The sequence below is a fragment of the Dermacentor variabilis genome, chromosome 7, assembly GCF_050947875.1.
Source record: "Dermacentor variabilis isolate Ectoservices chromosome 7, ASM5094787v1, whole genome shotgun sequence".
NCBI lineage: Eukaryota > Metazoa > Arthropoda > Arachnida > Ixodida > Ixodidae > Dermacentor > Dermacentor variabilis.
The window spans coordinates 79,340,747-79,484,925 of record NC_134574.1 but is presented as its reverse complement, the minus strand read 5'-3'; the positions used below and the strand labels follow the sequence as shown (position 1 = coordinate 79,484,925).

At 46.3% G+C, this 144,179-nt stretch overlaps 3 protein-coding genes across 3 annotated transcripts; all 3 read left to right on the top strand.

Annotated features, from left to right (window-relative positions):
• Nucleotides 1-34,861: 34,861 nt before the first annotated feature.
• LOC142587557 (endothelin-converting enzyme 2-like) lies at nt 34,862-95,954 on the top strand. The gene is made up of 7 exons (XM_075698662.1): nt 34,862-35,251; nt 36,487-36,747; nt 44,899-45,071; nt 53,124-54,177; nt 73,087-73,518; nt 85,206-85,388; nt 94,446-95,954. The coding sequence occupies exons 1-7, from the start codon at nt 34,937-34,939 to the stop codon at nt 94,632-94,634; spliced, it is 2,607 nt and encodes an 868-aa protein (XP_075554777.1). The 5' UTR covers nt 34,862-34,936; the 3' UTR covers nt 94,635-95,954.
• Nucleotides 95,955-106,938: 10,984 nt separating this feature from the next.
• LOC142588716 (neprilysin-like) lies at nt 106,939-128,382 on the top strand. Its single transcript, XM_075700531.1, has 5 exons — nt 106,939-107,358; nt 107,703-107,981; nt 115,011-115,183; nt 122,952-124,008; nt 127,936-128,382. Exons 1-5 carry the CDS (start codon nt 106,939-106,941, stop codon nt 128,380-128,382), a joined length of 2,376 nt encoding a protein of 791 aa, XP_075556646.1.
• Nucleotides 128,383-130,264: 1,882 nt separating this feature from the next.
• On the top strand, nt 130,265-141,653 carry LOC142586860 (neprilysin-1-like). Its single transcript, XM_075697733.1, has 2 exons — nt 130,265-130,439; nt 141,438-141,653. Exons 1-2 carry the CDS (start codon nt 130,377-130,379, stop codon nt 141,624-141,626), a joined length of 252 nt encoding a protein of 83 aa, XP_075553848.1. The 5' UTR covers nt 130,265-130,376; the 3' UTR covers nt 141,627-141,653.
• Nucleotides 141,654-144,179: the final 2,526 nt, after the last annotated feature.

Below are 144,179 nucleotides of genomic sequence, written 5' to 3'. Positions count from 1 at the left end.
AAGAATGGAGGGAAGGAAAACTTTCCGAGGACTGGAAAATGGCCAAGGTTCGTCTGTTACCGATGCGAAGCAAGCCACCAGCCATTGAGAACCTATCATCGATCTCCCTCACTTCGTATGTAGGAAAGCTCCTAGAGCACATCGTTCTGAACCGGCTACAATCATTCCTGGAGGACTCTGCGAAACTTCCAACAACGATGATAGCATTCCGTCCACACCTCTCAACTCAAGACACCCTACTTCAGCTGAAAGAGGAGGTGACTGTACCAGCGACACGCAACTGCTCCACGGCTATCCTCGCCTTAGATCTTAAAGGGGCATTCGATAACGTCAAGCATACAGCAATCTTACAGAGGCTAAACGCGCTGGGCTGTGGGGCCGGGACGTACTCCTAGATCAGAGATTTTCACTCAGATAGAAAAGCCATCCTAAACGTTGGGGACAAAGCGAAAAACCTCTTCCTACTGGGCGGGCGCGGCACACCACAGGGCGCAGTGTTATCCCCTCTCCTTGCGCCGTGATAAGCCTACCGCCGCTTCTCGAAAACATCCCAGGGATCCGGCATGGCCTATATGCCGAAGAAATTACCATCTGGTCTTCCACAGGGTCCGTCGGCGAAATGGAGAACAGCTTGCAGGAAGCGGCAGACATGGTGAGCGACTATGCTAAGTCATGCGGGCTCAGCTGCGCCCCATCAAAGTCAAAGCTACTCCTGGTCTCACCGCGAAAGAAGCACGCATCTGACTTGCCCACCATCAACATACAACTGGAGGGACACACCCTCCTTGCGTCTTAGAGCGTGAAGATATTTGGAATAGTTTTCCAGTCGGATCGCACCAATACAATATTAATTCAGAAGCTTAAGAATACAACAGCCCAAGTTACCTACATCATCCCGCGAATAACAACCAATACAATAGGCATGGGGGAGGCGGACACGCTTCTGCTTGTGCAAGCCTTCGTCGTGTCTCGAATAACTTACGCTATTCCACACGCACTGCTCAACGCGACGGAAGTGAAGAAAATCAACTCAATGATCAAAAAGACTATAAGCCGGCAATTGGCCTGCCGCTCAGTAGGTCCACAGAACGCCTACTACGACTAAGTGTGGACAACACGGCTGAGGAGCTGATCGAGGCACATTTATCCAGCCAGCGAACAAGGCTGGCGGGTACAGAAGCGGGGAGGTCCATTCTCTTACGCCTGGGGCTCTCTGCTCATCTGAGCCATCCGCCGCCTCAGACTGAGAGCTTCCCCATGGCATCCGGAGCAACATCACCGTACGTCCTCTACCTCGCAACATGCAACCAGTGCACCACGCAGAGGGAAGGGGCGCCTGGGCCCTGGCCATACACAAGCGATACGGTACTTTACACTCTACAGTCTACACGTACGCGGGTTCTTATCCCAGACGCGCAGCCCCAACAGCCACCGTAGTCGTCAACAAAGAACATCGGAAACGCATTTCGCTTACAATAAACAATCCCCTGCAAGCCGAGGAAGTGGCCAAAGCCCTTGCGCTCTCCCAAAGAGAGGTTGAAGTGATAGTGACCGACTCCCAACAGGTGTGCCGCAACTTTGCTAGCGGCAGAATTTATACCACTACGCTCCAAATCATCAATGAAAAGCCGCCAACGAGATCACTAATGATCATCTGGGCGCCAGCTCGTCACGGCATCACTGGCAACGAGGTCGCCAACCACGTGGCTCGAGGTCTGACTCCCCCCCCCCAGCCAACGCCGAAGAATTCGAACCCGAGTATACCCCAAATACCACCAAGAATATACCACAAATGGTTGCGTCTCCGACCCTATAGTACCAACTTCGCCATCTCAAGCACTTAAATACAAGTAATGTATAAAATGACTGGAATAAAAAAAAAACTTTCTTGAGGCAAGGACGTGTGATAGTTTTAGGTGGGCTAACTACTCAAATGACAAATCTAATAAAAAAAAAGAATTTCGACATTATGCGAGGCGGTGATATACGTTATCTTGAACTCAGATACGGTCTTCAGTAGAAAGTTGGGCATAGTATCCAACATAAAAGTAGCTGGTAGATTATGAACTGCATTTATAGAGACTTCTTCAGAAGCGGATTGTGATAAATCCCACAGCATAATTATTATTTTATTGCGAAGAAGGAATGTACGGAGATTAAGCAAGTAGCCAGAGTGCATCCAGCAATCAGCGCAAGCCACAGGATACAATGCAAACAGCAACTATCATTGTACCAAATTAGTTCAAATTCACCATAATATTGAAATTCATCGAACATGTATACATGCAGACGTAGTGGCCATTATTCGTCACACTTATTCTTCAAAAATTGCACGGGCAATGTTTTATTTACACTACCGAGCTGAAGGGTAAGTAGAAGGCATCTAAAAGAAAACAAAAAGGACACAGTACGTTTCTCTCACATTGGAAATTTATGTTATCGTAAATTCGCCAGACAAAGTAACACATTTCAAAAGTCCATATAGCTGTGATAAAGAAGAGCAACATTTAGCTGATAGATTGCTGATGATAGAGGACGCTGATAGTTTTTGCGGAAAAGCTTCTAAGCTCTGTTAAACAGATATTGTGTTGAAGTTGTCTTGTACTTGATGCGTGACAAGACAAAAAAACGTTTATGACAACCCTCTGTCCTTATGTTTTGACTTTTGTTTTAAATCCGTAAATAATGTATTTAAATGTAAATATGAGCGGGTCCTCTGAGAAAGATTTTTTTTTCAACAAAAAGAAAGCAGCTCAGTTTTGAAACGAGTGTGAAAAGCACTCTAGGCCTAATTTTACAAGAGATTTGGCAGAAGAGTTGTAATCATGCAATATACTTGGTGCGTTGTAAAGATAAGCTTAATTGATTTGTGACTTATCTTTGCATAAGAGGCAAAATAAGGAAGAACAATAACGATTGCGAATAATTTCCTGTATTCCCTTTTCCTAAAAGTAATGTTCTGGTTTTTGAATCCTTCACCAATACAGCTATGTACAGTTGTGTCAAGGAGCGTGTCGTCCATTGTTACTTTCTTCACTTGACTGTTTACTTCTCAACATTCACCTTGGCCAGCAGTGCTTCCTTAGTTAGGCATGTACGCAATTTCTTTCACAACTATTTAACCTCCAAATGCAGAATTTAGTATGTACTATGCCAAAGTCTTTTCGGAGATACATGCCATCCAAACGCGATATAGCGCCCTTTACTGACCTGCAGCTGATACACGATTTCAGTACTCGTACAGTGAACCTTGCTGTGGGTACTTTAGAATGCACAAAATCTATGCAGCTAGCTACGTTTGGATATATGCTTACCGCAAACAGAAACAGCGACCAAGAGTGCCAAATGTGCGTAAACCTTCATGACGACTTCTGTCTGGAAGATAAATAATATTCGTCACAGTTTTCGTAATGTTTTTCTTGTGAACCCACACTGCTGTATATTTAGGTTATAACTCTAGAACTTGAGAGTAAGAGCCTTTGCTTGTGTAATAAGGTCTTACTAAGCAAAGACAGCGAAAAAGAAACATAATTTATTTATTTATTTAAATATACCTTACAGGCTCCTTGAGGCATTGTGTAAGGGAAGAGAGTACACTAAAAGGTTATACATAATTATAATAAATATGCGAATGCATATACAAGAAATACAGCGTAAGAAATGCGCTAACATGCAGTAATGTAGTGTTAAATTTGTGCAAAAGACAAACCGAATGCTTTAGCACGCGGGAAGTCAGTGAAGAAATTTTCACAAAGTAAAATATAACCAATGGAATTACGGAGCAAGCCAGACAATATTTGGCTATAATAAAAGAGTATTTAAGGGGTACTGGCACAATAATAACAGGAAACTCAAGAAAAAATTTGGTTATTAGGTTATTAGGTTAATAAAAAACGTTAGGTTATGTAGAGTTTGAAAAAGGCGTTGCTAGATGATGCCGGAATTGCTCCTGGTCAATCTCATAAGCGATGGCGTTACGAAGATTATTCCAAAGGCGAATGGCTCTTGGAAGACCGGAGTAGTTAAACGAATTAGTCTTTCCGTTGATACGCAAGAAATTGAACTGACTGTACAGCCGATGTGACCAGAAATGAGAAGGTTCAAGAGGCAGGACTGATGGTGCTGTATGGGGAACCAGCGCTGGAGTTCTCACGATGCCTGCAGCGCCGCCCTGGCGGTCAGAACGCGCACAATGCAGCCGCTCCCGCGGAAGAAAATTGCTACTGGTAGTGGCATTGCGTGCCCTGAAAGTCGAAGGAAAACAAAGGACGCCGACGATACTGTTGCATATACAAGTGCCACAACTACGTCGGGATGAGGGAGGATGTATCCTTCTCCGTCTTTCCATCTTAACCTGAGCAACCTGAGCATGGCTTTGCCTCGGCTGGAACCGCCAGAGTAGTACAAAAGCGTCAGTCCGAAACGATACACGTGGGGCTCGACACCGCAGCAAGGATGCCGCAGTTACCACCGCTATTGTTACAGGTTAGTTACCTGGAAGCAGCACCGTGTATTAGGTCTAGTAATTACTGTTTTATTGCGGTGTCCTGCCCAACACCATTATTTGAGCCTTTGAAGCGACTGCCTGTTTTAAATCGCTCAAGCTCTTTCTTGTCTAGTCTGCAGCTTATGCTTTCTGGTGATGTGGAAAGTAATCCAGCTCCTTTGAGCAAAGCGGAGGAAGATGCCTTTGCCTCAGCCATGGAAAAAAATTGTAAACTTGAGGAGGGGGAGGCTAATTTACTTGCCGAATTGACACTAAGCAATGTGAGGTGTGCAGCCGCCGAGAATGAAATTAATCTCCTAAATGCCAAAATCGCAGCTTTGGATAAATGCAACATATCCGAACAGAAAAGATCCGATAGTGTCACAACAACAACTAACATGCGCAGTTTTACTGACAAGCTGTCTAGCATTTCATATAGGTGTGATAGCACTGAAAATCGGATGCGACACTCTAACCTTCTCTTTTTTGGAATTAATGACGCCCCTAACAAAGATTGGGCTGCATCAGAACAGAAAATAATAAAGTTCTGCTCAGAGAAGCTTCAAATTACTGTAACAAATAACCAATTTGAACGCGTTCATAGAATAGGCAGGCACAGTGACAATAAACACAGGCCGATAATTGCAAAATTAACCTTTTTCAAGGACAAAGAAAACATTCTGATGTCAGCACGTAAACTTAAAGGATCGTCGCTTGCTATCAGTGAAGACTTTTCCCCAGCTACTCGGCAGACAGCATGAAAGCACATTGCATTCGCAAAGACACAGAAAAAACAATTCAAACTAACAGTTGACAGGCTGCGCATAGAAAACAAGCCATGCATATTTGATATCGCTACTAATTCTGTTATTCCTGCCAACAGATAGCTCAGTGGCAGCACGTGTGCAAAACGCCATAATCGGTCAAACTCTTTTCATGCCTTTCCTACGGTATCATTATCGTTCACTGACATCCGAAGCCTTGTGCGTAAACGGCCGGGACCAGCTTTCTTCATTCTTTGAAGATAGCAAATCTGATATACTTGCTCTAGCTTAAACTTGGTTTTATCCGGATATATCTGATAAAGAAATATTTGAATGTGCTCAAACTAAAACATTCACAGATATGACCGCAAAGATAAAAGAGGCGGTGGCGTCCTTCTAGGAATAGGAAAAACACTTCCAGCTTATGTAATTAACTTATACTTTAACTTAGAAATTATCTGGGCTGCATGCAGGTTCTCCTCCTCGCCAGTACTTACAGGTGTATGCTGCCAACTTCGAAATTCTACTAATTCATCTATTAATGGCTTGCACAGCATAATAGAATCAGTGACGAAGCTTCACCCGTTTGATACCATCTATCTACTAAGCGACTTCAATTTTCCTCTGACTGGGTTAACTTATGTTCATCTTGTAATACTTCGACAGAATTCATCAATTGAACATTAGATTTTAACCTGTTTTAGGTTGCGACGCAGCCTACACGGGGTAATAATATCTTATATTTAATCCTCACCACTGCACCGGAGACAGTTCATCACATTGTATCGATTAATGGCTTTGCGATCATTTCTTACTGCAAGTAACTCTCAACGTACCCTCTTCTTTTACAGGTTTCGCTGCTAAAAAAATGCACGATTATAACAATGCCAATCACGCCGTTATGAATGCGGATTTAGATATATTCTTTTTACACAGGTTGTTACCTTCGTTCCATAGTCGATCGGTGGAAGAGAATTGGATACTCTTTAGGGAAAAGATTCTGCCTTGGTTAACCAGTACGTCCCTCTCATTAAGATAACCAATGATAAATCTAATACATCGTTCACCAGATCCCTACGCTTACTGAGAAACAAGGAAAAGCGCCATTACGAAAGTGCTAAGCGCTTGCGCACGCAAGCAGCTTGGAACACGGACATGGAAAGGTTGAAAATTTACTGTGCTACCATGTCTTCTGCTAAAGATAAATACTTCACTCATGACCTACCATTTCTTTTAAAATGTAATCCCAGAAAGTTCTGGCACATTATGAGCCCAGATCAGGACCACACTAACATTTCTTTACACAACAATAACACTCTCATTCCAGATAATCACTGTGCTTCTACTTTAAATACTTATTTCCTTCTATCTTCACGCACAGAAGAAGAGGCTGATCTTCCAGATGCATCGGAGCTGAACTACCAATACATGTCACGAATAGAAATAGCAGTTGAAGGTGTCGCACGCCTGATAAATAACCTCAATCTAACCGCATCCTGTGGCGTTGACGTCATTAATCCTAAAATTCTGAAAAACACCGTCACAGCAACTAGTTAAATTCTATCTCACATATTCAGGCAATCTTTACAGACTGCACAGCTGCCTTCAAATTGGAAGATAGCAAAGGTCGGAACAATATTTAAGTCAGGTAATAAACACGCACCGGAATACTACGGTCCAGTACCATTAACATCTGTATGCTGTAAAATGCTAGAACATGTAATTGCATCAAATGTCTACAGCCACCTGGACGCCAACAATTTTTTTCTTTTCTAACCAACACGGATTTCGGAGGAACTTCTCTTGTGAAACGCGATTACTAGAATTAACAACATGGAAGACATAGCATACTAGCATACTAACATGCTAACATAATCCTAATCCATAAGAAAGGGGACGCCAAAGACTTTAAAAATTATAGACCCATCAGCTTACTGTCCATGGCCTACAAAGTATTTACTAAGGTAATTGGAAATAGTTTCAGGAACACCTTAAACTTCCGTCAAACAAAGGACCAGGCAGGATTCCGTAAAGGCTACTCTACAATAGACCATATTCACACTATCAATCAGGTGATAGAAAAATGTGGGAAATATAACCACCGTTTATATATAGCTTTCATTGATTACGAGAAAGCATTTGATTCAGTCGAAACCTCAGCAGTCATGGAGGCATTGCGGAATCAGGGTGTAGACGAGCCGTACGTAAAAATAGTGAAAGATATCTATAGCTGTTCCACAGCCACTGTAGTCCTCCATCAAGAAAGCAACAAAATCCCAATAAAGAAAGGCGTCAGGCAGGGAGATACGATCTCTCCAACGCTATTCACAGCGTGTTTACAGGTGGTATTCAGAGACCTGGATTGGGAAGAATTGGGGATAAGAGTTAATGGAGAATACCTTAGTAATTTGCGATTCGGTGATAATATTGCCTTGCTTGCTCATAATGCATGCTCACTGACATGGAGAGGCAAAGCCGAAGGGTGGGTCTAAAAATTAATTTGCAGAAAACTAAAGTTATGTTTAATATTCTCTGAAGAGAGCAGCAGTTTACGATAGGTAGTGAGGCACTGGAAGTGGTAAGGAAATACATCTACTTAGGACAAGTAGTGACTGCGGATGCGGATCATGAGACTGAAATAATCAGAAGAATTAGAATGGGCTGGGGTGCGTTTGGCAGGCATTCTCAGATCATGAACAGCAGGTTGCCATTATCCCTTAAGAGAAAAGTTTATAACAGCTGTGTCTTACCAGTACTCACGTACGGGGCAGAAACCTGGAGGCTTACGAAAAGGGTTCTATCTAAATTGAGGATGACGCAACGAGCTATGGAAAGAAGAATGATAAGTGTAACGTTAGGGGATAAGAAAATAACTTATTGGGTGAGGGAACAAACGCGAGTTCATGATATCTTAGTTGAAATCAAGAAAAAGAAATGGGGGGCATGGGCAGGACACGTAATGAGGAGGGAAGATAACCGATGGTCATTAAGAGTTACGGAGTGGATTCCAAGGGAAGGTAAGCGTAGCAGAGGGCGGCAGAAAGTTAGGTGGGCGGATGAGATTAAGAAATTTGCAGGGAGAACATGGCCACAATTAGTACATGGCCGGGGTAGTTGGATAAGTATGGAAGAGGCCTTTGCCCTGCAGTGGGCGTAACCAGACTGATGATGATGATGATGATGATGATGATGATGATGATGATGATGATGATGATGATGATGATGATGATGATGATGATGATGATGATGATGATGATGATGATGATGATGAAGGGGCAGTACTTAAGTTCAAAATGCGCATGTCTTGCGGCACTATGGCAGAAGAGGGAATATTTGGCTTTTTGCGAAGTTGTTTAACGGCTCAGCAGCAGTTTCGCATCTGGCGCACAACGAACGACACGATTCAGTTTTATTTAGACAGCGAAGAAAATTATAAATCGTGTTGAGTGGTGACTGGCATGGCCACGAAAAAAAGACACTGCACGTATATCTGATGAAAGCGATTCAAATAAATGAATACTTCTTACAGACCTTCAGTTTCCTTTTCCATGTTCAATCGCTCACATGGTATATTAAGGGTCGAAGCACATTCTCACATTATTACAGAAGCATAGCACGAGCAGTTCAGCGTCCTGTGGCATGATTTCACAACATATTAAGTGAATTTATAATCAACAGAATGCTGTAGTAACTGTGGTATTTGTAGCCGATAACAAAGTCTTCTTGCACAGCCTTTCAAGCGCATCTCCAGAAAGCATCTGCGGTACAAATTTTTCCCACTTTTTCCACGATGGGCATGATTAACACGCCCATGTGTCCTTTTCCAGAAGTTTCAATACTGCTGTGCATTCGCCGTGGTATATATAGTATTTGTTTAGCACTTCTGTAATCTTCTGAAGGTATATTGGAATGATTGAAGTTGTAAGACATGCGTGCCGCAAACTAAGGATATAACTTTTAGTTATCGCGGTGCCGGTACGTACTAACGAACAAACTTATACCATAATACGGCTTCCTTTCCTTTGCCCCAACACCGTTTGCGCAAAATCCTTCATTTTATATGATGCAAATCATCATCATCATCCTGGTTGCGCCCACTAAAGGCTAAAGGCGTCTCCCACACTTCTCCGACTGTCCCGGTCTTCTACTAATTGTGGCCATGTTGTCCCTGCAAACTTCCTTATCTGATCCGCCCATCTAACTTTCTGCCACCCCCTGCTACGCTTCCCTTCCCTTGGAATCCACTCCGTAACCCTTAATGACCATCGGTTATCTTCCCTCCTCGATACATGTCCTGCCCATGCTCATTTCTTTTTCTTGATTTCAGATATCATTAACCTGCGTTTGTTCTCTCACCAAATCCGCTCTTTTCTTATACCTCATGCAAAGGTACCCCGTCATATAGCCTAATCTATATTACTTTACACGAATTGCGTGTCTATGGCTGCTGCTGGGTTTCCTACTTATGTGTATTGTAATGGCGCCCACTGGGCACTGAATGTGTTTTCTTTTGTACGTGTCAATCAGCGTATGAGTGGCACAAGTACGGCTTCCCCATGACCTAGCTCGGCAGGCGAGAAGTACTCCTTGGTAATATCTTCATGCATCTTTGCGTTAAGAAAAGGAACAATTTAAAAACACGCTTTCTCCGCTTATTTTCTAGAATAATTTATATCTAAAAAGAAAAAAAGAAACGTCTGGAAACACGTTCGCAGTTCGCAACACGAGCCCGTTATATATTTTACGAAAATTTGTGCAGATAGAATGGAGCAAAGCAAGAACCGTAGCTGTGTGACATGCATTTTGTAACATGCCATCTGGTGAAAAACTGTCAAACTGAGCACCGACGAAGTGATAAAAATGAAACGTGCAGCCAGCTTCCAACCTGCCAACTTGCGCTCGCGCAATCGGCTGCTTTTATTTGTAGTCGACAGAGTGCTGGACTATTACTTAGTCAACGGCCGAACAAGCTACCTGTGTATCTCTACCACACTACGTTCCGCAACCTTGCTATGAAAACTGTAACTTTGGAACGATGTTTCTTCATTCCAAAAACTGCTGCGGCAACCAACTGAAATCTGAGCAATTGAAGTCGATAGGTCCTTGGGAATGTACCAATCTGTGCAGTAGCTTTAACTCAAATTAATCTTTACTTGCCAAAAAGGCCTCCCAATTTTTAACGTTTCCAGATCAGTTCTGGCCGCAATTTAGACCGTGGTTTAGAAACTAAATTATATTTGGGCTTCTCGGGCTGGGCACGTACACACAATTTATTCGTCATATCTTTAAAGATGGTCTCTATAATTATTTATTGGCGAAAGAGACGTTTTACTAAAGAAAACACGCCTGTTTGGAAGCCATTCATGGAAGCCAAGCAGCGCCTCATCGACAGTCAAGTTCTGACTTTTTACGGCGTGAAAAAGCCAATCGGTTTAAGCTGCGACGTGTCGGCCTACGGTCTTGGGGTCGTAATTTTTCGCGTCACGCCCGATGGTTCAGAAAGACCCATCGCATTTGCCTCCAGAACATTAAATGCAGCGGAGCGCAACTATGCGCAAGGCGAGAAGGAAACCCTGGCCCTAATTTTTGGTCTAAGCTGTCTCCATAGATACTTATACGGGCACAAATTTACGCTGTATACACACCACCAACTGCTGTTGGGGATCTTGACATTGGCTAAACCAATTCCTTCTTTGCCCGCAGCCAGGATTTAGTGTTGGGCTATCACCTTAGCAGTTTATCAGTACACACTGCGCTACGCAAACGGCAAAAACATGAAAGTTGCCAACGCACTTTCAAGGCTTCCACTTCTGGTCAAGCATAAAGACGACACTGAAGAATGTCTTGCAGTGTTTGAGGCAAGGCCTCTCACTGCGATCCAATTTGCTGCTGCGAGTAAAAGGGACCGCTTTCTTTCCAAAGTTGTGCAGTTCACCTTATCGGGCTGGGCCGCGCACCACGATGATAAATTTTAGCCTTTTACATTTGTCGAAACGAACTATCGCACGAGCAAGGCTCTATCACGTGGGGCCAGCGAGTGATCATTCCGGACGAACTTAGAGAAGCAGTATTAACATTGCTGCATGAAGAGCACCCTGGAATGCAAAGAATGAAAATGCTTGCTAGTTCGTTTGCTTGGTGGCCATCAACTGACAAGAACATTGAAGACACTGTCCGTCGATTTACAGTGTGCCAAACGACTCTGCCTGCGAAGGTACCGGGACCATTTCATCCATGGACTTATTCAACTCGTGTTTGGCAGAGAGTCCCTGTCAATTTCGCCATGAAGGATGGCTCCAACTTGTTCCTTCTAGTAGACTCTTACTCAAAGTGCATAGAAGCAAAATATTTCCGTACTACAAAGACGTCAAAAACAATAGGCTGCCTCAAGGAGATACTTGCAGCGTATGCCTACCCGGAGGAACCGATCTGTGATAACGGACCTCAGTTTACTATGCAGGAGTTCTCCAATTTCACCTCTCCTCACGGGATTCGACACACGCGTACGCCACCGCGCCATGCTTATTCCTATTCCCAAGCATGGAAATACACATGGCCGTTTGTTCCCTTTGCGCCCGGTCGCGAAGAACGATGCTGCTGTCGGAAAACAATGCCGCTTCCCCCCCCTCCCTCCTATCCCCCACTGCCTTTCGCACGACGGAAGACGGCGCGTTTGCTCTCCGCTTTGCTCCTTCGCGCTTACCAGCTTGAGCCGCCATCTTCACTTTCCCTGCCGTGCTTTCACTGGCGCGTGCAGCATACGGAGCCCGGCAACAGTGTTGTCGCCTTTGGACTTTGTACGGAACATCACCGCCATAGCGACGGCTGAAATACGCCTGAAGCAATTATTACAGTTAGTTCAGAGTTAGCGCAAACATGAGAATATCCATCAAAATCCTCAAACTTAACAAAATATAAGAATCTCAACGCACCCCATTGACAAGAATTCATAGCATCCGACCGAGTGTGCACTATCAGGCATGAAAGAGATTGCGCCGAATAATACCCGAAATTATTGCGATCACGTTTACTACGAAATTAACGTCATAACGAGAAACACTACAAAATATCTTGCTGGAAAGACGCCACTGTGGGATGACAAACACCGCGCGGCAGTATTAGTACACTGCCAACTAAGTAACACTACTACAATTGCAAGCGGCATCGGCGTTTTGCTGTCACCTTGTTCAATAAACATTTTTTGCACTAATCTGTATTTCGGCTAACTTATGTGCGCTTACTCTCGAGAAAAATTTGTAAATGCGGCGTAGAAAGACTAATAAAACAGCGGGGTTTTTTTAAAGCTTAAAGGTGAGCCACAGTGGCTCCAACGTGGGTTGACGGTTCTCATATGTTACCTTCGAAGCACTAGGAAAGCCGTCACCTGTTGAAGCCGACTGGGTTGCAGAGCAATACACTTTCAAGCACTGCCACCTTTACTATCCTTATAGTTGCCCAGGATACCAACCCTCTTTCTACTACATTACACAATGATAAAACAAAATATTCCTGAAGAAGCAGGGCAAATTGGGCGAGTTGGTGGTTTTCCATAATGTTGAAAAACAGCGCAAGGACGTACGTCGTACAATAGAATAGAGGATGGGAGACAGAGCGCCGTGTGAGCCCCGTCCTGTATTCTGTGGTCCGGTGTACGTCGTTGCTCTGTTTAAAAAGATTATGGAAAGTTATTCATAAATATAATGATTGCAGCAAATACAATTCCTCAAGAACGCAATTCGTTTAAGGAAACAAATTATTCCTACCATTCTACGTCTGCTTTCCTCACAATTAGGTAGGCACAAAATGACAATGTATCGCCATGTCTTATATTTGCATATTGATGATTGCGTAGCGTACGTACATTGGAAAAATGTTCGGGGAATCACGGTGCAATCCACTTTCATAGTAACGTTTTTCTGTTATAGGGCGACTCTGCCCCAGAGCATGCATTCAAACTCGATACGCTCTGTTTTGTTATCAGGAAGAGAGAGAGACAAAAATTTGTTCATACCTGTTTCAGAGGAATTGGTCGTAAAATGCAAGTGAGACGCGTATTCCAAGAAGCAGTGGCAGCTCCATTGCCCATTCACGAATACATGTCCATCAATGTGCAGAGTACATTATTAATTACAGTTTCGCTCGAAGGGCGAACGAATGACTGCGACAGCATGGACATGAGGCATGTGATGCTCAGCGTAAGCAGTCCCATGGAGACTGCCAGGCATTATTGATATCCGACGTAACGGTGACTCCGAATGCGGCAAAACTGTGTGGTTAGAGCTCCAGCGGCAGCTTGTCCTCATATGCATGTTCAAATTCGTGTTACAGGTCGTGGTGGCATAGTCGCTTTGGCGCTGCGATTACAACCCCGAGGGGGCGGTACCAAATCATGGACGCGGCGGCCGCATTTAGATGGAGCCGAAATGCAAACACGCACGTGCACCGTGCTTTGCGTACACATTGAAGAAACCTCGGCGGTTCAAAATTATTTCGGAGTCCCCCATCACGGCGTTTCTCTTAATTAGATTGTGGTCTTCGTACGTAAAACACCAAAACACCAAAGAAAAGAAATGCGTGTTGATATAACTTATTAAAATTCCCTTCAAAACGACGCGGCGTGACCTGGTAACCAAGTCTTATTGATCTATTAGAATATTCTGTACACATATATTAGTCTAGCATATTTTTTATGGCTATTTAATCTTTCCGCTCTCCCTTTAAACCTCCCTTTTATAGATACCTATGCCGGCTACGGTTTTGGTATTCTGAGTTCCTTTCCTGTTTTTCTTTTTCACCGACACTCTCGAAGTCTCATCCTTATCTCCTCTGTTGACCGATTAATGCATCTACTTGGCTTAAATCACATCGCTTCTGCAAAGTCAGTGTTTCCTAGGCGTGTCGCTGGGTGAATATCTGCGCATTCCATTAGCATTTCACGCACCAGCGTCATCGAACGGTGAGGGTTGTCGAGGTTCACTATCCAAAAAGCCCGAGGAATAATAAGTACAACAGAATGTTACAACATAAGGAATTACCAGCAAAGCGCCAGCAACGCCCTCGCAGTGGACGCTGACTGAGTTGAAAAGCAAGGTACATCCACAACAACCAAATTTACTAGCACAATAGAAGTCCACGCGGCCGGCCATCTTCTCTAGCGAATTACTAGTGATAAAACAAATAATGATCAAACATCCTCATTGCAACAAATACAGCTTACCAAGAGTACCTTTCCTCTATTACAGCGAGCATTTCTAACATTTCCTTGAGTTTCGGGATCATGATCACGTGAGGTACTTACATGGGACGTATATTCGGTGAATCCCGGCATACAACATTTTCGTACGTGTTGAAAAGATCGCTAAGGGGCAAGCACCCTTTGTTTTAATTGAACCCACATTCTAGGCGGCCTGTATTCTATGAAACTGAAACAACACACGCTTGTTTTATACTGGACCCATCTTCTCTATCATCTATATGAGAATAAAAACCTGTGTTTTCCCGAATAATTGTACTGGCAACAAAGCGCCACAGGTTGGATGTATCTGCTGGGTTTTGGAATTTGTCTAATTCTGTTCGACGATTCTCAAGTAGGCTGAACCGTCAGTCACGTAGTCTTCAAGTAATTCCTCGTTATGCTTTACTTGATCAACTGTGATATTTGCTAGGCTATGCTATTTGCTCAAGATGAAGTGATTCCATAACTATTGGACATAAATTTATTCATGTTATACGTTGTTGCTATTGTTGGCACAAATATAAAGCGTACCAGAATTGGCTTCTTCACCCCTCAACACATAACTGCCTTCATTACTCTTACGCACTAGGGAAACAAGTGAGCTAGCACATGGTGGCCGAGATAGCCACTTTGCTTCCAATAAAACGAGAGCGATTGACCGACAGGGATGATCAAGGCGGTAAAGGAATTATTTCTTGTAGCTTAACTGCTGCATCGTGCTTACAGCCATGCCAATATGCTGTTGACGATTTATAGCCACTGTGGTCGCTGATGCATCTGTAGGCTTGAAAGGTTCCTTTTGGCCTTGGATGCGGTGCAGGAAAACAGTGCATTCAGAGGCACTTGCCCACTGGTTGCTAAGGAACTGACTGCCAATGAAGATAGAGTTGTGTCGGCAGCAACAGGCGGCGGGGGCCCGGCGGCCGGAGAGCGCGCGGTGAGCGCCGACGACGCCGCCACGAGAGAGGGAGGCGGAGAGACGACCGCTCTTGAGCAAACCACACAAAGGACGGGGCTGACAAGCGGCCGTCTAATGCACGAAGACTTCCCTGCCAGACGTCACCACCTCATTGGCCGAAGCCAAACACGTGACCGAAAGGGGTGCGCCATTTGTCTGAACTAGACCACAATATGATTAAGCAGTAAACATGACATCCCTCAGAGGGAGGCACTATAGCACATCATCCCCCTCTGGAAAAGAAGAGTAACTGTTTATTGAAACGCACACTCGAAGCGCACGTACTTAAGGCCAAGAATCATTTCTCTCTGTCCCCCCCCCCCCCAAGTTCACACACCAGTGCACCAGTCTTTGGAGGCACAAGAACACAGAGAGTCATTGACGCACCAGTGTCCAGGTGCTTCCTGTGCCTTCAGCGCCTCACAAAGAAATATTCATCTCCCACACTGCACTGCAGACAATTCAACACAGAATCCGATAAGCAACACAGGGTACAAGTTCACTGCGCGACACCTGAAGGCAAATACATTGTACATCTGCATTAAACAATGGAACAGATGACTTATTTCTAATCTCACGGTGAGGCCCCAATCCGTGGCACCTCAGGGATGACACTACGCCCTACACTTAAGGGACAAAATCAAGCCAGGGAAGCCGTTGCTTGCTGCAGTGAGGACGTGTGCGTACCTCAGGCTAAATTTGGGCGTGGCGACGTGTGTCGGCCGACTTTGAAGACCCAGTGGTCCCAATATTGTTTCATTCCCCCTGGTTTGACATCCGAATGTTGGTGTCGCACAAAGCTGAAGATGATTGTCCAGGTAGCTCCTCTCGACGTCCCAACAAGTCCTAGGAGGCTACTGATTCCCCCATGAAAACAGAGACGACTGCTGACTGTGTAGACTCGGAAGTGATAGTCAGACGAACTACTAAGCTGCTCCTTATTACTATAAAGAGACGACGTAGCTGTAGGCGAGTCATCGGGATGACTATCCAAATTTGAATACGAGTACAAAATGTCTTTAGCACTTGTAGAGAGTGTACTATCTTCTGAATCATTTACTACTGGTGTTAGACGCATTCCACGTCTTCCCATCACTGAGTATAAAAGTAAATAGTCCTATCTGCGCCTGAACTGTAAGAAGTTTAGTGCACTTAAAAAATCATTTCCTGTTAAACCTCATTTAGACGGTGCCTCCACCCTTAATACGAGTTGCTGAGCACCTCTACGTTCATGTACGTACTGTTTAGTTTGCCACTGTTTCTCCGAGACCCTTTCTCGAACTTGACGCAGAAAACTGTGCCGTTCGGCTACGTGATTACGCAAACTAAAGTTACTAATATCCGTCTTTGAACCAGGTTGACGACCATGAAGTAGGAAAGCTGGTGAGAGACCTGTTGTAGCGTGTGGCGTAATCCTATAAGAGCCCAAGAATTCTACAATGCTTTTGAAGCATCTCGACCTTGAAGCCTGGCTACCTGCAAATGTTCCTTAATGACTCGGTTGAAACTTTCTATTTGGCCGTATCCCTAAGGATAATAGTTCGAGCAGAAAACATGAGCACTTCCCTTTTCCTTTAGGTAATCCTGGTATTGTTTGGAGATAGATAGATAGAGAGAGAGAGAAAGAGAGAATAAACATTTTTATTGGGATAATGCTGCTTTGGAAAGGCGTCCTCATTCCAGAATGCCTTGAGCTCGGGCGGCGTCCTGGGCCCTCGCAAACAGCCATTGCTGATCCTCGAGGTCGGAGCTGGCCAAGGCTCTCTCCCAAAGTTCGTTGGTGTGGAAAGGGTTCGGAGGATTTAATGACGCCACTCTGCAACCCCACACTATGTGCCCGAGGGACCCAGGCTCTGCACAGAAGGGCATTGCGGAGAGAATTGTGTAGGGTTTATGAGGTGCGTTCTCATTGGGTGGGGGAATGTATTGACCTGCAGAGGTCGGAGGAATCGCTGCTGCTCTCTAGGTAGTGACTTATGTAGGGGTGCACATCTTCTGCGGGTTTGCGTGTAGTGTTGTGTTATGTCTTGGTACGAGACTAGAGGGTGCATGCGCTCGAATTCACATTCGTCGTCGTCGGCTCGGTGGGTCAAATCTCGAGCCACTTGGTTTGCGACCTCGTTGCCAGGAATGCCGTGATGAGCTGGGGCCCAGATGATCATGACTGATCTCGTTGGCGGCTTTTAATTGATAATCTGGAGCTCTAGTGGTATGAATTCTGCCGCTAGCAAAATTGCAGCAAGCCTGTTGGAAGTCGGTCACTATGACTTCAACCTCTCTTTGATAGAGCGCGAGGGCTACGGACACTTCCTCGTCTTGGGAGGGATAGTTTCGTGTGAGCGAAATGCTGCTCCGATGTTGTTTGTTGACGATTACGGTGGCTGTTCTTGCTGAACGTCTGGAGTAAGAACCCGCGTCCGTATAGGCTGTGGAGGGTAAAGTCTCGTATCGCTTGTGTATGGCCAGGACCTGGGCTTCCCTTCGCTCTGCGTGGCGCACTGGGCGCATGTTGCGAGATAGATGACGTACGGGGATATTGGTCCGGATGGCGTGGGGTAAGCTCACAGTCTGATGTGGTGGATGGCTGAGGGGCAGAGAGCCCCAGGCGTAAGAGGATGGACCTCTCCGCTTCCGTAACCGCCAGCCTTGTTCGCTGACTGGATATACGTGCCTTGATCAGCTCCTCGGCCGTGTTGTGCACGCCTAGTCGTTGTAGGCGTTCTGTGGACGTACTGATCGGCAGGCCCATCGCCTACTTATACACCTTTCTGATTGTTGATTTTCTTCACTTTCGTCGCATTGAGTAGTGCGTATGGGATGGTGTAATTTATTCGAGACACGACGAAGGCTTCGTCAAACCGAAGCCTGTCCACGTCCCCCATGCCTCTTGTCTTGGTTGGTATTCGCCGGATTATGAGGGTAACTTGGGCTGTTGTATTCTTAAGCTTGTGAATTAATATTCTGTAGGTGTGACCTGACTGGAAAACCATTCCCAATATCTTTACACCCTGAGACGGAACGATGGTGCGTCCCTCCAGTTGTGTGTTGATAGTGCGCGAGTCGGATGCGTGCTTCTTTCGTGGTGACACCAGGAGTAGCTCCGACTTTTGGGGGGCGCAGCTGATGCCGCATCGCTTAGCATAGCCGCTCACCACGTCTGCCGCCTTCTGCAAGCGGCTCTCCGTTGCCCCGTGGACCCTGTGGAAGACAAGATGGTAATGTCGTCGCCATATTGGCCATGCTGGATCCGCGGGATGTTATCGAGGAGCGGCTGAAGGCCTCTTGGAGCGATATTAAAGAAAAGAGGGATGACATTTCGCCCTCTGGTGTGCCGCGCCAGCCCAGTAGGAAGGGATTCGTGGCTTGATCCCCGACCTTTGGGATGGCTTTTCTATCTGAGAGGAAATCTCTGATATGGGAATACGTCCTGGCCCCACTGCCCAGCCTGTTTAGCCTCTGTAAGACTGCTGTATGCTTGACGTTATCGAACGCCCCTTTAAGATCAAAGGCAAGGACAGCCATGGGGGAGTTGCGTCTCGCTGGTACAATCACGTCTCCTTTCAATTGAAGTAGGATGTCCTGAGTTGAGAGGGGTGGACGGAATACTATCATCGTTGTTGAAAGTTTCCCCGAGTCCTCCAGGAATGGTTGTAGCCGGTTGATAACGAGGTGCTCTAGGAGCTTTCCTACACACAAAGCCTGGGACATCGGTCGTAGGTTCTCAATGGCCGGGGGCTTGCCTGGCTTCAGTATCAGAGGAACCTGGACCATGTTCCAGTCCTCTGGAAGGTTTCTTCCCTCCCTACTTCGTTATGATGAGCGGTAAGCGTTAACTGTTTTGAGACAAACTGCGGACCATTGTCAGTAACTATAGAGTCTGGTAGCCCTTCATGGCGAAAGCCCTGTCAAGAAGCTTAATGACGTTATCTGTAGAGATGGAAGTAGTACCAAGTACTTCTGGCCACTTTGAGTAATAATCAAAGGCAGTGAATAGATACCTAAGGTAAGACGTGTTTAATGGACAAATGATGTCCATTCCCAATTTCTGCCAAGGCCCGTTTGGGCATTCGACTGGCTGTACTGGCGGTCACGGCGGAAGTGGCGGTCATGGAGAGGTTGCTTGGTACGTATTATGCACTGATGATTTTCATGGGCCAACTGAAGAAATGTAGATACCAGAACACTGGGTATTACCACACGACCACCACCCATAAATAATTCATCTAGAAAAGACAATTCTTCATTTACATGAAAATATGCTAATAAAGCATTGCTTAGGTTTTTCTTATAAGGCCAACCCTCTGACAGGTATTCAATGACTTTCTGAACAGGATCATCTGTACTCCGTTGCAAATAGCACAGTTTCTAAGTCAACGACCGATGTAACTACAGATACTATTCCTTCATCCTGAATTACATTCTGAGAATCTTGTACCGGAAGTCTAGACAAGACATCTGCTACTATATTTTCAGACCCTTTGTAACATTACATGTGAAATTTGTAATACAGAAGCCGGGCTGACTATGTCGAAATGCGGAGAGGTAGATGACCTGAGTCACCAGCGGCCAGTACTGCAAATGTGGTTGATGGTCAGTTTGATGGTCAGCTTGATGGTTAGTTCTAACAGCTTGATGGCTAACAGCTTGATGGTAAGTTCTAAGAGTGAAACGTCTACCCCAGAGGTAAATGTGCCAATTTTGTCACGCGAACAGACATGCTAGAGCTTCACGTTCGCCTACAGAATACTTCGTTTCTGTAACCGACAGAGTTCTAGATGCAAATGCTACAGTTTCAAGCTTAGAACCGTACGGCTGTTGAAACACAGTACCAACATCACATGCATCAGTCGTGACTACTACAGGCAATTCAGGACTGAAGACTTTGATGATAGGAGAACCTGTAAGACGAGCTTTCAACTGATTGGAGCTGTGTTGGGCATCATCAGATGAAGCAAAACGTGAGCATGAGGCGAAGCGGTTCTGCCAATTCCGCGTATAGATTAATGAACTTGGCATAATATCCAGCTAATCCTGCAAATGATTTCAATTAATATCTGTAGGAGCAGGCTCATTCAGAATTGCTTTTTAGCTTGCTCTCTGTAGGTGAAATGCCTTCAGCTGAAATTCTGAGGCCCAGAAAAGTAAGTTCTCTAACTGAGAAGACACATTTTTCATTAAGTTTTGTACCACTGTCCGAAATGGAAACTATGACTTCTCTCAAGTTAGCATCATGCTGAGGTTGTGTCTGACCCCATACCATCAAGGTAACAGACAACATTGTTACAACTCTTCAAAATTAGTGACATCACTTTCTGAAATACTACTGGCGTGGATGCGAACCCAAAAGAGACACGCTTGAATCTAAATAAGCCTTCATGGGTTATGAATGTAGTGAGATTTATTTATTTATTTATTTATTAGTATTACCCTCAGGGCCAGAGGCATTACAGAGGGGAGTGGAACATAAAAAAAGACACTATACAGGTTTTTCTTCTGCTAATACAATGTTAGCTGAAACGTGAAGCAACAAAAATTCAAGAAAATGAACGATAACAAATATAATTACATAGTTGGTTAGTTACATTGCAATACACTTGTGTTTAAAACATTATGAAACTGGGAATATTGAACAGTGGACGTGACTGCTCCAGGAAGGTGGTTCCAGTCCTGTGAGGTGCGGGGTACAAATGATTGATAACATGTTTGCGTTAAGCACGACATTATTCCCACCTTTTGTGCATGATCGAAACGAGGGGAAATGTATGATGGAGGAAGAATAAGGTCGTTGCGTAGGGCGGGACTGTAGTATATCTTGTGGAAGAGACATAGGCGGGAAAACTTGCGGCGGCAGGCGAGTGACGCAAGCTGTAGGGACTCTTTCATTAAAGTGATACTGGCAGTACGACTGTAGTTTCCTAGAATGAAGCGGACAGAGTTATTTTGGACAAGCTCGAGGGCAGAGGTTAATATAGCAGTGCTAGGGTCCCAGATTGAAGAGGCATATTCGAGTTTACTTCGGACTAAAGATTTGTAAAGGAGGAGTTTTAAAGAAACAGGAGCAGATGAAAAATTGCGCCGGAGGTAACCTAACGAGCGGTTTGCATTGCTAATTATTTTGCTAATATGAAGAGACCAGGAAAGAGAGGAAGTTATGTGCACACCCAAGTAGCAATAGGATGTTACGGATTCGAGAGCGGAATTCTCGAGCAAGTAGGAAGTGGGGCAAGAAGTTGTACGGGAGATACGTAATACCTTACATTTCGTTGTGTTGAGTTCCATCAGCCAGACTTTACACCAGTTAGATATACAGTTGATATCGTTTTGAAGGATCGTAACATCATTTTGGTCAATAATTTCTCGGAAGACTACGCAATCGTCGGCGAATAAGTGAATGTTAGAGGTCACGCATTGCGGCAAGTCATTAATATAAATGAGAAACAGGAGAGGGCCGAGCACTGAGCCTTGGGGCACGCCAGAATGAACTGGCTTCAACGGGGAATTAAAAGTGTTAGCAGACACGAATTGTGAGCGTCCGGTTAGAAAGTATTCGATCCAGGAGAGAAGCTTCCTATCAATGTTCAATTTGCTTAATTTAAAGAGAAGTAAACTGTGGCAAACTTTTTCAAAGGCTTTTGCGAAATCTAGGAAGACACAGTCAGCTATAGAACGATGATCAAGAATTGTATGTAGCTTGTGTGTAAAGGAAGCTAATTGTGTTTCGCAGGAAAGAGATCGGCGGAAACCATGTTGAGCCTTCGAAAAGAACGAGTTGGCATCAAGGAAATTAACAATGTTTGTGTAAAGAACATGTTCGAGGATTTTACACGGGATGCTAGTTAGTGAAATCGGGCGATAGTGTAGGGGTGAATTTTTACTTCCAGATTTATGAACTGGAACCACCTTGCCGACTTTCCAGTCGGATGGCAGTGTAGATTCATCAAGTGATTGTTGGAATATTTTGGATAGCATAATACTAGAATATATTTTGGTACTTTTTAAGAATTTCGCATTGATAAGGTCAATTCCTGGGCTTGAGGACACTTTCAATGATTCGATAATTTTTTCGATGCCAAGGGGTTGTATAATTACTGGATCCATTGTTAGAGAGTCAAAACGCTGCACGTTGGGAAGTGATGTAGACGAGGCTATAACAAAATTACGGCAAAATACATCATTTAATACCACAGAGCAGTCGGCAACTGGAATCGCATCACCAGAAGAGTCGAGTAACGTGATTTCGCTATTACGGTCGGGGTGAATCGTTCGCCAAAACTTTTTTGGGTCATTACTGAGCATAGCTGGCAGAGTATTTTGTAGGAAATTATTACGAGAACATTTCAGTGCGGAGACATAAGCATTATTCGCTTTCACATATGCATCCCATCGCTGCTCGGAGGGAGAATGCTTGGCAGAGCGATAGAGCCGCTTTTTTTTGTTACGAAGTCGTTTTAAATTCGAGTTATACCAAGGTGCTGTTGTATGCGAAGAAATAGTGCGCATGGGTACGTGCTTGTCGATTAGTTCATGTACTTTTCTTGTAAACATATTCCAGTTAGTTTCGGTAGTACGGCTTTCAAAATCATCTAAGAAAACGTTGAGAAACGTAGACAGTTCGTTATTAATAGCTTCAAAGTTGGCTTTACTGTAATTACGAAGGGACTTTTTGACTCTCCGGTTTATCGGCTGACAATACTTTACTTCAAAACAGAGCGTTAAATGATCGCTAATACCTGGCAGATACGATAAATCAGAGACCATATCAGGACAGTTCGTTAGTATAAGGTCAAGCGTATTTGCCGTATTGTGCGATAGCCTAGTAGGTTGGGAGACAAGCTGATAAAGAGAAAATACCGAGCAAAGATTAATAAAGTCAAAGCTTTCTGATGAAAACGGTTTCAAAGCCGGGGGCTCAGTAGACCAGGAAATGTTGGGAAAGTTGAAGTCTCCCAGGAGAAAAATGCAAGCGTTAGGATGACGTGCAATAACGGTATCAATGGCATCATGTAAATGGGCAGCAAAATTTGAGCAATTATTGGGTGGACGATAGCAAACCCCAAACACAAAGCTTTTATGGCAGATGTAAGCGTGCGCCCATACAATTTCTAGGTTAGTTTGAACAGCAATATAGGAAGACGAAATATCTCGCGAAATAGCCAACATAACACCGCCTCCTACACGTGATTCACGGTCACAGCGATAAATGCTGAAGCTAGGTGCGTCATGAAATATTTCGTTGTCAGTAATGTTTGGGTGAAGCCAGGTTTCAGTGAGCGCAATGATAGATGAATTACACGTGTCAACAACTGATTCAAGTGACTCACGCTTATTAAGTACGCTTCTTACATTTGCCAAAAGTACAGACACACTGGGTGCCGGCAACAAACCACCACGTCCCCTCGCGCTTACCTATGATGTTTCACCAGTCAAGTTTGGCGCTGAAGGTCGTGATACACTGTTAGTTGAATCACCAGAAAGGGGCGGGTTTAGCTCTTTAATGCTGCCGCCGGCTGCGTCGTACACGTAGCGTTTATTGTGGACAATGAGCTTGTTGTGCCGCAGCTGGAAGTTCGGTGACCCGGGTAAACCTTTGGCGAATTCAACCAGCTTTCTTCTAGCATGGCGAGTGGCGGCGGAAAAGTCTTCGGCAACTGACATTCTATCCTCTTTGAATTTTGAGCGTAATTCCAGCACTTTTTGTCTAGTTTTAAAAGAAGTAAACTTTATAATAACAGGCCGACATCCTGATGCTGTGAAAGTGCCTAAACGGTGTGCGCGTTCGATCTCGGAATCCGAGATGCTACTGCCCATCATGGTGGACAACACGGCAAGCGCTTTCTGCTCGGTTTGTTGCCATGTTTCACGTGCGTCAGGAATACCATGTATGATCAAGTTTTCGCGTCTGGATCGATCTTCTAGATCGTCTATGCGATTCTGGATTGAAGTTTGCTGTGACGTCAGGCGCGTGGCAGTATCCTGCACGGCAGCTATGTGATGACTCATGGAGCTAGAGTCGTTGCTTTTACGTTCAAGGGTTTCAATGCGGTTAAGCATGTCAATGAGCCTAGATTCTAATGTTTCTTGGTTAGACTTGATTGTTTTAATATCGGCCATTGCAGTCGCTTGGCCCAATGAAAAATCTTTTGATAGTTCCTTGATGCTGTCATTTGTTTTTTTCAGCATCTGCATCATGACAGCTATCTGCGCGTGCTCCGAATCGCTTTCGGTTTGAGTAGATCGAGTGCGGGCTGGACCAGGGTTAGTCTCAATGTCACCACAGCAGAGCAACAACAAAGAAGAATCAAAGCAATTGCACAAGGTTTCACAAAGCACCCGTGGGCATGGGAGCACTACCAAGCAGCGGTCGTCCGACCTTCTAGCGAAGATAGAAAAGCGGTTACACACCTGCGGAGCGTAGAAAACGAAGGGATTAGCCATGCTTCCGCGACGGCTGCTCCCATGCCCACTGAAAGCACACGGTGGCGGCCAGGCATATAAATACGAGGCGGGAGTTGATTCCAGCGTCGATCTCGTCAACTTGATACCAGGGAAATTGGTGATCCGAGGCATGAATTCGTTGAGTGCGCGCGCACCTTCCAGGCGGTAGTGCGGCGCAGGGCTTTCGGTGAGCGACACTGTCAAGGGCGGGACGGCGGACGGCATAGCGACCGCGTAGTATACCACCAGGGTAACAAGGGCCTGCGGAGCGTAGAAAACGAAGGGATTAGCCATGCTTCCGCGACGGCTGCTCCCATGCCCACTGAAAGCACACGGTGGCGGCCAGGCATATAAATACGAGGCGGGAGTTGATTCCAGCGTCGATCTCGTCAACTTGATACCAGGGAAATTGGTGATCCGAGGCATGAATTCGTTGAGTGCGCGCGCACCTTCCAGGCGGTAGTGCGGCGCAGGGCTTTCGGTGAGCGACACTGTCAAGGGCGGGACGGCGGACGGCATAGCGACCGCGTAGTATACCACCAGGGTAACAAGGGCCTGCGGAGCGTAGAAAACGAAGGGATTAGCCATGCTTCCGCGACGGCTGCTCCCATGCCCACTGAAAGCACACGGTGGCGGCCAGGCATATAAATACGAGGCGGGAGTTGATTCCAGCGTCGATCTCGTCAACTTGATACCAGGGAAATTGGTGATCCGAGGCATGAATTCGTTGAGTGCGCGCGCACCTTCCAGGCGGTAGTGCGGCGCAGGGCTTTCGGTGAGCGACACTGTCAAGGGCGGGACGGCGGACGGCATAGCGACCGCGTAGTATACCACCAGGGTAACAAGGGCCTGCGGAGCGTAGAAAACGAAGGGATTAGCCATGCTTCCGCGACGGCTGCTCCCATGCCTCTACTATCTCCTTCCAGTAAGAGCTTCTGATAAGCAGATGCTAGATCTAGCTTAGAAAAATAAGTGGCATCATGAAACATCTGTAATAATTACTCTACATTCGGCAAAAGATACCCGTTAATAACAATTGCCTTATTTTGCTCCCGTAGGTCCACACAATGCCGGATGGCTCCATCCTTCTTGCGCACCACAACAAGGGGAGACACCCACTCAGAAGCCTCGAAGCGCTCGATGATGTCGCAATCCTCGAGACGCCGCAGTTCGTCTGTGAACTGGTCACGGAGAGCCAGGGGTAGTCTGCGCAACTTTGAAGATACTGGTGTCACACCTTGTCACCGACGAATTCGGTGCACAGTTTTTGACGAGACCCAACTCGGCACTGAAGAGGTGATCAAATCCAGGAGGTACACCTGCGGCGCTCAGTACTGAAGGAAGCGATGCCAGAAGATACGCCAGCGACGTACCATGAATATGTATACCTAGGCGTTGGATGGGCGTCCAATCCCAGCAGCGATGTTCCCTTAGTTGTTAGGAGGAACGTGACGGAGCACGACATTTGGAAAATGTGGACAGTGGCTTGAAACAGACCTTGAATATCAATGCGTCTTTTGGGGAAATTCCTAAGGTCCACTGTTTTTGACAGCTTTTGCTGTCCACCTAAATGATTTCTAAAATCTTCGGCAGTCATCAATGACACAGATGCTCCCGTGTCCACCAGCAGTCTCATGGAGACGCCGTTAATTACGACTTGAACTTCCAAATCTTTTTTTAGTTTCAAAAGCGCTTACCGCCAAGACAGGCGCGGACGGCTGCCGTGCGGAAGGTGATGAAGACAGTGTCTCTGTGGAAGAGACGTGCTGCGCTGCTGTTCGGGCTTTTCGGCATACTGAAGCGAAATGGCCCAACGTGTGGCAGGCGTTACAGCGCCGACTTCTTGCTGGACAATTCTTGTAAGACGCGATATGCTTCGTGTTACCACACTGATCGCATGCACGACGTTCGAAATGAAGGTCTTTCTTCGCATCCTAGTCTTCCTAATGATTTACCGAGGACTGCGAAACACCTCGGTTCCCGGAGGAGCCTCGCGACCGACTTCCCGGAAGAATTCGGCCATCTTGGCGGCTTCCCAGAACAAGTCCACCCCCTTGGCCCATCCACGTAACGCCATGTTGGGATGCCTCCATCCTTTGTACATTTTCAGAGCCGAACACGTGGTTCGCTTGATGCAGAGCTTCTAATGAGCGCCAAATTTCTTCCGCCTTGTCCAGGGAGAGGGTTTCATTATGAGCTGCCAGCTTCTCGATAACGCTGGCGTTTGCTACTCCATGAATAATCTGACCTCAGACGCGTTCGTTGTAAGGCGTGCCGAAGTTGCACTGGTCTGCTTGTTCCTTCAATGCCGTAACGAATTCGAGAAATCCTTCCCCCTCAAGTTGTTTTCTCCTCGTAAATTCCTGCCTTTCCGCCATTACATTCGTTGACGCGGCGAACTGCCGGTGAAGAAGATGCACGAGTTCGAGGAATTCCGACGCCGTCGGAACCGTATCGGATGCCGTTGAAGCTACGTCAGTCCATTGTCTTGCTGCTTCCGGCTCCTTCTCTGCGATGTACTTGCGATGTCCTTCTCGTCCCAGCACACTGACGAGCGCGGACGCTCGCCGCGCGTCCAGCCAGTCGGCACCGCCAACCGCTTCAAGGTGGGCCTGGAAAATTTTTTTCCATGGGAACCACGGAATAGATGGTGGGCCAGGCAACTCAAGGAAGACAGGCAGGTTCATAGCGAAAGAAGCCATGCCAGGTAGGAGTGCAGGAGACAAGCTGGAGCGTAAAGCAGCAACAGAGCAGGCAAGAGCAAAGGAGTCGAAGAAGGCTTAGGCGATGGAGCCTCGCGGCTTCAAGTGCGTCGGCGGCGTTTGCATGTCGTACAGACTGAGGAAAGAAAACACTTCTCTCACGAAGTTCGTTAATGCCCCAGAGCTTCAGTCGGAACTGGAGCGGTGATCCCATCCTCGACGCCAAAAGTTGTGCCGGCAGCGGCAGACGGCGTGGGCCCGGCGTCCGGAGAGCATGGGGCGAGCGCCGGCGACGCCGACACGAAAAAGGAAGGCGGAGAGACACCCCCGCTTGAGCAAACCTGGACTGGGCCATAAAGAAATTCAACAAGAGGGGACACTCAGCAAAAAATTTGGAGGACGATTAAGCTTCGTCTTTAAGGGAGGAATGCAACAGCGTTTAAATACCATTTACTGCATTTAATCTTTCTTGGCAACTGCAGGTTACGTAGCCGTAACGTTTATCGCGAAACATTCGTGCATAGCGTGAACGCTATGCACGAAGGCGAGCTTCCGAGAAAAAAGCGGCCTCTTGCGTGGATCAATGTCCTGCTAATGTTTCGCACTTTTAATATTTCAGTATGAGAAGAGCTAACATAAAGGATATGCACTGTCGATGTTTTTTCCCATTACATTTGTTTGTGGGCTGCCCTTCTCGAAATTCCGAGGAATAGAATTGTAGAGGATGAAATACAAGGCATGAGCAACAGTGGTGGCAGTAAATTGGTTGGGTATGCGTGGTTCCATGTTTCCTTCAATATGGATTGCCTTCCGGGATTTTTAGCTCACGGTCAACGCCGCTGACACCGGCTTTTCTTCGGTACGAGCTCCTTAACGCTGTCGCGTTAAAACTGGCAACAGGAAACACGTCGCCCCTAGCTTAAACTCCATCCGTTATTTGACACGAGCATCGGGAAAAAGGAATGCGGAATGAACTTACCGACATTTTATTTTTTTAATTCTTTCCCGCTAAAACTAAGAAGTTTCGTGTATGAATGAACTTATACTTCCCGACTTATTTTTCTTGCGGCACCTAGCAACAAGCTAGCGACACCACAGTGGCACGCCAGACGCGCCATATGCATGCGTCATTCGCCAGAGAATGCCACCGAAGCTAGCGAGGCCGGCTGCGCAAGGGAAACTCACCTGCTCGGTGACCTGCCTCTTTTGTATGTAGCCCGTTTATCGGGCTCCCAGCGTTTTGTTGCGTTCCGTCTGCATTTCTACACGGCACCGCTGCACTACTGGACTATAACAAGGTGAGGAATTTTGTTTGACAATCTCCGACTCACTTCAAGCTCATTTAGGCAAACTGAACCTACATAGTGACGCAGTTATCGAAAAGTAGCTCCGCCGTCCAGGCCTAGTTATTTGAGTTAATTACTCGTACTGGGAGATGTTTGCGACGCTTTCCATGAGCCCAAGCATTATTATAACTTATTTCGGTATTTTTGGGCACACTCGCCGCACCTGGCTTTGTGACGAAAGGCACCTAGGCCGTGCGACGCAGTTTTGCGTGTACTGAATCTGACCGGGACAGATTTTGGCGCTTTCTCTGACGCCAGACATTATTAGAACTAATTTCGCTACTTATCGGTAGTTTTCAAGCACAGTAGCCGCGCTCGGCGTAGTGGCGCATTTAGCGAATAGCAGCTGGGCTGTGTGCCGCAGTTGGTTTCACGTGCCCTGAACTTACTGGGGGAAGTTCGTGACGCATTTTGTGACCTCAAAAATTACTGTATTTCGTAACTTTTGTGGATATTTTTGAGGCATGCTCACCGCGCCTGCGGTTGTGGAGCTGTTAGCAAAAAAACTTACCGACGATTACGTTACTTCCTAATGCGAAATTTGAGCGCAGCAAATAAGCTGTTTCACCTTTTCGATAGATTGAGGCAAAGAAATCGAGCAACACATGTATGCGCTATCACAGAATTTTTTTTTATTTTTCACACGTATTCCTTTAACAAAGACTCCACTAACAGTTCTTGACAGTCATGAAGGAAGCTTTGTGGTCGGAGAAATAGACTGATATATGTTCGACTTGGTACACCAATGCTTGATTCTCAAAGACGAGATCTATACAAGTGCCTCGCGAGGTTGTCACAGCCGTGGGACGCGTTACGAGCGAGAGGAACGGGATGTTCTCCCGCATAAGTGTTAGTAAATTGCTGTTTGTCTTTATGTCAAGCCGCCACCGATCTGGCTCTCTGATTGCCACCGCACAGGGCGAACGGCAGCGGCAATTTCGGCTCGGGCGGTGCACATATACAGATCCGCCGCCACCGATCTGGCTCTCTGATTGCCACCGCACAGGGGTTGCATTGGAGGAGGAGCGAAGAAAGGAATTAAGTTCGAGCCGGCGCTTTGACAACCGGAGACTCGCAGGAAGAGGGGGGAGGGGGGCGGCGTGTACACCCAGCGGCAAACGATGGGGGCAGAAGCGCGCGCAGCAAGCGGACAACACGATAAAGGGAGGAGGGAAGAGATAGCAGCGACTGACTGATGCTGCTGACGCCGATAGTGAGTCAACCCCAGCTGCGGAGTTGGTTTCAGGGACAACGCCGCCGATGCCGACACAAACAATATGATACCCTCGCTTCCGCAGCGCTAAGAACCAGGTCTAGCCGTGGGAAGGTGGTCACGTATTCGTCGACGTGCCGGGGCCTACGTGAAATAACCGGCGCGTCGGCAACTGAAGAGCACCCTATCCGCCACACAAGAACAGGAGGGGGGGACCCTTTCCTCCTCTTTCTGCATGGCGGCGACGGTGTTCTATGCAGTCACGTTATCTTGACTCTCTAGCGGCGTCAGCGGCATCCAGCGGTATCAGTCGGTCGCTGCTAGCGCTGGGGGGATGAAAGGGGGGCGGAGCTGGTTACGAGGCCGACGACAACGCCGACGGCGACGCGAAACCCAGGAACGGACGCCAAAGAGCTGCGCTCTAAAAAGCAAGCCGGCCATGGTGAGTTAGTTTTGCGTCTACCGAATTTTAGTGCGACAAGTTTGTGACGCATTTTATGACCCTGCAACTACATGTACCTCCCTTCGGTACTCACTCTTGTCGAAAACGCGACGAGTGATTTCCGAGAATGACAAGAGGGGAGTGTGTTGCTTGCGCAGGCAGAAAGCGTAAAAGATAACGCCGAGAAGCTCAAGAACTTGACATTTCTGTCTTCTGAGCGGCTAAAAACGGCCTTTGCAAACACGAATCTGTCTTGAGTGCAACTGCAAGGCATTCTGCCAGCGTGCAGCATGGTCTGGCTGACAGCCTGTGTTGTAGCCACCTCTGTGTACTTGGCGTACCATTGCGTCGACTGAGGCCAAGTTGTGTTGGAAACGCGCAGTCGCCCGTGTATATGTGACCCTAAAGTGCAAGAAATAATGCCCGGCAAGAGTTGGATCCTCGAAAATAGGATGTTTTCTTAAGATTTTACGGCATTGTTTGGGAGGAGTCTATTTCCTACGAAATGTAGGTAAAAGTGAATTTACCTGTAATGTCGCTCATTCAACACTTACGCACGTTTCGCCTCCACGCGCAATATTCCTGTTAGGTCAATATACCAAATGATACATGCTTGTACTTTACTTTTTTTTTTCAGCTGATAGCATCTGGTGGAGCTTCGTACGGCAACGACTGCTGCTTAGCTGGTGCCACACCTTTGCATGAATGCACAAGAAGCCCGGAACGAGCATTTATATAGAGGAAAATAAACATTTCATCATTTCAGAAGACGTCGTGCGTTTTCTTTATGAAATTGCACGTGACACAGATTTGGTGGAGGCTTGTAAAGATGATTGGCAATCATTTTTACTGAATAATAAAACGATTCCGTGCCAAGGCCGCACGTGGCTCCGCAGTATAAGCGAATAAAAAATAAATATCGCGGCGATCAGTGGAGCCCGCGTGGCGTGTACTAATTGGTGTTCAAAACGCGCGCATCGTGAACCGAAACCGGGAGGTGTTAATACCACCCGCTTGGTGCGCTGCAGTCACTTCGGCCGCTGGGCTGTAAGGGAGTGTCTAAAGTGTGTCCGGTCTAAAACCCCTTGATAATTTGAAAGTAGCGACACTCTTTGAACCCTGCCGCCGCCGCGCAACCTCCTCGCCTCCTCCTAGCCCCTTGTGCGTTCCCCCGCGGCAACCAGTTTTGCCCCCGTTTTTCTCCACGACGATTGGTCTCCCTGCCGTAGCCCTTGGAAACACGCAGATCTTGAGTTTTGCTTGTGTTTTTCTTTGTCGTTCGCGCCATTTTCCTCCTGAGCACGGCTGGCTCTACGCTTTAGCTCGGCGTAGCGAACGTTGTACGCTGTGTTTCCTGCTCTGTGTGCAAGCGCTATGCCGGGCTGTTGCGCATATAACTGCAGAAAGAAGCCTGAAGATGGTTATGCCGTTTTTGATACCACAAGGAAAGCGTGACGGCTTGCGAAGGAAGCAGTGGCTACATGACATAGGCCGAAAGACCTTTGTTCCGACAAAGAACAGAGCTTGCGAGCTCAGGCGTCTTTCTTATAGCTCGCTATAGCAAAGTATCCCGTAATGCCGCATTTTTCTTTTTCATTCTACCGGCCTGCTCACCAGCTTTTTTGTTGCGGTTGTCCTCAGTATGCTTAATATTCTGTGGCGGCTCTATCACCTCGCACGTCGCTAACTGTTGTTATTTAGTCGGAAGTGCGGCATTATAGATTCTGCTTTGAGCCCTGAAAGAATTAGTGGCAAGTATACCCGTGGTATTGCAGGTGATGAGCGTTGGCAAGTCAAAATTGAGTTCTTTTTTAAGTGTTAAGGCGATAGCCTTTAGATCTCTGTTTCAAGGTCGCGCTGTAAACTGGGACTCTCACGTGACCCAAGGAAGGCTAGAGGTTACCCAAAGCTTGTCCACCCCTGTGTCAGAGAATGATTACCCAAGTTAATGAATCATTAGTGATTGACACAAGGTGGATTAGCGAGGATTAAGGTTGATTAGAGTGTATTAAAGAATATTAAGGTGGACTAGAGTGCATTAAGAAGGATTAAGATACACGAAATTAAGGTGGGTGGAGGAGGATTAGGCAGATTATGGTGCATTAAGGTGGAGGGTTGATAAAAAGGTATTCAGACTGATTAGGGCAGATGAACGAGGATTAAGGGGATTAAGGTGGATAAAGGCAGTATAATGTGGATTAAGGTGAATTAGAATTGATAAAGGGAATTAAGACCGATTATGGTGGATTAAGGCGAATTGGGGACCGTGTAGCTGGATTAGCTTTGATAGAGGCTGCTTAGGGTGTATTAAGGTAGATTGAAACTATTATGCAGGATTAAGTTGGATTAAGGTGCATGAATAAGGATTAAGGTGGATGAATATGGATTAAGGCGGATTATGATGGATAAGGGCTGATAAAGGAGGATTAATACCGTATTGGGTAGGCTAAGGTGCATTATGGGATATGTAGGTTGATTAGGTTATATTAAGGTGGAGGAAGGTGCATTAAGGTGGATTAGGGTCAACTAAGGTGAATTAGGCTTCATTGAGTATTAAGACCGGTTAGTCAAACATAATCCTCCTAATGCACTATAATCCACCGAATCCACATTCCTCGACCTTAATCCTCCTTCATTCACTTTAATGTACCATTATCCACGAAAGTCCTGCTTAATGCACCGTAATCCACCTTCATCGACCTTAATCTACTCTAACCCTCCTTAGTGCATTTTAATCTTCCTTATTCAATCCTAATGCTTCCTCATTCACTTTAATCCGCCCTAATCCACTATAATCGCCCTTAATCCACGTGAATCCACATTCATCTACCTTAGTCTACTCTAATCCTCCTTCATTCACTTTAATTCACCCTAGCCGACCATAATCCTCCTTAATGCACAATAATCCTTCTTTATCCACCCTTATCCTTCTTGGTGCGCTTTTATTCACCCTAATCCAATATAATTGTCCTTAATGCACCTCAACGCACCTTCATCCACCTTAATCTACCTTCATCGACCTTAATCCAACCTAGTCCTCCTTCATGCACCTTAATCCACTTTCATTCACCCTAATGCACCTTCATCCACTTTAACCCACCTTAGTCCTTCTTAATACACCCGAATTTATCTTAATCAAATCACTAATCACTCATTACTTTGCTAGTCATTAATCATCTCTTATGCGCTGCTGCACATGCTTTGGTTCGCTTCCCGCCTTCCTTCGGTCCCGTGATATTCTCTGTAGCTCACTGCGGGACCTTCAAACAGAGGTCTGAGGCTTTCGCTTAATAAGCCACACGCAAAGGGATGGGTCACAAGCAATACTAGATCAGACGCATGAAGTAAAGCATCTGATCATGTGGCAGAAAAATTGTCGGGAGGATAGAACTCGCCTCAAAGCTCCCTTTACATCGGTATACCCCGTTCATAAGGCTTTAAGAAAAAAACAACCTCCTCATAAACGCTGCCTCCAGCATTATCGATGCTGTTATTGGCATTTTTCAAAATTTTCAAGCGCACTGGGGCGCGCAACTGGCCCAAAATAACAAGCCTCCATAGAATCCTGCGGCCCATTCGCGGGAGCCCAGGAGGGAAAGCGAGCCGTGCGCAGCCAGCGGGCGAGGAAAATCGAGGAGGAAAGGGCCGTGAGGAGGAGAGTGTCGCTGCTTTCAAATTATCAAGGGATTTTAGTCCGGTCTTGTTAAAATTACTGCGCCAACAAGTGGCCGGTGAATGCATGAAATGTTCCCTGCCAGATGTCACCACCTCATTGGTCTATGCCAAACAGGTCACTGAAAGTTGTGCGCCATCAAGCCAAACTAAGCCATAACATCATCAAGCAGTTGACATGAGATCCCTCAGAGAGAGACACTATACCACAGATAGCACCAACTGGATTGCATGTCTTAACTATTCCCTCCAGCGCACATACAGACCACAGAAGCACCCAAGCGGGTATGAGGTTAATGAACTCGTAAAACCTGATCGGTGTCTGCCCCCTTGCTTCCGTTCTATGCGCACAGTTTACAATACAATCATTGCTCAGTGCTGAATGTTGTCACTGTTCACCACACAAATGCATAAATTAGCTCGTTCTGCCCGCTTCAATTGGAAATAATAGCTGTGACGGATATTTCTTATAATTATTTTATTATTCCTTCGCTTTTTTTCATAACCAGTTGTGCGACTACACCAAGAAGCAACGAGCCCCACATCGCGCTTGCGCGAGAGCAAGCGCGCGCTCAAAGAACGCTGAGAAGAAGAAAACGTCAAATCGCTTTGACGCCAGCGTTCTTGTCTCGTTCAGCAAGAGCCCTGAGTAACAGAAGCTCGTCATAACATTAACGGTTCAGATGAGTTCAAAGGGCAGCAAGTCTCCTCCTCCTGCCGTTCCTTCAGCGGCAGCCGGTCTAGATTCGCAGCAAGAGAATGCCTCGACCGCCGCTGTTGCAGCAATTCCTTCCGCAGCCGCCGTCACGCAGAACTCCGAGGCCCCTTCGCAACAGGCACCACAGGAGAGAACGGCTCACCGAAGAAGCCACAAGGTACCGCACACTCACCGGAAACAGAGCAAACGCCACTCATTGCCACAGCGCGGCATCTCTTCGGTGTCGTCACTCTCCCCGGCCGTGACTCCAGCCTACGACCTCGGCATTGGCACACAAGAGGTAATAACCCCAGGCATGTGGGTCAGCGCGACGGCGTCCCCTTCGTCAAAGCAGAACGGTGCATGTTCGGTTGTTGTCAGCACATACATGGTACGGATAAACCACGCTATGTTCCACGAACGTCGCATAAGGGTTGCTCTAGATCCATTTGGAAATCTGTGGCCCTTAATACTCTATCATAATTATTCTTCTCTTTGTTTGCTCTCAGGCAAACAGCCATGCTAACATCTCCAGCATACCAATAAAGCTTGCTTCTCTGCTTCGCTTGGCCTTGGGCGAGCACTATAGTGTGAATGAAATCCCAACTGTTCACCACTAAAGTACGCGGAACATCATAATGTTAGGAATTTCTAAACGGCAAACATACGCCGTGGTAACGCGTAGACGTCTTTCTTTGCTACCTCATCGCACTTGCGGTAGTCAATACAGAAGAGCAAGCTGCCGTCTATTTTCTTGACCAACAACAGAAGGAACGCGATTGTCGAAACGGGAGAACTGGAATCCTGGAACGTAGACAGGAGCTAGAATAGAAAGTCATTTTCCGTTTAGAACAGGGTTTCTCTGTTCTGAAATCATGTGCCGGTGCTCTCTTTTAGTGCTAAATCATGGCGTACACGTTTTTTGTAATTCCCTCCAGTCGTCGACTTTAGCAGCCATTTCATACTGATTAAGCCGTTCCTCGACGTCTTTATATGCGTCGTCACGAAAGATGTGCGGAACGCGAGTATGCTGAAAAGTAACTTGGGACAGGCTTGTCAACATTTTTGATTGAGGGAGAATCCCTGATGTTGGAATTTCCCTGCTGGTCGGAGTTCAAAAGGTGCACTAGAGTAGCGACGACAGATTGACTCTGCAGAATACGTGCACGGGACTTAGTAGGAGCCCCGAGCACCAGGTCGCAATACTGCTGCCCTCCGCAATTTCCGCGCCGTGCGAAACTTGAGGGGCAAAAGCACTAGTCTGCAGGAACACTAATAGGAACTGTCTTTTATATACCGAGCGTTGGTTCGCTGTTCTCTTTATTTACTCAGTCTTTTTTATTGGCAATACAGCTTGTCGCCTTCGTCCTTGCCGCACTCAACGTCATCATCCTCGCTGCATCAATCCTGAGTTGTGTGCACAAGCCTGTAGAAATTTAAGCAGTTCGTTTTCCGAGCTTTCCATGGTGACATCTCATATTGTGATTCTCTGTCGATTTGGATGTTACTAATGACATTTAAATATTCCCATTGCAGGCTAAGATGAAGGAAGGAGATGTCAAGCAGGAAGTAGCCGCATCTGCTCCTCAGTCATCGGCGAGCCCCAGCGCACTGAAGACAGCCGACTCTGCATCCCCTCCCAAAGTAAAGCAGCCTGTGCGCTTACCAGACACTGACTTCCTCAAAGCACTTGCATCTTTGGCTCCCTCTCCGGAGGAGGAATCCGCTAGGAGGGCCTCTTCTCTCAAGGGCTCGAGAAGTTTTCAGGGCGTTGGCGAAGAACCACCCTCTTCCTCGGTGAGTCAATGGCTGTTCCTTGGTAATCTTTGCTTTTCGGGAAAGAATTCCCGTCACGAGATTTCGTCCCATTGGACACTCTGTTTGAATGGGTGCGTAACGGGACAACATGTTTCACTACCGACACAATCTACGCAATACCATGCAGCAGCCGTGATTCCCACATAAATGCCGCTATATACGATATTGTTCACGCGACGGCCATGTGCGCTAATGATATTTTTTTACACTAAGCTATTAACATGACTAGAAGTACCCAAAAACGTCATATGCCCGTTTTCAATTATTTCTGAAAACCTAAGACAGCTTTTATTTTATCGAAGGATGCTTGAAGTGCGGAGGTTTGAAATGCGCTTGTCAGTGAATTGCCAAGTAATTATTGCTAAACATTTGTTTTCGGCCTGTTTGGACGCGTCAAATGAAACGCTTAAAGAGTTGTCGCTAACTACTGGGGGACGTCGGATAGGAGATTTCATATCTATATTAAATATGAGCCTCTCTAATGTGACGTGTATCGTAAGTTTGTCTATACGTTAATGTTTCGTTGTCAAAAGTATCACTGAGAAGTCACCCTCCCATTCTTATATTTTATACTGTGAATTTACTTATGTTTGCCGGTTTTCTAAATAAAATATGCATGCCACGGTATTTTCGTTTCGTTGAAATAGGAAGTAAGTTCGTAATGACGAATGATAACTGTTTATTCTGCGTGGGTATATTATAGCTTTCGAATAAAGTTACCCAGTCAATTGTAACACAGCGTCTGACTGTCATTAAGGGGAAGAATTAGCTCGGGGAACTTCTAAATGCATGGGAAAGGAGAAATCGTTTTTCTCCGCCATAACTACACCACATATGACGAGGTGCCTTGCTTTTAAAAGAAGTTAGCGTCTAGTGACTCTTCGTTGCAAGGTTGTTATTTAGACTGCAAACTTGTTAATAAATATCGTTCAAGATTTTGGGAATTTGCACAAAACAAAATTACCCAGTTTACAACTACGCAACTCAGTAACTGAAAACCATATTGAAACTTCGTGAATTGCGACTAATAGATCTAAAGCGCACAATTATTATGTGGTATACACGGCTCTCATGTGCACCACCGATACGTGAGTAGCACTTTTGTCAAACCTTCGTAAATATTGTAACAAGCTCGGGTAGGACATAAATGGATATACCAAATTTATCCACTTTGGATGTTCTGACAGATGAAATTAAAAGTACTGCGATGTTTTTTTCTTGGTGCAGAGTTGTGGATTTCTAAGCTTCATTCTTCTGCCTTTTTTTTTTCAAACTTGCGTATTCAAGGCAACCCGCCGTGGTTGCTCAGTGACTATGGTGTTGGGCTGCTGAGCACGAGCTCGTGGGATCGAATGCCGGCCACGGCGGCCGCATTTCGATGGGTGCGAAATGCGAAAACACCCGTGTACTTAGATTTAGGTGCACGTTAAAGAACCCCAGGTGGTTGAAATTTCCGGAGTCCTCCACTACGGCGTGCCTCATAATCACAAAGTAGTTTTGGCTCGTAAAACCCCATAATTTAATTTTAATATTATTCAAGGCAATATTTGTGAGAAATTCAGGCTATAAATGAAAATAGTCTCTGCAATTTCACTTTTTTCTCTCAAGTGCCACTATTTGATTATGACCTGTGAAGCGATTAACTGAGGAAAGGTTTCGGCGTTTGACATGCATTTGAAAAAGCAGCGTCGCAGTTTTCGGCGAGCTAAAGCTCACATTTAATCGCACAGCTTATCAGTCCTAAAACAACTGTACAATATAAAAACTTCAAACTCGGAAAAAGTAAGATGAAGATAAAGTTTATTGTGCGGTCGCGAATGTTTCCCATTCTTGCCCCAATTAAAACCATTGCGGATGAATACTGAGCATGTCATTTTTCTCTATTTCATTTCTTCATAAAGGAGTCTGTATGTATTCTACCTAATGTCTTAGTTGACCTGAACAAAGGACCTTGTGTAAATTTTGCAAAATTAAGGGCTTAATAATAATAATAATAATAATATTTGGGGTTTTAGGTGCCAAAACCACTTTCTGATTATGAGGCACGCCGTAGTGGAGGACTCCGGAAATTTTGACCACCTGGGGTTCTTTAACGTGCACCTAAATCTAAGCACACGGGTGTTTTCGCATTTCGCCCCCATCGAAATGCAGCCGCCGTGGCCAAGTAAGGGCTTAGTTACGGATAATAGGAAGGGAAAGAAATTGTGTGGGCAATCGTGCCTTTTAGAAAAACTGCCGTATTGAAGTGGTGCGGAGCATTATGCTTCAGTTTTACGAGCGGCACAAAATTTAATCCGCTGAGCTTGCGTAATCAGAAAAGCCACCTGGACATAATTTAGCAAACACATGGGGAAGGCTATGGGACATGCGTTTCTAAGGTTAGACCAACAATATCTAAAAAAATTCGCCGACAATTTGATACCTCCCAGTGCAATATTTGGACGCAGCTCCTTACGTGTTTTCATTTCGCGATACACAGGCTGGCGCGCAGAAGCTGTCTCGTGCGGCACATTGCAAACGGAGCCAAACGGGGCGCGACTGCCTCGCTAATCGGGAGATTGCGATAGGCAGCGCGTGGGTGACGCGGTGGCGCGATTTCCAGCAACCGTTGCAGACAGGCGTCCGCTGATAGAGATCCTTGTTTTCTGATATGGTATTGTTCAACGCGCTTGCCGCATGCCATCGCTGAACAGACGATGGCGCGTTACTCTGGCGCCATCTCGTAGTAGTCGTCGCCGCAGAGCCCGTCTTGCGCGACGCTACGCTCTTCTTTTCAGGCTCTCGCCATTTCTTCCACTTCCGCTGTCAGTCTCGTGGTTCTGTTGCAGCCACCTCCTTCGCGTCCCTCCTAGCGTTTCCTTCGCTATCGCCGTATTTCATCCCCCCTTGCACTCCATCTTCGCCCTTTCATCCTTCGCTGGGCTCGTTCGCTCGGTTATGCCGAGGGACTACACCAACGCCAAACGCGGGAACGGTTGCCAAGGAGCTTCGCTCTAAGCCTTAGGGACAAAAAAATCCCCCCAAAAAATGCGCGAAAGCGTTCAATGGCCATTTTATACTACATTCCTCATTGTAACTAAGCAACCATATGCAACACATAATTCAAATTTCACTTAAGTAAGATCAACGTTATTAGCTGCCGGTTTGCGAAATTCTAAGTGTTTCGTTGATGGGCGGCTTCAGCAATAAAATACGCATTCGAGCGCTCCTGACGGTATATGACTTGGTGGGAAAAAATTTTGCTCGCAGCCCTTGCAAAACTACAAATACCACCGAGATAGACTTGTGTAAAATTGGACTGACTACAATGGCGAATCTGTACGAAGTCAAATGTGTGGCTTTTGCAAGAAATTTCTTAAACAGGTATTGGAAGCTGTCACGCTGCCACAATCAGCTACATTACGTAAGGTCGCAGAAAAAGCTCTGCGGTACACTAAACTTATATTGAAAAAAAATGGGGCACATCTTAGTCGATATGTATAACAACATTGTAATTCTTCTGCCCTGATTAGGAGCAACAAAAATAGGCACTCTACCCTCGGCTTTTGCTTTCTTTCAGGGTCGCATGAGGTTTATAATTAGTTTCTCTGGTATTCGCAGTGAAATAAACAAAACTCCTTTATATCGCCTCAAAATATGGATAGAATATGGATATTATATAGTGTGTTCGAAAACTGAGAACTTCGCTGTAAAGTGCATGTTAAGATGCTCCGAAGCCTTGCGAGTGTGTTTCCCGCGTGGCGAAAAAGTTTGCCCACGGCCCTAGCATAACAATGCCACCAAAACCAAGTATTGTACGCGGGTGGTAACGCCGGGGCGAAATTGTTTAAGACGTGAAAAATGTGGATAAAATCCAGAATTGCTATAAATAGTCCTTTAAAAAGTGCTTGAAAGCGTTGTATGGTCTTTTCACAATATATTTCCCACTGTCCCGAAGGAACTCTTAGTTACATGAAATATATATGTAGCAAGAATAAGGCGCGCTTTCTGATTTAGTCATAGGAAAGACGTCCAAGTGCTTGGAGTAATAATGATGGGGTATTGAAGAAATGACGCATTACATTGCTTCACACGGCACACAGTTTACTTATACGAGCTTTGCAACGTTTTTCAAGCAACAGTGACTTGCCTCTGCAAATAATACTGCGATTGCAAAGAATTCTGGCGCTAGAAGCTGAAGGGGTTACGCGGTCGTTATAAGCTGTGTTTACTATCGATACACCAAGTGTGCGCTCAGTGGAAACGGGGGCCATGCTAATGGCAAAGTGCCACGAAGCTTCGCCGTTCCTAGCCTCATTTGAAGCCTTGCAAGTAATGACTAAGCTCTCTTTTTTTTCCTTTATGCGATAAAAAATGTTCGCAGTATGTTTCCCCGGTGTCGTCGATGGCATGAAAAATTCCCCCTGCTTTTATACGTTGAGAATGAGGGGGCGGGGTTTCAGTTGAAATCAGCCAACTACGTCTGGTCGACCTTTTTTACGTTACGTGAAAAAAATTATAATATAGTTACTGTGGCAGCAAAGGGGAATGCACGCTTATTTTTTCGGCAAAAAATTTGTTTACTCGGAAAAAAGATCGATATTCATTAGCCTAAGGCCACCATTCGCAAACTGCGATTTGTTGGCACTTTCCCAAATTATGAAAAGAAAAGTTCTGACCCTGTAACGGAAATATTTATTTGAATCACATTATCTGAAAATTGTCTGGGCGGAATAATGATAATCATTTTGGGAGCTTCAGGTGTAGAATAAAAATTTCAAAACATAGCGCAGATTTGACATTTCCACCCTTTCTCTTACAAGAAATGACAAGGCGAGGAGCTAAAACTTTTTTTGAAGCGAACTATTGTCCTAGATGATGCCAAAGTGTTTTCTTCCAGTCATTCTTTTTCGTGCTCACAATGCGCCTAAAATTTACCATATTGGCACGCACTAGTAACGCTAGAAGTGGAAATGGAAATGAAATGGAAATTTCAAATATGTCTAAAAAAGAAAAGGATCAATTTATTTTTTCTTTCAATATGCACCCCGTGAAACTAAGGCATGCACCCCACCAATCCATGAAATAGCATTTTTCTTTTTGCTTTTAGTGTAGATGATGTAGCGGAACAAATACGAATCATTTCGCTTCAGTTGTGGGTGGAAGTGCGGTCTGTGGTGTCTTTAGCTTTTCTGAAATTTAATGGGTCGCGCCTAAAGCGAATATGATCCCCTTGCACGAGAAAAAGGGCTGTTAAACAGTAACTTCAATAATTTAGCAGCAGTGGTATGAAACATAAAGAGATAAAGGTTATTTGTGAGCACACACTTAGTGCGTTTCATTGTGGCTGTATTCTCGCCTTTGCCACAGTAGAGCAGGACTGCAGGTCCAGTCTGCTTGTGAAAAGAAAGGGGATGCTTGCACTCTATATTTTGTTGTTTGCTCACGGAGAGGTGCAATGTTAAGCTGGAAGCTATGACTCACATTATATTAAATATTCGGCTGCCGAATGTTCCTGACATGGAGAATCTGAGAACTCTTATCCTTGAAAGAACATATCGTTAGGGAGAATGGCAAAGCCATTTTCTTTAAATGAATTCAGAGTCTTGAGATGTACATTTATCGTTCTTCCCTCTTTCGCCGGAACATGCGAGTCTCATTGCGACTACTGGGCCACATATGTCACGACTGAATGCCAGGTAGGTGCGGGGGAAGTGAACGCCAGGCATCTTGCTTTCTTTACAATTTCCTTTAGGTTTTCTTCAGGAGGATGCTAGAGCTTCACATTTGGCAGTTCATCCCTGATTCTTTCCAAAAGCTCACGTGCAGTATTGATTAGAGATGTCGCCAGAACTCGGAGGTTGGTATGGGTTGCATGGTGATTGATGACACCGCCAACTCCTTCACACGCATTATTTTCCTGTCCGTTCGCCGAGAACCGCCATTTCGTTGACACCAACTTGCTCTGTTGAAGTTTGTGCGGTAAAGCTATCTGCATACAGCGATGCCCAGCTCCACTGGTGGTCGTTTGAGCTGAGACACGTGAGCCCATAAAAAGGGCAAGACAGAGGGCAAACGACGAGGCTGTTTTATAGCAGCCTGTCTTCTATACCTAATCGGAGGGAAAGGGGACTGCTGTGCCTGTCTCGGTCGCGTAAGCGCCCACGCAACTACACGCCGTAGATACAGGCAAACACAACACCCGCCTGCGATTATCAGAAGTGCCGTCAGTTCCGGAGCAACGCGGCGGGCTCCAGCACAGGCGCGCCTTCTCGCAGCATACTCGGCTGTCACGTAACCGCGCGCGCGACCAAAAGCCACGAACACAGACGAACACAACAGCAATCGAACGTGGCAGCGGTGCTGTAAAATTCGTGAGGTAAGACGCCGTAAACGAGCATGGTCCTTGGGTTCGCACATGCACTTTTTTTTTTTTGAAAACGCAGGCTACGCCGGATAAATGGTCAACGAGCGTTGGTGTTTTACTTAAAAACTATGGGATTTTGCGTGCCAAAATCACTTTGCGATTATGAGGCACGCCGTAGTAGGGGACTCCAAAAATTTTGACCACCCGGGGCTCTTTAAAGGGCCCCTAAATTTAAGTACACGGCTGTTTTCACAAATGGCCCCCATCGACATACCGCCGCCGTGGCCGGTATTCGATGGTGTTTTACTTCCACCCAGAAATGAAATTACGCTATATTGATCACGCTAATTTCGTTACATCATACACACTTACAGTAAAATGGAAAATACTAATTATCGGGCAGAGCATGCTTAGTTATACTGGGGGTAATTGAAAAATATAGTGTGTTTTATTTAGCAAATTTTTTAAAAAATTAATTTACTACAAACATAGCACATTTGATGCCCATTTGGTACATGAAAGAAAACGACTGGAAGGATAAAATTTAGCAGCTGTTAAGGCAATAGTTCGCTTGAGGTTCGCGAAAAAATTCTGCGCCGCAGCTTTTTTATTCGATGTAAAAGAAAGCGTCGAGCAGTGAGCCAAACTGAGGTTTGCGCTATGTTTGTAATTTTTTTGTTATACATCTGAAGCTCCCAACAAGATTATATTTAACCTGGCCAGAACAAGTCTCGGTTAGTACGATTCAGAGTGAATACTTCGGTTACAGCGCGAACCCATTCCTGGAAGAATTCAGAAAAGTGCTAATAATTTGCCGTTCGTGGATGGTGGTAAATAAATTTTGGTGTTCTTTCCTAGCTAAAGTACATTTTTGGCGAGAAGCTAAGTCTGGATTCACATTTACTGCGACAAAAACTATATGATCATTTTTTTCGACGTTATTTAAAGATGTCTACCGGACATAGTTGACTGATACCTGAATTCAGCTAGGGACAGATTATAGAATATGTGTAGAGGACGTTCAAAATGTGAGGAAAAATATGGCCTTAGCAGTGCAACTTAGTTTGCTTATCACTGCTGTTTCGAACATAAAACAGGACATTTGCAGGAGCACGGGCAGATAACTAAATGCATACAACTAGCTCCAGTGACAGCGCTTCTTCGCAGTAAATAAATAGGCCAGCTGTAGGTGTATCCCTAAGAACCGAGTATTTAGATTCCCGCCCTGGAGTAACAATAAACACCGCCAAAGTCACATGTTCTGAAAATTGGAAGAACATGTTCACAAAGTTTCTCGCGAAGTAAAATGCGTGTGGAAGAATTACTGATTATGTTACATTTCGTTAACAAGTGTTATAGGTTCCCACATTTGTGCAAGGTTTCAATTAAATTGTGGGGTGTTATCTGCGAAAACCACGATCATATCATGAGGCACCCGTAATGGGGGATTCCGGATTAATTTTAACAACCTGGGATTTGTTAGAACGGACACGCAAATCTAACTACACCGCTGTTTTTGCATTTCATCTACATCAAAATGAGGCCGCCGTGGTCGGGTATGGGCAAAGTGTCAAATGGATGATCATATTGAGGCAACGTCCCAAATTATGTGGTTTGGTTAAAGGCTAGTGAAATTCTTGTTGCCAGTGCTCATATTAAACAGCTTAAATTGGGTTGCGATTCTGTACGGTGGCGCAAGTGTGTTTATTTTTATTTACGCAGTTTATGCTCTCAGACTGTTTCCTCTGGTGACACGCTACAATTAATTGTCATTTTTAACGCAGGATCACTCTCGAGGAAGTTATGCGTTTCGACAATTTAAGCTTTCGCGAGAGGCCAAGCTAGCGCTGACCGCGCTTCTAGTCCTGACTGCATTGGCCCTTGGCTTCCTCCTGTACCGAAGAGCAAGCCGGCAGACCGCAGCGCACTGTAGGACCTCGTGTTGCGAGCAACACCGGTAAGACAGCAATCGACTCCAGCCGTCGCATGGGACAATCCTTATTCTTATATTCACACACGGCTCATCACGTTCATTCAGTGGTATACAAATGTCATTTGGAAAAGACATCATTTAAAGTTTGGTAAATACTTTTAACCCAAAGGAGATGTCGCAGGGTTTCTGCGCAGTAGATTGTGTATTCCCACTAGTACCATTCGCTGTCCTTCATTTTTAATCTTCAAACCCTTGGCATGGACTTTGTGAGTCAAGCTTACGCAAAGAGTGAAATGGTAATCATTCTCGGTAGCTTGAGTCAAAGCACAAACCAAGCCCGAATTCAGTAATACGGCAAGAAACATAGAACATGTGGCTCAGCATGATGAAGTCACGCTAGCATTCATAGCGGCTGTACAAAAGAGAGACAGAGAAAGAGAGAGATAAACGATAATAACTTTGAACTTTAAAAATCGCTAGACGGCGGCCTTTTGGAGTTACTGTTTGGCACCCCCAGGCTGGGTGGGACGCATTGAAATCTCCCGGAATAATCAATTTTTTGGCTTGTTTACTGGTTGCCAAAAAAGTTGTCCGAAGTCGTCTCGTCGTGACTTAGGTACACTGTAGATATTCAGTAAAAACGAGCTGGTTTGATATCAATCCCTAGGTACTATTTCTAAGAGCACATGCGGAATATGGGAGCTGTCGAGCGTGTGCTCGATCACTGTGATTTGTTTGGACACAAGAGTGGCAGCTGGTGGTGGTTTGGTAGTGTGATGGTTGTCGGTGTATGCATTGTATCCAGTGAGTGTGGGAGTGCAATGTGCTTCATGAAGTGCTATAATGTCTGGTGTGTAAGGCTGTGTGGCTATGATCTGTGTGAGCGAGCCCCTCTTCCTTCGGTACCCTCTACAGTATCATTGCCACACCCGGAATAGGGTGGTGGCGCGTCTCTCAGATTTGCTGGCCATGATTATTGATACCACCTCCTTGGTGGGGGCACGTGTTGTACGAACCGGACGGGTGTAAGGGTGTGACCTTCTTGGTTCTCGAGTGGCGTTGGTGTCATGTCGAAGTGAGTGGCTTCTTCCTCTATCATTTCGCACACTTCTTGTTTGGTGCAGGAATTGTGAGGGAGTTTCTCAGGTGCGAGTGTGGGTACTTGGCTGAGTAAAAGCGTCGCTGCGCGAGACTGTTTTGTTTGTTTGTTTGTTAGTTTGTTTGTTTGCAGTGCGGATGGAGGTGAAGGAAGGAAGGAGGAAAGAGGGGGAAACTGTGCTGACCAACTCACTGGTGTCATCTTCCTGGTGTGAAGGTCGGGCGTTTTCGTCCACGCGGCCTGAGGTTCTTTCGGTAGCTGTTTCTGCTGCGTCAGGCTGTGGCTCCCAGATCGGCTTGACCACGTGGTTGCATCTGGTGCTTCTACGCCCTGCGGACCATGGACCTATGCGACTTTGGGACTGGCTTTGTACCCAGGATCGGTAGCGGGGCGACCACGTGTTGCATCAGTAGTCGTAGGTGCTGTAACGTTGAATGTCGTCACATTGCTGGACTTCTTGTCGTGCTGGAGTTGTTTCTCCGCCATCTTCTGCTGCCTTCGCAGAACATGTGGTTCTTTTTAAAGGGTTTTCGTCATCGGGTGCGAGTAGCGGGGTGCTCACCACCGCAATGAAAGCATTTCAGCGTGCAATCATGTCCTTCGGAGGAGTTGGATGTTCCGCACGCAGCAAAACGGGATTTATCAGGGTTGGGCAAACAACCGTTTGATGACCAGTGAAGAGGCACACGCTGCACAGGTGCTGTCGGGGTTTATGAATGTAGCACCACTATTCTGCTCCGTAATATTAGATGTACCGGGGAACTCGAATGCCAGAGAACGTGATGATGGCCGTGGCTAAATTTTCCATCATTCTTGCGTGCAGGACCTGAGCCATCAGGGATCATATGTCATCAGCGTTATCGGTGAATCTCAAACAAAAGAATCCTTAGCCTAGACACAGAGCGAGTAAAAGCCCTCACTGAATATTTCAACGACTGTTGGCGCGCCGGCAGCATACTAGAAGAATGGAAACACGTTAAAATAACTCTTTACCAAAGTCCACAAAAAGAAAACATTGTATCCAAACTTTGCCCAATATCGCTCAGTTGATGCCTCGGCAAACTCTTCGAGCACGTGGTATTAGCGTGTCTAGAAACGCTCGCCGAGGAGCAAGACCTTTTCCTGCCAACAATGATTTGTTTCCGTGTCTACCTGTCAACTCAGGACGCCCAGTAGAAATCCACCACGATCTATTTAAAGACCCCGTACTCGCAGGCACAGAGGATTGGTTGGCATAGACTTGCGCAGGGCTTTTCATAACGTAACCCATGAAGCCATAGCCCAACCCTTGGTGGCAGCAGACCCCGGAGAGCGCACAACTACGTGTGTTTCTTCCTACACGGCCGCGGTGTGCAGGTTTCCGTGACTGAAAGCAACGCCAAGAAGGGAATCACCTTGACTAATACCCCTGTCACATGGGCACCCGCGAACTCAGTTCACATGAAACTAATTGAGAATTACGGAAATGTAATTGCGGCTGTGCTACACTGCACAATAACAAGCTTTCGATGGGCGCCACATGGAACAATAACGGCGCTGCTGCGCTTACTTTCGCACGCAACTGCTCACATATACAGTCGCTGTTAAAGGTAGATTTAGTAACAAGTTATGTAATCTAATAAAATCGCAGCTAGAGAACTTGCTGTATGTTACCGCAAGACATGTTTTGCAAGCATAGCGAAGTTGAAAGCGGTGCTGGCTACACTGCGCTGTTGATTCGTGCGCGGGAAGCGCGGGTCACGTTGCTCGACCAGTGCGCTTCGAGTTGTGATTCAGTTCTGTGTAATCGCGCGTGTGCGTGTGTTTGCAGTGAGCTCAACGGCTTGCAGATGAGTGACGAAGCGGATAGAGAAACGAAATGGTGGAACGACATTTGTCCATGCCGCATGACGAAACATTGGCGTAGACTGCATGACGGTATGTCCTTAAAACCAAATTCAAGACTCCCATTACGTGGCTTATTAATTAAGACAAACAAATAGGTATGCAAAAGTTTGTAAGTGAGCCTGTTACGACAATTTTGTAAGCGTGGTTTTCTTTGCAGCTGTAGCTATCTGAGAACAAGAGTACTCCTTCCAGCCATAATGGTGATTACCGAACTCCCTTCGCCAAAATCTCCATTTAACTTCCTAGGCGCAAGGGAGACCGTGTGACACGGAGCGCTACTCCTCTGACGTAAAGACGAAGGAGTTGAATGGAGTTCGTGGGTACCCATATGACAGGGTTATAAAAAAGGCATGAAACAGGGAGCCGTCATTTGACGATTCATTTTAAACCTTGTAATGAACCAACTCCCCTCTTTACTAGACGCATGACCAACATCCGACACACCCTATGCGCGCACGCTGGGATGGTACGGACAACTACCAGCTCCGACGGACAGGTCGAGGAGGCAGTACAACGGGCCGTCGACACTGTGATCGAATATGCCACATGAGCGGGGCTCGAGTGCTCATTGGAGAAATCCGAGTTTGGTGGTGGTGGTGGCGGTGATGTTGAAGCAGGCGGGGTTAGCCTGGCATACATAGCCGGCAATTAAATCCGAGTTTCTCCTGCTCCGCCCTACTGACTACCGTAATTACAAACAGCCACCACCATCCGCCATCACCATCAGGAACGACGAACCCAAATACCGTCAGTTCAGCACATGCCCATTCTCGTACTTCACGTGCAACCAGGAAGAAGCAATACCGTCGAGCTAGAGAGGCTTACAGTGGCCATCACGCAGATGGCCTGACTTTTAGCTAATGTCTTAGTTTTAGTCCTAATGTTTTAGTACTGTAATGCTAATAAGCCCAGGAACGTGGTACGTGACAAAAGCAAATTCTGCAGCTGTTACACGCGCTCATAACCACCACGATCGCGTAAGCCTTACTGTACTTACAACTACTGAAGGCCGGAAAGGAAAATGTAGTTAGACTAATAGGCAAAGTCCACAAGATCGCCCTGGGCGGCGCCCGCACCTCATCCTCAATGGACCTCCTCAACCGCGGGATTTATATTACGCTTGACGAACTCATCGAAGCTCAGCCAACTGCACAAATCGAACAATTACGCGGCAATAAGCCCGGAAGATGGATACTCGAACGCATGGGCATCCCCGGGTCACCGAGCCTACCAGACTAGATCTCACTAGCACCCCGGATAAGTAGACGCTTCATAGTAAGGCTCTGACTGAAGAACGTGCTGGCCAGCAATCGCGATCGTAGACGACAAGCCCTAGCCCGACACCTTCACAGAGCTCACGACACGGACGCACAGGCTGCTCCAGTAGACGCGGCAAGATACGCAGCCCCCAGGCATGCCTATGTGATGAACGTTTCGGCCAGACGCACACCAGTCGACAAGCAACCCACCACAATATGTGGCGGCTCCATACCCACACAAGACCCAACCGAGGCCGAAAAAGCTGGGGTTGGGTCTCATACCTTCATCCGATTTTCCCGCGGCAGGGTCTCCCCGACCATAGCGCGCCTCTTCCAAGAGCTGCCCCGAGTGGCACGCAACACCTTAAGCAAGATCGCCAATAGTAACGACGACGTAGACGACTCCACTATCATCCAACTCGTCTAGGTCCCAGCGCACGCATGAAACCTCGGTAACAAAGGCGGCCACTAACAATCTCGAGGACTCGCACGCCGAGCGATGGGCCAGAACTCGGACAACGACATAAATGCTGACGAACCACTCCCCATCTTTGGCAACATCCCGTAGCATTACAAAGCACTAAGGCAGAACACACCACCCCCCCCCCCACGCTAAACAACACAAATAAAAAAAGAAACTCGCAGTACTACCCGCAAAATGAAGCACCGATTGCGATAGCAAATAAGTAGGCAGCTGTACCAAATAAGGGTAGTAAATTTATCGGCTGTAAAAGCTCGTAAATATTAGACTAATAACTAAATTAACAGTGGCAGAATGTGTATGCGTGACCCAACGAGGACGTAGAAAGAAACAGACACACACAAAGAGCAGTATGCTTGAGTGTCTGCGTCTTTCCACACCATTGGTCACTCGCACTTACACATTCTATCATGGATTCAAACCAACTAGCCCGCCAACGTATTTTAACTAAATAACAGACACGGTGTCAAGGGCGCAGAGATAAACATGGACACATCTCCCTCGTTGAGCACGGAAACTTGCTGTCAAAATGGTGGAGTGAGGAATCGCGGGAGCCGCGAGCGACTCGACCTTCGTGCATCTCACGCTTCAACGCGAACCAAACGTCGAAAGCACAGCGCATACGAAGCTAAGGGCACTACGCGCACTGTGCAAACATCGAAGATCGCTTTGAAGATGAGGCCCGCGCAGGCGCTCACATTGGCCACGTCGCGGATCGCTTTCAAGACACAAGCGCCGGCTACGCGTCCCTACGGCGCCCGGCAAAGGCGTCTACTACGGCGCCCACGATTCGCATGCTTAACGCCGTACTAGACACCGCGGATGTCTCCACTCTGTACGGAGTGGCAAGCGAGCAATACTCTAGGCACCCTAGTAGGCATCGAAGAAGAACGCCCCCCTACCTCGCCTGATCTCCGTGCCTCGCGTGCGAAAGTAGGGTTCACGGTTTCGGCCCTTGTTGCTCGCTCGTGCATGCGAGATTGAATCGCGTTCGCCGGCCACCCTCGCAAGCGTTCACTCGCACAAACAGCATGCGGCGCGCGGCGGCGGTTTTATGGCCACATTATTGGCCTTCGAGCCATCTCTAAGTAGGTATATCTTGTCATCATCATCGCCTTCGGACTTTATACAGTAACTCAAGGCGACGTCGACGGTTTTGTCACCTTTGGGCTTTATACACAACTGCACGGCTACGGCGACGGCAGCAATGCGACTGGAGTGTCCCTGTATTTGCTATCGGAATATTAACTTGACATCAAACCCACTCATTCTCTTCCCCGCACATCTATAGACACATCTGCCCAGCCCTCTTCAAATCAACATACCCCCTCTGGAATCCACAAACCACTACCCTGGACCACATCAGGGGATGCAGCAAGGACACTCCCTCACCAGAACTCCCAGGAGAGTCACCGCCGAGTGAAACCTGGGACACAACCTTAACGACTACAAGCCTGAACGCCAAAATCCGGGTCATTAAACGTGCTGGAGAGGTAGCGACCAAGCATGGCTTGACAGCCATCTCCTCTTAGTGAACTGACGGTCTTTCGGAATAAAGTTTTTTACTACTACTATGTTTTGGGCTTTTGGAGGATGTGTCAGGACCTGGCGTCTTTCTGCAAAAATATCGCGTCGGAGGCTCGTGGGCCCCCAAATAGGTGGTCGCAAATATGCAAAGTTTGGGTATTCGTACATTCAAGTCTAGAGGGCGCTTGGGATTTTTTTGAGGAAACGAAACCAGAAGGACCGAACGGAATAGAGCAAAAAAGTACTCCGGGCCCCCGCCAAGGAATGCTACATATTAGAATAGCAAGGGACCAAAAACTGCTTTGTGTACCTCCATAATAGCCCACGATCACACAGTAACTAGAGCCAATGGGATTAGGTTCTATGAAGTGACCAGTCTTACCATTGCGAAATACCCAATCAATTTACGTTTTCTTTACTCATGTGATACAAACCAAATAACTAGAGATAGAACATGTGCAATATACAGAAATTGATGGCTCTCCCTTAATAGAGAGTTGATGTAAGCATTAAGTGGCAACCAGCGAAGGAGTTTGATTGGAAATGATACTAGCCACCATACGCTCCGTCACACCACGCAATACTGTGCACTGGTCCATATGGATGCTGGCCAGCTAGAAGGAAGAGAACCGACTGAAGGCTTCCCGAAAGACAGCGAAAGACAGCAGGGAGACACAGCGCACTGCCTAGCTGGAAGAAGAATGAGTTGAATTGTGTGCCAAAACCGCGATTTGACTTTGACCCACGCCGTAGTGGGGAACTTTGACTGGGATTGGGATTTTGACCACCAGGGGATCTTTAACGTCCCCCCAATGTGCGGGAGACGGGCATTTTTGTATTTTGCCTCCATCGAAAGGTAGCAGGAGTGGCTGGCATTTGACCCCGCGACATCGTGCTTAGCAGCGCAACGATGTGAGCACTAAATCACCACGGCGGGTAGAAGCGCCTGAAGGAGGCTCTACGTAGAGTGGTGCCGTTTCTCGAGGTGACGCAAAACCTGCACCGCGAACCTCGCGGACCGCTGGCGCTCTGTGCTCAGCGCCAAAAGATGACAACTAAGAATGTAGTGCCCTGTATGTGCCTTTTTTAGCGTCGCTAATGGAAATGATATATAAAACTTCAGCATACTACAAGTTGCAGCTTGATTGGTACTGTGAAGAAAGCTTATCAAGAACTCGGAAGCAATGCCTTTTTAACTTGTTTGGGCACTAACTAGCCTATGCAATGCAGTCCTGTACAAACGATTGGCGTCCAGAGGCCACATCATATATAGTTTGGCTGCTTGTCCGGATGATCTCGTTTTGTTCTCGCGAACTTGCCCAGATGTTCGCATTCGAGAGCGCGGATAACGGCTGTAGCTATTGCCTCAAGGTCACTTGAAGGCCGCCGAAAATGAGAGTTAAAACCATTTCATGCTTAAACATATCATTCAGTACTGAAGCATTTCATGAGCCGGAACAACAATTTGTTACTTGACACCAACCCTGATGATAAATATTCTCCAAATCTGCTTTCTTCTCTTGACATTATTTAAAAACTCGGTTTTCTTTAAACTGCCGCAATTTCGAGCAATATGTGTAGGAATAGCCATGATTTATTGCTTCGGTGTGAGTTTTACTAATAACGTTCATTTTGTTAGCAGGTGTTCGTACACCTCCTGCACTGATCAAAAGTTAGGACTTTGTGTCTACATTAAGGAATCGCCTACCATAACGAATTGTTACCCATGCGCGTAGGCTTAGTGGTATATTGTTATTAGCGTTAATTACGTTGTAATTACTGGAAGGGCTGATCAATAGGAAGCGCATTTCTTCTCAATGCAGGTATCGCATATCAAATCAGCTGGACCAAGGCATCGACCCTTGTAACGACTTCGGTGATTACGTGTGTGGACGGTGGATGCCGAGGAAGATGTTTCGCCTGTCAAACTCCGAGATGTCGGATATGCTCCTGTCGTGGCTGTACAATTTTCCGGAAAGGTTGAACAAAGGTTTCGCTCAATTGGCTATAGTCAGAAAAGTGGTTGCCATGTATAACATGTGCCTTAGGACGAAGGGCTCTCCAATCGAAATCATTAAAGAATTTATGCACGCACGAGGCATTTCTTGGCCGGAAAAACCACACGAACCAGTCAGCCCAATTAGGGTCCTTTTCGACCTGTCGTTGAACTGGAACGTGCATCTCTGGTTTACCACGAAGATATTCCCCGCTACATCAACAGAAACACCAAGGCACATCTTTTTTGCACCAAACGAGCTTATGCCGTTGTGGAAGTCCATGTTCAGCCAGATACCAAAGGAAACCTTCCAGACGGTCTACAACGAACTCTTTCGGATTTTTTCTAATGACACGAGCAGTGAACCAGACGGAGAAAGCATGGGGCAGACATACCGCATGCTTGAGGATGTTTTCAACATATTAGTGCCGGCGTGTCCTTGCAAGGCACGCATTTCGAAATTGTTCTCTATCAAGGACTTAGACTCCAACTCTACCGGTTCTATTGGCTCGCACATGGTAAAAGTGTTAAATGCTGTGACGGCAATCGATCCGCCTATCACAGTAGACGACCTAATGTTTGTCAGTGACATGTCTGTGCTTGAGAACATCTTGCGCATAATCAAACGTTTCGGTGACGAGGCGGTACTGCGACACCTTTCGTGGTTGTTTGTCCAAACGTATGGGGCAGTGACATACCCAACGGCCGTGCTGCTTGCCATTCATGGCAGCAGGCACCATGCCAGAGAACAGCAGCCCCGTTTCTGCGCTGGTCAAGTGGAATCAAGCTACAAGCTCCTCGGGAATGCCATCGCCTCCGTAGGCCTCTTCTCGGAGAAAGAGCGGCGCCACATCAACGAGCACCTAGCTGCCATTGTGGAGGTGAGTGAGACACAGCTCGCACTTATACTAGACGTTGTAAGAAGCAACCCCTCATTTTTCCACAGAGGCATGCTTGCGACACTAGTAATAGTTTTGTGCACTGAGCGAGTGAAAGGTTTTTTTTTACGGTATTTTGTACAGGTTCGCAATGTCACTGTTTAGGTGTGAGCAACATATACACACTCAAGGGCTTTATGATTTAGTGCGCGGGAGTTCCAAATTCTTCGTTATTCAAGTAACTTTGTTGCGAAGGTTGCCCAGCGTAGTGCTTGCACCAGAGCAGGCTAAGCACGTTCAACAAAGCAAAACGTTTATATACCGGAATTTACAAATACTTAGCGAAAAAAGTTGCTAATGCTTTTTGTAGCCTTTGCCGGGTAGGCAGTGCGATCGCCTCCGGCCATATTACGCCGAGCTTCACAGCACGCTCCCCGGCGAAGCGCAGGAGCTACGAAACGTAAGACTACCGGTCACCGACTGGCGCTATCGCCTTTCGTCCAGTCAAAATCTTTGGTGCTTTTCGAGTGTTTTCAGCAGCGCGGCCTTCGTAGACATTCGGGTTTTTTCCGCCATATCTACTTTTGAAGACGTCGTCAGACGTTACTTACGATTAAACCATCACGTCGGCATCAACTGTAAAGTATCTGCCAGTTATTGTACCCGCTGAGAGCGTTGAATAGGCAGAGCTCTAGCTGCGCTCTTCTTGAGACAGTACAGCGACTTCTGACACCGCCACACACTTCAAATGCGTTGCTACTTCTACCGTTAGCGCTAGCACAGTGCACACCCAAGTCACATCTGCAAAGAGCAGTAGCGGCACCGCTACGTAGCGTTTATTGTAAATGTACAAATCAGCCTTTGTAATGCGAAAGTATCTTTGTTGTACAAACAAAACTCGTTGCAATGGCCTTCGTTGAAAAGGCGTTCGACTGTACTGTGTTGCCTATTTTTCCCATCCGTATTATGACTCTCCCTAATGGCAAATAACTACGAAAATTAAAAAATATATATCCATATATAAGTACGCAAATAATAGCACTGTTCGTCTGATTACACTTTATAATAACACAACGTCACACGTAAAACGATGAATTCGAAAGCGATTCACAAAAACTCTCGAGTAGGTGAACGTGCACGTACGTCTGGATGTACGAAACTGCGATGAGTGGTCCAAATGTTAAGCACTGCGAATATACAAACTTGAATATATTCAATACATATTTGAATGCATATTTGAATATATTCAAATATACATGTTAAATGTGTATATTTGAACACGCACTCGCGTTGTATCATTAAGCGTTTTAAATACACTGGAAATTTAATCAAGCACCAACACACAGCGGTGTTTTTTGGCATGGCACAACCACATTCTTATACTGAGGTAGCTGGATGGAAATTTATCCTGAGCACATGTGGGCGTCAATAATGAAAGCTCAAGGAGCGTCAAATTGCTGGTAAATACAAATTTTCGTCTGAATGAATGCATTCTTTTATGTTACTTCTTATTGGAATGCTTGTACGACAATTGGAAGCAACGCTTCACGAATGTATGTTTGTGTTTGGTCGTTTCACCAGCATTGCAGATGTGAAAGATCCTGTAACTGTTAAATGATTTGCTCCTAAATTAATTTATCGATCGAGTAACATTGAACCAAGGTATTTATCCGTCGGGAGTGCCGCTTTTTAAGCGTCCTCGAAGTAGCCACACATACTGCAGAGTGTCTTGACCCCATTATTTGCCCTAAATGCGCCGTAATCGAAACTAAGATAAGCTATCACCACCAAGCTACACTAACGCGAAGTGAATAATCGCTGAAATGGAAGTAAAGGACACAAGTGAATCCTTCGCACATGTTCACAACTACCGCGGTAGCTTAGTATTAGTGGCGTTCAGCTACTGACCAGCGGTCACAGGTTCCATTAATGGCAGTGGCTGAAGCATTCCGGAGCAGCCATGGTTGCTTTTTGTGTATGGTATTCTTCTCCTAAGGACAATGTCACGTGATGAACCCACGGTCGCAGCGGTCACATTTCGATGGGGGCGAAACGCCAAATCGCCCGTGTACTTAGATTTACGGGCACGTTAAAAAATACCAGGTGGTGCGAAGTTGCGGAGTCCATAACTACGGCGTGCCTCATAATCAGCTCGTGGCTTTGGCACTTGAAACCCCATAATTTCTAGTGAAGCATTCCGACTGTGCACGTACGCAACCAAAAAAAACCCAAATCTAACGAAATGGTGGAATCTATGGCCCTATAACGTAAAACTATTCCGATATGTTTTTATTCCGATCTCCTGACGTGAAATTTGAGTAATCACCGACGCAATAATCGGTCGTTCACCCGCAGGGCTGTCTGACCAGACCAGTCAAAACGCTCTCCTCGTTCATAGGAGGTCACTTTTGTTTGCTTGAAAAACGACTAGCATTGCCTACAATGAGCGGCTTGTGTTATCTAATTTGCTGGCAAGAGGCAACGAGCACGCTCAAGCGGAGAGGGATTCGGTGGGGCCGAGCTACTGGACTGAAAATTGATAACCGAATGAAGGGGGTGGTAAGGGCGTTTGCGATTGGTCCACTTTCCCGTGCATAGCTTGCGGTGGCTGGTCGAAAATTGCGCTGGCATGCAACAAAAGCTTAAGAATGACACTAAAATGGGTCCTCAGCAATGAAGAGTTTTCAGAACGAGGTCGCAAACGTGCCGTAAGTGCTCGAAAGCCTTACACGGCCGCGCAAGAAGTTTTATTATATGCAAATAAACCCAAGCTATCCGGCACGTGCGAGTAGCCAGTGCCTGAGCGATCGGTGGCAGCCATCTTCTATTCCTTTCGGAACGGGGCATCCTGCGGCTATTCAGAAGAAAATTCCATTTTGTTCGGCATATTAATGCATCTTAAACGCGTATGCGCCAGTTTGACGCGGTGCGTTTTTGCGGTTTTGTGACGTCGCATGACAGGCAGGTGAAGTTGGTGCAGCCCGAAAACTTTTGACCAATAGCCGAGGGCTATGGTGAAAAAACGTCGAGTCAGAAATAACTATTTTTCTTTTGTTCGGCGAAAGCGGTCAAAATCAGCGTACATGTCATATCAGATGGGGAGCTATCGCGGTTTTCGTGACGCCGCATGACCGACAGGTCAAGAAAGGTAGGTCCGAAAAAGTTTTTGACCACTCGCGGAGGGCTGATTGCAGAACTGCAATAGAAAAGTTTGGAATAGCTTTATGTTATAGCGCCCCAAGACTAGGCCACGATTGTTTGAGTTAGCGAGGCAGCATCAGTAGAAGGTCACGCGAGCATTGTCTCGTCGCCTGCAGCTGTTAACGCTTTTAAATTGCGTCGGCGTGTTCGTCACATGGGTGAAGAAAGGGTATTATGTTTGTCGAAGGACGAATGTTGATAAGAGGTGTAATCACACAGAAATACGGCACATATCTAAATATTATGTTAGACTTCGTAGCCCTTGCGTAAGTGTAATATTCTTGGTGACCTTTTGCCCTGAATGGGCACCCAACCAATGGCACATACCCCATTGCGCATGCCCCCTGACCTATGCTGTCTTTGCACATCCGCAAATTCACCGCAGAGGAAACGATGACGACCTCTTAATCCCGTGTACGAGGTAAAGAATTATCCGTATAAAATATGCGCAGAGTCAGGGCGCATGCTGAAATTTCTTTGATGCAAAGTTTGAGTATTGCAGTTATTTATATACTTAAAGCTAACAGTGGTGCCTTAATGAGGTTCACATTCATTTCATAGAATGCGTAATTTCATCAAATGTGTGTTTATCGACAACAAAGGCGACAAATTTATTGCAATGCATTTTTTTTTTCACATTTGTGCACTGCGTAGTACAAACGCTATGTCACAATGCAAACTCCAAATTAGGTGAGTTCGCTTTGTGACACGTACGTATGCAGTCTTATCACAAGGACAAAAGCGAAGCAAAATACTTGTCGAGCGAACAATAGCAATGATAGGTCCATGCAGACGTAAGTAAGAGACGTAAGAACAACATTTAGAAATTCCGTAGTTTTTGCCTCAAGAGTGGGATTACCCATTGTGGAGCATCTGCCTGCATGGGGCACACCTCTGGTGGCAGATATCGAAAGGCTAAACATCAAAGTATCTCCGCAGTAATATTCACCATGCTATTAACAAATTCAATGTATTCAAGTAAAAATAGTTTCAGTGCAGCGTGATTTACCACTTTGTTTAGAAACGAAAACAATTCGATTGGAGATCGGATACAGTTTACGATGGAAGAGGAATCGGACGGCTGCCTTTCGTTCGTTGATGTTCCTGTGAAACCAGACAGTAACCATTTCAATTTCAACATTTAAGAAAAAATTGACCGCCTTTCCAATACTGTGAAGAGGGGTGCAAACGAAGCTGGGGATCCGAGGCTCTTTGTTGTCGCAACGCCTCCACTTCGCTATCCCTCACAGCGAGGTCGGCACGTCGACGACGAGCCCTTTCTCGAGCGAGTTCCAGGCGGCGTTTATCAAACGTCCACTTCTTCATGCATATATAACCCATACTTTAAGGGCGCGTATAACGAACCGACAGTAGCTCAACTGGTTAGCATGGTGGTCTCGCAACTTGGAGTTCGGTGGTTGGAATCCGCAGCCCGACAAGCAAATTTTATTTTCGCGCGGCTTGGTTTTTTTTGTACGTCAACACAGCACCGACACCGACACGAGTGCGGCAATACAAGTTTCGTCTGAAAAAGTACGCGTACCAGCCGCCTTCTGAACTTGAAATCTTTGTATCCTTGCGGCCGTGAACATTCAGCCGTATCGACGTTTGTATGACCTGCCTAGCGGACTTGCTCCAAACAAGAAGACATACACAGGGGCGTGGAAACCGTTTCACGGTAGCTGGCTACGTGTGGATATCCCTCGTAGCTTATGGACGCGGCACAACGAGAGCTGACGCTCCCAGCACATCATAGCAGCCCTTCTATTCCAAAATGGGCGTCACTAACTTATATGCCGGGCTTCAGTGGAGCGATCGCTTGCGTTCTGCGCACCATCGGCGCACAGAGGGCACACGTCCTTGCCCGGAATTTCGGAAACAAATTGGCCAGAAAGGATTTTCCGGTGGCGGTGCACAAAATTCTTTGCGCAACCAGCGTACATGTATATGCAGTGGAACGAGGAACTTCCAAAGAATGCTTCGGAAACGCCCTAGTGATGGGGACAACAAGAAAGTGAGTGAAAGAATTTATTTTCTTTCATTCTGCACAAGACTCAAGCGTGGGAGCCGAAACATTTTTCCGTTGAATGTACTTCCTTTTGGTTGGCGCCGTGTATTTTATTTACAATGATGTTCATCGGCCAGACGGGATTCCCTCGGATCCTCGATTTTATTATGCGTTGAGTCTTTATGTACAAATCACCAAATAGTATATATGTGCGATTACACAATGCGCTGACATGTGTGGGCCACATTGAATGACCAAACAAAATAAAATAAGAGAATCCTATATATAGTTTCCAATTCCAATAAAACATAGATGCGTTGTAGAAATGCCAGTGAGCTGATGGTATGTGCCAGGTTTTATGCAGGAAGTAACTTTTGCGCCAAACAGAACATATGTGGGAATTCTCGGTGAGCATAAAAAGACTTCTAGAGCCGTTCGCTGATTATTTCACATAACGTCAAAATACACCGCCACAAAGACCTCCAGCGAGATAGCGAATAAGCCAACAGCCAGTGTTCAGCCTGAGCCGGGTTAGTTGGCAAAGAAATGTTCTCAGGAATAGTAGTATACGGCGCATTCATTAAAATTTGAAGAACCAAGCACGTTACCTTTAATACAGAGCACTATAGCTATTGCTGTAATACTCAGAGTTCTAGCTGTTGCTATAGCACCATGCTTGAAAAGACGAACTCAGTAGCATAGAAAAACTAGCTTTGTGTCCATGATATTACAGTGTGAGTTGAATATTTGCAACTCCGCATTATCATGTAACAAGATTAGAATGAAACGCTACATACTCCCGAGCGTGCGCTTGCAGTGGTCAAGACTGCAACGAAAATGCTACCAAAATACTAGTGTAGCTGAGTCCCGAAACATTGGCCTCCTAAACTAAGTTATGCAGCAGAAGACTGTCGTGCACATGGACTACTCTTGAGGACATGGCAAACGAGGAGGTCAAACTTTCTAAGCGCAATAAAGGAAAATAAAATGGTGCCTCGTCCATCGTTTGGAGATAATTGGCTACACTAATCCGATTGACAAATTTTTCTACTAGGGTTTGGGTTTCGCCGAAAACTCGAAAATATTTTGAAGAATTTTCAATGCGAAGACATTGAAAATTCTTCAAATTTAGTCACGCCGCGGCGGCGGCGTGACTAAATGACGGTACCAAAAATGGCCGACGGCGCAAGAGCAAAACACGTCAAAAAATGCTCGCATGACATGAAATTTGTAACGGAGGTTCCTGTAAACGAAGAAAATCAGTGGCTCTCAAAATAAAATTTCGTACAGTTCGTTCTGAATGCGATTCGAAATCAAGCCTCCGGCATCCGAGATGAGGACGCTGCCCCGACGGCACAGTGGCTCCGTGGTTCTAGCTCATTAAAGGTGTGGCCTAGGACGCGTGTCATTGGGCACGTGACGGCGCAGCCAATGGTGAGAAATGTGGCGCCGAGGTCGATCCAAATGGGTCGCGAAGTTTCGGGCGAAAAGCGGTTCAGAACAAATTGTCACCGACATCAGCACGGGTGGTTATGGGAACAGCGATTGAAGCGCGACCATGTTCGGAGGGAACAAACATTGAAAAATGGTTTTTAAATAAAGGAAGGCATATTAATATTCTTCCACTTAAACTAAAGCTTATATCAAATTTACATATGCATCTCGAGTAAAGAAAAGAGCTCTAATATATTTTGTTATTATCAATAAATACTTGTTTTCGGCGCCCATCGTAAGATTGATTGAGGCCGCTATGCCGCTATCACTTGCAATGCAATGCAGCTCTTTAAGTGTGCAGAAAGGCACGCTCGTAAGGCTAACCTGTTACAATAAACCACCGTGACACATTGTGCTGGTCTGCTTGTCGACGTTATCTGAATTTGGTCACGTGGGTAGCTTCATCGTTTCTTAACCTGTTTAGTCAAAAGTACTGAGTTACGACCGCCAGATAATTGTTTACTATAGTTCTTTCCGTTCGATCGAGCTGGCCAAGGGGCTTGACGTACGACAATAGGACCAGCACTCGACAGTTGAAGCTTTCGTCGGCCTTTAAAGAAAGCACGTTCTGCGCAGGGGTGTCATTTAGACACCCGTACTGCTGACCTTTTCGAGCATCGCTTTCTCTGCTGAAAGCTCGATACGCCCAACAAGTAGAATGGCGGAACATTTGAATATAAAGCTCTAATTTCAAGCCGTTAAAACTAATTGACGCCTTCGAGAACAAAATGACGTCACTTCTGCTTTAACAGATATGGCGTCACATTATTTTTTTTCTTTTGCCGGAAGTGTTCCCTCGTCACACAGATGGCACTAAGCCCACTGAACCGCCGTTGAACGGCCACGTTTTGTATGTATAGGATTGTATGAGAGCTGCGCGGCCAGGTATATTTTCCTTGGCGGCACCACGTGCTGAGTATTTAAAGTGAGAGTGCTGTCTCCTGCGCGTCACTTGCTCTTCGGATTTCATCGGTGCTGCGTCAGCAGCGATGACTCTCGACGCCACGTCATGAATTTATCACATGAGCTGGTCTTTGGCCAAAGTATGCGCCAACACACATACCGAACCAGAAGAAGCAACTTCAATGCATACAAAAACATCATTAGAAAAGATTTCACCAAAGGACTATATAGATTTCGTATTCCAACGCGTAGGCAGTCGTAACTGTGTCTGGCGAATTTTTATTTAGGAGCGGCACATGCCCAGGGCCATATACCGAGTGAATCAAATTGGGTAGCAATCTACTTAGTGAAGAGTGGCACATACCTAGTTGAACATTATCAGTGACCTAAGTTGTTGTGAAGAAGGTTCATTGAAGAGGAAGGTATACCTTGTGTCACATACCAAGTGAAAAAAGTATGTATGAAATATGTTACTATAGGCATCTATAGATGAAACATACATAACGCAAACTGGGTGAAGCTCCAAAAAGCTCTAAGTGCCTTAAAACATGACGGACCTACAGATGGCTCCGAACCAAGTTCTCTCCTCACGCCGGCCCGGTGCTCTAGACGTTTAACCGAAGACTTTCCTGTATTATTGCAGTAGCGTCTCAGGGTATTTCAAGAATTTGTCGGGGGTTATCCATGTATGCATGTTTGTTTCTCTGTCTATATCTATGTTTCTAACCTTTTTCTAGCGTGTCTTGCCCAGTTGGGTCGAATGGCTAGCGCAACAGGCTGCTGCCCGGGGGTAACTGGATTGGAAACCACTAATCGGACCAACTTGAGTTACTGAGTATGTTTATCTTATGCATACATGCCGCTCCTCAACAAACCTCTTTCAGGCCGATATTGTTCACTGTATGATGCCCTGCTGGGTAGATATCGCTGTTCAAAGGAAACCCTTTGACGCCAACTTCAAGCATTGGGAATGCGCCACTCGGCCTGTGCCACCCTGCCTGTTTTGGTCTTCAATGAACCCCTTCGGTGCCCACTTGGCTCACTGAATATGTGTCACAAGGTGCGTGCCGCCCTTTAAGTAACGTGTTTGACGCCAACTTTGGTAAATAGGTATGTACCTGGGAATGTATGTGCCGCTCTAAAATGCCGAAAGGAATCCCTTAACTTTATCAGATGCTTAACGGGATCGAACCGACATCACAAGGGTTCCTCAAGGACAGAAATCCGACCCATTTGCAGGGTGCGTCATGATCGCACTGGGTATGTGTTGCTGTTCAAATAAAGCCTTTCACGTAACGCATTAGCGTAGCGTAGCGCTCATCCTGTCTCGTGCTCCAGTGGATCAACTAGTCTCACAGAGTATATTCCAATGTCTACATACGTGCCTCTCTTCATAAAAGCCATTTCACGTCGACATCGGTCACTGTAATGTGCGCTGGATAGGCACTGTGCACTGGGTAGGCTCTGTCCACTGGGTAGGCTCTGTCCACTGGGTAGGCACTGCTGTTCCAAGGAACTCACTGAAGCCGAGTTTGACCACTGGATTTGTGCCACTCGTCTTGTGTGGATCTTGTAACAACTTGGGTAATTGAGCTAGTTAGTGTGTGCTAAACTTCAGTTAACCTCCTTGACCCCGAATGGATAAATAACAATGAGCCACTGGGAATACACCGCACTATAGTGAGGAAAAACATCCCTTAAGTTTGTCCAATGCTGAGCAGACCCTAACCCACGTCCCAAGGGTTCCACAAAGATAGTAACCCAGCACTAGCACGACATAGGTACCTACCCAGACAAATGCAGTGGGTAGCCGCCACTTTTCAATGAACGTCTATCACGCCAACGCTTTAGTGAGCGGCGCTATGCGCCGCCTTGCATGAACCTCTTCCCCACATGTCATTGACTATGCGCTATATGAGTGTGCTACGATCGCGCGAACAATGCTCAACGTTCGCAGGCACCAGCGCGCGCCCGCTTCTCGTCTCAGAGACCAAGCGTGAACTTCTATGTAGCGCCAAAAGATGGAGCGGCGTGTGCAGAAAGAAAGGCGAGAGAGGCGCCCAGTTGCCACGTTTTTCAGGGTTCGCGTGCACCGGTGCGCCATGCATTTCTAACGCCACCACAGTCTTCGTAGCGGCGGCGATAGATCGCGCCGATTGCTCTTAGAAAAGCGCGAAAGAGGAGCCGCAACAAAACATGTTACATGCATAATTCGTTTCCATGGTGGCAATACCTTGGGTGGCTGTATTGAATCAATGCTAGCTTATTGCCATCGACAGTCATCGTGACATGGTTCTGCTGACTTTTGTTCGCTGTACAACCTATTTACTCGCAAACACTTGGATATGAAGATACCTGTAGGAATGCCATTAGTATTCGTAAGGTACATCACGAACGTTCCTTGGGCTCACTGTCCCATCCATGCGTCCGTCAGTCTGTCCATGCATGCATGCATGCAAGCATGTATCCATGCATCCGTCCATCCATCCATCCATCCATCCATCCATCCATCCATCCATCCATACATACATCCATCCATCAATCCATCCATCCGCCCGCCCGCCCGTCCACCCGTCCACCATTCGTCCGTCCGTTTTCCAGCTGCTTAGGTCACTAGCTAGAGATTGCATGGTCTTATGCTTATCGCATCAGGCTACGCTGCTGAGGAAACAGGGTTTCAAACCAACTGCCGCAACAACTTGACAGTCTGGATATGTGGCCATTGGTAGGTGCCGCTGTTTAGCGAACGTCTTTGGTGTCTGTCAACGTCTTTCAGAAAGGCTAGTTGAGTGTGTGCTAAACTCGAATGAACCGCTTTGACGTCAATTTGTTTGTGTCTAGACATGTGCAAAAGATTCGTGCTGCTCTTCAAGGTAATTTTTTCCAACTCCGGTCACTGGATATGTGCCGCTTGTTATATGCCACTCTTCAATGAACCTTTTCGCTCTGCACTATGGTAACTGTGTATGGGCCGTTTTCCATTTGAAGCGATTGTCACGTATGTCAAGGTGTTTATTGACAGGGTACGCAAAGAGTGAGAGGTCGAACTCGGTGCGGTAATCAAACTATGCGAGCAGTCAGAACCGCCCCCGTGCGTACAGCGCTGCTGATGCGCCTGACTAAGCTGCACTTCTTCGTTACATTTCATACGCTGGAGATCCGCAGGGCTAACCTGCCCTTCTTCTTCATTAAATTTATCCCCCGGAGAAATAGGCGCCATCGTGGCGATCTAAGAATAAGGTAGCATAGAGGGATCGTAGAGGGGCTTGAGCCAATCTACGATAACAGTTTCGCAACCGCAACGGCGCTGATCAAAAAACGGCGACTCAGGCTCGACGACAAAGTTCACGGGGGAAGTTTGTGCAATAACACGGTACAGTACATGATATTGTTGAAGCAGCTTAGAAGGAAGACCGGGAGCTAAAGGTGGAACCCACAGCCAAACCAATGAATCGGAAGGGAAGCTTTGGGGGTAAGAACAACCGCGACGAAGCTTCTGGTGTATCTGCTCTGCGGTGGTCACACAGCGGGCAAATCGTCTGCATTCTCCAGCATGCTGCGCAGCTTGAGAGACAGGAATACATCCTGATGAATCAGGCTGGTAGGGTAGAATGGTATCGATGGTGCAGGAAGGCTCGAGGCCGTGCAGTAACGAAAACGGAGAAAAACCAGTGGTAGCTTGAGCGGCAGTATTATAGGCGAACGTGACAAACGGAAGCAAAGCGTCCCAGTTGGAATGGTCGGACGCGACGTACATGGCGAGCATGTCACCAAGGTTACGGTTTAAACGCTCTGTAAAGCCGTTCGTTTGCCTATGGTATGCGCTAGAAGTTCTGTGGATTATGTTGAACTCCTTCAGAAGCGAAGTCACGACTTCAGATATAAAAGCGCGGCCTCGATCACTGCGAAATTCCCGAGGGGCTCCGTGACGAACAACATGCTGCAGTATGAATGATCCAACGTCTAGGGCAGTGGCAGATGGAAATGCAACGGTTTCAGCATAGTGCCACGTGGAGTTACGTATGAAGAACACAGTAACAATACTGTGAAAGACGAAACTAACTTTTATTGGGCGAACCTGTGCCCACAAAAACGGACTACACTTAAAGAATGGCGACAACGGCGAACACAGTCAGCGATCATCAAAATCTGATCAGCGGGTCAAGCGCGTCGGCTTTTATAGATGAGTCGTCGAACGTTCCCGATTAATCGCTGGGAGCCGCATTCTTTCCACAAAGTTCTACGCCATTCGCGTCGCGCATACGTGCAATAAGATTACACAAGGTTCGGCGACGACAGACAGCGGATAGAAGCAGTGATAACATTCTAGAAACTTCCGATACGCGTAGACGCGTCTGCGCTGAGCGATAACATTTCGCGGACGGTAAAAGCGCTCAACCGTAAAAGATAAACGAGTTCACGTGTCAATAGCGTGTGAGTTGATCCACTGTAACGATAATCCAGTGGTTGCCAGCCCAGGTACAAGGAAGTTGACCGTAAAGGTAGATTCCCACGCGATCAAAAGGACAGGACGGACAAGGAAGTGTCTGCAAAGGTGTGGCCGTGGAAGTAGGGACCTACTTTCGGCGCTGGCAGTCGAGGCAGCAGCGGAAATACTTGCGAACGAACTTGTATATGCCGGGCCAGTAATACCGCAGCCTAAGGCGGTTGTAGGTCTTTAACACGCCACCGTGTGCACATTGGGGATCAGTGCGAAACGATGCGCATAAATCAGCCCGAAAATGACGCGGTATTACGAGGTGCCCTTGACGACCCTCGGGGAGATAGTTGCGACGGTAGGGAAGTTGGTCGCGAACAACAAAGTGATGCGCCTGCCGCCGTAGCGTCCTAGATGCTACAGCAGTGGCCGGATCAGCGAGAAACTCCAAAAGCGAAGAAATCCACGGGGCTTTGCTCTGCTGAGAGCGCGTGTCATCGATGGCAAGTGCTGAGAGGACAAAGTTGAGTGGGGAAAGACTGTGCGCGTCACGTGAAATGGTCGAGCGAGAGAAAGCGTCGGCACCGGTATGCTTGCGTCCACAGCGCTACACGACCCGGATAGCGCCCAGCGTGCGAGGCGGCCAGAGGGGTCTTTCAATGAGCAAAGCCAGCACAGCGCGTGCATGGTGGTCCATTACTAAATCTATTCGGTGGCCATATAAGCAAGGTGGAAATTTCGTAAGGGCCCAAAGTATGGCTAAAGACTTCTTTTCTGCAACAGAGTAGTTTAGCTCCGACTTTGTCAGCGTGCGGCTAGCATAAGCAATGACGTATTCCTGAAGATCATGTTTGCGTTGGGCAAGAACCGCCCCAAGGCCGACTCCTTTAGTATCCGTATGGACCTCAGTTGGTGCAGTGGGGTCAAAATGTCGCAAAATATGAGGACAGGTGAGCATATGGCGAATGGTCGTGAACGCACCATCGCATTCTTTTGACCAGGCGTATAGGGCGTTGTCTTCAGCCAGCAATTGATTGAAAGGGGCGATGATCATAGCGAAGTTCTTCATAAAGCAGCGAAAGCTGAAGCCGAGGCTGACGAAACTGCGTAGTGTCTTCAGGTTGGTATGTTTGGGAAACTCCGCGACTGCAGCGAGTTTTTCAGGATGCGGAAGCACGCCTTCCTTGGACACGACGTGCCCTAAGATGGTAAGCTTACGGGCAGCAAAGAAGCATATTTTGATCTTGAGCTGCAGGCCAGCCTTAGTAAGGCGAAATAATATATATCTTAGTCGTTGGAGGTGAGTCGGGACATCAGGTAAGAAGACAACGACGTCATCTAGGTAGCACAAACACGTGTGCCACTTGAGACAGCGCAAGGTGCTCATCAAGGTGTCCATCATACGCTTGAAAGTAGCGGACGCATTACATAGGCCGACTGGCATGACATTAAATTCGTATAATCCGTCCGGTGTGACGAAGGCGATTTTCGAGCGGTCAGCCTCTGCCATAGGGACTTGCCAATATCCAGACCGCAAATCCAAAGAGGAAAAGAACTCAGCACCTTGCAAACAGTCAAGGGCATCGTCTATGCCCGGTGGGGGATACATGTCCATGCACATAATTTTGTTAAGGCGTTGTAATCTACGCAGAAGCGAATAGAACCATCTTTATGTTTACGAGGACGATTGGCGACACCCATGGGCTATGGGACGGCTGAATCACGCCACGCCGAAGCATATCTCACAGTTGTTCGTCGATGACACGGTGTTCAGAAGCTGAGACACGGTAAGGACGCTGCCGGAGTGGGGCGTGCGAACCGGTGCCGATGCTGTTCGATACTGTGGTGGTGCGGCCGAGATAATGTTAATTGCAGTCGAAAGAGGCGGCAAATTCGCGTAGCAAGCTGATAAGTACCGCAAGTTGTGTGGTTCTCAGATCCCCGGAAATTGACGGATGGAAGCACTCCAACGGTGGTTGATTGGCACTGTCGAGGGCGGCGAGGGACGTCGAATGTGCGTCTTCGGGTGCATCGAAGAGCAGTGAAGGATCGACAGTTCGCACGTAACCGAGGCACTCTCCACGATGCAAAGTAATCGGCAGAAAAGACGCATTGCACAGACACACATGACACCACGGCCAACATTGAGGGCGATGACGGCAAAGGGCAACGGAAGCGAACGGTGATGGTTGAAGAAGTCGCAGTGCGTGGATAGCACGGCTTCGTCACGTACTGATGCGCAAGATACGGAGACGACGGCAGCTGACTGAGGAGGGATACCTAACTTCGGCCACAAGCATTTTTGTAGACGTCAGAGGGTCTTGGAGGGGGGGGGGGGTCCACGGCTGCATAGGCAAGAAAAGACAACACCTCGGCGCGGGCATAGTCAATGATGGCATTGTTTGACGAAAGAAAATCCCAGCCTAGGATAACATCGTGAGAGCAGGACGGCAGCACAACGAATTCAATGACATGAAGCGAGTCGTCGATGACAACACGTGTAGTACAGGCTCCCAATGTTTCGACAGGCTGTGCGCTCGCGGTACTCAAATAGGCTCCGGAAAGTGACGTTGTTACTTTTCCTATTCGTCCGCAAATGCCGGCGCATAACACCGAAATTTCTGCGCCCGTATCGACCAGTGCGAATGTTCGAATCCCTTCGACGTATACCTCAAAGACGTTGCAGGGGTAATTATTTCGAGGCCTTTGGCAAATCGAAGGGGACGCTGTTCTCGCCTCTGGAACTGCGACACTTAGTTTCCCTGAGGTAGAGGAATTGGCAGGCGTCTCATCGGTAAGATGGAGCGGCGGTGTGGGGATGGGGAACGACGAGCATGGTTGAGAACAGCGGTTTCATCCGGCGGCACAGGAAATTGTAGCTGTCGAAGGGCGTAAGTTCTCATAAGTCGGCGGTTATCATAAATATGCAGCATACGGCGTCGACAGAGGCGGCAACGTGTCCTGGAATATCACAATGGTAACAAATTGGGCGTTTGTCCGCGGTACGCGAAGGATTTGGCTGACGTAGTAGTTGTGGTGTAGGCTGTGAAAAGAGAATCGGGGGCGGTCGCGCAACAGCTTGTAGAGGTGGACGTGAAGCGAAGGGCGGCCTTGCAGCGACGTCAGCGTACGTCAGGCGCGCTGCGACGGTAGGTGGTTGAATAACTGCTGGCAGGCACTTGGCCTCCTGTTCCTTGATGACGCTCTGTAACCCCGGCTTCAATGGAGAGTATGGTGGCGCGTTCGAAAAGCGCACCAGGGAAAGCTACCGACCAACTTCTCGTACGAATTCCTTTATCTGGTGCATTAGAGGCGACTCGTCAGCATCTAGCGCCAGACCTGGGACAGCGGCGAATTCTGAGGACAGATGTCGTGTGACTACTCGCTGCCTTCGAAGTTCGTCGTAACTCTGACACAGCGCAATGACGACAGACACCGTGGTCGGGTTTCGGGCGACTAACACTTGAAAGGCGTCGTCCTCAATTTTCTTGAAGGTATGCCTGGTATTGTCGGTTTATGGCATCGTTGCGTCGGTACTGTTGCACATATATTAACGACGTCTTCGATATAGCTGGTGAAATTCTCACCTGGTTGCTGGGCGCGTCCGTGCAGGCGTTGTTCGGCCTAGAGTTTGCGGACAGCAGGACGACCAAAGACTTCCGTGAAGTTGATCTTGAACGCCGACCATGTCGGGATGTCGAATTTGTGGTTACGATACCACATATGCGTAACGTTGCTCAAGGAGAAAATTACGTCGTTGAGCTTTGCCGTGTCATTCCAGTGGTTGTGCGTGCTGACCCTGTCGTACGAGGCGAGCCAGTACTCGACGTCCTGATCCCCGGTACCCGCAAAAATAGCAGGATCCCGCTGACTGCACGCCAGGACAGATGACATTTCGGGCCCTGACTGCAGCTTGTCGAGCTGGATCGGCAGGCATGGTTCGAGAAGGCTGGGCGGATCGTCCTGCATGGGCTGAGATGGTTGAAGGGTTCGAAGTTCCAGCGCTGATGGAATCGTACCCTGCGCTCTCCACCAAACGTCAGGATGTTTATTGACAGGGTACGCAAGGATAGAGAGGTCGAACTCGGTGCGGTAGTCAAACCCTGTCAACAGTCAGAACCGGCCCCGTACGTAAAGCGCTGGTGATGCACCTGACTGACCGGCACTTCTTCGTTACATTTCATACGCTGCAGATGCGCCGGGCTAACTGGCGCTCCTTCTTCGTTACACGTATTCTATCGTGTCCGATTCCTGTAAGTAACCACCTACGGGGTATTTAGAGTATTGAATTAAAAATAAGTTGCGTCACCCTTCAGTGAACTTTTTTTATGCCAACTAGGCAACACGAGAGTTGGGCGTGTGCTGAACTTGAATTAACATCTTTGACGTCAATTCGTCTACGGGCATGTGGAAAAGGATATTTGCTGCCCTTAAGTAAATCTTTTGACGCCAACTTGAGTCACACGATATATGCTACTGGTTATGTGCCGCTTTTCATTGAACATATTAGCTGTCTACTTGGGTAATTAGGTATGGGTCGCTTTTCGCTAAGCCTGTTTGACGCCAACTTGGTTCAATGGGTGCGTATCGGTGGATAATTCACCTGTTCACTGACAAAAAAAAAATTTCTAATGTTCGCTGTTCGGTTAATTCAATCCGCTGTATCGTACATCTTGGATAGTGCTGTCTTAATATATAATCAGACAAGCGCCACAGGTGTGCTTCGTGGCGGTACCGCCAGGTGTCACATTGGGACAAGAGAAGTGGGACAAGGGGAAAGAGGCTGCCTACACGCATCATGCATGACGCGTTTTGGCGGTGTTATTACGGTGTTTTCCTACACTGCTTCAATGCTCATCGCAATAACGTCGACATCTATCGTAAGACTGGCTCCACCGAATGTTGTTGTTTTCGCAGAGATGTCAGCTCTTAGTTTCTAGAAGGTACTCCAATTATTGCACTGCTGAAAGCGTAGGAGCCCCAAACCTGCATCCTCTTCATCCGCAGCTTTCATTTACTTCCATTACCAGTTACGAGCGAGCTAATGGGCCAGTGCCGCTTGCTTGTTCTTTCTTACGTTGCGTTTTAAGCAAAGCAGATTGCAGGTAAATGCAGAAAACAAAAGCAACCGGGTGAATACACCGGAACTTAAAGTACTGATGATTGCTTTACAAGCCAATTGTTCGCAATAGATCACACTCTCCGCTTATTGTTCATTAGGTCTGTTGCAGTCTGCAGCGCGATATACTACGCTAAAGAAATGAATAAAATATGGCGTTCAATTAAAGAAGTTCTGCGCTTTTACGTGCAAGAACCACGATCTGAGTATGAGGAACGCTGTAGGGCGAAACTCGGGATTAAGCTGGACAGCTTGGTGTTTTTAACGTTCATTACATCCACGTACAGGAGCGTCTTTTATTCCGCCCCCAGAAAAATGCAGGCGCGGTGGTGGAGATTGAACTCACAACTTTGAACTCAGTAGCGCAATACCACAGGTACTGGTCTACCGTGGCGGTGGGGATATTATTAAAACGTATTATGCACTTACACTTTCGGCTTGATGGCAACTGTTTGTATTTTTAGCAGAACATACTGGGACTGAAACATGCATTGCGCCAATGCCGGAACAAACATATTCTCAAGTTTCTCGATCTTTTCACACTCAAGCCTCATTTTAAATGGCGTATAAAAGTACTTTTTCATCCACCACAGTTTACCTGTCGAAGCACTGTTCAAAATAAGACAGGATGTTCAGATTGTGCGCTTACCGTCCCCTTGCAGTCTTCTTACCTTACCATCATGCCGCATTGCAGCTACTTGAAGATAGCGTCAGTGGTGTTTTTCACTAGTGCTTCAGTATGGCCCTTGAGTTAGTTGAAAGTGTTGCATGAGTATTTATTTGTACGTAGCTGCCTGCATCGTGTATGGCCTAGCACGTTACAAGTGTATTCTAAAGAACTGACTTGCAGTAACATTAGCAAAGGTTTCATCGTCGCTCTACACGCACGCTTAACGCCCACATAACTTTACCTGTCTGGTTACAGCCGGCATTGACATAATTACCTCAAATTCATTGTAGTGCACGACCGGTAGCTATGCTGAAGTTCTTTCTTTGATGGCGTTCACGCTGATCCATTCATATTCTTTGCGTACATAGAGCCCAATTAAAATTGGCGAATAAATCTTGGCGCCCTTTGAATATGGCAACGGGAAAAGAGAACATGAACAACAGAAACGAAAAACGAAAGCACGGAGTTTCTTCAATCATTCACTTACAAATCACTGGCCCAAACCTGCACTTTCGTAATTTCTTTTCGGTGCTATAAAGAGCGTACACCTATGAAATATCTTCAGCTAGTGCCGCCGAACTACGCACTAGAACTACCATTTATGTCGGTACCAATTGAAGAATGCTTATGTCATTGGGAATGAGATATCCTTTCTTGTCAGGCGTTGGCGGCGGGAGAAAGTAAGCACGCAAAAAGGCGTACAGCGTTATGAGTGCTCAATTATTTTTCAGCCACTTGTCGGGCACGTTTCGCCTAATCATTTCTCCAAGGCTTTGGTAATGTATAGTTTGATTGAGCGTCATTATCAATGTTTGAAGTATATTGTCTGAAGACCAGTGAGGAGAGATGTGGAGATCAAATAATTTAAGGACCGTTACTTGCGAATGCCTTGGCGGCTGTCATTAAACAAAGGAATGATACAGGCTGTTTAGTTGAACTTATAACTGAGCCGTTGAAGATGTGGGGGCGGTGCTGTCCTACCTAAGGTAATGCAGCAAAACATTCTGTACGGTGTTCGTAAACACTGGATCTGCTTTGCGTGCTGTTGACATGCTTGCTTTGACAATCTTCCCACGCAGGAGGCTGCCAATAAGACATGGGCTGTCTCATGGCTTGACAACGATACGAAAAAAGTTGCTGTGGAAAAGCTGAAGAACGTGCGCACAGCGTTGTGGCCTTCGGACAAGTTTCTCACGCCAAAGACACTTGAAGAAGTGTACGAAAACTTCACCTACAATGAGCCGTCATTCGCCGAGTACTGGATCGAGACGCGTCACAGCCAGCGTCTGATGTATGGCTCCGACGCGGCCGAGGAGGAGCAGCTCCTGGGCGACAGCACTCGGCTGCCATACGTGGACTATGAACAGGTGCTCAACCGCCTCTCTCTCTCATTGGGCGCACTGGCACCTCCGCTCTACTGCAAGGATGGCACAAATGCCATGTTGTACGGTGGCCTGCTGTACTTTTATGCACGGACCCTCATCGCTGCCATTGACACCGTGGGAATTAAGGTAAGGTTGCTATAGATTGAACAACGTGTTTGTTTACGTGAATTCATGTTAGTGACTGACCGTGTCGACAACAGCAGGTGACTGTCGAAGAAGGTGCATAGATAGGAAACTGCTTCTTTGCGCTTTTTTGGCGGTAGATGACTTCTGGGAGCTACAGAGACAGTCTGCAGCCCGCACATGTTGGAGGGAACCTTGTATTCGAACATATTTAAAGACCACAGGACACTAGATGAACGTACTGCAGTCAAAGTGGGTAATTTCACCATATTTTCTTGCACAGCAGCGTCTTGTCACCTACACGATTCGGTACCACGTTGTTGGCAACACTGCTGGTATCCGAGGTACTATTGAAGGCCACAATAACGGATGCAGCGCATGCTGTTAATACGGCATGAAAGTAATGCAAGTTTCAGGTGTCAGTAAAACTTATGTTAGTATGAAAGTTCTACTACGCTCCATTCCGAGTTCGCTCCATTTCGTAAGTTATCCAAGGTTTTTGTTATCAGGTGTGGTGTTATATCTCTATCCTGTCCTATACTATAGTGTGATAATGTCTTGGGGAAACTAAATTGTACACCTAGTCGGTCAACAAATTGTTCGTTCTCTTGTCAAGTTGGCGAGGGATAGGCAGTTAATTGTCTAAATGGTCAAGAATGCTCTGATACTGGATCAAGAACCCTTCATTATAGAACGGCCTCCAAGTTGCCCTTTTGTATATGCTCGTTAAGTCGTCTATGGCAAATGACAGCCACTCGTAACTGGAGTTTTACTGAATATTCTTTTTGGAGTCCTAATATTTGGCTAATGAAGAATAGTACTCTGTCTGCTCGTGGCGCAATCTACTTCAATATAACGGGTTCGTTCCTCTCCATATCCTTCTCGTTGCCAAATGGGCTCAACGACATAATTCATCTTTAAGTTGGCTCTTCTTGCCTAATGGTGTGCTGCCAATGTCTTTATATTCCAAGGGTAGGTGCCAAGGTAGTGTAGCTTGGTACACGACAGAGTTCCAGCCAGACATAGTTGGAGACAGAGGCCAACAACCACGCAAGCCACACGCACTGTACTCCTGTCCCGCGTCACTCGAAGCCCTCTTCACCGCTTAATCCCTGTACGCTCGCCGCTTGGCGTCTGCTCAAGTCCATGTTTCACTCGCCAGTCCTCGACCGCCTCTGCAATATAGAGCATGTTTTGTAGTGTGTATCGCCTTTTCCTTCACGTCGTACGCCTACAGAAGAGGGTGACCACGTGCGATGGCGCTCTTTAGTCATACTTGGTCCATGCGCCAGAAGAAACCTACAGTAATCAACATCACTATGGACAGTAACCAACAACCAAGAATCCCAGACTTTGGAACGTTGCTGTGCTTTTTCTTGGTCATCTGCTGTCTACATTTAGGTTTCCTGTAGGATGAATGCCTCTGCCAGCGATCTCTAACAAACCCTGTTTTGCGGACCCGCCGTGGTTGCTCAGTGGCTATGGTGTTGGGCTGCTGAGCACGAGGTCGCGGGATCGAATCCCGGCCACGGCGGCCGCATTTCGATGGGGGCGAAATGCGAAAACACCCGTGTACTTAGAGTTAGGTGCACTTTAAAGAACCCCAGGTGGTCTAAATTTCCGGAGCCCTTGACTACGGCGTGCCTCATAATCAGAAAGTGGTTTTGGCTCGTAAAGCCCCATAATTAAAAAACACCCTGTTTTGCGCTAACTGGTTCGAACTTGCGCCTGCAAATTTCGTAATTTCATCACCTCGCCTAATTTCCTGCCGTCCTCGACTGCGCTTCTCTTCACTTGGTGCCCATTGAGTAACTCTAAAGGCCCAACCACTCAGATGCGTCGGCGCGCGTCGGCGCGCGCGCCGCCAAGCCAACGCTTCGCTTCGCGCCTGTTGGAAGGAAAAGGCATGTATACGTGTACAACTTCCAGTTGTACGATGGTATATATGTGATAACCATGTGCAATACAAATTCAGTCAGTAGGTCTGTGTCTTCGTTCCCTTCTGTAGCCCTCGTATTTTTTTTTGCGCTTTGCCTCAAGTTGTGGAGATTTTTCGAAGCTCATGGACCGTATTATATTCCGCAATTCGGCTTCATCAACTTTAGGCAAAAAAGCAGATTGACTGTGTACCGTATTATATTCCAGAATTCGGCTTCATCAACTGTAGGCAGAAAAGCAGATTGACTGTGTACCGTATTATATTCCACAATTCGGCTTCATCAACTTCAGGCAGAAAAGCACATTGACTGTGTACCTTATTATATTCCACAATTCGGCTTCATTAACTGTAGGCAGAAAAGCAGATTGACTGTTATGGACTGTAATGTTTCGGAGATTTGCTGGTGCCCACCCATTTGTGATTTTGTTTACCGAGTCTATAAAGTTCTTGTTAAAATCATTCACAATCTGACCAGTGGGTGACTGGAGAAATGTGTCCGTAATAATAGCATCTACAGTCTTCTTTGTAGGTCTCCCTTTATAGAGTTAACAAAATTCCTTGTTTTACCCGCATTACGACTGCAAGCTGAAAACTTATGATAATAGTAATAATCAAATGTCTATTCGTGTGCCTAGAAACCGCTAGAGAGCCTTCTTACTGGTGTACATGAAAAATAATATACGAGACAAAATATACTCATTAAGCAAATGCGGCAGAGAAAACAATACAAGACAGAGAGACAAATGAAGAAAAAGAAAACGAGGATGCGTAAGAGAGAGTGAACCCAGATTTTAATTGCAACAAGGCCAGAAGGGAATGCGAAATGTTGCCTGGTATACTGATGCAGCAAGAAAAATTGCACATGATCAAGCAGCTTTGATAAAGGTACATAGCCATGGACAACCTCATACAGGAACAAACGGTCTGATTTACCAAGTGTTGATTCAAATGGTGTGAGCTGAGATATATTTGATAGGTGCGGACCATGGCGGGCAGAATGACAAGAGTGGTAAGATGCATAATAATTTATTCTGGACGCGTTTGATGTTGTTAGAATACATTTGCACGTTGCCCCAATATTCATAGATATACTCTGTTAGCGGAAGACACACAGCAGAATAAAATTTCACGAACAGAACTGGTGAGTGCAAACTATGCAATACACGACATACAATTTCAAGAGCATGATGTGCACACTGTGCATATTCAACGCACGAAAAGAAACAGAACAGGTGAGTGAAAATAATGCAATGCACACAATGCACATGCATGCGCATGCGAGTACATGCTGAATTACCGAGAACGTCACACACACAAAGAGGGCAAGAACGACGCAGTCGACGGGTGCACAATGCCCAAGGGCGCCTATTTAGTTCGGTCGCAAGGAAGGAGGTCAATATTCAGGGTGGTGGAGAGAAACTCTATGCCAGACATAAGCATAGAGTTGCTGTGTCGGGCCGTACAGTCGTGTTTGGGCTGAGGCTATCGTGAGCGCTTGTTCCGAAAGACCGAAGAAGAACGATGAGTGCTGTCGAGAGAGCCGTCAGACATTCTGCACAATAGACGCAATAGTGCAAAGTTGCGCTGGTATTGCAGGGTGTGCCACTTCAGGGCTTTGAGGCGGTACTCGTAGGCTGGCATGAGCTTGCGGCGACAGAAAAGACGGGATTAGAGGGTACATTTTGTACGGTACTGAACAACCTAGAGTTCGTCAGCTAGACGACTTTCGTTCTTGGGCTATGCTAATGAGCGGTACTCAGGCTGTGTCAGAATGAGTGGTGTAGAGCGCTCTGAAAACCTCAGGCCCATAGGACAGGGATACAGAGGAAACAAACGCTACAATGCGACGAGTCTTAGATGCAACGCTGGTGACATGTCAAGAAAAGTCGACAGAAAGGCTTAATGTTACACCCAGAATGGGAAGGGCCGGTACAGTTTTTATAGGGGTGCTTTCGAGGAAATGGTTTGGGCCCGCAGAAGTTTTGTTGTGGTTGATGCACATGGCAGCGCATTTTCCAGTGCTCATGCACTTTGTTATTGCCGTCCCAGTCGTTCATCTTTAACGAACGCGTATATTTGAAGCGCATATGCTGCATATCTGCATAGTGATGCGGTTGAAGTGTTAGTTTGTTAGCTAAACACATTCTGCGAAGATTCATTAGGAACTTGGTTTTCAGTTAAGGCTTTTCCTGACTATGGTTTACAATATCACGGGGGCAAGCACTTCAGTGGAAGCTGAAATGGTTTGGGCAGTTTAAGCATACTGACTGCACAAAGCACCGAGGACGTTGTTCCCCTTCCCCGCAATGCACTCTCGCTATGTATAGTTTTCAGAAAGAAAAATAAAAGAGGATCAAAAGCCAATTATAGTTTAGTTGATTCAGTACAACCTGCTTCTCAAGCAGGCATCAAATCAATCCTGGTATACGTGGCTGCATGCATCGGTCTTGTATGATGAAGGTACTGGTATGCATTGCACACGGTGCACGTATTGGAAACAGATCATTTATTTTTGCAGTTCTCCAGTACAAGGACACACAGACACAGACGTGACAGCGCTGTGTCATGTTTGCTTGAGTACGTGAGCGTTGTGTACTGCACGAGAGATTTTTCACCAACTAGCCCATAAGACGCCCGCACTTGAAACCAGTGAAGGAGTACTGGGTGAAGTGACGCAACACAGCAGCTGCAGAATACTGTTCTCTTTATTGCTGTGTACTTGAACGTTTAGGTTACTGAAAATAAAGCACGGGAACAGCGACACCCGCTGCGCCCAAGCAACGTTTCTTGCTGGTAGCTAATAAGGAACTTGGCGCACAAGTGTGCTTTATCGACGACGCTGCATCCCTTCCCCCTTCAAAAGCCCAGTCGCTCCGGCGGGCGTCTTGGTCGTGTTCAGCGGCGACGTTGCACTGGGCCCGTTTCCGATGCACTCATTTGTCGAGTCTCTGCGGCCGGCTGGGGAGTCGCTGGACTGTTGTGCGCCGTTGCACTTGCTTCTCGAGTCTCCCCGGCCGGCTGTGTTTCCGCTGAGCTGTGGCCGACGTTGTTACATTCTCCTTTAGCATTGTCGCTTCCGCTAGCAGTGTGCGCAACTGATCCACATGACTGCGCTGTATTCCCAGGGGTGTCTCCAGCCTTAGCATGCGATTCCACTCCGTCGCTATCACAGTCCCTGGTAGCCATTTTCGCCCTCGCTCACATTGGCGGGACCAGATGCGCTTGCCAGGTGGGAACAGTAGTTGTGCATTGGCCGACGGAAACTGTTCCTGGATCGCGTCAGCCTCTGCAGGTACCTCGCCTTCTGGCAAGTGGGCAGAGAGCCTTGTCTAGAGCTGGGATCCAATGAGTAGTTGTGCGGGTGATTTACAACTTTCGAGATGCGTCCATCTGTAACGGAACAGAAAATGGGACAGCTGTTCCTGTAATGTGCCGCGTTTGTTTTTCTCGAGACCCTCTTTTATTGTTCGCACAGCCCGCTCCGCTAATCCATTTGATTGTGGATGGTAGGCCGTCCTGACGTCGGCGTATGCAGTTTTCCTGCATGAACTTTGACATTGCTGCGCTCGAGAACTGGGGGCCGTTGTCCGACACCACACACTGCGGAATACCAAAACGGGCGAAACTTTCTATAAGTTGTGTCTGTTATCGCTGTTTTACAGGCGTTGCTTCTATCCAATTGGTTTCCGCGTCAACTAGGATGAATATTAGGTGACCATGAACAGGGCCTGCAAAATCCATATGCAATCGGTACCACCGGTTTCCTGTCTTGGGCCACGGGGAAGGAACTTACGCCGCAGGCATCGACCAACACTGCACGCACTGGGCGCAGCCTTTCGCCAACCATTCGATGTCATTCTCTAATCGGGGTGCCAGAATAACGTACGCGCAAGCCTCTTCATGCCCCCATTCCTGGGTGCGTATCGTGCAGCTCGTTCAATAAGCACTGTCGGGCTGCCTCCGGCACGACCACACGAAGACCCTAGTAAATGAGGCTATGGCTCACGACGAGCTCACGTCGGCGGGTGAAGTACGGAAGGAGATGCTGCTGCTCCTTGGCAAGATGTGATGTCCAGCCACGCTCGATCCATTCCCGGGCTTGCCGAAGTGTGCCGTCCTCCTGGATCAGAGCAATAATCGGTCAGATGGAAGGGCACTTGCATCGAAACCCTGTGTGTAGAGCACATATTCCATTACCACTTGACTTCCCCGTTCACGATGCCCTGGCAAATGCATGCGACTAAGAGCGTCAGCATTACCATTGTGCAGTCCCTTGCGGTATTCCAGATTGTATTGGTGCACTGATAGAAGGAGCGCCCAACGCTGAAGTCGAGCTGCCGCCATCTGCGGAATTGGTTTTTCTGGTTGGAAGAGCCCGGTGAGTGGCTTGTGATCCGTCACGAACGGGAAGCGGTTGCCGAACAGGAAATCGCGAAACTTCGAAATTCCAAACACCAAGGCCAGCGCTTCTTTCTTTGAATAACTTCATTCTGCTGACGTCAGCATTCTTGAGCGAAATGCTATCGGATGGTCCACGCCCTCGATGCGATGAGATAATACTGCACCTAAACCATCTGATGAAGCGTCACACTCTAGTCGCAATTCCTTCTGCCGATCGCAGTGAACTAGAAAATTTGCCTTTAACAAGGCACGCTTTGCTTCCTCAAAAGCTCTCTCCTGCTCTTCGTTCCAGTTCCAGCGTTGGTCTTTCGCCAGCAACCGATAAAGCGGAGCCAGGGTCGTAACCAAATTAGGCAAAAACATTGAGTAGTTTGTTATTAGCCCCAGAAACGACCTAAGTTGGCTTACCGACTGTGGTTTTGGTGCAGCTATTACAGCTTCGAGGTTGTCACGCAGCGGATGAAGGCCGGTTGCATCAATCTTGTGCCCGAGAAACTGCACTTCTTTCTCTCGGAACCGACATTTGCCTTTGTTCATCTGGAGGCCACTGTCCCGCAGTATCCTGCAAAACATGTCGAAGCGTCGATGTGTCATGCTGTTTCTCGGCAATCATAATGTCGTCGAAGTATACGGGCACTCTTGGTAAGCCCCGCAATCACGACTCAATGCGCCGCTGAAACAGTGTGGGAGCAGACGAGATGCCGAAAGCTAATCGGTTGTACGCGTATAAGGCCTAGTGCGTGTTCATGACGGTTATCTTTTTAGCCTCTTCGTCAAGCGAGAACTGGTTAAAAGCATTCCGCAAGTCCAGTGTAGTGAATACTTCTCCCCCGTTGAGCGCCACAAAAATGTCATCTACCTTTGGCAAAAGGTACTGCTCCAGGTGAATGGCCGGATTCACGGTGAGTTTAATATCGCCGCATAGCCTGATGTCCCCATTCTTCTTCACCACTGGTACAAGAGGCGCAGCCCACTCGGAAACGCTCACCGGCGACAGAACGCCTTGCTGAACGAGGCGGTCAATTTCCGCGGACACGGCTTTGCGAAGCGCGAACGGCACCGAACGAGCCCTCAAAAACCGTGGCACCGCGCCTTCTTTCTTGTGCAGCTTCATGGGCGGACCTTTGCAACAGCCCAGCCGGTCTTCAAACAAGTCTGAGAACTCATCAAGCAGATCTTTTATGCCGTCTTCAGACTGCAGCGCATAATCGCCTTGGAGAGCCTGTTCTTCGAAGAGTGACAAGCCGGCTTCGCGGAAAGCTTGAACTGTGTTGCTACCGCAAAGTAGTGGTCCGTCCCAGTCGACTACCACGAGCGAACTCTCCACTTGCGTCTTGCCATGCTCCACCCTCATGGCGACACGCCGAGAACTGGACGAGGCTCCAAGAAGCAGGCTGATCGAAGTGGCGTTTTTCTAGCCCACGCCACCACTTACGGTGCCACTTAAAGACGCTTTTTGGAATAACAATGACGGATGGCCCTGTGTCGATCAGCATCCGCATTGTCCTACCGCCACAGACCAAGTTTCGTTCCATTGGTCGTGTCCTCAGTTCAGCATTGTTATGAGTGGGTAGGGCGAAAAGCATTTCTTCCTCGCTGTCTTCCTTATTGGACAGTTCGTTGAGCGCGTAGGATCCCTGTTGGTTGGTGCGCCGGCGGCGTTGGCACATTCTCGCCATGTGTCCTCTAGTGCCGCATTTCCGGCACACTTTCCCGACATGTTGGCATCCGTGTGCCGAATGACTTGAGGCGCATCTCCAGCACGAAGGGCGTGGGTCTAGTCTATCGTACCCGCTGTCAGTATTTCGTCCGCTGCCACGACGCTGTTGAACGAAGAGCACATTGGTAGTTACTTTCTCGCCATATGCATTCCTCATGGAACGGACGATACGGTCAGCCGTTTCTGAAGACATTGCGAATTCCTCAGCTTCCTACTGAGTCAGCTTCCTTTGCGTCAGCAGGAACTGCCTGGCATCGCCGTCCCGGATAGCACAGGCTATCCGGTCTCGTAACATTCTTTCCAGAAAACTGCCGAAGTTGCAATCTTTCACAAGACGTCGTAAGTCTGCCACAAAGTCTTTAACTGTCTCGCCCTCTTCTTGCTTCCGTATGAAAAATGCGTGACTTGCCGCCGTCTCGTTCCCTTGCGGGCTGTAGTGCTCTTCTAACACCTTCACAACTTCGTCGTACTCTAAACTGTTCACGGGTGTTGACGGGCATCGTCCCTGAAGAAATCGAACTACGCTGTCACTGAGCGATGCTCTCAAAAGCGCCCGGCGCTTCGATGAGTCCTTAATATCGTTGCCTTCGAAGTAAGCCTCGAGGCGAACACGTTAGTCATCCCAACTGCTTGCTGTCTCGTCAAACTCGGGTGGCCTTGATCCCATCCTCGTCGCCACTGAAGTGACGCAACACAGCAGCTACAGAATACTGTTCTCTTTATTGCTCTGTGCTTGAGCTTTTAAGTTACTGAAAAGAAACCACGTGAGCAGCGACACCCGCTGCGGCCAAGCAACGTTTCTTGCTGGTAGCTGATAAAAAACTCGGCGCACATGTGCGCATTATCAACGAAGCTGCACTAGGAACTTCTACTCAGCTGTATTGAACATGCAGAATCGAAGAGTGCATTATATGGTAAAACGGTTCGCATGGCTGAAGTTGTACTGCCGATTGTTCGCCTACTAGTTCGTTTCACTTTCGAAAGTTTTTTACTGCTGGTACTTGCCACTGGCAATTGCAGGGCTCGCCCGTTAAAATTGAGTCACCAGATACCACATAATTCACACACGAAACACACCGCGATTTACCACCCGATGTTCCTCGCGGTTCATTGATAACACACCGTACGAAGTCAAGAGTGCCATATTTAAAATCGCTGTATCGTCAAACGGCATTGAAATTTGTTTCCTTCGACATAATTTCTCAGCTGGGCTCGTTCACTCTCCAGTTACGAACTCGATGGACGCGTTAGGCCTACGCGTAATGTAAACATCGGTGGTAGGCAAGTGCTAATTATCCAGACTTAGGACTTCGAATGTATTTAACCATTCGCTTTGGGCACAAGATACACATGCAGCAAGCACAGTCTTTGCCACAATCATGAATCGCTGCAATGTTCTAGCAGACGATCGCATTGAAACCGGCGCAATGACAGTTGGCACTTTGGATCTGTCGGCGTCATTCGAACTAGTCACAAGTTCTCGCCGCACTGCCACCAGTCTCAGTCGTCGGTCGTTTTGTTGTCGACCTAGTATCACAGCACTGTCTTCTAAGAGCACTGTTACGCGTTTTGTGCATCCAAAGAACAGGGATAATCGTTGGTGTCAGCGTCTTCGCATCGGTGGCCATCATTGGTATAGCAGCCAGAGGCCTCGCAGCCTCTGATTGCTGGACGCTGGTGACACGTCACAGTTTCTCGCTAGTGCACGGCGGCGATGCCTTGCCGACATTATAGCCTCGGCAGTTGTCCAAATATTCGCTCGTCGAAAAGCGTTTGACGCATAGGCGCATGCCGACCTGTACCCTCGCATGCCAGTAGCTGGTCATTTATGGTCTACAGGTTTTCTACCCTTTGCATTACATGTCCTGCATTTAATGGCCTGTTTTAAAGCAAAGCTTTCCTTGCCTCTTAAAATGTTCCACTGGTGCTGCTGCTGTTGCTGTCTGGCACACCGGGTCCGAGACTGGTTCAGAACGTGTGCATACATGACAGGAGCGTGGCAGAGAAAAGAGGTGACGCGACGCGGGAAACTGGTTTGTAACTATGCACCGCGTCGAATGCGCGCAATGCCCTCTTGAGCTTGATCGCTGTAGTTATAATGAGCCCCCGTAAGAACATTGCAGAGACTGCAGCGCTTAACGTTCTACTAACGCGCAAGTCCAGAGGGAAGCTAGACACAGTGGTAGAGTGGAAAGGGGAGAGTAGGCCGAGAATGAGCACAACCGACGCAGTCGCGAAACGAGTGATTGAAAGCTTCATTAGTGTTCGATTGCAGTTCCCATATAAGGCGAGAGGGGACAGAGAGAAAAAGTGACGCGAGAATCCAAGGAATCGCTAATATATAGACGCAACATCGGTGGCCGGCCGAGTGAAGGTACGGTGCGGCGCATTTCTGCTATTTCTAAAAAATAAACACTATCAAATTTATCAAGTGGAGAACTTACGCAGGGCGTGCACAAACAAAGCCACATTAAATTGCAGCATACGGTCTAGGTTAAACTACGGAAGCGGTCAGATGTCAAATTTACACTTCTGTGCTCGCCGCGGTAGGTTTGAGGTTGTGACATTGTTTGAGGTCGCGGGTTTGATGCCGCAGGATGAGCCCCTATGTCAGGAGATGCATTACACGCATGCAGGAACAACCTACAGTGTGAAAATGACGCAATGATATATAACAGTGAACCAGCTCGGTTAGAAGGAATACTCGCTCTTGGCAATTAATATACGCACATACAATCTTTCTTTGGTAAGGGCGCCGAACGAGACGCAGAAAAAATAAGAGTAAAAAAAGGTCACCGCCCAAGGACTCAGTACTTATGGTTAATCAACGAAGCTGAAATGTGCGACCCCGGTGGCTATCAATAAGTTAATCCTCACGGTTCATTAAACGATGGCTTGGTAGGCTGTCGGATCCTCGGTACGCCATTACTGATTGCGCTCGGCTGCACAAGCATGTTCTTATGCCCGGGCTACAGCATCACCACGGCGTAGACGAGCTCGTTCCCGGTTCTATTCCCGGCTTTGCTGATCGAAAGCTGCCTGCTCCTCAGGAGTACGTATCAGGTGTGGCATACCCATTTCGTAGCCGGATAGAAACTGCTTCGCGTGCTCTCGGCTGCGACGTAGGGCAACGACGTCAATACCGGTGCAGCCAATCGCGCCCCTCTCTTTCTCTTTCTTTTTTGCGCATGCGGATGGGTTTGCGGCGGAGAAGTTTATGGCGCTCTGTTGACAGACGGACAGACGAACGAATCGGTTAGCCCCATACAGATTCGCTGTAAAACACAATGCCCGCTAAAATATTGTTATAATACGGCTGGTTATTCAACCGGCTTTCCTATCTGGCCTCCAAACGACGACGCTCAACTTAAGAATTAAAGGCGCTGTTTTCGCTATCTATGATATTATTTGCGCTACTTTAGAGCATGGTAACTTATTCTATGCCTCATGTAATCATTACCATAAATATACTTGTTTGCGCGTATAACTTCTTTCAATTTTGCTATCGTGATATGCTTCGGTAGCATCATTATGCTGCTTTGTTTACGGATATGGTGTAGGAATTATTGCTTACGTGCTACAGATGTAAACGTGGTATTGAATCAAGAATGAGCTGATTGCTTGCTGCAGTTCACCCCTCAAGGCGAGTTCGTGTCGTCTTGGTTGAGCGACAGCATTCAAGACACCTTCGAGGAGCGAACGCTTCACTGCCTACCTGGAAACATTAGCATCTTCCCCGAAGTTCCAGCGATGGAGGTAGCGTATGCAGCATTCAAGCGACACCACCAAGAAAGCAATAGCCGGCTATGTGAGGTAGGTAGTGTTGTAAAAATAGCATACATTCTAGATATGCGCTATACCTACCGGATCACCAAAAATCGTCGTCGTCTATTAAGGCGCCACTTAAGTAGTGTGAGAGTAACTATATTTTGCGCCGGGACAGCAAACTTTCCCAGCCTCCTATAACGTTCCGCTGGTGGCAGAGGGCAAAGTTGTCATTGCGATAGAAGCAACAATTTTGATGTGCAACGGTAGCGCATAATTTTGTTTAGAATCGCAATCAAAGGGAATAAATTATTTTACTTCTTGCTACCACTCTTTTATAGGCATCATCTTTCTTTCCCAGCGCCGAGCATCGGAAATCTGAAAAGTTTGTTAAAAATTATGAGGACACTTAAGCTTTGCCTTTAAAGAGTGGAGCGCGATAACATTCAAATATATCTGACCGCTTCTCACGCTCCCCGGCAACTGGAGCGTATGTAACCGGAATGTTTACCAGGAAACTCTGGCCGCGAACACTATGCACGAAGGCGTTCTTTCTGGTAAGCGCGTCTTATTGCGTGGGCCGTGATGCGGCGCCAGCGAGCCCCATCTGAAGGTGTTGCAAGGAACCGGGTGCGTCGATTCATGGCCTTTGAGGTTTGCGCGCACCTCGGATGCCATGGCCGCTCTATAAATGGTGGAAGCGCCGGAAAAGGGGGTCATGTTTTGAGTTTCCGCGTAACAGAACTTTGTTTTCTCATATATTGAAATTACAGTCCGACGCTATCATGTCCGTTGGTTGTGTACAAGTCGTACTTTACAATTTTTCTCGCGTATATAATTTTCTGGCGTATTTTATCTTGCGAAATTCAATTAGTTCAGTCTCTTCCTTGCGCTACATGCAGGGCCTACGTGGTTCGAAATGATTTTTGCCGAAACTACGCTAGAACCTGGACTCTGACGCCTGATGATCTGCGACACGCGGCCCTTAACGGTCTGGCGTTACAATACCCTCTGTCAGATGCACTGCCGCTATAGTTCCAAGGACGCACGCTTGTCAAAGCTTTTTTCTATGATTCACCAAGCACAGAACATGCAGAAGCCTAAACAAATAATCTTACACATGAGAACGATAGCGAGATGCATCTCCACATATTTAACTGACACAAGACCTACTCAATGCATTAATGTCTGATGTGCACACATGTAGCCTTGAAGCCACCGGGTCGGGGTAGAAACATAACGGACAACCGTCCAAGCCCCAAACCAAAAAGCCCCCCTTTATTGCTAGCGAACCCCTCATATGGCGACTTCGGCGAGCTCCAACGCCGAATGCGTCTTGGGAGTGCAGGTGGTGGTGGTTGTGGTGGTGGTGAAAAATTTTTATTGATGGGAAGACCAAAAGAAAAGAAAGTTAAAATTAGCGTTGTGGGCGGACTTCAGGCTGCCGGTTCTGGCAACCAGGTCACACTTTTAGAATGGCTAGTAGGTAAAGCGGGGCGTGGCCTTTCTCGCTGAGCTGAGACTAGTGCCTCCACTCAGGGTACCGAGATACCAGTAGACTCGTGAGGATAGAAGGAACATGGGCGGGCTACCCACGTGGCCCTTGGTGAAGCTTGCGGAGCCAAGTGATTCTACAGACCCGAGACTTTTGAGCAGCGTCAATAACCCCAACGCCAGCTGGGCGCAACAGCCGGTGCTGCTCCGACGCGTGACAAACGCGAACGGCAGGCACTGTTCTGCCTGGGCATGGCTACGGGAACGCTTAGCAAACTTCAGACAATGACGACAATGCAAAGTGAGACCGCATCAGCAGACAACGTGGATCTAACAAATCTAGACAGAATAGAAGACGGAATAGCAGGCTCCGTTCACCACAATGCCGGGGGACGCCAGCGGACGGACGACGACTGGCAGACAGTCCTGACACTACGGCAAAAGAAGCAACAGGCTCGAGAGCGCAAGTGAGAAACTGACTCAACGGGCAGCACTAACCCAACGAAACTAAGGATAACTTCCCAAACTTCCTCCTCTTCCTAAGGACAACTTCAAGATAGTTATCCGACCCCACCATGGACTGCCTTTGAAAACCATCAGCACGCCGGCCCTCACCGAGACGATCGTCATGGCCTGCGACTCGTAAATGACAGGTGAGCAATTTTCGCTCCATATAAAGCCCGGCTCCAATATCGCCGTACTTTTAACATCGAGTCAGGAGATCACGGAGAAGGCACGCCGAGTCCACTCCCTCGCTATCAACGGACGTTCGCATGACGTTAATGTATACGCTGCCACCGGACAGGAAGCTATTCGAGGAGTCATACACGTATTTCTGCCCCGAACGCCACCGGAGACCATCATAGTAAGCATCTGTATACGGACTCAAGGCGTCGAACTTATGCAAGCAAGAATGATCGGAGAAACAAAGAGCGCCGTCCTCACTTTCTGCGGCCCGTCACTACCTCAGGTGGTGTACTACAACGGAGGCGAACACCTGTGTCATTCTTACCATGCTTACTGTTCAGCTGTGCAAAACATGCCGTAGAAAACGGCATAGGGCAGACGTCTGTCCACAGCCCGACCTGCGATTGGGCCGAACTTCCGGATACAGAAACCCAGTGGCGGACACCTAGGTGAGCCAAAGTGCGGCTCGTGTGAGGGTGCCCAGGTTACCGGGGACCACAGCTGCCAACGACTCCTCAAGCAACCGAAAAAATCTTAAGTCAGAATGAGCGTTGACAAAAGGACGAACAACCGTAGCAACACCCATACACACGAAATCAGTTGCAATGGCCAAAGCTGTGGCCATAGCCCTGGCCATACGCGCTGCGGAAGCTAAGGGCCAATCGGCCTACGTGCTGACGGACTCGCAGGACGCCTGCCGCCTCTTCCTTGAGGGGACTATAGTGGGCTGCGTTTTCCGCATCCTAGGAACTTAACTCACTATGAATCATTGCATCACCTGGTGTCCGACGCACACAAGGATAGCGGGAAACGAACGGGCGGACCGCTTCGCTCGACGCATGGCAGGCCGAGCCGCGGGCCACACCGCCCAAGAGAACACGTCAACACCCGATGCGCCAAGGGAAATCCCCGAATTAAAACAACTAAGTAGGCGAACGAAAGCCCATCCTCACCTAGACCTAGACAGGCGGCAAGCACAGGACTGGTGCCGCCTGCAAACAAACACTTTCCCACATTTACACAGGCTACACAATATGTACCCAGACAAATGCAGCAACAAATGCCCGTGGTGCGAAGGTACACCGACATTGGAACACATAACTTTCCAGTGCGCGTTACGTCAGGCGGCTGCCATCTCGCCGATGCTAGACAACACTCTTCATAACAGGTCGTGTGAGGCGCGACTCGCGGAAGTGGAATCAGGAAGCCAACTGGCTTCCCTCGACTAGGCCCGGCGAGCCACTGCAACCAGTAGGGCCCTGGAAGAGGGTCTCCACCCACCATAACCAAACAACATCTACTACAATAAACGTTTACTCTTTCTCTCTCTCGCGGCTCACGACGTTTCTGCGCAGGCGCGAGTAAGAGCGAGTGCGAGAGATAAAATTTGGGGGCCTTTGCTCCATGAATACGCGACTCTGCCTAGGCACTACGCTGACGTTTCTTTTCGCGTGTTACGCGCGTTTCTTTCTAGGCGTGCCGGCATAGCGGAGTGGGGTCGAGTTTGTTTACGCTCAGACGCTCGCTGTTCGCGCCGTGAAACAGGTGAAGTAGCGGGCACTGATTCGATGATCGCTGAGTGTGAAGGTGCGTTGACGGGCACACTTTCTCACAGGTGCTGCGCTGGTGCTGAAACAGTCATGCCGGATTATAACTTTGTCGTGCCTTACGGCAATCTATCTTAATAAAAAGCATAATTGATTTTCTTGGGAGAATGATAGCGGCCGTAGTATAGGTCGGGCCTGCTCTGCTGGGCTTTTAAAAAGCGTTTTTGAATGGTCCCGTTTGAGTGAAAAAACGCACAGCGCCTTAACAACCACGGTTGAACGCGATTGCCTTATGTCACGCCGTAAGGTTTACTGGCTTTGGGTCTCGTCCACGTTACGTTGGGTTAGCTTAGGTTTAGGTTAGCGCAAAAAGGTGCCGCCATGTATTCGACAGCGGTTACACCGTGCGGATTACTGTCTTTGCGTCTGGGCCACGCTATGTTATTTAGGTTAGGTTAACGTTACCTTAGGTTGGGTTGCGTTAAGGTTGCGTTACGCTAACTAAGCGTTAAATCAGTTAGGATGGCGCGACGTATTTTCACAACGGGTACGTCGCGAGCATTATTGTGTTCCTTTCTCTGGCTCATTAGGTTAGGCTACCGTTCCGTTAGGTTAGCGTAAAACGCGTTAGGGGGCCGCTTCGTATTTTGGTCGTCGGCACCCTTTCAGTCACTCACGTTCAACCGAGGTTGCTAAGGCACTCTGCCTTCTAGATTTACAATATATGCGGACCAGCGTCTCCCACGATCCCTACTGCTCCCACGGAAACATCTTCGATCACCTCTTTCACCGCGCCGGCAGCCAGTGCGACGACGAGCAAGGAATTCGAGGAGGAAATTGGCACAGTCCGAAACGCCCATCTGGTGCAGCACGGCAGCCAGGTCGCGGTGCACCAGCGTGGCAACGTTTGGGTGAGCGTCAAAAAGATGAAATGAGGTGTAGTCGCGTAGCTTCACGGGAGTTAGGGGTTCCCAGAGCGCTTTACGGAGGGGAGAGGGTAGGGAGGTATGTTCTGGAGGTGGAGCTGTAGGGTGTTCCATTTGCCATGGAACCCCCTATAGTTCCACTGCCAGAGATTAAGGCGCGTGGGGTGTCTGGCCGTTACGGATGCCGGGATCACGCGACGGAGTTAGGGTAGGTGCTGGGGCGTGGGGGGCGGGGAGCGAGAGGTGCGTGACTGCAGCCTCAGTCGCACTCTGGTAGGCCTCTAAGGCCGTGACCCTGGTGTCTAGGAAGATAAGGTAGGATTTGCTGGCGGCCACGCGAGTGTCGATACTGGCGACGTGCTCCTCAAATAGAGTGTACTACCTCAAGTCGCGCGAAGTGGGCATGACGCGCGGCTCAAACGCCTTCAAGAAGAAGGATGTTCCGCAAATGACGTCACACTCGGGTGCGACGGGGTCGGATGAAGGTGATCGGCGTTAGTGTGGGGGGCTGCACATGGGAGAGGAGGCGCGCGATGATTCAGCCAAGGATGCCTTATTGATTGGCTCCACAGCTGGTGCGGCGCTCCCGGTGGCTGGGGTAGTTCGGGAGCTGCGAAGGAGGAGGAGCAGAGGAAGACGGACGCAGTAGCGCGGCCTGCAGCTGGTGCGACAGCTCCAGAATATGGAGCTGCTGGGCAGAGATAGTCGCCTCGAGGGCCGCAGTTGGGGGTTCCAGGCGTGAGCCTGCGCTTTCGAGCTTACCGGCGATGTGGTGGTGGGGGCGGTGGACGCCTCCGATCTAGGGAGATGCCGGAAGAAGACGGAGCGGTGGTGGCTGGCAGACCGGGCACCACGGGAAACAGAGCGGCGGTGGGGGCGGGAAAGCCAGGAGGTATTGAGGATGGGCCCGTTGGGTGGCGCTGGTGGGGGAAGCTGGGGCTTGGAGGTGGCCGGAGGTAATGACGGGCCCTTTCGATGGAACCGGAGCGCGCTAGGGCCCGCGCCCGTGACGCGGGTGCTCTTACTCAGGACGCAGCTAGGCAGGCAGGTCGGGGCTCGACTGCGTTGTGGGCCTGGCCGCAGTGGTGACAAAGGGCGGACTTGGGCTTGGTGCAGACATCCACGCGGTGGCCAGGAGCCCAGCAGTTCGTACAAGCCTCAGTTTCGGGCGGAATAGGTGGCATTGGTAGATCCCGCAGCTGAAGACAATGGTGAAGGAGAGGGTAGACAAAGCTGATGAGGATGGATTTGGAGCACCCCATCTGGCGTGCGTGGAGAATGGCATAGGTGGTGTTGACATTCATGAATTGGAGATCTTGGACGATCTCGTCCTGGGTTGGGGAGCTCTCGGTGTTGCATTCGAGCCGCGGGCAGCGTTGTCGGGTGTGGGTGCCTAGGCACGCAAAGGGGCAAGCGATGGGTTCCAGGCGGAGCTCCGAGACCCGGAGATAGAGACGGAGGAGACCCAGCTGTAGAGGTAGAGAGGTTCAAATGGGGTGCTGACAGTCAGGGATTTCTTCGTACATGGTCGGTGGCGCGGGCGGTGGCGTAGTCGATTGCTGCAAAAGCACGCAGGATATGAAGCAGGGCTCCGTTAGTGGTAGTGCGGAGGTCAAGCCCTGCTCCCGGTCTGAAGACAATCTAGAAGTCCTCCGCTGGGAGGCGAGGACGGGAGAGCGTGACGACGGAGAGTGGTGGCGCAGGGGGTGGCGGCTGGCGGTGGAGTAGGGTCATGGAAGGTGGCCAGGCAGGTGGTGGCGAGGCGATGGGCTGGTGGGCCGCTGCTGCACGGTGTGCTTTCGCGGCACGGATCCAGTGTGAGTCGGCTTCAAGCTTGGCAGGGCTGATGGAGACGCGTTCGTCTTGGTATTCCACGTCGGCGGCTTGGATGGCTACGAACGGTATCGGCGAAGGCGGCGAAACTGTCTATGTCGACAGTACGCGTCGACCTTAGGCGTGGCGCGGAACACAGCTGCGCGCTCCGCAGGAGCTCGGAGTAGTGGGTCGCACGCTAGGCTTATCGCGTCGGCCCCGTGGCATAGCGCAAAAGTGGCTCGAAATTGTCTAAAATTGATACAATCGGGCTCCAAAGGTGTCCTATGGGTTCTCTCACCTTGACAGATGCGTTGCTGAAATTTCGCGGAGAAAGGATGAAGAGTTGTGGTGAAACTGGGCCAAAAAAGACAGATCTCATGCTAGGAATTTCCATTCAGCGTTCATTCAACGCGGGCAGGCTGGAGTGGAAGCGTCGCTCGGTGTAATGCCGGAACATTTTGATATAATTTCGGTGCGTGTTCATCGGATTGCTGCTTGCGTTCGATTCAACGCCACATGTTTTCCATTTTCCCGTGCGTTGGGGTGTACAACAACGCACGGGAAATTATAGAGGCCCACCTGGTGAACCAGAAGGAAAGGCTACAACGCACAACAGCCGGACACTGCGTCTTGGAACGTCTTGGATATACCGTACGAAAATCCAGCGCACTGACAGAAATCCGAACACGAATACAGGAAACTATGCACGTCTCACCAATACTCAGAAACATGCGCCCAACCTTCCGCATCAGGCGTCAACATGCCCCAGCACAGGCGCTCGAGAGGAAGTGTGAGAACCACCCCAATATCTTATACGTTGATGCGGCCAGCTCCGCAAGGAGCACGGCATTTGCTACCAGCGTAGTCGACAATCACGGGACCGAAATAAATGCGTCGTCGGTTTCCAGAGCGAGCGCTGCAGAAGTAGAGGAACTAGAGACAGCGTAAGCTGTCAGGACGAGACCGCACTGGGTGTGCGTCATAGTTCTGACGGCCTCTCAGACGGCATGCAGAAATGTTTCCAGAACCAACCTTTTCAGGGCTGCACATCGCATTCTGATTGGGGCACACTAGCTCCCGCCATGCACGCAACTCGTGGGACTCCGAGGCATGAGTCCTTACGCGGCAATCAGCAGGCACACGCCTACGCCCGAGCACATGCACACCAGGAGACGCGACAGGGCCGCGCCGAGCAGTTTCACCCTGGCCCATACTATTCACCTACACGCATATCCTACAACACTATCGTTTTTTTCACGAAGAACACAACCGCCACCTCATAATGCTCTGACGCGAGGGGAGCTGTAATATGGCGAAAACCCAAAAAACACATCCTCACGTGAGCCTCTACGACGCCATACACACTGCGCTGCACTGCGACTCTGCGATCAGTGCGCAACACTTTACCACATGGTATGGGCTTGCGCGAGCACCACCACAGCTCCAACCCCTAACGCACCCCATCACACGACAATGGAACGCAGCGCTGTCCAGCTCAGGCTCGACAGACCAGCTCAACATTGTTAACCAATGGAGTAGGAGGCCGTTAGATTCCTGGGCTGAGGGGACCACCCACTGCAGAGTGGAAGAGCTACCTACGCTAGGGTCCTCTCTTCGATAAAGTTTACTCTCTCTCTATCCCTCTTCTGCATTTGTCAATCTTGCAGAGATGTTGCTGGAAGCCGCGGGCTAAATCACTGCACTGGTTCAAAGTCAATCACACTGATCACAGTATGCAAACCTCAGACACTGGACGCGCTACAAGCACACTTTAACCACGAGACCACAATTTTTAGTGTGCTGGTATCCGTAATGTTCCGGCACAATCATTCTTCTTCCCGAAAGTGTCGCGCCATATGCAGGCAACGGAACAAGCGGTCTTTCTTCATCTGAGTCGGCAATGTGCTAACTTAGTAGATTGATCAAATTTTGGCGGTGCTTGGCGAGCTTACGCCCTGTGGGAATTCTGAACTACCTGCCTTGTCATCAGCGTTCGGCTCTAGCCGCACGAGATCCATCCTGTTCCTATTGACTTGTATCCCACAGTCGACTCTGATGAATACGGATCTTGGTTCCTTGAGGTTCCGTGCGACAACGGCTGCTGCTTTACAGTCATTCACCCAGAGACTGTTTCCGGGCTTCCAGTCCCCATCATAATCGGGAGTGCACTAACTACCCTACGGCATTTCGCATATAAGTTCGTCACGATCTTTTCGGCAATTTCTCGACGATAAAGAGTAAGAAAGAATGGGCAACGATGGAACTCGATATGCTGGACTGAAGCCAGATGTTCCTTAACTCCGTATGCCCATTTGGTGATGGAAATTAACTTTGCTGAGACTTTGCTGCAGTTTCTCAACAATGGACTTAGAGATGTTACTTCAGTTTCCTTTTGCCAATACAGGCCTTCCTGCGAACGCTACTGAAAGAAAAGAAAGATAGCTTTATAGCGAAAAATATATTTAAAGTCACAGAAACAAACGCATACCAAGAGAAGTGTAAATGTTTTGTAGCACGTGTTTCAGACTCTTGTGAAATTTCTACTTGTGAAAGCTACGGTGACATAAGTTGCAACCATTACGTGCGCCGTTTGCTGTTAATGACCAAAGAAAATAAATTCTGGCTATTCTTTCCAGGAATTGACGGAGGAAAAGGTGTTTTTCATAACCGCCTGCCTCGCCGCTTGCGCAACGACGCCTGCCCACAACATCTATGGCGGCGACTGCAACAAGGCTGTCATGAACTTCGCGCCGTTTGCCAAAGCCTTCGATTGTCCCGTCGGTTCCAAGATGAACCCTGCATCGAAGTGCACGTTTTACGATTGATTTTCGAGACTATGCGTGAGCGGTCGCCTTTCCCAGCCCAAAATTTATACCTTCCTTATAGTTTTGTGTGTGCGCTTCTCGGATGCATGGCACCGTTATCACTGAGATGCTGCGCCCAATGAAATTCGCCGATCATTGCACTGTACGTGGATGAACTTATTGCTGACATCTTCATTTACGAAATGTCTGCTGTGCCTGATTATTGGTTGCTGTGCTTCATTGTTTCATGCATGAACACTATGTTGACGAATTCAGGAGTGGGCTTCAAGTACTGACAACTAAGAGCTGAGCACATTTTTGGACATCATAGCACCTTCGTATGTGGCCAGACTCGAGCTGCTACAGCTGTCAAAAAAGTTTCTTCGTAGCTGAGCCACGAAAACATATTATCCGTTTTACGAAGAGTGCCAACGTATCCTTCGGCTTTTGACGTCTTCTGCCGCTGTATTTTTCACCATGTTAGTTTAGATAGGTGGGCGCAGGTTCCGTCATTCTAGTGTTAGTACAGTTTCTCTTCAATGCCCTGGTGGCCTAATTACCTGGTTGCTATGATTGACGCTAAAAACTGGTAAATGTGTTGATATATTGCGGCTGTGGCTTTACCGGAGTGGATAGATCACAGCTCGGTCATAGTCGCGGTCCCGTTGCTTCAAGAAGCGGTGCTACATGACTAGTTATGCAGCTCACAAGTGTCGAATAATGGTGGTAGATGGTGCTTTTACGATGAGGAAAATCAAAGAAATGGCATGGCGTTGGTGCTGGTGATGTCTGAAAATCAAAGTGTTATGATTCGTAGTGTTGTAATGTATAGCTGTTTCTCTGTATTGTACGTTGAAGTTAAGAATTTATGGTGCGCTTTGAAATCTTGTAGCTATGCTTCTTCAACAAGCGTTCAAGTATGCTTAAGCCATAAACAAAACATTCAAACTTCGGAAGTTCACTACAGCTAATGTGTCCGGAGTTTTTTGTTTATGTCGCCACTTAGGCATGCACAATTGTACTGTTGTATGAAGAGAGCTTGAAAATTAACGATGAGGTAGGACTGGTTCTCGATACTCCTTCAACAATTTGGCGAGTTGGGCTGATTTATTAGCATAATGATTAGTTCAAATAATATAGATGGCGGGATTGGTGCTTGTAGAAATGGACCGCCCGTGTGTGGTTCGGAACATGAAAAGTGTGTGAAACACCAATATGGCTTTGTAGCTGCGCCATCATTTCGGTGCCGGCACTAGTCCAACTCATAAGCCGCTAAATATAATTGGGGCCGATTTCATATAAACTCTTTTGTCTTATTTCTCACAGTAGTAGCCAAATGTACACAGGGACAATCCTGTCACTGCACGAATCAGTAACTTCGTAAGTACAGACTGGCAAGCGTCTCCTGGCTCTCTACAAGATCACAGGAGACTGAAAAAAATACTTATATAATTTCATACCCCAAAGGCCGTACCTTTCCATCTTCCCTCGGTTATTTGCAAATACCCTTTTTATTTTCTACGTAAATATTTATCTTATTTCTCCTCTTGCCAATCCCCTATTTCCAACTTTTAAGGACGCTCAACGTTCGCCTTTAAGAGTTGAACGCGATAGCATTCAATGATCCTTTAGTGCTTCTAACGCTTCCCGACAACTGCAGCTTAGGTAGCCGTAAAGTTTACCTGGAAACGCTGGCGGCGAGCGCCACTCCAACTAAGATAGAACTCAAACGGCTGCTGGAAAATGCTATCGCCTTGAAAGTGTTTATGTTTGAGTCCCCGCATAACAGAATTCTGAGTCCCCGCATAACAGAATGTTTTCTAGTATATTAAAATTATAATCCGGCACGATCACGTACCTAGGTTCTGTGTACGTCTTACTTTACAATTTTATCACGTATTTTAGATTGGCGAATTAAATTAGTGCAATAACTTCCTTTCGCCATATGGAGGGCCTGCGTGGTTGGGTATGCGTTGTTCGGAATTCTATTTGCCGAAGCGACGTGCGACGCGGGACGCTGGACTTCAACGCCGTATAATGTGCGATACGGGGCCTTTAACGCTATCGCGTTAATAAGGCTATGAACGATCCTCATCATAACTAATTTATTCATTGATTCATTTAAAGACAAGACATATGAATGTTCTATAGGAGTACCAAATTCTGGGCGAGTTCATATTCCATATTGACGTAACATATTGTAGTGTATCATACTCCTCGGTCCTGCGGGAAGTGCTACATCGGCCGAACGGGACGGCGTTTCAATAACTGATTCATCGACCAAGGAGCTTCAGTGAAAGGGCAGCCGTCGTCTAATATGTTGCCGAATGAAACCAAGGGACAAAGATAGAACTGCTGGAAGATTGCTGGAGTATTCGCATGCCTTGTGACATGCCCCTGTAGAGGCCGCCTGTGATGCTGTGTAAACTAGACATTGCTCCACTCCATTACTACACGTTTTTTGCCAGGATATATATATATATATATATATATATATATATATATATATATATATATATATATATATATACGCGGGAAAGAGATGACGAACTTTTAGGAAGACTTATTTACTGAGCGTTTTCGACTGGTGGACCAGCCTTCGTCAGAGTACAGTAATGCATGAGCAACACACACACAGCTTTAAAGGCACCCTATCAAGAGCAGAGGGCACACTATCTGCACTGACTAGACCATACACTGCGCTTCGTAAATCATTAAAGTAGTGGTATACCTACTTCAGTTGTGAATCACCGATGACTACTGTTTCAGTCGTGATAATGACAAAACAAAATTACAACAAAGAAGTCGAAAGACAGTTATCTGACGGCACATTTTATAAAGAATTTCCCGGTGATCCTACCGACAAATTCGTTTCCATTATTAAGGACACCATGAAAGCAGTGGTGAAGCAGCACAAGATCGACGATAAAACAGCACGCTCCTAGATCCCACTTAGTCCAAAAGCCGGACGCTTTTACCTGCTGCCCAAGATACATAGACCAGGTAATCCAGGCCGTCCCATTGTATCCGGCATCAGAACAGTCACAGAAAACATCTCTCGTTACGTGGGCAGTTTAATCCAATCTATTCCAGCCCCATTTTCTTCGTTCGTTAAGGATACTAATGCTTTTCTTCACGACATAATAGATTTAACCGCTGCTCAAGGCTCGCTTCTGGTGACGATGGATGTCACTTCCCTCTACACGAATATTCCCCATAGGGATGGCATTCAGGCTGTCTTGAAATCCTATGAACACCTCCAGTGTAATAGCCCCATTGACAGCTCAACCCTTGAGGCTCTGCTGAAGTTAGTTCTCGAGTTTAACAACTTCGAATTTAATAATTCTGATTATGTACAAATTAGTGGAGCATCGATGGGAATGAAAATAGGCCCTAACTATGCAAACGTCTTCATGGGATTGCTCGAAGACGCGTTCCTTAACAGTGTATGACTAAAACCTATCTACTTTAAACGCTACATCGACGATATATTTTGTATTTGGACGCATAACGAAACAGAACTCTGGAACTTCATTGCGGCATTCGACCAGGCACACACCGCTATCAAATTCACACATCATTACTCGCCGTCATCTGCAGACTTTCTTGACGTCACGATTACTATTGCCGACGGACGCCTAATCACAAAACTCTACAAAAAGCCTACTGATAATCATCAATTTCTTCATGTTGAAAGTAGCCATGTGCGTCATTGCAAGACTGCGATTCCTTATAGCCAGGCACAGCGTGTTAAGCGCATATGTTCCGAAGAAGATTTCAATTCTTGTTGCCAGGAACTCAAAAAGAAACTCCTCAACCATAAATATCCAGAAAAGATGGTCGATGACGCGATACGCCGAGCTGCAGGACATGACCGGATGGATTTTCTTAAAGGCAGAAACAAGCCCAGTGCCTCCCGGTGGGCTAATTTCATACTAACACATTACGCATCTAACCCTAAGGTCTCAGGCATACTCCGCAAACACTACAACATTCTCACCCAAAGCGACAGGTTCAAAGCCCTTTTTCCTGAGCCACCTCGTGTCTTGTATAGACGTTCGAACACCATAGCTGACATACTAACGTCTTCAAAAATCGCCACTTCTAACCCGACCGGTTGAAGCCGCAGCAATAAACCACGTTGCAAAGTATGTGCTCATATAACACCTACATTGACTGCCACCAGCACAGCCAGCCAATTTACGTTCACAATCAAAGGCAGCTTCAACTGTGATTCATATAACGTAGTGTACTTGCTCGAGTGCAGCGCTTGCCACATGCAATACATAGGCCAGACTGAAACACCTTTCAGGATCCGTTTTAACAACCACAGGTCGCATGCCAAATCCCAACCAAATCTACCACTCTCGAAACATGTTAACATGCCGGGCCACTCATTCAACAATCTCAAAGTAACAATACTCGAAGCTGGATTCCGCACCAGCCATGACCGCGAGCTTCGCGAATCTTACCTGATTCATAAATTTAACACTGTCTCGTCAGGAATAAATGAAAACGAAGGGAAACTAACCTGCCGAACTTTAGGTTGAGCACAAATATACATTCCCCACACAGTGTACATGTATAATTTCAACGCTCTTTTTTTTACATCTGGCCTTTTTGACGTATGTGGCTGTGGCTTGATGTTTCTCGCTTAACACCTCAATTTTTATATAATTCGAGGATGCACTTAGAGATGCCACGTGCTAAACATCACGCCTTTGTATCTGCATGTGTTCTTGCATTTGTATCTGTATCTGCATTTTGTTTTCACCACACATAATCATGGTAACCGTTGGCACTTACCTGAGAGTCATGTTTGTATATATTGTATCCTGAACACATCTGCATTTCATTTTTTGTATTCAAAACTGCGTGTCATTGATAATCATTTGTAATGCGCAACGATAATGAACTATGATGCGCAGTGTATGGTCTAGTCAGTGCAGATAGTGCGCCCTCTGCTCTTGATAGGGTGCCTTTAAAGTCGTGTGTGTGTTGTTCATGCATTACTGTACTCTCACGAAGGCTGGTCCACAAGCCGAAAACGTTCAGTAAATAAGTCTGCCTAAAAGTTCGTCGTCTCTTTCCTATATATATATATATATAAATATATATATATATATATATATATATATATATATATATATGGGAGTATTTCTCACAATAGACTACAGTTGCTTGTCCGCGCTCGTATCGTGTTTCGTTCTGCTTTGTTGTTTCGCGCTGTATTTCGTTCAGAATGTTCTACGTGCTTCAAGAGTACTTTTGTTTGTTGTACGAATAAATATATCACAACTAAGTCCACATTCACATCACAAACATCTACGCACTGAAAAAAAAAGAAAGTACGGGGAACTGTGCACGACTACAAGAAAAATATATTTGACTATGGTTGTGGCTTGGCGTTTAGCTCAGGTATTTTTCAAATTCCACATCAAGGCTTCGTTCCATAGCAGTCAGTTTTAGCACTTATAGTGACGCCTCGTTTCTTGTTTTCCTTAAGGATAAGAACAATTGAGTACAGAGACGTGTGTACTGGACTAACAATATTAAAAATAGGTCTGACAGGTAAAAACAGGTCTAAAATCCTTTTCTCGCGCTTAGCTACGTTAGGGTGGATGTCTCATTTTCGTTTTATTAAAAACTCTAATCTTCGAAACCATGACAAAATGAAGGGGAAGCTTCATGCTACGACGAATTGAAAAAATTGTTCCTCTCGCAAAACTTCACTTTTAGCGCGTTGGAGCAGTTGATGTTTTCCCCATAATTTGAAGGAGCGATGCCATAGGTAGCTAAACATTTTAGAGAATGTTTTCCCGTTTTTCGGGAGGTATCGGCTGGAGTAAACTTGTCCACATGTGCAAATTGCAACGCGTCAAGCGTCTCAAGACGGTGACTTGCTTGCAACAAATTGATAAGGGTGCCTAATGCCGCTAGTCGGTGCACGTGTTCGTGTCGTAATGGTTTCAGTGTCGGACTTCTGTGCTAGGTGTCCCGTGTTGGTATCCTGTCGGTGGATGCTATTATATTGTGTACCATTTATTAGATGGTGCTTTCTTTAAAATGAACTTACGAAGTCGGAGATACGATTAAAGCTTGAATGACAAAGTTTAGGCAAATCCAGGTACCTCCAATAATTTCCTTGGTGGCTGAACCGGCCCGGCTGCAGCTCCCGTTTACACTACTCCACCAGAGCCTCCTCTACAGATAATTTTATGAAAGTATGTATTGGGTGGTTCCCTAGCTTTCCTCTTCCTGCGCCAGGTGTCGGGCCATGCCTTACTGGTTTGGTTTGCCTCCTCATAGAGGGCCCGGGATCCTTGAGGCGAATATATTTTAAAAAATGTATGGAAGAGTAAGTATATTTAGGTACGTTGTGAGACGCCCATGTCCCGTGCATTGGGCGCACGCTAAAGACCCCCCGGGTGTTCAATTTAATCCCGCGTTCCCCTCATAATGATGTGCCCCATAATGACATCATTGACTGAAAGCCCAGAATTCAATTTACTTTTTCATGTCGCGTGCGTCAGCGAAAATGTGGGCCATGCCAGCTGCAGCGCGCAGCCAGGAGCAGTGGCTCGCACCGCCATAAGGCAGAGGCGTCGAGCAGTCTGCAAAGTGAAACGAACAGTGCCCAATTCGTTAGAATCGTGCCTTTCTTGATGGTCGGGAAAGTGCACCATTTTCCGTTACTGACCCGCCGTGGTTGCTTAGTGGCTATGGTGTTGGGCTGCTAAGCGCGAGGTTGCGGGATCGAATCACGGCCCCGGAGGCCGCATATCGATGGGGACAGAGTGCGAAAACACCCGTGTACTTAGATTTAGTTGCACGTTAAAGAACCCCAGGTTGCCGAAATTTCCCGAGTCCCCCACTACGGCGTGTTTTATAATAAGAAAGTGGTTTCGGCGCGTAAAACCATATAATTTAATTTTCTCTTAATTTACCGTTAATCGCGGCGTTCGTCAAGGATGCCCTCTATCCTCAGTACTGTTTGCGTTCAGCCTTTATCCATTTCTGCGCTCAATACTGAGGCCCTTACATGTGCGGTCTCTCACTGCCTAGTAGCGGTGTTGTGAAGGTGACAGCCTTCGCTGGTGACATCACATTGTATCCCAGGAACGAAGATAGCTTATCGCGTAGCCTTCTTCATGCCCTCTCAATGCCCTCAAGATGGCTGCTGCTCTTAAGTCATCGTAAGCAGTACGCTCTTAAAAACCTTGTACCCTTTCGTGTTTATATTTGCCGCAGAACAATAATCGTCATCTGTCTTGTCCGCATTTCCTTCCTTTGACGCAGCGAGCCGGTACTTCCAAGTCACGAATGACATGCGCGTTATCAGCATGACAGAGTACTCTCGACAGGAAAGTAGCGAGCGCAGCATTTTCTAGAAATTAAACGCAATAAGGCAGATGACAATTATTGTGGTGGCACAAATATATACCCCGCAGGGTGCAACTGTTTTAACAGTTAAAGAAGACAATACTGTTCCGTAATGCGTCTTTATTACGTCTACTTCCGCTGTTTCAGAGCGGCGTGAAATATTAATATTCTACAGGCATGGGTCATGAAGAGTAGTGGTGGTATGTCTTAACACAGTGGGCAACTCGAAGAATCACCTACCGCTGCCTTTGCTGTCGTGTCAACTATTCTTTCCTTGCGTCTGATATAGAGAACGATTCTATTAAAACGAGCGACGAGTGCAAAGGTCTGTGTTATTTCACCATCCGTAAAGAAACGCAAGTGCAAGGAGGGAAATTTGTTCTAGGCGTATTATGGCAAATAATAAAAGGAAATTCAGACATCCACCCGTTCGTAGCACATGCTACAAAGGAAACCCATGCGGGTTCCTCAAAAGAAAAACCCCGCAGTTGAAGAGAAATTCGTGCTGGTCCGGGACGCGAACGCTCGACCATGCACGGTGGAGAGAAGTAGTTAATGAAGGGTAAATCAGACATTCACCCGTTCGTAGCAATTGCTACAAAGGAAACCCTTACGGGGTCCTCGAAACAAACACCTCGCAGTTGAAGAAAGATGCGTCCTGGTCCGGGACTCAGATCAGAAAACAGCGCCCTTCGGACGAATTTTCCTTCAAGTGCGAGGTTTTTCTTTTGATGAACCCATATGGGTTCATCAAAAGAACTGAGGAAGGGAGCTTATGTTGCTCCCTTCCTCAGTTTTAGGTCATTCGAAAAGAAGAGGATTGAGGGCATCATACGTAAAAGTATAAAACAGGCGCTGGGGCTTCCCATCCGCACTGCAAATGAAAAGCCTTTAGCTGTAGGGCTCCACAACACTCTTGAGGAGATTATTGAAACAGTGAGGATCTCGCAGTATGAGAGACTTACGGGAAGCCCTACGGGCAGGAAAATCCTAGCTAGGCTAGGCATAAACTATGAGGGGCAGGAAGGCATCAATGTCGACCTGCCGCGAAGCGTGCGGAACCGACTAATAATCCCACCACTACCTCAAAACATGCACCCAATCCATCACAAGGAACGCAGAGGGAAACGGGCCGCGGCTCTTGAGAAGCGTTTCAAAAACTCGTAGGACGCGCTCTACGTTGATGCTGCAGACTATGGCAACGGCCGCATGGCCCTAGCTGTAGCGAGCGCTGAAACAAGATTGATTGCCAGTGGCACAGTTCCAACGGATTGCTCTCAGATTGGAGAAGAATCTGCCATAGCACTTGCAATTGGAAGTACTTCAGCCAAAATTATAGTCAGCGACTCTAAGGTTGCGGTGATGAACTTTGCCAGAGGCAGAATTTCTCCCGAGGCGAACAGAATCCTGCAGACCTGCAGAGATAGCAGGAAAATTGAAATAATCTGGGCACCTGCGCACGCCTCCCTCGCTGGGAACGAGGCGGCCCACTAATTAGCTCGAGGACTTACATTCCGAGCTGGTGGGCTAGCCGAAGGCTTCACGGGGCGAGACCGCTTAGTGTGCTACAGAGAAATCACATAACACTACAGACTAGGGCGGGTTAAATATCCTCCGGCTGATGCATCGTTAAACAAGAGCCAGGCCTCCACTTGGCGTCGCCTGCAAACCAACTCGTTTCCAAGCCCGGTGTCGTGCAGCCTCTACTACCCGGGTCAGTGCTCCAGCCAGTGTAAGCTATGTAAAGCCAGGGCTAATCTTAATCACATTCTGTGGGAATGCCCACAGGCTCCCTCTGAGGGAAGAATAAAGTCATTAGAACAATGGGAGACCTTATTACTCAGCGCCGATCCGGAAATTCAACTGAAGACCGTCCAACTGGCCGAAATCGCCGCTAGGGTCCAAGGACTCCTGGCCGTCGTCTAGGTGGGAAGACTTAAAGCCTTCCCAACATCTGTTGGACAAATAAAGTTTTACAATCCAATCCAATCGTATCATCAATAAATGTTTATTCCTCTTCCTCCTCGCGTGAGAACTCCGAGGTGGCGGCGCTGCTACTTAAAAACTGTATCCTGGTCGCACACATAAGAAATGACAGTAGTACTTCGAATTTCACGCAACATATGTTGAGATCACTTTCGTCTATATAAGACACTTCTCTTTCACGTATGTAGTATATTAGTGCTCTACCTACAGGATGTCATGCACTGAGTCATCTACTGCTCTTCTTTCATCAAGCTGGCACGGCAGAAATGATTTTCAGTGTATGGAAGTTATCTCTGTAGTTTTTTTTTAATGTACACTGTAGTCAGCATTCTGATACGTTCTGAAAGCCGTGCTTTCCCAGAACAGCCCATGGATTAGAGAGCATCACGTGCATGAATGCGAGAGCAGCACCTAGCAACATCCAAAGGCGAAGACGCAAGAACGCAGAATTATTCACCCGTCCAAGACAGGACTTTTGTTGCTCGAAGCTCACTGCATGGCTGAGCAAGGACCATCGTACAATTTCTATCACAATAAAACATGGCATGACAAGCGCAGTTGAAATTTGTGTGTCGTTATTACATGAAAAGCAAAGGTTAAGAAAATATCTAAGATAGAAGATGACAAAATGCTTTATTGACCAGTTAGGAATATTACACTTTAGTCAACAACCATTTCAAATCACATGATGTTTAAATATTCAAAGCACAGACACTACACCAATACATGCATGAGCTCTACGACAAGTCTTATTGGACCAATTGCAATAGATCCCTTAACATCTATCATATACTGTGGCCGGACTCGCAAGCTCACATTAACTCTGACCCGGACAAGTGCAAGTTTGAAGAAGCAATCCGGAGCGAAGAACGCGCTCCCCAACTTTGGGCAGTCCAGCACGCCACGACGCCACCAGGAAACTCAACCTGCCAGTTCTGTCGTGGGAGACGGCCGTTCCATGAGAGCGCAAAGCTCTCGTGGCCTGCAGAACCTTGAATAAAGTTCATTTTCTTCCTTCCTACCAATACCTTCTTCCTCGCGGCAAAAAATGTAGCCAATGGACTGAGTAAACGCTTTCAAAATTTCTTTTAGCACCATTGCAGAAGCCTACAAGAAGGAATTGGCGAGTCAAAAGCAACTTGACCGAAGTTGCAAAAATGCCTCGCGAGCTGCTCACGGCCATTTTTTTTCCTTCTTTTTTAACGGCCACCATGGCTGACACGTAGCGCTCGCCTTTGGAAGCAGGGTCCATGATGTCGGCTGATAAATTCCATGATTGGAATGCATTGGGACTTTTCGATAAGATGTACTTTGCTCTAGAAAAATTGCTCACAGTCGTCGACGCTGGTGGCGCAGAGTAAGACTTGCGAAAACGCTCGCAGTCATGATCGTTATTTTTTCTAACGGCCGCCTTAGCCGAGAAAAGTATCCCCCTTTGAAGCAGAGTAATCCATGGTCGAGGCTAAGGAAGGCACGTAATTCTAATGCCCCGTTCATTTTCTCTGAGCAGTACTTGCCTTCATAGCATGTGTCCACAAGAGCGGACGCTAGTATCGAGTAGGAGATACTCTCAAATTCTCTGTTTTCATTGTCTTGATGGTTTTTCCGATGCATTTCACAGGTAAACAAAATTCTATGGATAACTCGGTGGTTTCAGAATTTCAGGAATCTGTTCGCTTACATAGATGATCAGCTTTGATGGCTTCTGGAACATTTTTGCAAAACTGGAAAAGCCTTGTTTTTATCTTTTTGAAGTAAAAATGTATTTACTCTAGAGGCGGCTCTATCTCAGAAGATACACCTCCAGTGTATGCGCTCTCGTAATATTGTTCTAATAAAAAGTGACTGAAAAATTGCATCACAAGCGAGCGTATATTACCTCTTATTAAAATGAAAATGGGTGGGTGTATTTTCACTCCTAACAGTATCGGCAACAAAGCCCGACAGGTCGGAGGCATTTGCAGGACTTTTGAACCTGTCTACTTTCTGTCCGACTGTCGTCAATTAGGTAATAACGTAAGTCACGAGTTCTTAAAGTAATTACTGGTTAGGCTTGATGTTAGGAAGTAATGGTAATTGCTGAGCTTCAAGTGATCCCATTGTGATCGCAAATACTTTTGCGCAGGTTAGAAGCTGATCATGAGGATTTATGGATTTCATTGGTGCATGGACCAGACAGCTTATTTGTTGCTGCTAACGTATAACGTATGAATATGTACGGGAATGATCATCGTCTGAGCAATGCTGCTGTCTCGTGCTTAGCGGCAAGCCGCTGCATCGCCAGGCCATTTAAATACAGTGCGGTGGGTAATGCACGCGTTGATGTTTTCGGTTTGAAAATGTTCCTTCGTACCTTGGATCGAATGCAGTTAAACAAACCGTTCATATGCCGTACCTATTAACGGCGGAAGTGTTGCTTGCCAACTATGGTAGCGCCATTTCAACTGCCTGTTCCGACAGGTATTTCTAGCATAAACGCGAATCGTGGAAGCACCGAGCGACATCTGGTACACGCAGATAAAAGGACTTGTTGGTGTCCTCAACATAGCCGCATTTCCGTGCCTACTGTTCACAGTCCAATAATTGTTCGCTGCCAAACCTCAATAAAGTTAGGGGGGCTTAAAGGGGAATCGGGATTAGTTTTCCCCACCTGTGGTACTTTAACGCCTTTAGTGTTATGGTTGGTTACCGCATAAATCAGCTCCCTTTCTACTTTAAAGACATAATTTCAGTTTTTACAAGTTCTTTTTTCTTCAAAATTTGTTGATCATTCATCGCTTTTCGCCCAGAATTCGTTGCATCAGTAGACCGAGAATTAGCCAGGCCAAACTCGTGCTGGAGCGCGAGCAGGCGCGCGCGCAAGAGGAATGCGCAGAAGAAGACGAACACGTCAAATCGCTCGGTCGCCAGCGTTCTTCATATGGTTTACCAGAAATCAGAGTAAACGAACCTCGACATGTCGTCACCGGCGCAGAAGGGTTCAGAAGGCAGCCAGTCTCCTCCTCCGGCCATTCCGTCGGCTGCCGTCGGTGTAGATTCACACGATGATAACGCGCCAACCGCTGCCACTGCGGCAATCGCTTCAATGGCCGCCGTCTCAGCGAGCCCCGCGGTCCCCTTCGAACATGCACCGCAGGAGAAGACGGCCCCGCGAAGAAGCCAGAAGAAACGGCACCACCAGCGGAAACAAAGCAAAGTCCAGCCGCCGGCACAGCGTGCGATCTCCTCGGTGTCGTCGTTCTCCCAGCCCGTGACTCCAGCCTCCGCGCTCGGCGTCGGCACACACCAGGACACGAGCCCGGCAGACTTGGGGGCAAGCACGGCGGCATCCCCTTCGTCCCCGCAGAACGACACCGTGATGCTTAAGATAGTCAAGGTACGGACGAAGGACCCAATATTCGACGCGCCTTTTATAACGCCTCACCAAGGCCCCATTTCGGTTCGTAATACCAAATCATACCAGCCATTCTATCCGTTTGCTTCGGGAGATCAACAAAGGTGTCAAAAGTTTCCAACTGTCCAGCATTAAACTAGGCAGTGCTTCACAAATTTGAAATTGCTGATCGGCAAAAATTATGTCTACATACCAATACTATGTTGCGTGCACAGGCGTGAAGAAATTTTAGCAGCTTGCTGTAAGATTGCTCGTGGCAACATTTCCTCCTCCGATTCTCTTCCTATTCGAACATAACTCATGATATTCGAACACCCCCATTGCAGGTCGAGAAGATGAAAGGAGGCGGATGCGAGCAGTACGCAGCCTCATCCGCTGTGCAGTCCGATGACCCTTCGTGTGCACAAGTTGTACGCAAGACAGCGGTCTCCACGACTCCTCCCAAAAAGCGAACCGTTAAGCAGAATGCGCCCACAGCAGACCCTGAATTCCTCAAAGCCCTTGCATCGTTGACCCCCTCTCCGGACAACGAAGCAGCTAGGCAGGAATCTGCCAAGGGCTCGAAAGCTTTACTGGGGGTTGGCGGGGAACAACCATCTTCCTCGGTGAGTTGATTGCTGTTTCTCTGTAATCTCGGTCTTTCTCGATAGCATTAACCTCACGAGATTTCGTACTATTGTACAATCAGTTTGAGTGAGCGCGCGACGCGTCAACGTGTTTCAGTGCGAAAACAATATCGGCCCTATTGTGCGGCAACTGTGGCTCCGTATTGTTCCCACAATGTACCGGTATAGTTCAATAATGGTCATGTGTGCATTATTTTACAGTGAAGCAGTTGGCGAAATTAGGCAGTGCTCAAAAACGTTAGGTTAATAATTTTAAAACTTTCCTGGAACACTAATCACTCAAGGAGTTTGTATCTTAGGCAACGATGAGAAACATGTGGATTAATATACCGTGACATTTTGAAAGGCGTTTGTCAATTAGTGTTTAAGTAAGCATTGTTAACCTTCGTTTCCGATCCATTTAGAAGCGTTATATGACGTACTTCGAAAATGCAGTCGGGTAATTGCTAGAACATTCAAAACTGGCAGAGTGTTCATAATATGATAAGTGCGGGCCACCCTATGTGTGATGGGAACCATAAGTTTCTTTATATGCTAATTATGTGCTGTCAAAATGAATACTCGTTGTTTTTCCAATTTTATGCATTCTACGACGAATGCGCATATATTCCCCGGCTGTCTCGGTGACATATGCCAGTCACGGTTTCTGTATTTCTTGAAATACGAAGCATTACAGGAATGTCTAAATATAAATGTTTGTTGTTTGTAGGCTACATACAGCCTATGCATAAATTTGCTTATTCAAGCTTAATTTCATAATTCTATCATCATCATCATCATCATCATCATCATCATCATCATCATCAGCCTGGTTACGCCCACTGCAGGGCAAAGGCTTCTCCCATACTTCTCCAACTACCCCGGTCATGTACTAATTGTGGCCATGTTGCCCCTGCAAACTTCTTAATCTGATCCGCTCACCCAACTTTCTGCCGCCCCCTGATATGTTTCCCTTCCCTTGGAATCCCGTCCGTAACCCTTAATGACCATCGGTTATCTTCCCTCCACATTGCATGTCTTGCCCATGCCGATTTCTGTTTCATGATTTCAACTAAGATGTCATTAACTCGCGTTTGTTCGCTCACCCAATTTCCTCTTTTCATATCCCTTAACGTTACACCCTTATTCTTCTTTCCATACCTCGTTGCGTGGTCGTCAATTTAAATAGCACCTTTTTCGTAAGCCTCCAGGTTTATGCCCCGACAGTGCTCCATACTACCTTAAACCGCGAGCTTTCTCACCCCGAAAGCAACTGTACATGACACCATCATCGAAGTCAGTGAAAATATGAGAAATGTTTAGTTTATTGTGCGGCCGAACGCTCGCGCTCTTGGAATAATTAGAAGCATTGCGAATAATTACTCAAACCTTTTTTTTCAGTTTTAATTCCTCATAAGAGAAAAAATTATGGGGTTTTACGTGCCAAAACCACTTTCTGATTATGAGGCACATTCCTCATAAGAAGTCCGTATGCATATTTACTGTGCTAGGTGAACTGAACAAGGAGGGTTGTTTACTTGTATAGTTGGCCAAAATAAGGGCTGCGTTATGGGTAATGCGGGGCGCCCTAAGTACACTGTGATAGAAAGTTGCGCAGGTTTGTACGGTAACATAATTAGGTTGCAGTGCGAAAGTATGAAGACGTAGACGTTACCCACAGGACAAAGCAATGTACTTTGTATTTCACAATGCAGCGCTCGTCCTGCGTATCTCGTTTACGTTTTCGTCGTTTCGTACTGCAATAAAATTTGGGTGTAATATCTGGCTAAATTTTGGGTTTTGTCCAAATTAACAGTGTAACGAATATTTGTGCTGCCTAATGCGCCTCGAGCCCTTATTATTTCGGTATTCTCTCGGTGAACCCTGCAAACTGAACGGGGCATCGTGTTAATGATTGGGGAACATGTGTGTAGGCCAACTTAAAGCGGCTCGGTTAAATGTGGCCTTTGCAAGGAAGTACGTACGAAACTGTCCCGGAACGCTGAGTGTTTTACGAGCACTCAGATTTTATCTCTTTCCTAGCAGCCGAGCTAAGAAAAGATATCATGGAGATATAACTTAGTGGGTAAAAAGCTATGACAAATTGGTTTGTGAAGAACGGGTGTGCTAATAATACTGCCCTCTAAATAAATTCCTACGCAAGTGTTTGAGAGTGTCATGCGGCGGTTATAAGCCGTGCCTAATAATGTTCCTAGATAACTCTATGTTTCAACAATTCTACATTTAGTGGAAATTTGGCTATGTTAAATGCCATGCGCACCGGAATTATTACGTTCCTGGCTTGATTAGAAATGTTGTAAGTCCATTGCAACAGTCCATTTTCTCTCTTTAAAGGAAAATTGCTACACAATTTTTGACCACGTAGGAAGCCTATTTTTACATTAATTTAGCTATACAGCAGTCTTTGTGGGAACGTTTATGCTTGAGACACAAGTAGGCACGTTGCAAAACGTTCGCAAACATCGATGCCTGTCGTACCGAAAATTCAGAGAACGCCATCATCACTAGTCGCCCAAAGTAACGTGTTATTCAGACTGTAGAGTACCAGCGTCCGGATCGTCTACTTTGCATACCGTTCCTGTGTATCATCGAACAGGTCCCGCACGTCCGCTAGCCACAGAATGCGTACACTCTGCTGATTGTTTCATGCGCTGTGTCCACGCCATTTTCCTTCGGGGTGTTCATTTAGCTCGAAGTATTCTCCTAGTCCAGCAGGTGTTATATAGCTGGTTGTCTACGTTCAACGAGCAGAGCCTCGATCCGTTTTGTCTTCACTCGGACATGAAAAGTGCATTGAGGTGACCAGGGTAAGGACACGGATATTGTCTGGCGTAACGCAGAGGCGATTGAGGCGTGTGGTCGATCTACAGTCTAGACTCTAGGCCGGCGCGGGAAGATATGTCCTCTCTCACGTCTGAACCGCAGGATCTTAGTGCATCACGCGCTAGCTTGGCTTACCAGTAGCATTCTGGCCCATATACGGGTCGGGTTCACCGGGCGTCTTCGATTATCAGTCCCTGACAGCCCCGGACTGCTTGGGACTGCTGCCCGGCATTCGATTTTCTTGAACGGCTTCGCCAGCTCCGCCCACCAGTGCGAGAGCTGCCAGAATTGCATTCTTCTTGTATAGACCGGAAGGCGCGGATTGTTCGCGGGCGCTCAGAGCTTTCAGCACAACTTTGCTCGGACCTGCGCAAGCAGCTAGCTGTCTTAAAAAGATGCACACGACCTTTGACTACATGTTGTCCAGTATGCCGTATGCTTCTGCGTACTTTGAGCGCTCCAGAGAGCGAATATTGTGCACTGAGCGATCGCGTCTATTACCTCTGTGTTTTGTGGGCCGTCATGGGAGCTTTCCACGTGCCGTCCAATTGCTGCAGCTTTTGTCTTTGTGTTTCTTATAGCGAGAAGCACAGCGATCAAGCGCACACGCTTGCTTTTAACACCTCAATACTGGTAAATGCAATTCCAAGGCGGGACAGAAGATAGGCACACAAGAACAAAACTAGCGCTAACTGGCAACTAAATTTTATTCTTACCACTTCGCCCACTTAAGCACACAGCAGATTAGGATCGCGCAAACGCAAAGCCCATCATGCCAACCAAGGCATCATATAAAAAGCGCATAGATTACAGCATCACTTCTAAATACTGCTTTTCTTAGCTGCGCAAAACAATCGACGCATCGTTAATATAGGCGCTTCTTTTTTTTTTCCAATATGATGTGCCTCCATGATTTCTCCTGCCAAAGCATTGCCACTCCGCCCTTGAAATTGTTTGTTCGTAATCGCACAGACTTAATCAAGAGCAAGTAGAACGAGAATTTATGGGGTTATAAAGAAAGTCAGGAAAATTTTGCGTATGTGATAACAAGGTGAACTAAGATGGAGCATATGCTGAGCAGTGACTTATTCTGGATGGGCCCCACGTGTATCGAGATCTAAAAGCAAATGCCTCTTTATATAAAAATAAATTATAATGGGACTATGAAAGCAAAGAAGAGATTATGGCAAGCATGATCAGCGCCATGAGTTAGGAAAAGATAACTGGCCTTAACAGGTTCTGATCGTACAGCAAGGCCCTACGATTTGCAGCGTGGATGATGCGTTACGCAGGAAATCACACAAGATAAGAACAAGCTTGGTAACGGAAGAAGAGTTGGCGACGTCAGAATTGGTTGGACAAAGACAGAAGACGTTAGAAAAGACAGTAACAAAAATGAATGGCGGCAAGAAGCTATTCGGCGCGGACACTTTCAGAGGCGCATCAAGGCGTCGTAAGAGTTAAAAGGAGGCTTCAGTGCAGCGTTCTCCGCAATGCCGAAAAGTATCCTATTGCATTGCCGAAAGACAGTGACTTGTAAGAACTCTTAGTGCTTCATGCGCTTTAATCATCCATGCAAGGTGGGGTTTTCTTAACATTGACACATCATAGGGCAAAGCTTTCAATTATGCGTGGCTGACAGTGAGATTCATTATAAAAATAATGTATCACATGCAGAAGAATTACTTCCTCACCAGTGGCACAAGAAATGGCACCTTTTCCGGCGGAGAGGATAACAAAGACAAGGCAATTCGACGCTATTGGTATAGACTTCGTTGGATTGCTGAATGCTCGAGAAGAGGACAGTAAAACTACAATCCTTTGTGTTGTGGTATTTACTTCTGCAGTAGCAAGAGCTGTACAACTGAAGTTAGTCAAGGGCATTTCACCTGAAGCACTCATAGAAGCCTTCCGAAGATTCGTAGCTACAAGAGGATTCTGAGCGACATTTTATCAATTTATAGTGAGGACGCAAGAGCTTTCAAGAACTCCGAAAACGAGGTAAGCAAAATCCTCACTATGGAAGACAAACGCGTGCAAGAATACCACCACAACATGCAAGTGAAATGGAAGCTTATTGCAGAGTTAGATCCGTCGTCTGAAGGATTTCATGAGACTCATCACACGTCTTAAGACGTCAACGAGCAAAGCTATTTGAGCTGAACTAATGAATGAGGAACTACGAACTGTGGTTGCTGAAGCAAAAGGAGCGATTAACAGCCGGCCTCTTACGTGTTTCACAATCCCAACGAGACTCCGCCTACGATATATGGGCGGACTTAATAGGAGGCAAACAAGTGCTTAACAAACACGAAGACAGCAAACGTAGTGAACACACTTTGTTAAATTACTGGAGCAAAAGAAAGACACTGAGAACATGGTGGGCAAGATAGAAACAAGAATATCAAAGGATAAAAAATGTGCTAGTTCAAGACCTCCTTGTAATACAAATATACAAGAAGGAGATGTGACTATTCTTGGAGGACCACATAAAAGAACGCAGTGGAAGCTCTGCAACGTAGCAACAAATTTTCCAGGAGAGGATGACATAGTAAAGACATGCTTGGTTCGTACACCCGAAGGCAAACTTGTCAAGAAACCGATGCAGCGGTACACTCGTTCGAAGGCTACTTCGCTTGAATCTGGCCTGCAGGAAGATGTAGAAAACGGATTGAAGATAGAGCTGAGAAGGCGACAAAACAAGAGGTTGCCGAGGGAACGCTCTAATTATTTTTGTTTTTATGCTAGTTCCGAATAAACCGAAGACGTGTCAGTTCTGCGCTCTTTTTGGTCCTTCCGAAACACCAGCCGCTACCGCAGCGGCCATATTGCTTGCGATGAAATGAGGATGATATTAGTTTTGATTTTGCCAGCGCCATCGGTTAGCCGAATACTTTAGTTCACGACTCCACCGCTACTGCTATTTCCGTTACATCATGTAAGGTGCAGTTTCCCTTCTCTAAGTGTCATAGACATTCTGCGCTCTGCATGCGTTTTATGTGCGTGCGCGCAAGTGTGTGGAAGTACAGCACACGTCCTCATCTTATAGACCTTCCGCCAGGCGCAAGTTCGCGATTTAACCAATTAAATTTCTCAGTGTAGGAAGCGTGGCAATATGGTACGAAGTAGGATTTACACACAACCTGCAAACACGACAGCATCGGACTGTAATTAGAATATACTAGAAAACTTAAGTGTGTTATGCGGAAGCTCACTAAAGGCCTCTTCGAACTGCCGTTTGTACTAGGGTGAGCACAGATAGAGAAATCTTAGATGAAATTTCAAAGATTAATAATCATAGAAGCATAGAAGGATGGATAATCAAAATTTGAATTTAATCTTACAGCTTCGCTGTAAGATTAAACAATACCGAGCACTGCGGCTTTGCTGAGATCACATTGATAGTATACGCTAATCATATATGGGCAACTTATCCAAAGTGAAATTAAGTGAAATTACGTTGCAGTTGACCTTTAATGCGTTGTACAATGTTCGTAGTATATGTTTCGCTGGTGTCGCCCTTGAAATAAAAAAATACAATTTGTTTATATTTCATTAAAATGAAGTTACGTTATGGGACATGCGCAGATGAGGTTCCAAGTGTCAGGACAAATTATGGCCTCAGCAGTAATTAGTTGTTGTTATTTTACCGCGGCTGTTTTTAGCATAAAATACAGAATAAGCCACAGCGAGGAGTTCGTTGAAAAACTAAATATGTGCACCCACCTGATCCCAGCCGCAGCACTTCATTGTAATAAATTTCGTATACTGGTATGCGGAGCGTTTTAGGTGTGTTTTACGAACGACTCACGATTTACACTGCGCCCGTGGGTGAACTATCAACGCCTCTAAGATCACATCCAACGAAAATTGGAGGAACGTATCCGCCCTTCTTGTGAAGCAAAGTGTGTGTGAATAAATACTGCGATTTCAAAAATTCCTTTGAATGTGGCCAAAATTTCAATGGAGCAGTCAAGTACGGGCAACGTATTAAGTTATCTGATTTGAGTACAGTCAACTGAAACTCTGACTTTAAGTCCTCGAGTTATGAAGCTTCAGTGGCAATTTGTTTGCGCTTCTTTTGACGCTGCACAAGTGTTTGTTTTCTTTTTCTTTTTTACATGTTATATGCTGAGGTCGTTTCTCTTGTGGCAAGTAGCAAATTTTTCTTTTTTTTTACCACAGGATCGCTTTGCCGGAAGTCACATGTTTTCACCTGTGAAGGTCTCGTTCGAGGTCAAAGTGGTGCTGATAGGGCTCCTAACTATGGCTACCCTGGCCTTTCTCTTCCTCCTGTACCCAAGGGCAGAAAAGCAAACCGGGACGTACTGCAAGACGCAATGCTGCCAGGAACACCAGTGAGTGAGCATTATTAGCCTTCAGTCGCAGGGCAAATTTTTTTTCTGTTTGACAACGCGTGATGCGTGAAGTACAGTTATGTTCATGCGGTCGTTAAAGAATTATGGGGTTTTACGTGCCAAAACCACTTTCTGATTATGAGTCACGCCGTAGTGGAGGTCTCCGGAAATTTTGACCACCTGGTGATTTTTAACGTGCACATAAATCTAAGTACACGGGTGTTTTCGCATTTTGCCTCCATCTAAGTGCAACCGCCGTGGCCGGGATTCGATCCCGCGACCTCGTGCTCAGCAGCCCAGCACCATAGCAACGATGGCGAGTTTCATTCAGTCGTGTACCTAAGTAATATTGCAAACAATTCAATTGATAGCACTTCAAATAAATAAGAGAATGAGATTATGTTGCAACGTTCCCCACAATGCATCCTCCATTCTGAGTAGTACCATTGCTCGTCCTTTTTTATTGCTAATCATGGTATTAATTTAGACAAGCTTCCGCAAACAATCAAACGGCAATCAATCTCGGTATCGTGATAAAAGTGCTAACCAAGCAAGAAATTTATAATATGGCAGTAGTAGGATTAACTTGCGGTAACGATGCTTGTGACTGTGTATAAAAAATACGATAAGAACATTACATTTTAAAAAGTGCTAATAATTTATGTTGTTTATTAATAAAATACATTTTTGTTATTGCTGTGTCTGTGGGTGTTATCTATTAGGTGTAGTGCATGCGGTAGACATGGTTGCACATTTTCACAGGTTACGTGCTCATTTGATTTAAATTCTGCCAATAGTTGACGACCGCGCGAAAAGAAAAACTGGACAAAGGTCAGCTGTGCCAACCACATACAAATAATATTTCATTTAAAAGATATCTAGACATCTTGGTCGATAAATGAAGACAGAGACGGATGTTGCGAAATATTTATTTGGAAAATTATTTATCGGCACAACAATCATTTTCTATATATGCTCAACAGTAAGTAAAATTCACCTGCCCCAGCGCTTCTACCACAATGGCTTCTACCAAGCCCAGATAGCATGAGTCGAGCAGTTTTTGGGCACCTCCTTCAATATAGCCTCAACTGTCCTAACCATACCTTGTTTTATACCTATCCAGTGTCCCTCTTCCCCATGACGTATACGAAAAAGTCTGAGAGTGTTGTAACTCGACCGTAAGTGTTCACCAACAATTACGATATTCCCTAATGGAAAGTTCAGTGCTGCTCTCTACGTGTTTTCATTTCGCGATATATGGTCACGTTGTAGTGACGACGAAGAAAACAGTCGCAGAACTGTGCACGACGAAACTCTGTATCGTACGAAAGTGTGCCCAGAAAAACAAGCTGCACTACAAACACAACAATAGCGGCGAACACAGTCGGCGATCGTCGAAAATCTTATCTGCGGGGCAAGCGAATCGGCTTTTATACACGAGTCATCAAATATTCGAGAATAACCGCTAGTGGCCGTGTGTCTTGAAGAATGTACTGGACAATTCGCGTCGTGCATACAATCAGATTACACAGGGCACGGTGACGACTGATAACGGATAGAACCATCGACAACATTCGAGATACCGAGAAATTGCCGGCCCATGCAGGCGTGTCCTGTGCTCAGTGACTACGTTTAACGTTGCTTAGCCGGTGAAAAAGCGGTCAGCTTAGACAGATAAACAAGTACACGCGTCAATATTGAGACAATAGACGGTTTTAGTATAGCGTAAAGCAGCAAACGCAAAGAGTTAGCGTGAGCGTTAGCGTTTCGTGCACCACACTGCGCATGCGCTGTACGTAAACGGTGCTCGAACTCTTATACCTATGCCACACGGGCACATTTGGAAAGCCTCCCAGTCGACGGCCTTCGAAATGTCACAACTCTATTGGCTCAAAGGAGTTGTCGCTCCTGCTACACGGCACTTTCGAAAGGCCGTTGAGTGGTTCAGGCGTTTCTCGTAAAATTGTGTGGCGCTGCGAATCTTTAGTTTCGTTTTCGTGTTACGAAAAGTCAAGCAACAGTAAAACTACCTAAAAGCACTGTAATTTCTTTTATGTTTGTTTATACATTTAAAGAAATGTTTATACATTGCCATACATATATGTTTAGTTTTAAGTTGTTGAGTAGCGAAACGGCGGCAACGTTTGCGTCGCAGCATGTCGGTGTTGTCGAGAGTATGTGCAGTTCGCACATATCAAGTGGCAAAAATGCTCTTGAATAATTAATAACACTCATACAGAGTATTTTTAGAGCATTTTGGTTCGATTTGTTCTTTCTAACCGATATTATGAGCACACTGTGAACGAGAGGGCGTGTTCGCACTGTTTCCGTTTCCGTTGCTCAAAGGCCATCGAGATTTTGATAGAGTTGTAGGGTGCTCCGTTGACTCGATAGACTATTGACTCGGCGGCCTTCGAAACCGCCCGTGTAGCAGCTCGAACTTGACCTTTGAGCCAACTGACTATCGGTTGGAAGGCCTTCCAAACGCCGGTGTGACACGGGTATTACGCACGTACGCCATTTCGGATTTAGCGGTGAACGCTAACGCACGCAAGCGGAGCCTTACGTACGGCAACATGGCGGCGCCAGTCGAAGTGAGACCTGCCCGCTTCTGATCTATCGAGTCGTCGGCCTGCGCTGTTCGGCTCATTCGTTCCCCACTAATGCTCGTGTTTGTTTTAGATTTATGTGATGATGATTTGAGAGCGGCGTGCAGGTGACAAATGGACGTTGTTTACGATATACGTTCTCGATTAGCGGCACAGTAGGCTTAACGAGAGGGTTTGCTTAGGTTTGCTCATGTTTGCTGTATCCGCCTCGAGATGGCGCCCAAGTGTATTTCGCTCTAAATTTCGCTCGTTCGCTCGGTGTAAGGCCGCATGTCAAGCCGATGAATGTTACGTTTTCCGCGGCAAAACAAAGTAGTGTGGTCGGTGCTGCGGTCACAATGCGTGTGCGCTTTACTAATGACGACGACATGGACCTCCTGAAGGAGGTTTTCGCCTTGAACCCATTCGGACAGACGTCAAGGTGGGCGTCCGCTGCAAAAAAGTGGAAAGAAGTGGGAAGTGCGTTTTCTTGAAGCAAAATTGCCGGCTAAACGTCCCCTCCGGAATACCCTCGATATTGAGCAGGCCACTTTTTGAGGACACATACGACTTGCGTGGTCGCTCTCGTTCCCAAAGCATCAGGGCATCTCTGTCATCCCAACCTAACAAGGACAGGTAATATGGGTCCCACAGATCACTCGATCGCGGCATGCTAAGAATAATCGGTGTGTTTCGCCACTCTCAACGAAACAACACTGAAACCGAACACCTACATGCGTAATTAACGCAGCGACTGTGGCTTTAGATAAGCTTGACTTAACGACACACTTGCACATTCGGCATTGGATCAGCTCGACATTTTGTGTGGATTTGGCTTTCGAGTACTTCGTCTTTTTACATCTGCATGGCGCCGTATATGTTTGCGTTAACGTTAGCGCTTTTTCTCCGTTCCGCTATTCTAAAACACTACCTTCTGCCGCGCAGTGCAGCCTTTTCTTGGCGTTAGCGTTGCGTCACATGCTAACGCTAACACAAGCGTTTTACGCTGTACTAAAGCTGTCTAAATGAATTTGAGCGAGACGTGTATAAGAGTCGAGGATGATCGAAAGTCTGATCAGTGGCTCAAGGGCGTCGGCTTTTATGCATGACTCGTCGAAGGTTCCAGCGTAATGACCGGTACCGCGTGACTTCGAAAAGCACTACAGAATTCGCGTCGTGCATGCGATCAGAGAAGAACAAAATCGCAAACCATAACAATCGAAACAAGCGCGAATGAGACCAAACCAAGCACACACACCAAGCGCGAGCAGACCATAGTACGAAACGAACGGCTCAGTTGTGACCAGATACGAGTACGCATCGAGCGGTCAGGCGGGTCCGCATGATATCGGTTTCCCGTGAACACGTCACTGAAGGGGCCACTCTCATTGGTCTCCACCGTCCGTGGTTCGCGTCTTTCATCGCCCGCTCTGCCTCTGTGTTCAATCTTTCATCTTTCACTGAGCTCGTTCTCTCAGTTACAGAGCCGACGTCAGCGCCGCCGCCGCTCCCCGCAGGAATGGGCTCCTTAAAGCAGCGCTCTAAAAGGGGTTGGGCATAGTTATGATGCTTGGCGGAGCGGTAAAAAACCATAGAATTGAGATGCAACACAACATCGTTCAGTGGAAGGAGTGGGCAAATGCATTGCCTAGAAGCCCTCATTCGGTGACATACAAGCAGGCTGGTTTGCAGTAAGGCAGCACCACGGCGCCTTCACTAAGGACGCCTAAGTAAGAAAGCTTTCCGAATTCACAAAAGCGCGGCTAATCGTAGTGCAGACTTTCTTACTCGGGTCAGGGAGGTTTCAGAATCCATGCCTGTGAGTTAACGGTTTCATCTAATATTTTAAAAGATGTTTCAGGCTGGCGCTTTGAAACGGGGGCCAGCGTTTTCTCGCACAGCATAGAGAATAGAGAAAATCTGCACGATCACAGCATTGCCAGATGCTGCGCCGTCATTCATGGAGTCCGCCGATAAAGCTGAGCTATCCAAGTCTTATTCGCGCCATCTGTCCAAGGTACAATGTTTCACTAAACAGGCGAACGAGTTGGCCTTGAACGTACTGCAATAGCTTCTCGGCGAGTCCGTGGAGAGCGCAAGCCAGAGTATCGAACCGGACCTAACTTAAAGCGGGCAAATACATTCTTCGCTTTAACCGGAACTGAACCAATTTAATTTAACTAAGGGGTGAACTGACAAAAAATGACAGTGTTCGCTTCAGACTTGCTATTTATTTTCGAGCCATTCATCTGTGTATTGCCTGCACTGTCGAGTCAACTCTGAAAACTCATTCGTAAGTACACACCGCATTTTCCCGATTTTAGTAGTAATGGCACTATTAGCGCAATTGTTAACCCATCCAACAATGCGGCCGGTCCTAAATGTTGCTCTGTCGTTAAGATTGTACGGCGACTCAGTGGCGTTACCTACTAGGTTAATGCAGAGCCCCCCTCCTGAAACTCCCATCGGCTTCCTCAAACTGACGTCGTTCATGTTTCAAGACTCAAACCATATTTTCGCGCCGCGACTCGACCATCGAGTGACTTTACTACGTTGACGCTTTAACGTCGTTCTTTATTGTCGTTGTTTTTTGCTTCTTTTTGCTGTGTCTGGTTTTCTTCCATTCATTCCTTCTTTGACAGCTGCAGATTATTTCGCGTTACCCCACATTTCTTTTCTTTATGTAGCAATCCTCATTTTTTTCTTTTAACCCTTATAAACAGTATTGAGACGAAGCTTATCTATGCGGGGATTGGTGGGGGGATGGGTGATGACATATGCCATGACACGTGAGCCATCCGCTATGGCACGTACACGAAGAAGTGGAGACCGCTTGCGTTGTGTGCTTCCGGTCCGGGACAGTATGCTATATTTTCACGCCTCATAATCTGGTAGTGCATGTAACCTATGAATTATTGTTTATATTGCCCGTAGTTGCGCCCTTTTTCTTTCTTTTGCTCTCTTCTGCTTTTTGTTTTGATATGCCTGTTTATGTTGTCAGTAGGCGAGGTCGCTCTTGTGAAGGGTGCTTATTTCGATTTTTTAAAATTAATTGCAGTTGAGAGTAAGTTCAGTATCCTGTTGTTTCTATCCTGTGTCGGTGTCCCTGCAACGTCGAAAAATAAATAAAGGTAGCGGGATTAGGTGTATAGACGGAAGGCTAACGCAAAAATAGGTATTCAACAGAATGTCGCTTCATTAGGCATGCGCGAGATCAACAGTGAAATATAGATTAACCGACCTCAGAATATATCTCGATCAAAATCAACAAACATTAAAGTATGAACCACATGTTGAAGTATGACGCCCAACTTTTAACTATCGTAATATAAGTTGTTAATAATGCCTCATCGCTCTGTATGATCAGGTCCGAAAAGAGGCTTGATATATTAAGCACTGCTCAGCTTTTTTAGTATTTAGAGGTCATGAACTCTTCTACACAAGAAATATTGCCAGCTCTCAGATATATGATGTTATCACATCTAGTCAGCAAGAAAGAGAGTACGGGAGCTATATCAAGCTCCTTAACCACCAACTCATCAGTTCTTCCTATGTAATGGCATCTTTGATTTTGGTTGCTCTCATTTCCCGTGATTACTGCTTGCCTGTAAGTTGTCGAATTTTCCAGCTCTTATAACCAATCTAAATTGTAGACTTTTGGGAGTCGCGCAGAGAATGGAAATGAGGTCGCACAAGCGACTGATAAGGAGCTAGCTTCAACTTTGATGGAGTTCTATGTAAAGTTTACATGACGAGATTAAGATTAGTATAAGTTTTTATATGACTTTAACTAAAAGATCACTTAAATGTGGGGCTATTACAGAGCACAATACATAGGTTCCCGATTTAGCGCTCAGGGTTATTAGTTTTACAAGGGATCTTGCGAAAGTAAGTTACGTCATTCATTTTCACACGGAAACTTTATTGGCAAAAAAAATGCACAATGACATGGCAAACTGCGCACTTTGCACTATTTCGCGACATAGGTGCAACCGTCATTGAGAAATGTGTCGTAGCGTGCAGTCAGTTTGAGGAAACTACTGTGGTAAAATTGGTGCCCTGCGGTGAAAGGAATTGTCGCACAGCCTGCTCCACCTGAGCACTGTTATGACTGTGACGTCCCGAAAGCATGACTTTAAGTAATAGCACGCACTTGCTTCAGGGACCACGTTGTCAACAAACGTTTGTCTGCCATCGTAATTTGTACTGGAACCACCTCGGGCACCGTCGGGCTGCTGCTACTCTCTCTTGACCGGCACTCTGTGCACGTGCCATTGCTCCTCCGCTCGTGCTCCTTCCATCGTTGAACCAGCAATAGGACTCTTTTGGCGATTGTTTGTTTAATCTGGCGTACGCTGTTTCAAAAAAATCACGAAACTCCCTTTTGGAGCGTCCGTCTTATTATCACTAGCAAAGAACCTTTTCTGGTGTTGTGTCTCCTTCGCGGAAATGTTACAAGGCCTCATACTATGACATGACTCCCACATAATGTCGTGCACACTATGCAGTCACCTACAAATAACATATGTCATGGTAGATTATACCAGTATAAACATTAACTAAAGAGAGAGGCCATTAACGCCTTACTGTTCGTCTCCAGAAGCATTTGATGAGGCTTTTTAGCGTCCACGACTACGCAGTATTCACGTTCGCTTACATTAGCTTCGATTAATGTTCCAATCTTGTGGTCTATAAATAATCCATTTAATATTTTGTGAACTAACGGTAAACACAAAAAAGCTCGAGAAAATATACTCTCATAAAAGAAATAGCGCAATGCCTATGCAAGAGAGATATGTTTTTTGAGTTGAATAACCAATTCTGTTTTGTCCTGACATTGTACGATAAAAAAGTTATCCTAATCCACGTTATATCTTAAGCTTTCATATCGTTTATCAACTTGGCTTTGTCAAAAGTGTGAGAGTTTCGGACAGTATATGTAGGCATGAGTCTCATGTATTATTTTTCTTATGTGCCTTCCCGATACATTTCATTTATCTTAGCGGCTGTTCGTACATCTCCTGCGCCTTGCAGAATTAGTCACGCTGTGTCACTGCCTACATTTAGCTATTATTACCCATGCGCCTAGTCTCTGGAATATACCATTAATATTTTGCGTTAATTCCGCTGTGATTTTTTGAAATGACACTTATTAGGAAGCATGTTCTTTTCTACTGCAGGTATCGCATTGAAAATCAGCTGGACAAAAGCGTCAACCCTTGTGATGACTTCGCTGATTACGTCTGTCGTCGCTGGACCACAAGACAGAAGCTTCTCCTGTCAAGATCAGAGATGTGGGATATGCTTTTGTCGTGGCTGTACAAGTTTCCGGAAAGGCTGAACAAAGTTTTTTCCCGATTCCCTATAGCGAAAAAAGTAATTGCAATGTTTAACACTTGCAACAATAAACAGGGCGGATCACAAGTCCACATCATGAAAGAATTCATGCGCGCAAGAGGCATTGTCTGGCCGGAAAAAGCAGAGGAAGCAGTTTCACCGGAGAAGGCCCTTTTTGACCTTTCGCTGAACTGGAACGTGCACCTCTGGTTTACCTTGAAGATATTCCCCTCCATTTCGAAGGAAATTCCACGACTTATCTTTGTGGAACCGAATGAGCTCATGCGTAGGTTGAAGGCCGTGTTTAGCCAAATACCAAGGCAAACCTTTCACAGAGTCTACAAACAACTCTTCCGTGTTTTTTCAAATGACACAAGCAGCAAACCGGAACCTGAAGACATCTTGAAGACGTTTTCAGTGCTTGAGCGTGTCTTCAACATCCTGGTACCATCGCGTCATTACAAACCGCGCATTACGAAACTATTATCTTTGAGTGATATGGACTACAACTCCTCCTTTCTCATTGGTTCGCACCTTATGAATGTGCTAAATTCTGTGGCGGAATTCGATCCGCCGATCACATTGAATGACTTGGTGCTTATGGAGGAGAGTTCCAATATTGGGAAGATTTTCGACTTGATCGCCGATTTCGGCAACGAGGTGGTCATGCGCCACCTGTCGTGGTTGTTTGTGCTGGAGTATGGGACAGTGGCATACCCAGCGGCTGTCATGCTCATCATTCGTGGCAGTGAGGACCATGTCAGGCAAGCGTTGCCCCGTTACTGTGCTCGTCAAGTCGAGTCGAGCTACAAACTCCTTGTGGCTGCCATGGCCTCCGTAGGCCTTTTCTCCGAGCAAGAGCGGCGCCGCATCGACGAGCATCTGGCCGCCATTGTGGAGGTGGGTGAGGCGACGCACCGACCTATACGATACTTCATCGCAGCCACGAGGTCGCATTTGCACAGAATCATGCTACTAATATAACTAAAAGAAAAGAACGCATGTCCTTGTTTAGGTGAGATACTCTATTTTGTACATGAATTGGGAAAACAAGATTTGACGGCACTAATATTGTCTATTTCTATACTCGTATCTTATTCTCTATTTAATGACCACCCACTGTGAGGTTAATAAATAATGAGCTAGATCCACAAGCAAAAAGGAAAAAAAATGAATAATGTGGTGTCCAACTTATATTTGTTTGGTAATATATCATCTCATGTGAAACGATGAATGCCAAAGCAATTCACCGCCACCCTCGAAAGGATGAATGTGCCCGCAGGTATAAAAGCACGAAACTGCGACAATTGCTTCACATGCCAGAAATAGTGGCGGTTTCTATCATGTTTTTAGGAGAAGCTTCAGTATAATTAACTGGCTTTCAAAGATTTGAAGTGTAACTTTTTCTAAATGAATCCTTTCTTTAGAGGATATTACCATCCTTTCACTTGTTGTTGCTATATAATCGTGTGGTCAAACCCATAAAACAACGCATTGCATAAATGTCTGTCGGTAGTTATCCACTGTGCTACTTATCTCTTTTTTTTAAGGCACGATCCCGCCCATAGAAACGGCGGGGATTTTTAATAAAGCACTTATACATACGACGGTTTTGGGATGGCACAACTGTATCTTTTTACTGAAGTTATTAGACCGAAATTTATTGTGAGCGCATGCGTGAGTTAATAATATACGCTCTAGTGGTGTGAGCATACTAGTAAAAAGAAATGTTTTTCTAAATGTAACGTATCTTTTTATGTAATTCTTGATTGTATTGCATGCATGACAGTTGGTAGCCACATAACAGGAATGTTTGTTTCTGTTAGCCCATTTTCGCACCATTGGTAGTGCGAAAGTTCCTTTAACCTCTAAACAATTTATCGATCAGGTACCAAATTATGACTTATCAGATACCAAATTATTATTTATCGATGAACCAAATTCTTTTTGCCTTCGCGAGTGGCGTTTTTACAACTCCTAAAGATATAACTACACATACTCCATAGCGCCACGATTCCCTTGTTCACAGTAAATTCGTCCTGAACTAAACTATCATAATCTGTCGCGACCAACTCACGTGGAATGAAGAATCGCTGCAACTAAAGTACGCAACGCAACTGGCATTCGTGCCACACAAGGTCACGCCCGCCGCGCTAGCTGAGCGGCAGGCCTGTTCTGCTGTTGACCATAAAGCCACGAGCTCGATTACTGGCAGTGGCTGAAGCATTCCGACTTTGGGTGTATGCAAAAAAGAAACGCAGCTGCATCGCAATTTTCGAATCTAGACCACGCCACTCTTGCTTGAATTAGCGAGGTAGCAGCAGTCGGAGGTGGGGACCCGGGCATTGCCGCATCGCCTGTAGCTGTTAGCGCTCTTAAATTACGTTGGTCGTGTTCGTCACAAGGACGAAGAAGACGTTTGACGCTTGGCGTGCGATGGATATTGATGAAACGCGCATTAACAGAAAAGCATGACCCATATCTGAATATATTTAGGCTTCAAACTCTTTTATCCAAGTGGCATATTCGGTTAGAGTTTAAGCCTAAAATGGGCACCTACCCAATGACATCCATCTCACTGCACACGCTCAGTCACCCAAGTTGTCCATATATATATGCAAATAGGTCCGGCGATTAAAAGCGGCAATCAGTAAATTCCGGCAACTAAACATACCCATAGAAATATGCAAATCCAAGGTACACTTGGGATATCTGTGGTGCGTAACCTTAGTAAAGCGGTTATTGAAAGACTTTACAACCAAAGGCCCCACTAAAATTTGCTTCACATTATTCACTAGAACTCCGAATCTCATAGAATGTCTATGTTATCCACCATGAAGGTCACAACTCTACTGATATGGAATTTTGCATTTATTTCCAATCCACTTTCCACAAGCTATGCCGTATTCGAAGCTGCAAATCAGCTGGAAGCGCATGGTGAGATGTATGTGCATCGATATCACAAGGATAAAGACATGGTGTGATGCTTGTTGAGGAAAGAATGGTGATGACAGATGTATGTAGAAATAAGTATGACACGTATAAAGCAACATGTAAGCATTCGGCACACCCCATAAGTCACAGTGCCATTGTTTATCTGGACGATTGGCCAGGAGAGAGCACACTTCCATGGAGGATATTGACTGTCTCAAATCGATGACTCAAGGCAATAATATTCAGCATTTTATTAGTAGATCGGTAAATTTAGGGTGTCTATCAGCCGACAGTACGTGTTAGGTTTTATCTAGGAATCGTATTGAAACATTACCATTATGAAGGATTAGACAGAAACCCGCAGACATACTGCAGCACATGCCGAACTGTCTGATAAACGAATACGTGGAATATAATTAACCATTTCATTGACAAATCGTCTTGCTTTAGACATGCCAGTGAGTTATTACGTGTTCTGATTTTGTATACGAAGAAAATTTGTTTCGTCCCATCGAACGGAGGTGTGAATACTTGGTCCGCATAAGAAACCTCGCTGGTAGTTCCAAATGTGATTTTTTTATTTTGATCCAATTACACCCATCGCGACTGCGACTGAGCCAAAGACGAGCAGCGGCGCGAAATGTGGGAAAGTATGCAAAGAAAGCTTCTCTTAAAAACAGATGTGTATGCATTCACCAAAAATAGGAGAACCCAGCAGGACGCTCCTAATCCAGATCGCTACAACTATCGCCTGTCTCAAAGAGCCTGTGTTGCCTACGGACATTAAACACATCAGTCCTCTAAATGCTGCCTCAATGAATGAAGCAAGTGAATCTCGACAAAGGGCGACCTACGTGCATCGTGCTCCTTCAAAAAAGCGAACGTAATACCGTAGAAGTACTAGCGTTGAGTGAAAAATAGCACCGCCAAATTTCCCTGTACTATTTATTAGTACGAAACCTTACATTCTCTCGAGTGTCAGGCTGGTAGTGGTCTGTAGAGTGTAATGAAATGCCTAGCAAAATAACAGTACGTAACTGTGGCCCAACAAAAATGCGTCAGAGAAACTATTATACAACATAAGGCACTCGTGTGCGTCGACAACTGCTGGCGTCATGGCGAAATACCATACCAATCTTCCGAAGTCCAACAAATAAAAAAAAATGATTGCGCACGCATCCATTGGAGATGAATGACATCGTTAACGTGATTACCAATCTTTTATATATTGGTTCCATTACGCGCATCACCAGATAAATCTTAAGTGACTTTTTTGCCATTGAGAGGGGTACATACCCAATGACACATGCCCAGTAAACCAAGTTGGCTTGAAATGTGTTTATTGAAAAACTTGACGACATATGAACGGACCGCATTCGGCAGGAAGGAGGTTCATTTCAGACCGAGGCATACCCACTGTCACATACCAATGGCACAAGATGGGTTAAAAGATCCTAGCTACAAATGTACACTCCGCAATCTTACTGTAGTCCAAGAAAAATCCTGTCTCTCCTTTAATGGAGAGTACATGTCAGCATGAAATGGCTACTGGAAAAGCAGGTTGGTTGGAGACGATACTGGCCACAATATTAAAACGGGCGTAGCGCATGTTCGCGACGGCGCACCCCACTATGCCATACTAGGCACTCGTCCACACGGACGCAATAGTTTCCTGTCACAGACAAAACCTCATTGCAAGTCCCGTCTCGGCCAAACTACAATCAGTGGTGCGCCGGAAGCAAAAGTTGTAATTTAGAGTTAAGTTGGCCCTTTGTTCAGAAGCGTCGTGCGCTACCTTAGGAAATGTCGCAAAGCATTCTATACGATGTGCGTAAAAGGTCCACACAATTTGCCTGCTGTTGACAAGCTTCATTTGACAATCTTCTTACGCAGGAGGCTGCCAATAAAACGTGGGCAGTCTCGTGGCTCGACAACGATACGAAAAAAATTGCCGTGGAAAAGCTGAAGAGCGTACGCACGGTGTTGTGGCCTTCCGAAAAGTTCCTCACGCCGGAGGCACTTGACGAAGTGTACGCAAACTTCACCTACAGCGCCTCGTCGTTCGCGGAGTACTGGATCGAGACGCGTCGCAGTGAGCGTCTGATGTTCGGCTCCCAGGCAGCCGAAGAGGAGATGTTCCTAGACGACAGCACCATGCTGCCATACGTAGACTACAGACGCGTGCTCAACCACCTGACCGTCTCCATGGGAGCACTGGCACCTCCTCTCTACTGCAAGGATGGCACGAATGCCATGTTTTATGGCGGCCTGCTGTACGCTTACGCTCGGGAGCTCATTACAGCCATTGACAGCGATGGAGTTAAGGTAAGGGAACTTTAGATTGGAGAAAAATTTTGCTTGCGTGGATTGATGGTGCCTACTAACCGTGGTGGCCCGAGCAGGCGATTGTCGTAAAATGTATGTAAGAGCAAAACTGCTTCTGTTTGCTTTTTTCGAAGGAAGATGACTTCTAGTAGCTGGAGAGACATTTCTCCCGCCTCAAGATGTTGAAGGGAAACACCTTTTATAACAATCTTAAGACAAACATGACTCAAAACGGATGAACCAAGGCCAGAGTGTGTAGCTTTGCATATTTTTGTCTACAGGGGCGTCTTATCACTTACGTGGTTCTGTACCCCGTTCATGGCGTTCCCTCTTGTCCATATAGTTGTACGATAGCCCGCTATAGGGATGCAGGGCATTATATTATAACTGCTGAAAAGTAATTCAACTTCTCATGTCAGTGAAGTTTCCGTTAGTATGAACCATCTGCTGATCTACCTCTGCAGCTCGCTTCATTTGAAAACTAGCAACAGGACGCTTTTATTTTGCATCTTGAGCTCCTCATGATTGAATCCTCTCGTAACGTGCGATCGTTGTTTCCAGAAAGTAATTCGTCCTCCTAATCAGCTGGACATTCATTCCTTGTTTTTTTTTTCGTTCGAATGTGAGAGATGCTGTGTTCATTGTCTAGATTGTCGAAAAAACTTCAACGCTCGGTCCAGAAGTCTTCATTTGTGTATGGCGCCCATGTTTACCGTTCGTAACTGTTCGTTAGAGCGTAATTTATCTACACCTGCTGCGTGTACGTTAACTTACCTGATTATTCTTGCCAGATTTGGAAAACTGGCATCGGCTACATGATAGCCTGTTCCTCGCTACGCAGTCCACTTCAAGTTAACCGCCAAACCGGTTAACTCCTTCCGTTATCCTCTTCTGAACCGAAGAAGCTCAGAGACATAACCGCCCTTTTAATGTCGAGTGGTATACTAATAATGCGAAGAAGCCCAAGTTTTTATGCCATGGTTAGGCTAGGCCGTGTAGCATTGTAGACGATGCAGTTCCTGACAGATGGAGTCGGATACAAATACCACCGCCCACGCAAACCACACGCAGTATGCTGCTGCCAAGAGCCCCTCGTGACTGGATTCAACGCTTCATCTCGGAATGCTCGCACGTTGGAATCTTCTAAAGCCCATGATTCACTGCCCGTTTATTTAGCTGTGACAGGCTTTAGGCTCAGTACAGTGCGTGTGGCTCTTAGTTGAATTTAGAACGCGAAGTTTCTTTCTAGCACCTAAGTATGTAATCACGATGTCCCAGGTTGGTGTAACGCTTCCCTTCTGAAAGTGTTTAGTTGTAGCTGCTGTGCAAATATACAAACGCTGCCTCTATGTCTCCGAAGATGCATTATATGCACACAACTAGTTACACATTGAGCAAACGATAAAGTGACATAACACAATGGACGCACATGAATAGGAAGATTACTCGAACACGGGTAATATACGCGTACGCAAACTTATTTTATTGTGGACGGAGAACGACACGCAGGCAAGGCAAAAGCAAATGAAAGACAAACTCTAGGTTAAACTATCCGTAATCACGTGGCCGGTGACTCAACCACTGACCTTAAGGTAATGACACTTAACTTTTGAACCGTAGATGGCATTATCACCTCCTACCTTATACAGTATTTGCGGTACTTTACAGCCCTACTGCTCATTCCACAGCCTACATAATCAAGCATGAAAGCAGCTGCACAAGGTTCCACATATAACCTTAGGGCACATCACTCTTCAGAAACATCATTATGCAGCTTCTTTGTTGTTGGGTAAGGTATAAGCATCGTGATAAGGTATAAGCATCGTTACTTAATTCCTGTTGACGCGAAAGTTGTATCGAATGAAGAATGAGCTAATTGCTTCTTGCAGTTCAACCCTAAAGGCGAGTTTGTGACGTCTTGGTTGAGCCAGAGCATTCAAGACACCTTCGAGCAGCGAACGCTCCGCTGCCTACCTGGAAACATCAGCATCTTCCCCGATGTTCCCGCGATGGAGGTGGCGTATGCAGCATTCAAGCGACACCACCACGAGAATAATAGCCGGCTGTCTGAGGTGGGTAGTATTGGGGAAACAACATGATTGACAGACAGGCATATATTGCACACATGCAATATATGCCTGTCGGTTCACCGCCGAACCTCCGTCGCTTATGGAGGTGCGACTTAGGTAGAATGAAAGTATTTGCATTTTGCGCCAGAGCGGCAAACCCCCTATCACGTACCGCTGGCGGCAGTGGACAAAAGTTGTCGTTGTGGTAGAAGCAACCAAGTTTATGTGAAACGGTAACATATATTTGTTTGGAATTGCAACCACAGCAAAAACATTCCTGTTATACTGGTTGCTACCATTCTCTTCTTGATACCCATTTTTATTTCCCCAACACCTAACATCAAAAATGGGAAAATCGTATTTAAAATACACTGCGCAAGGTGCGCCATCGCTGTAGTTCCAAAGACGGATGCTTCTCAGTGATTTGCAGATGAACCAACAGGCACAGGATATAAAGGGGTTAAGCAAGGAGTCTCGTACATGCGAATGGCAACGAGGTCCAACTCGAAAGATTTAACGTAAGCCAGCCACATCATGGCATCTGGTTACGCTGTCAACACATATCAAAGAAACCTTCCCATATCTATAGAAATCTGAGCAGCTTATTCTTCAAATACAAGGAACACGTATAGGTTTGTTCTCAGATTCTTCAGAAGTCCAAGGATACTTATTGTTTGCCATTTTTAAGAAATCTCCCCAAGACTGCAAACGCTTCACTATATCCGATCTTAGTACCTGTCAGCACGCACCTTCCCAGATCTATAGAAATCTGAGCAACTTATTCATCAAAAACGGGGAACGTGTACAGGTTAGTTGACAGATTCATCGGAAGTCCAAGTATTCTTACTTGTTTGCCACTTTTAAGAATCTGTTAAAGACTGCAAACGCTTCGCTATATACGAGCATAGTATTTTGATGATATCGGTCGTACTGAACGTATGATCCATCATGGTGCGCCTGATCTGCTGCGGCGGCTACAGTTTGTACGAAGCTTATTTGTTTCCTCAAGAAACCCCACTAAGGCACACGCTGCCGCTGCAGTCCCAGTAAAATTGCTGTGGAAATGTGCTGAATTGCTTCTCTCCAGTATAGCGCTTCGAAGAACTATGGATGTCAATGCGCAGTGTACTTTGTCATACGCAAACACTCCGGCCAAGAGCTTGTCCCAATCTCTGCACTTGCATTTACGCGGAAGCTTGTAAATATGTTGTGCCACTCCACATTCCTGCGCCTACAATGAATTTTCGAAGCAGGAGAAACGACTTAGAAAAGCTGACACAGTGCATGAGTAAAGTGAAAGTGACTTTGTGCTGCGAGCGGTGTCATGCATACGGGAATCTTGTTTTGTACATTGCTCACGCACATGTGCCGGGAAATCACTGATTGTTGTTCTGCAATATTTTATTACCACTTGCTGCTCTGAATTTAAATATGTTCTGTCTTTACGTGTTTGAGGGTTAGCTGGTTCATATCGTCATGTGAGATAAGCGTGACACCCTATGAGAAATGACCGGGCAGGAAACGGTGTTGATTAAAAACAAGTTTCAGCAATAGCAACTGCATTCACTCATCGACATCATACGGCGTATTAATAGAAAGCAATATCTGACAGCGCATGCTGATTCTATAATACATCCAAGAAATTGAGTTTCATTCCTTCGCAGACCGACAGCGATATCGCTTACATAGATGTGTTGTTTCTTTTTGGTTCAGTATGCCTCCACTAAGTCAGTTGCCCGCCTGTCCTTGGTTTAGTGGAGTAGACGGACATTAGGACTCTGCTCGCTCGTTCAGGAACATCGGTCCATGACCAAATGGGCAGTAGCCTCATTTTTCGGAAAGGTTCGAGTCCTCTTCGCTTTTTATAAACAAAAGGGCGTGTTCGGCCACTACAAACCGTGAATGCCGCGCAGGTACCTTATGGCGTAGCACGTGTTTTGCCCCATAGGGGCTTGTGCAGCGGCACAAAAGGAACGGGCGAAGGCTACGCAGAGTTCTGAGTGCCGAGAAATCAGTAGACATCATGCACGTCTTAACCTCTTTCTTGCCAGTTTTGTACCGCATTCTGCCGAGAATGAACAACGTGAAGCGGAATGAAATAACTGAACTTACAAAAAGATTGGCGTAAGCAAAACCTTACAAAAAAAGTTAAATTAGAAAACTAAAACTGTCTTTAAGATCTGCAAGCTAGGGATGCCCACCGCTGCAAAGACGAGCGCTGTAGTAAGAAAAAAGGTTTGTATCTTATGGTGGCGCAATAGCGAACTTCAGTAATTGCGCTAATAGTTAGCGTAAGTTGATTCACAAAGCTTAAACAGCCGTCGCAGCGGCCGACGTAAGACGAAAGTTCAGCAAGAACCGAGTAGTACTCTTACCAACCTGCGTTTATCTGCGCCGCCGAGCTGACGGGGGCAAGCGTGTGAATGCGCTGTAGCGGCCGAATGGGAGAGGACAGAGCAGATAGCCGAGGATGGCGCATGCTTGTCTTTGTGGCACGCTCGCATTTGTCTTCTCAAAGAGCACAGAGCAGTTTTAGAGCTTATTTCTATTGATCGCGCCCGGCTGTAGAGGGCAGTCGAAACATTAATGCTGTGTTGCGAACTTCTGCTTTATGTCTGGGGCGTAGTTCACTAAGCTGCGCTGTTAATATGCAATTTCTTAGCAAATAGGTTTTGCCAATTAAAAAGGTTTAGCGCGTTTTATTGTTCCTTCTCGTATGGAGATTTATAGCCTCAAAAACGTTGTGTAACGCAATCATTCCCTGACCTACGACTAAAAGAAAGCTCAAATTTGTAATAAAGAATGATAGAAGTGCCGAAGACACATCAATGACAAACTTCAGTGTTGTCAGGGACGGACATTACACTTCTATTTCCTAACACTCGATAGAGTGTCATGAGGAGTATGAAAAGTCAGGCTAATAATAATAATATTTGGGGTTTTACGTGCCAAAACCACTTTCCGATTATGAGGCACGCCGTAGTGGAGGACTCCGGAAATTTTGACCACCCGGGGTTCTTTAACGTGCACCTAAATCTAAGCACACGGGTGTTTTCGCATTTCGCCCCCATCGAGATGCGGCCGCCGTGGCCGGGATTCGATCCCGCCACCTCGTGCTCAGCAGCCCAACACCATAGCCACTGAGCAACCACGGCGGGTAAAGAAGTCAGGCTATATTGATGCATAAGGAAACACAGCCTGTTAGATATTAAGCAAAAGTTGGCAGCACAGCATTAGTGTTACTACCTATCATATCAGCACACGCTCAATACAGTTATGCACTAAAAATGTTCAGCGCACTTTGAGATGACAAATAAGAGCGCGCCACAAAGTTACAAGCACGTGCCATCCTTGGCTATCAGTTGTGGCCTCTGGCTAATCAGGTGCAGCCGCCTGTTGCAACGCTTACCCGTGCCAGTGCGAACGGCGCATATAGACATAATTATCTTCCTAAGACTGCGACTCCCTTATCGTATAAATTTATTTTTGCGTCGGCAGCTGCATCGGCTCTTTAGGTTTTGTAAATCGGCTTACGCTTACTGTTGGCTCAAGTACTATAAATAGCACCTGCGCTACCATTGCATACACAGCTTTTTGCGACTACAGCCCTCGTCTTTGCACCGGCGAGGATCACAAGCTTACTGAACAAATTTGTCGTACGCCAAAATTTGTTAGTAAGTTTATTTATTTATTTATATACTTATTGTTAATTCCGCCTGGCGAATTCTGCCCCTGACGTCATATATACAAACAGGACGTCTAAGCTAGAAAAATATTGATTTAGACGACACAAGTGGCAATTCATTAAACGTGCCTTAGCGAGTCGACCTCTGTGGCTAAGACACGTGACTGCGGACTACTGAGTCTTGTATTCCATAACATAACATATATATTTTCACCACATTTGCATATTTAAGTGGTGCATATGCTACCAAAATATCGGAATAACAGCAGCTTCAAACATACGTATTCGCATAAAAGTCGCGCAGATGAAAATTCCCATTCCAAAAATCCCTTTGTGACAAAGAAAGAAAGTTTCAAAAAGAGCAATTACCATCCCTGACTACCCGTCTACCACATGCCTATAATCACCAGCGCTACAATATGGTTACTCTAAATGTTACTTTAGGGCAAACTGAGGAAACCGTAGCCCTATATGAGTGAATGAGCAAAAAAATTTAATATTAAATATAGCATTTGTGAACACATGATGAAGCCTTCATTGATTACCCTATATGTGCTTACTATTTTTAGACGCACCGTGCTTATGTTCAAATTTAACAATTGATTCACGATCGCGAACTGGAGCCTGAATTTGTTGGCCCCAACCCACGATGAAACGAAAAAAAAAACTGCGAGGTGTAATGCTAAGAAACATTAAGACAGTGATGTGGATTAAACAGGCATTACATGCTGTGATGTGTTCTGCTTGGAAGACAAGGAAATAGATACATAGAGAAATAAATGGAAAATCTCGAGCAAGTGACATTTATTCTCGTTTTCGCATATATGACAGTGTTCATAACTGCTAACAGGTTTTACCCTTTTAGACAGTTTTAGGATCGTTGCATAACTCACACGCTAAGGACAGACCAACAAACTTCAGGGCGGAGTTCTTGTTCCCGTTCTTGTTTTTGGTGTGTTATGGGGAACCTGGGGTGTTTTCCTTCTCTCCTGAACACCAACTTTGCGGGAGTTTTGCGTTGCCTTGGGAGTTTTTTATAGCTCCTTTGAACGAGATTGCCGCTGGAGCCTTTACAGGGAACACTGGACGGTTTTTTTTTTATTGCTGCTTTGGACGCCGGGACTATTGACAATGTTATGAGGTGCTTTGGGAGCTTACTATTGCTGTTTTGAACACCAGAGCTTAGGTATTTCTGCATAATATTGGGAGTAATTTATTGAGCCTCTAAACGCCATAACTGTCAGTGTTTTTATGAGGTGCCCTGGGAGCTTCTTAATTTAGCTTCGGCATGTTAGTTTGATTCATTTGGGAATTTATAGGAGAAGCGCTGGGAGTTGTCGGAGTTGCTTGGCTTCTTGGGGGAGTTTTAAGGAGTCCTTTGCAAAATAATTTTGCTCCTTGTAGGCGTGCTTATGTGTGAATTTGTGAGAGAGTGGTCCCATATTTTAGGCGCTTTGCTTAAGGGATCTCTTGTGAACAGTTCTAGGAATGAAATTTTTTTGCTTTTTATTGCAATAATTAAAATGTCTGGGAGTTACTATGGACACTTTGAAGCAGCTTGGCTTAATTAAGGGAGATTTAAATAAATGTTTCAGGAGTGCTTTCTAGATCCTTTTCCGATGCTTTCCAGGGAGTTGTGGAAGTTTATTATGCTCTTTTGGGGCACATAACAAAGTTGAAAGGAGTTTTTTTTAGTACAATGGCTCCTTTGAAGAGGGGGGCCAGAATGTATGACAAAGCAGTAAAATCTCTGGAAATTTATTGCAGTTCAACAATCAAATGTGCGAGAATGATAGTACAATCAACTATTTTTGGCAAAACGAAAGTTAATTGACCGAATCAATTGGATATAAACTAGAAATCAAGCACGACAGAAACTTTCACAGAAAGAATTTGATTAAATGGTGGCACCCGCTCAGTCTCACACCCTTTGGCACATACAGCAGTTGGTGTGAAAGCGGTTCATGAAAGAACTGCATATACACTGAGGCCCCAGGGGCACATAACCAAAGTCCACAGCCACCGTGGTTGCTCAGTGGCTGTGGTGTTGGGCTGCTGAGCACAAGGTCGTGGGATCGATTCCCGGCTATGTCGGCCACATTTCGATGGGGGCGAAATGCGAAAACACCCGTGTACTTAGATTTAGGTACACGTTAAAGAACTCCAGGTAGTGGAAATTTCCGAAGTACTCCACTACGGCGTGCCTCATAATCAGAAAGTTGTTTCGGCACATAAAACCCCATAATATAATTTTAATTTGAACCAAAGTCGTTAAAACAGTGTTATATACGTATTGCGGCCCCACTGGTGCATACGACATTTCCACAAATATAATGAGAGCTATTCTAACATTCTCGTGTTACCTAGTAGTGACCGTGAAGAATGCAACAAAACTGGCCAGGAACAACATCCTGTGCCCTCAAAAACAGATTACTTTCAAAGAATGCCGATAGCGGCGAACACAATTAGCGGTCGTCGAAAATCTTATCTGCTGGTCAAGCGCGTCGGCGTTCAAGCACGAGTCTCGAATGTTCTAGGGTAATCGATAGTGCCCGCGTGTATTTTAGACAGTTCTACCCAATTCGCGCCACGCATGCAATCAATTTACACAGGCTTCGCTGACAACAGAACCATCGATAACACTCGAGAAATTTCCGATACATGCGGGAGCGTCTCGCGCTGAGCGATAACATTTCACAGGCGGGGAGAAGCGCTCACACATAAAACTTAAACAAGTCTACGTGTCACTTGCATCAGAAGGCGCCTCACGTTGTATAACCGACGCAGGCACGAACACCACGACCGCTCTGTGCACACCTCACCGTCGCAACCCCCGTTGAGCATTTCAATATGTTGAGCATCTCAACTTACCGCACGGTACTTTACTCACCACGCATCCTCCTAGATGCCGATGGAGCGCAGCAAAGTGAACAATATACCATATTTGTTGCGCTAGCTGAAGACATTTCTCCACCTGATAAGGCACTTGTACGAGCACTGCTCTCAAGCTGAATATTGCAAATCACGCAAATCAGCAATTGAACTATAATTTTCCGTTTATGCTAAAACGTGAACATTTATATAGGATGTCAAAAAATTAACGCAGTAACACTTAACACTATCCCTAATTGTGAAATTTTCGCGCAGGCAAAGAGGCACACACTTAGCTACTAGGGCTGCACACATAAGGCATCGTTACGAATATTCTTTCGAAAAACCCTTAACACTCTGATGGCCTAGGTGCTCCATGCAGCCATGCATGTGTTTGAAAAAGCAGCTATTTGTATTTTATTCGCCACATGGAACATGAACATCAAGGCAGAAAGGCTGATGATGATGTGCAAGCAGTGGCGGCCTTGAAAGGGGAAGAAATCCATACGAAAAGCTTGGTACGTTGAGATGGATGTGTATGATAGAGAGCATTCTGACAAACAGAAAAAATAACTCTATACTCTTGTATTAAAAATTGATATTATATGAATATTTGAACCTAGCCCAACAAATAATTTGACAGTGCTGGCTATGTAATTCCCTGAAACCAAGTAAATTTTGGTAATCTCAGGTTCTCAGAAAAAGCGATAGCCAATTACTAGGGCTGCAGACTACTCACATAGAATATTTTGAAAACTTCTTATCATGTGAGCATTATTATTATCTTTTGGTCTAACGCTGAAACGTCATGACACTCTGAAAGCTGGAAATAGGATTTTGAGGAATGACCACAAAAATTTGCATAATGTTTTACTAACTGATATGGACCGTTATTATTTGTCATCAGAAAAGGGCATTTCTTTGGTGCTGATTTGACTACAAATAAATTATGAACCTTAGAGCACTTGCTGAAAAGTATTTTCATCCTGCTAGGCTGGCTTATAATCACGAGTAGTTAGCTTTAATAACCCTTATTTAGTAGCGAAGGAAAGAGCCTATCAATAACTATCAATGACTAAAAGTTTAGGAATTTTCGAATCAACTTTTCAGATCTGCAAAAGCTCTTTAATTATGTGGTAGTACGCCTAGCAACAGTGACCATAGCAGGAAATTGTGAAAACACTATAAAAATTATTAAAGTGAATGTTCTTCTAATAATATTTGTAATGTGTTGATTTATACGTGACCAGATTATGCAGCAGCACCAGGAGTAATGCGCCTATCTTTGGGGTGCTTAGACAGTTCATGGGCATAATAATAATCAAAGCAGATCAACATGGTAAAGAATCTCATGTTTACTGGGGCTTTTTCACATGGGCTTGAGGAAACAATCACATGAGCATTCGACCATCTCATTAACAAAGGACGCTTTGCTTGCGCCACTTCAAGAAACGTTCAGATGTGTAGAATTGTTCAAGAACCTTTAAGCAATGGGTATGGCTCTAGTATTGTGGATAAATTGTTGCCTGTAACAGTTGTAAATCAGATTATCTACTAGTTCGGTCCATCCACTGAAAGTTCCAGCTTTCCTTCACTTTGCGGAAAATGGCAGGACAAAAACGTTATTGGAGCTACTTAGAACCTATGAATGTTAGGAAAGATGATAATATGCAATATTAACATTTCTACGAGAAGATTCAGGGGCCTGTGGGAGAGGTGGCTAAGTGGATTGCGATGCTGACAAAACTGGCAGTTAGATAAAAGATGGCACAAAGAATCGCCATGTAGATTACACGGATGCAAGAATTCTGCTTCACTTCATTGCTGCAAAACTGAACACTTACAGAAGTTCTTCATCTGCTGAAAAATATGTTTGAGTCATCGATAGCTTTCAGCGTGCTATTAATATGTATGCTCAAGAGGTTTGGGTTCTTCAAAGACAGACATCTCTCAGAGTCAGCAAGTGTTCTAGAAGTATGCTTACACATACGGTAAAAAAAATTACAAATAAACAAGAATGCGCATGAAAAGAACACCAAAGTAACCCGAATCATATGAAACAATACAATAACAAACAATAGCAACAAACAATAACAGCAATATAAAAGACAAAACACCAAATGCGCAGACTGCATGCCACACATCAAATGATCTAACTAGAGAGTGATTACGCATGTAAATACCTCCCATTCATAGAAAAATTTCACAATACGGGACATGTAACCCATTTTGTCGACGATCCACGCACAAAATAAATTAATTTATTCAAGTAATAATTCCTTTATTCGAGACCCCTGTAGAAGGTATGCTAATGTAGCTATTGGTGCATTGTGAGGAAGAGGCCTAGCAAAACAATAATTTACCTTCCTTATATTTTTAAAGTACATGTGTACTGTTGAATTTCGGTGTGTTTGACATCTTTTACAATGTTTTGTGAGTCGCCCAGACCCTGTTAACGCCTGAATCTGCGCACGATGCTCCTGCAGACTGTCATTAATGCGACTCCTGCTCTGTCGAATGCAACACTCACTGCAGAAGAAGGCATCAAAGGCACCCAAGCTGCCTCAAGGGCAAGCTGAGAGAGCATTCTGCGTATGTTGGGTGTCAGCAAGACCTGCACCAGCTACCAAATTTGACAGCGCACAAATACTCCGAAAAATGTAAGGCTGAAAGTGCACCTTGAATTATAACACCTTTTTCCAAACAAGAGTCGATCAATGAAATAGCAATCCTGACCGTATCCCGAATGCAAAAATTTATTACTTGAACAATGTGTGCCACATTCGTCATAGATGAAATTAGTAATATATATTACGATGTGTCAATGTATAGTCAAATTTTGCCGCAAATGTGAGTCTATCATGCCTGTATGTGATCTCTTGTATAATAAAACGTGTTTACGCGCATGGAACGCCTTCTGCATTTCATGACGGTTTCATCTTACAGTGTATAAACCATGTTTCCTAATGCCGGTAGCCAACTCTTCTACCTTTAAGAAATACTATAAAGCGTCATTTGTTCGTAGAAGTATGATGGCATGAAACAACGGCAAGCACCTGCGCAAACTTTGCATTCACAGCAGTAGTCCTCTTCCTAAAAACGTGCTGGAATGAAATCGTAGAGGACAGAAACATTTCCTGAACGAACTGTTCAGGCTTTTCTTCAACAAACTCCCTCCTATTAAATTGCAAAAAAATATGTGATAGCTAATTTAAGATACGCGCAACAATTCGATAACAATGACTTGAAACTTATTTATCGCTGTTCATTATAATTTATAGAAGCCATGTAGTGAAAGTTCCAAATAATATGACTCTCTTGTGATTCTATTCACACGCAAAATGTTTTGATGACTAACATAATGTACATCATATACTGTTCATAAATTCCGTGATTGTCGGGAAAGATGTACTGTCATTGTAATTGCAATAAAGAAGTGGAAATTACTGTCAATTGGCATCAAATCACATTTCGACCTCACATATGTAACACAAGAAAATGGACTGCCTTAACGGTGAGATAAATGCAGATGACCTGTGCGCTCTCTATGACCTGTAAAACTGCTTTAGGGTCTGCATGACCTCTTCGTCATGGCAACTTTTCATTCCACCGCAAACACTTCGTCGTGGCGTTCTTGCAATCTTATCAGTGCGCCTGGGTTATTTGAAACCACGCAACGAGGACATTTATCGGTTCTTATTTCCAATGTTTTTAAGCTTCGACTCCAGGATTGTAACCATCGTCTGCATCAGGAGTATGCTTACCACGTAGGGCATTCCATATATTTATGGGAGTCACAATACTGTATGACCTTTCAAGGCCGTTAAATAGCACCGAAAAATGTCAGCAAAATAATTAAATTAGCTAGGCGGAAACCAGTTGCACAGTGCTCTACTATTCAAACGGGATACTCGAAGCGCATGGCTGCTCGTGCTGTTTGCGACACTGGTGGGTGCTGGGGACACCGAGCTGTTGCTTTGTAACTGGCGTGTCATGAAAGCTAGAGCCTTTGCGATTCATTATGATTGCATTTGCTTTCTCAGGGGTCATGCAGCACTCTTCGGTGGCAAAAAATGCACCAGCCACCATACGTTTCAATCGCTGAGAACTGTACATGAAAATTACACACCCTCGATGACGGCCTATACATATTCAGAGAAATTGTTTGTGTTCCTGCAGAATATAGTTGCGAGCTTGTATTTAATTTCTTTATTTACCACCTGCCTTGCGGCAAAATGCCAGGAAAACAAAGGAAACAATCCTGTACAAGGCAAAGACATTTCAAGTAACTGAAATAACGCGTCATACCGAAGTCTGATTGTTTCCCAAGATCATATTACATAAGTTTATGTAATTTTAATTGTAAAAACAAGGAACCCAATTATAAATCATTTGCAAGCTTTGCAGGGAATGATAAAAACACAAACTTGACTTTTTTTTCACAGGAACTGACCGAGGAGAAGGTGTTCTTCATCACCACCTGCCTCCCTTCGTGCTCTTCGACGCCTGCCGACAACATCTACGGCGGTGACTGCAACAAGGCGGTCATGAACTTCGCGCCGTTCGCCGAAGCCTTCGCTTGTCCCGCCGGTTCCAAAATGAACCCTGCGTCAAAGTGCCCGTTTTACGATTGATTTTGAAACCTGTTCGTGTGCGCTCTTTTTTCCTGCCCGAACTCTCTCTTGAGTAATGCTTTCTCTTCACTTGTTCTTTGTGTGTGTACGATCTTTCTCTGTGATACGAGTTGTTGGCTCTGATATTACTAGGGCGTTGTGCACATTCAACGTGAGCCCACCTTTTCACTGTGAAGCTGGACTCATCTCAGGCCACCTCATTTGTGAACTGTCGGTTGTGCCTGATGTTTTGCTGCGGTACTCCATTGTTTGGCGCTGCGTGGATTTTACGTCGCCGTAGTTTTGGCCACTATGTGCAAGAACTGGGCCGCGATTCATACATAATGGCTGATAGCTGATTGCATTATTGTGCAGCTTAGTACTATCTTATGTGACCAGCTTCGGGCGGCTGTAAGGTTCGCAAAAGTGTTTCCCTTCCGTAATTAAGCAAAGCAAGAGAGTGATGCATTTACGAAAAGTACCGTAGTAGCCTTCTAAATTTGCTGCGCCATCGTACTTTTCACCATGGTATTTTCAATAGTGAGCCATAGGCTATTCCCATATCTAATATCGTGGCAATTTCATGTGAACGCTATTGTTGCCCTTTCAACTGATCGTTGTGGTGCATGTCATCGGATGACGTCCGTATATCGTGTGTATTGCTTTTTCACCAGAAAACTCTGTGGCATTACCGGAGAAGATTTATTGCAGCGAGAGGGCAGCCGCTCTACAGTTGAATTTACAAAATCAGTACTGCCTGGTAGGTGACGCTACTCTGAAGTGTCGAGTATTGGTGCATGATGGTGCGTTTTTGATGTGGAAAATCCTGTTTTGGACGCGGAAAACGACCGATATTTTTCATATGGCGGGGCATCTGAGGATATCTACAATTCGTAAGAGTTGAGTTTATTACTATCCCTAAGGTATGTAGGGCATTATACTTTTTCTTGAATATACGCTAAAGAATGGCTTAAGTACACGTATACTTTCCTAGTACTTCAACCTCCCAAGTGGGCAAAATTTCCCAATCAAATTTTTTGAAGCTACGACTTTTTCCTCAGCTTTAAATTAAGCAGAACTCATGCATGAAAAGAAAATTGCTGAGGTGAGCTAAAGATATTATGGCACACCATGAGCGCAATGTTTTCTTAAGCATGTTTGCAATAAGGGCCATAGTTTTTGTTGCAGGTTGGGCATGCAGCATACCGGTACTCACCTACGGGGAAGAAACCTGGAGGCTTACGAAAAAGGTTCTACTTAAATTGAGGAAGACGGAACGAGCTATGGAAAGAATTATGGGTGTAACGTTAAGGGATAAGAAAAGAGCAGATTGGGTGAGGTAACAAACGCCAGTTAATGACATCTTAATTGAAATCGAGAAAAATAAATCGGCATGGGCAGGACATGTTATGAGGAGGGAACTTAACCGATGGTAATAAAGGGTTACGGACTGGATTCCAAGAGAAGAGAAACGTAGCAGGGGGCAGCAGAAAGTTAGGTGGGCGTATGAGATTAAAAAGTTTGCAGGGACAACATGGCCACAATTAGCACATGACCGTGGTAGTTTCAAAGTATGGGAGAGGCCTTTGCCCTGCAGTTGGTGTAGCCAGGCTGATGATGATGATACTGTTTTCGTAATAAGAGTTTAAATAATACAATAAGGTAGAAACAGTTGGTTCTGGTAAGGTTTCTACCACCAGGTAGAAACCTGGTGGTAGAAACAGTTTAGCTACGAGAACACCAGGTAAATTCATTATACTAAAGATTTATTTGATTTCCCATTGGTTATTGAACTTGAGTGTCTTAATAGAACCCCGCTCTTTTACCGGGTTTTAAAGCGTTCGCACTGTTCTAGTTTAACGGCAGCTTGCACAGCTGAAGCACGGGCTGTCCTCAACTATACTGTTTGTTGATTAAGAGCGCGAAAGGTCACTCAAGCAGCAGTCCTAGCTGTATGCATGCTCCGTCACTTGGTGCCGGGGCCAGCACAATTGAGAATCTCTTAAATATATGTCGAGTGTTCTTCAAGTAAACGTTTGCTATTGTTGTATGAGTAGCCTCCAATGAAAGTGTATGTGACAACAGGGCCACAATTAGCACATGACCGTGGTAGTTGCAAAGTATGGGAGAGGCCTTTGGCCTGCAGTTGGTGTAGCCAGGCTGATGATGATGATGCTGTTTTCGTATTAGGAGTTTAAATAATACGACAATAAGGTAGAAACAGTTGATTGACACCGCTTTAGCTACGAAACCACCAGGTAAATTGATTATACTAAAGATTTATTTGATTTCCCATTGGTTATTGGATTGGAGCGTCTTAATAGAACCCCGCTCTTTTACCGGGTTTTAAAGCGTTCGCACTGTTCTGGTTTAACGGCAGCTTGCACAGCTGAAGCACGGGCTGTCCTCAACTATGCTGTTTGTTGAATTAGAGCGCGAAAGGTGGCTCAAGCAGCAGTCTTAGCTGTATGCATGCTCCGTCACTTGCTGCCGGGGCCAGCACAATTGAGAACCTCTTAAATATATGTCGGGTGTTTTTCAAGTAAACGTTTGCTATTGATGTATGAGTAGTCT

Bases quoted from the DNA above. Each gene is read 5' to 3' on its own strand.
- LOC142587557 (XM_075698662.1), top strand. From the start codon at position 34,937: ATGAGTTCAAAGGGCAGCAAGTCTCCTCCTCCTGCCGTTCCTTCAGCG. The intron at 45,072-53,123 runs GTAAGACAGCAA...TTCTCAATGCAG, and splicing joins TCGTGTTGCGAGCAACACCG to GTATCGCATATCAAATCAGC. The intron at 73,519-85,205 runs GTAAGGTTGCTA...TGCTTGCTGCAG, and splicing joins TTGACACCGTGGGAATTAAG to TTCACCCCTCAAGGCGAGTT.
- LOC142588716 (XM_075700531.1), top strand. From the start codon at position 106,939: ATGTCGTCACCGGCGCAGAAGGGTTCAGAAGGCAGCCAGTCTCCTCCT. The intron at 107,982-115,010 runs GTGAGTTGATTG...TTTTTACCACAG, and splicing joins GGGAACAACCATCTTCCTCG to GATCGCTTTGCCGGAAGTCA. The intron at 115,184-122,951 runs GTGAGTGAGCAT...TTTCTACTGCAG, and splicing joins CAATGCTGCCAGGAACACCA to GTATCGCATTGAAAATCAGC.
- LOC142586860 (XM_075697733.1), top strand. From the start codon at position 130,377: ATGGAGGTGGCGTATGCAGCATTCAAGCGACACCACCACGAGAATAAT. The intron at 130,440-141,437 runs GTGGGTAGTATT...TTTTTTTCACAG, and splicing joins ATAATAGCCGGCTGTCTGAG to GAACTGACCGAGGAGAAGGT.